The sequence below is a fragment of the Aotus nancymaae genome, unplaced genomic scaffold (assembly GCF_030222135.1).
Source record: "Aotus nancymaae isolate 86718 unplaced genomic scaffold, 86718_ANA_hifiasm-v0.15.2.pri h1tg000007l, whole genome shotgun sequence".
NCBI lineage: Eukaryota > Metazoa > Chordata > Mammalia > Primates > Aotidae > Aotus > Aotus nancymaae.
Window position 1 is genome coordinate 21,782,490 of NW_026988418.1, and position 144,179 is coordinate 21,926,668.

General features: G+C 39.9%; 2 protein-coding genes and 1 long non-coding RNA gene across 7 annotated transcripts; all 3 read right to left on the minus strand.

The window, feature by feature from the left end:
• Window positions 1-42,750: 42,750 nt before the first annotated feature.
• On the minus strand, window positions 42,751-107,920 carry OMA1 (OMA1 zinc metallopeptidase). Of its 5 annotated transcripts, XM_064372405.1 has the most exons (10): window positions 107,802-107,892; window positions 104,438-104,559; window positions 99,403-99,918; window positions 96,883-97,111; window positions 93,766-93,939; window positions 93,561-93,668; window positions 90,543-90,671; window positions 87,562-87,636; window positions 61,828-61,977; window positions 42,751-43,204 (listed from the first exon to the last, which is right to left on the minus strand). In XM_064372405.1, the coding sequence occupies exons 3-10, from the start codon at window positions 99,900-99,902 to the stop codon at window positions 42,995-42,997; spliced, it is 1,575 nt and encodes a 524-aa protein (XP_064228475.1). In that variant the 5' UTR covers window positions 99,903-99,918; window positions 104,438-104,559; window positions 107,802-107,892; the 3' UTR covers window positions 42,751-42,994. The 5 variants fall into 5 exon arrangements, with proteins under 5 accessions (XP_064228475.1, XP_021523390.2, XP_021523389.2 ...); XM_021667715.2 differs by lacking the exon at window positions 104,438-104,559 and having other exon boundaries at window positions 107,841-107,920; XM_021667714.2 differs by lacking the exon at window positions 104,438-104,559 and having other exon boundaries at window positions 107,802-107,905.
• LOC105710399 (uncharacterized) lies at window positions 74,385-87,553 on the minus strand. Its single transcript, XR_001105776.3, has 3 exons — window positions 82,984-87,553; window positions 77,683-77,771; window positions 74,385-74,534 (listed from the first exon to the last, which is right to left on the minus strand). It is a non-coding gene; the product is annotated as an uncharacterized LOC105710399 (long non-coding RNA).
• A 22,674-nt stretch (window positions 107,921-130,594) lies between the features above and the next one.
• TACSTD2 (tumor associated calcium signal transducer 2) lies at window positions 130,595-132,417 on the minus strand. Its single transcript, XM_012442823.2, has one exon. The coding sequence runs from the start codon at window positions 132,319-132,321 to the stop codon at window positions 131,359-131,361; it is 963 nt and encodes a 320-aa protein (XP_012298246.2). The 5' UTR covers window positions 132,322-132,417; the 3' UTR covers window positions 130,595-131,358.
• Window positions 132,418-144,179: the final 11,762 nt, after the last annotated feature.

Below are 144,179 nucleotides of genomic sequence, written 5' to 3' on the forward strand. Positions count from 1 at the left end.
AAGAAAGAAAATAAACAAGATTTTTTGTATCCATCTGCTGAATGCAGTCAGATGCTACTGCTGTAATATGTGACTCTAAAATTACTTCTTGGATGTAGATAAAGAAGTGCAATGTCAGTGATGTGCACGGTTCCTGTTTGGGTGAGGGGTATTGCTACCCCCACATACCCTAGTCAGACCACAGGAAGCCTTTGAACCGCTCCCTCTCCTTCATCCCCACACTCAAGCAGTCACCAGTTCCTTTCCATTTGTCACCTGAACGTTCTCTCTGCCCACCACCTCGGGCCACATGTTTTCTCTCAGTCTCTGGGCCTGCAGCCACCCTCTGTGTAGCTTTCAGATCTATCTTTCTAAAACACACATGAGATCAATTTTCTTCCCTGTTCAGAGCCTCTCTTATCTCATTACCACCTCAGAGAATAGTTGTTAAACGTGAATATGCCTAAGAATCACCTGGAGAGCTAGTTAATGATTCAGATTTTCAGGCCTCACCCCAGAGAGTTTGAATCTATGGGTCTTGGGAGAGGCCTGGGGACCTGCATTTTTGACCAATACCCTGCCCTTACTGGGCATTCTGATACATACAGTCTAAATACTACATTTTAAGAAAAACTGCAAAAGAATGAATGGAGGAAGGGAGAGAAGAAAAGGAGGGAGAACGCCAGGCAGGAGGACTCAGTTCAAATCCATCAAAACAGCACAGAAGAGCCTCACCATCTGGCACTTGCCTATACCATTTTCCAAGATGCCATCTCTAACTACCCTGTAGAATAGTGGTCCCGTCAGCACCCGTCGCCCTCCGTACCTGGTTTGGTTCTTCTCCAGAGCACGTATCACCACTGGAGACATTTGTGATTATTAAAGTGCTTGCTTTCTGTCTTCTCCCATTCCAGTATAAGCTCTAATGCAAGCAAGAACTTACATTTTACTTTCATATCCTCAATTACCTAGCACAGTGGCTGACACCTAGTAGGAAATATCTGTTGGTATTTGTGGGAAATAGGGCTCATGCCTGTAATCCCAGCACTTTGGGAGGCTGAGGCAGGCTGATCACCTGAGGTTGGGAGTTCAAGACCAGCCTGACCAATATGGAGAAACCCCGTCTCTCCTAAAAAAAACAAAAATTAGCCAGGTGTGGTGATGCAAGCCTGTAATCCTGGTTACTTGGGAGGTGGAGGCAGGAAAATCACTTGCACCCGTGAGGCAGAGGTTGTGATAAGCAGAGATCACGCCATTGCACTCCAGCCTGGGCAACAAGAGTGGAAACTCCGTCTCAAAAAAAAAAAAGATACAACTGTTGTGTACCCAGTCCTACCCGAACACATCCTTTGAGGAATAGCACTGCCCCTTCAGGTCACGTGACTCCGAGGATCTGCTCAATGGCAGTGCTGAGCAGGGTGGGCACATGACTAAGGCCCAGCCATTCACAATAGTCCATCTCCATATCCTGGGTGGAGACAGTTCTGTGGGTGGGTATTTGACTCATTCAGGGTAATCACACTTTCACAACAGCTGTGAGTTGTGGACCTGGAGATGCCAGTGACGGTGTTCCCTCCATACGTGCAGTATTAGCAGAGGAGCCAAGCAAACCTCAGAGATGAGGAGAAAGAATCTGACTGTGTGGAGGTCCCATCCTCTCTCTGACGCCCTGGTGGCTGCAGTCCGTCTGTCCTTCCATTCTGAGTCACACTCACACCCTTTCCAGCCACCCAAGCCATTCCACTCTTTTTGCTTCAGCTAGTTTGAGTTTTCTGTCATTTGCATATGACAGAATTCTGCCTAGTACCTAGGGACTAATTACAGACATAATTAATTACAATTTGCTATGAAGTCGCAGGCAGGAAAATGTAGGATACATTGAGAACAAATAATAGATGGGCCTAATCCAGTCTTGAGGGTCAGACTACTTCTCTGGGGAAATGGGATTTAGCTGTGATGGTAAGGATGCGAGCAGTTAGCCAGATGAAATAGGCTAGAGAGGGTTCCGGGCAGTGGTGCAGTAGATACAAAGGCCCTCAGGTAGGAAGGAGACAGCTGGGAGCATTCAGTGAATTAAAAGAAGGCCAGGGTGCTGGGCACTGCCGGCTTCCTCACCGCCACTCCTGACCTCACGCTCTGGGATCCCTCCTGCTTCTGTGTTTGCTGCTAGCAGCTCACCTACCCCTGCAACCTTCAGAGGCTTGTCCGGGGCACTGGAGACACCACACGTGTACAGAAGGCCAGCAGTGCCTGGACGTTCACGTGCTCCTCAGGTGTCCAGCTCCAGTAACTGGCTAGCGTGGAAGAACACAGGACAAATTCTGGGATGTTAGTTCTACACCAGAGCTTCCTGCTAGATTAAGTTGAGTCTGAAACTTCACCTAAATCACTCTCTGACTTGGCTTCTTCCTGTTCTTTCTCCTGCTTCTGTCACTTTCTCCTGAGAATAGTTGGAGAAGAAACCATTTGCATTTGAATCTGTGGCTTAGAGTCCACTTTGGAAGAACTGGACCTAAGACAGCCAGTGTGGGCGAAGCAGCATGACATAGGGAGGGTGGCATGAGGTGAGACCGAGAGGGGCAGAGGCCAGGGTCTGGGAGCTAATGGGTTCTGTATAGGATTCAGGTCTATATCCCAAGCAGCAGAGTTACCATTCCCCACCCACCCACCCAACATCATATCCTCATCATGCTTTTCAACATTTCTCAAACTGTCCTTTCACTACCCAGTTATCATCTTAGGCCCAAAATATTTCCTTCATCTGGAAAGCTCTCTCCCACCTTCTCTACTCAGTTAACCGATGTATCCCGCGTAACTTACTTCAAGTATCACCTCCTCCAGGAAGCCTTTCTTGACCTCCACTGGTCACTACCCCCAGGGCTGGGCTAGATACTGCTTCTCCATGCCCCCCAGTATCTTCCTCTTAGTTTGATCATTCATCTCCCTTCAACAAAGAATCATTTATTGGGGAACCATGCTCAAGATTTTTATTATAGATGGGGCACATAATCAAAAAAGTTTAGTGACTTTAACCCTAGATTCTGAGCCTCTTGAGAACAGAGATTGTCTTAATCCACTCTACTCCTTTAAGTGTTATTTAATTCCTGGTAAAAACTAGCAATTGCCTGCTTGCTTACTCTGTGGGAGACCACTGTCCCAAGCATTTTATATGCTATTTATTTATGCAATCCTGTGAGGAAAGTAGGTATCATGCCCATTTTACAGGTAAGACAAGTGAGGCACAGAGAAACTGAATAATTTGTCCAGGATCACATAGCTTGTAAGTGACAGAGCAACATTCAGACTGAGGCAACGTTGACTCTAGAATGTGGATTCTTAAACAATATGTTGAGGCCAGTCTGTATACAGCACAAGCACTCGAAAGAGCTGGAGGTGATTATGAACATCGTTATCATTAAAAGAGCTGTATTTTCAGCTTCATTAACCCACTTTTCATCTCCTGCCTGCTTTTTCTTATTTTTTGTAACAGTCCTTGGAAGCTTCTGCCAGTCCAGCATGACTTCACAATGGAGCAGTTACTGTGATGAGGTTCCCGCTTATCTCTACATGGTCACCTAGGAGATCCTTGTCTTCCTGACAAGATTTTAGGGATGACTAGACACCTTGATGAAATTGTGGAACCCCCCAAGAGACCCATCAACCATATTTACAAATCCTGTCTGCAGCAGGAGTGGGAGGAGAGAATTTCCTGGGAAGATTTCCAAGATGCTTCCAGTTGAAATCTAAAGACCGTGAGACAGACTTCCATGCTGGGCTTCAGCCTCTGCCCGCCTCCACAGCTTACGCGCTGCTTGGGTTTGTGTTCTCATTTATTTGGCACTCACCACCACCTACTATGTGCTGGGCTGGACGCTGAGCTTACAGAGATGCCTAGCTCACAGCTTAAAGGAACAGTTCAACAAACAGGAGGCCCATATGAATACCCTGAAGCAAATGCTGGGGCTGAGGTTGTTGGAGCACAAGAGGAGGGACCCTTGACCCAGACTGGGAGTATTGAGAGAACCTCCTGGCCAAGGCAAAAATGGAAGAAACTTTGAAAGTGAATTTGTGTATGGCTCTTAACATTTTCCTTAAACTGCATGTCCTCGGGAGAAGTATTTAACCTCTCTGAGCGTGGATGATCTTATGGTAGTAATAGTATGTACAGTATGGACTTAATGAGATAGTTAATGAAATAAGTGTTTTACAGACACATAGCTAATATTTGTTGAATTCTCACTAAGTGGCAGACATTGTTCTTTGTAGTTTAGGCCATTTATTCCTAACAACTCCGTGATATAAAAACTCTTATTATCACCGTTTTATAGATGAGAGAGCTGAGGCACTGTCTGATCTTGAACTAAGAGGCAGATCCCAAGACAAGAACTCAAGTGCGAATAATTTCTGGAGAGGTGCAAAGAGCATGGGTCACATCAGGAAAAGGGAAGCCAGCCAATAACTGCATGATTAAGCCGGCCACTATGTGGGTAACTAGTGCTTAATCACGCGGGGGATCTGTGGAAAATGGTGCAAAACACATACCTTGAAACTATCGCGGTCAAGAGGCAAGGGAGTTGGGGCATTTATACCCCTCATTATCTGTCAGCTGTTAGTTAAAAGCTGCCCCCAGAAAACTGGGCCTGCATTGCACATTGACAAACGGGGTTCCAGAGGCCCAAGCACAGCCTTCCAACAAAGATGCAGGTGCTGGCCATAGAAAGTGGGGCGGGATCAGATGCAAATACTGAAGGGATCTGAAGGGATAGGTGCCAAGAACTCACAATGTCTGCTCTAAATCCCAAAGGTCAAGGAACTTGCCCTCTGGCCACACAGCTATTAAGTGGTGGAACTGGGATTTAAACCCAGGCAGCTTGGCTCCAGAACCCACTCTATTAAATCCACGCTGTTCTGCCTCTGTCAGTGCTGGCCACAGACAGTGTAGCTCTTGCGGTTGTCATTGTTATCATGACTATTGTTTTCTTATTCTACCTCTAGAGATCAAACCCAAGGTCAAGTAATCAAGTCATTCATTCTACCCTTGTGTTGTGTTGGGAAGAGTGAATTTAGGAATTGGGACTCTTTAGTTCAAGTCCTAATTCTGCCTTGCCTAGCTAGACAGGTTGCTTTTCCTTTCTGGCTCTGATTTCCTAGTTATAAAAGAGGTATCAGACTGGATGATCTCTAAGGAAGTTTCTGTGTCTGGCATTTCTCTCATATGGTTTTTCTACTAACGTGCAAGATGTCCTCCTGGTAGGTCCCGGTCAGTGGGTGTCTCTGGCTTGACCATCTCCACCCCTTTAGACGGCCAGTTCCTGATTAAGCAGGACTGATGGTAATTTATGTACTACGAAATCCTCCTCATTGGGAACAAGAGGAAATTAAATTGCTCACTGGAGTCAGTAACAGATGGTTGGCTCCATCTTCCTTCTGACTGGGACCCCCCCAGAGAGAGTAATTGAGGGCATCCTGTCACATGAAAGAGACCGAGGGGGTGAGGGAGGCTGAGGGATGGTCGGGAGGCCTCTCTCTGGCACATCACTCATTCTGATGTCTCCCCATTTCTCAGTGAAGGAGAAAATCAAATAACACCCGGAAGGAACTAAGCGGTTTGTAAATAGGGCACACTGGGGTGCCTCCAGCTTTTTTATTCTACTTTATTTATTGTGCATGCATGTGCATGTACATGTGTGAATGTGCGTGCATGTGCACGTGTGCGTATGTGTGCATGTGTGAACCCTCAAACCCATGTTGGAGGTTTCCCAAGCGTCTGACCCAGGAAACTCAACTTGGCCAGTCCCAAGGGAACACTTGGATGGACCTGGAGGCTGACTGGGCTCTGCTTGCTCATTCATGCACATGCTGGCCCCTCTCCAAAGCCTCCAGAATGCTAGTTTTAACCAAGGGCTGACACAAAATTTCTTATTATTGCTCAGCTGAGGGAGAGAGCGGTGAGAGATTCAAATCTACATCAACTCTGCAAACAAACATCCACCTGCAAAACTCCACTGTGCCTCCTGAAACCTTCTTATTCTTTCTCTAGGTATCTCTTTGGGCATCTCAGCCAAATGCCCAGTAGAATGTTAGTACCTCCCTTTGATGTCAAATTCCAAAAAGACTTTTTTCGAGGAGATGTCAAAGGAGTATAATTTGGAATGTAAAAAAAAAAATAATAAGCTCAGAAAAACCTAGGTTTTAATCCTTGCTCTGTCACTGACAAGCTGTGTGTCTTTGGGCAAGTCACCTATCCTCTCTGACCTCTCTTTGATCTTTAAAATGGGAATATGGGCCAGGCATTGTGGCTCACTCCTGTAATCCCAACACTTTGGGAGGCTGAGACAGGAGGATCACTTTAGCCCAGGAGGTTGAGGCTGCAGTAAGCTGTGTTCACGCTACTGCACTCCAGCCTGGACAAGAGAGTTGAGACCCTGTCTCAAAAATAAATAAAATAAAATAAAACAAAATAAAAAAGGAATATGGGTATCTTAGTTTGAGGATTCTAGGAGACAGTATATTTAAGGCAGCCAATAGAGAGCCTGTCAAAGTGTAGATGCTTAATTGATGTTTGTTCTAAGAACCATAGAAGCCAATTTTGAAGAAATCTTTGAAATCACTCCAGATTTACCAATTACTGGATTACAGACCAATAGGGCAGAATTTAGGTACATCCAGCCCCTGCCTCTTCCTGCTCCTCCTTAGTGACAAATGGTCGATCAGCTCCCCTATCACCTGCTCCACTCAACACATACTCACACATGCTTTTCTCTCATGCCATGGGTCCAGTAGATAATTTAAGGACCCTTCTAGTCCACGACTTGGTTTGAGTTGGACAACACCAGCCTCTCACAGTATAGGAGGCTTCCAGTAATAACATCTCCTAAATAGTTAATGTAACAAGAGTGTTAAAGCTTTAAACATAGGAAAAAAATCACCTATAGTTATACTGCCCTAATATCAAATCTTTATTCTATTAGCAAACAAACATTTACATCATCACCAAGGCTTTTTGTTCACTTAGTATTTGGTAGTCTTTGGACGAGACCCTGGAATAGACAAAGAGCATTAGTAGAAAAACTGATGAAATCCAAATAAAGTCTGGATTTTAGTTAATAGTAATGTAACAACGTTAATTTCATGGTTTTAACAAGTGTACCATTGTAATATAAGACATTAACCTTGGGGAAAGGCAAAGGGTAGGTGGGAACTCCTGTACTATCTTCGCAACCTTTCCGTAAATCTAGGTATTCTTAAAATTAAAAGGTCACTTTATAAAGAGCAAAGTATAAAATAGTGTACGTTGTATGTAATACATGTGTATATAAATTAGCAATCATGCTTACTCTTCTAAAAAGAAACTAATCATCAGCACATTGTTTAAACATAGTAATTACAGTTCCCATTTTTGTTGCTAAATAATAGTTCATCCTAAAATATCAAATTTCTATTTTTTCTAATTCTGCCATTACCTACTAACTGTAAAACTTTATTTCACCTTTTTTTGCCTCTATTTCCACATCTATAAAATGAAGATAATAATAGTGTCCAGCTCAGTGCCTAGTGAATAGTAATTGCTCACTTGTTGTTATTATTATCATTATCCTGTCTTGGTTCTTATTCAAACTCCAGTATTAAGCCTCGTGTGATGCTGAAGAAATTGCTCAGCATCTCTGGAATTTGGTTCTTCACATGTTAATCAAAATTGTCTTTTAAGCAACATATGGGGAACCTTGGCATGCACTGTCAAATGACGCTAGAGAACAAGTAAAGCAGGAGAAATAAGAATAGCCAACCTCAGAGCTTACTATGTGCTAAACTGTTACAAGAGTCTTAGGAGCATTACTCACATAATCCTCACATCAACCGTATGAGGTAGGAATTCTCCCTTACAGAGATAGGAAAATTAAGGCTCAGAGATGTCAAGCAACTTGCCCAGGGGCACACAGCTTTTCATGTCAGAGCTGGACTTGAACTAGATGGTCTGACCCTGGATTTGGTGCTCTTAACCCTGCTGAGCAGAGACAGTTATGATCTGCTAGCACCTCAACTCTCACAGCAGCTGAGGAGTGTGTCTCAGCCAGCAAAAATGATATGGGAGAGGCACCATCAGCATTCACTGCAAGGAAGAGGAAGCACTGCACCCTTGTTCTTGCAGGTTTCTGCCTCGAAGTGATGCACATCTCTTGCACTCACATTTCACTGGTCAAAACAAATCACCTGGTCATGCCTGACATCAAAGGATCTGGGCACAGAAAAAAGAAAAGCATAACTACTGATGAGTAGCACTAACGTCAGATGAGCATTATTCATAGAAAGGGGTTTTCTTAGAAGGGTAGAAGCACTTTGTTTATATTGAAATGGCAGTTCATCAAATAATGAATGTTCCTATATTAATAATATGATGCATTGTATGTATGTTATATATAGTATATATATGATATATCATATATCATATAGTATATGATAAATATATAAGATAAATACATATTAATAAAATGGCAATTATTGTTAGTTGTGTTTTTAGCAATTTTAACACGTAATCTTCTACCTCAAATGTATATCAGCTCCACTACTTGCTAATTGTATGTATTTCTAGCTTGATCAACCATCCCAGGTTCCCTGGGGCTAAGGGATTGCCACAATGTGGGACTTTTGGTTCTGGGCAAACTATGACAGTTGGCCACCCTACCTTAGCAAGCCTCTTAACTTCTCTAAGCCCCATTGTTTACACTTGCCAGATGGAAGATAACCAAATCTACTTTTTGTAGTGATTAAATGTAAACACATGGCATAGTTTCTTGTGCATGGTAAATTCATTAAATTCTGACTATATTACTAGTAGTAGTATTAAGTTCCCAATAATTGGAGGAAATAAATATCAATATTCCCACCTTACAGATGAAGACATTGAAACTCCAGCAGGTCATGAGACATGCCTGAGTACACAAGCCCACTGCAAGCCTGCTCTTTGATTCTGCAGAGGCCAGGCACTGCCCTTTGGCCCCACCCTCACCAGCAGGAAGCTGCTCTTGGACTGAGGCCTTCTCTGACCTAGAGGAAGTGCTATCCTGCAGCACCCCACTGGCACCCCTCCGTGATTTACACCTCCCATAGTGAACCTGTGGAGGTGCTCCTGTTCTTGCATCTGTGAAAAATCCTTCTTGCTGGAGGATTTAGAAACCTGGATGTGTGGCAAGAGATGCTCTCTGAAAAACCTCTCCTGGAGAAACAGGGACTTCCCTTCAGGGAATGACAAACTACAGTTTCCCTAAAGGAATACTCATCACTTGTACTTAGGAAGCACGTTATATCTGGCAAAGGCTTTCCACAGGAATCACTCCACTTGTTATTCCCAAAAAAACCATAAGAAGAGAGGCCGGGAATGGTGGCTCACGCTTGTAATCCCAGCACTTTGGGAGGCTGAGGTGGCCGGATCATGAGGTCAAGAGATCAAGACTGTCTTGGCTAACACAGTGAAACCCCATCTCTACTAAAAATACAAAAAATTAGTTGGGCATGGTGGCACATGCCTGTAGTTCCAGCTACTCGAGAGGCTGAGGCAGAAGAATCGCTTGAACTCAGGAGGCGGAGGGTTGCAATGAGCCAAGGTTGCACCACTGCACTCCAGCCTGGGTGACAGAACGAGACTCCGTCTCAAGAAAATAAAAAAAGAGAGAGAAAGGAGATGTCGTCACCTCCATTGCCCAGAAACAGAAAGTCACGCTCAGGGAGGTGAAGCAATCCCAGAAAACAGGTCTCCAGCATGGCAGAGTTCTCTCTGCCATAATAAGGTTTTCAGATGGCACCCCAGAAGTCATGGTCTATTAGGATAAGCAACCATTCTGATTTGCCCAGGACTGTCTTGATTTTAGAACTGAAAGTCACCCATCAAAGGACATCCCCAGTCCTGAACAAACCAGGATGGCTTCCCCGGTTACCCATAACCATCTCTTTTCTATCATTATTTCAATTTATATCTATCTTATGCTCCTCATTGTAGACTCACCACAGTAATAATAAAGAAATTAATTGAGAAATTGATTTTGTCTTGTCCCCTAGACTATAACCTTCATGCAGGCTTTCGCCAAATCTGTATCCTTTGCTCCCAGCCCATGACATCATACAAAATAGTCTCTCAATATATCTTTCTCTAATGAATAAATGAATGAATAAATTTCTCAGTAAATACTAGATAAGAATACCTAGTAACCACCCTTGCTCACATCAGCATTTCCTAAAATATCTTCCTTCCAGAAGCTTTTAATATTAATTTTTAAAATAAGGGTTTCCTTGGTGAAATGAACACCAGAACACTGGGTTAGACAAAGTCAATTGATTTATTTATAATGCAGGGACCTTCTTATTTACTGAGCAAAGTACAGTCAAAAGGGCTGGGGGTGGGGTGGTGGACCGGTAAGTACATGCTGTTCTCCAAGAACAGTAATTTAACCATGAACCCTTTTAGTAAAGGGCATTTGAGAGACTTGTGCTCTCTTAAACATCTTCTGAGAAACGTTGGACTAGATAACTAACCATGTGTACTCTCTGCCAACTCCATTTCCTTTGAGCCTGTAATAATTATTATTGTTACTAATGCCATCCTTGTTGTTCCTTGTCAACAGATAAGAAAGAACTAAAGATAAGCTCTGCCTCTCTCCCTGTAAGCTCTAACTCTCCAAACTCCCATAATTTCTCCCTCCAAGGCAAACTAATGCATCATAAAAATAAATTACCATCGTGTGCTGGCTTGTTTTCAAAATATTCCTGAGGGATGACAAGCTGTTCCAGTTTATTCTTCCCTAAACCCTCATATCACCTTCCGTTCATGATCCCCATGATCCCTGCTGAACAGTGGAAGGAAACTCTTTGGACATCCTATTAGGATGGTGTTGGTGGCAAAATTGCTGTTATCTTACTAGCTGAGAGCGGAGTGCTCAGTGGCGAGGTGGCCAGATTCCTCCATGGCTCAGCAACCTCCCTGGCCATTATTTACAAGTAATGACTAATCAGTCACCTAGAGCCTGCAGAGGAAGAAAAATCAAAGAAGGGGTTTGCTTGGCTGTCATGAATGCTAAAAGAATAGTAGCAAGGGGTGGCGGGAATAGCACCGGCTCCTGAGGGGATGAAATAATGGTGCATTTCAAAGTAAATTTAAAGTTGTTTGGAAATACATCAGCCAATGATTGGGTACAAAGTCATTTGTCAAGATGAAAAAAGGAGAGAGCTGATCAACTTTCAGTCTCAGAAAGGACACAAAGACAAACTTTCCTGCTATGTACCAGGTTTTCTTCTACTGATATTCATGTATTAATTTTCATTTTTTTATTTAACAAATATTATGAATCCATTATATGTTGGGCGCTATTCTAGCCACAAGAGACACAGTGGTCAGCAATAAATAAATACATAAATAAACAAATAAACAAATAAAATAAAAAATAAAACACTGCCAGCTTCCCCAGAGATTGTAGATTAGTGAGAGAGAGTGAAACCTAAAAGATGAGCAGAAAGTCTCTTATTCGAACATTGTTTTGGCTGTGAGTAGCATTAACTCAACTGAAAATGACTTAAAAACAAACAAACAAAAAAGGTCTTGTGCAATAAGAAGACTGGAGGAGGCAGAGTTGCAGGGGTAAGTGGCTTAACAATGTCATCCAGACCTAGGTTTTCTCATTATTCTTCCCTGCCACTCCCCTGGGGCTATGGCACGTCCTTTTGGTCTGCCACAGGCAGCCTTATGCAATGGCTACCACAGCTCTGGGCGTCACATAAGATAACAACATTCTGGAGCAGAAAAGTATGTGTTTCTTCCCCTGAGGCTCCTTTTTCTTTTGCAGAAATACTTTCCCTCTGTCTCCCAGCAAACATACTCCTCATGCCTCATTGGCCAGAATTTCAACACATGCGCATTCCTAAAGTAGTTGTTGGCAAAGGAAAGGAATTACCATGATTGGCTTAGATCAAGATCAACCCACTGGGGGCTTCAACCTCCTCTCAATATCAAGTTTCTGATTACTTGACATCTATATAAAAATAGGGTTTTGTTAACAAGGTAGATGACAGAAATTTTGCTCGTAATGAATTTCACAATTAGAAAACTGAGATCAAAGAGTTGCACAACTTACCTCACACAATTTTGGATTGGAGCACAGATGAATCTGACTCCAAGTTCATGCTTTTCTCTTTACACTGAAGCATGCAATGAGGGCTGAACCAGATCCAGAGGGAACTGATTCTGTGCTCCAAGAGGTGGGGCTGGCCCTGGTGTTGAGTTTGCAAATGAAGGAGCTCCAATTATAGGAGGAAACAAAAGGCTAGGAGCAGCAAGGGCCCAACACATTTTCAAGGGAGAAATTTGGGGATGGGGGCAAAGGACAAGAAATGACTATAACTAGGGATCCCATTGATGTCTCAGAAATAAGGGGAAAATCCCAGCTACTAGAATAGAGGATCAGGTAGGCAGACTAAGTGACTGAGTAACACTCCTGCATTCCTTCCCTGTCTCAGCACTGGACTGCAAAGCTGCCTCAGCTGTGAGGACAGCAGGGTAAAGAATGTGGGACTAGGGCAGATTATGAGAACAGTTCAAAGGTGATCCATCTACATTTATAGAGTAGAGAAAGAAATAGAATCCACCAAAAGAAAGTGGAAGCAATGGTTATAGAGGTAGAAGAAAATGGAAATAGCATAGAAGACAAAACAAACTTTTCAAAGGAAAGGGATGATCAAACCAAGGTCTGGCATAGAAGATGAGTGGAATACACTTGGATACATCCATGAGTGCATGAATGAATGAATTGGCCAAGCATACAGGAAGGACCAGAGAGACTATAGGACCTGCACATATCATAGGAATGAATCTTAGCCCCCCAGGGGTTGGAATCGAGTAGAAAAGAGACAGATGGAAGGCTCTTGGGGATAGCTGGTCCATCTCAGGACTTGTGTCCTCTTGGACTTGAACATGGGTGGTAGCCAGGTTACCCCCACCCTTTTTCAGATGCAGCTGCAAAGTCAGGCTCTGCTGCCTTTCTGCCCTTTATAGATGCTGTGCATGTCCTCTGACAAACTGGCCAGAGACTTAGAAACAAAGCCTACACTATTGCAAATAATAGAAAACCAAGTAGATGGAACCTCCCAGGATGGGTGAGAATAGGATAGGAGAGACCAACCACCAAATGTAAATTTTCTAAACTCAGGGATGGCCTCGGAGGAGTCCTTATGCTCCACTCTGGGGTTGTTTTCAGTCACACCCCTGTCCTGAAATCTCAGGAATGCCTAGGTTGGTGGTAAGACACCACTTCTTCAAACACGCCCCCTTGATTTCCTAATCCAGTGCCTCAGTGCATGCTGTCCTCCCAAAGTAAAATGTTTGCCTACCCCACATAGACTTGTCCCCAGAAGGGACAACTTCTGAAGCCAGGCTGTTTTCTTACGGATCCCCTCATTTAAGGTAGTTGGTGCTTCCATATAGCGTAGCAGTCATTCTACCGAATTTACATCTAATAATTCATCTGTTTTCCTTCTAGTCCAAGAATGTTTTAAGATAGAGCTATATTTCATGTCTGTATCTGCAATGACTAGCATAACACCTGATTAAGTGGTCAAATTAGGGGTATGGATTGACATATATATGATTTTATGAGCAAGTATATAACAATGCATACAAGGATGAGGGCTATGTGAATGAGCAAATGGGAGTAAGTGATGTAATTGGAGAATAAAAAATAAATGAGGGGTTTCTGGTTCCAATCAAGACGGTATATGCACCCTCCACTGTATTGCTCCTACTAAAAGCAACTGAAAACCCTGCAAAGAAATCATAGAGCAGCTAAAAAGCAAATGACAGTGGGTGAATCTGCAAAGGAAACAACTTCAAGTAACAGCAAACTGTTGGTGAGTTTCCTGTTGATTTTTCCTCCAGGATTCCCCCATTGCACCCTCGACTCAAAAGTGGCCTGAAATCTAGAACCATGTACTGGGTGAAAATAGAAGCCCTAGGAAAAGTCTTCTAATCCTGGTAGGAGGAGTGGCTTCCCACTCTCAGAGGTGGAGTTCAATTTCCTTCCCCCACCCCCAAGTGTGGACTGGATTTAGTGACTCACTTCCAAAAAAAACAGAATACAGAAAGGAAAAATAAAACAGTAACTTGACAGAAGAGAAATGTGGCAGACAAGTCTGTAACCAAGTGAGCAAGGTTAACATCAGCAGTTATGGTGGTATCCAGTATCCCCTGAGATGATACAATGAGGAGGGCACTTCACCTGTGCAACCCTAGTCTATCATAAGAAAGTGTCAGACAACCCAAATTGAGGGAAATTTTACAAAATACTTGACCAATACTCATCAAAATTGCCGAGGTCAGGAAAAACAAAGCCAGAGAAAGTGTTACAAATCAGAGGAGACAATAACTTTTTAATTTTTAAGATTTTCATTTATTTATTTTTTTAGGGATGTGATTTTGCTCTGTCACTCAGGGTGGAATGCCATGGCACAATCACGACTTACTGAATCTTCAGCCTCCTAGACTCAAGCAATCCTCCCACATTAGCCTCCCAAGTAGCGGGGACTGCAGGCATATGCCATACACCCAGCTAATTTTTTTTATTTTTATTTTTTGTAGAGTCAGTGCCTTACCGCTTGGCCAGGCTGATCTCGACCTCCTGGGCTCAAGTGATCCTCCCACCTTAGTCCCCCAGTGTGCTGGGGTTACAGGTGTGGGCCACTGAGCCCATCCCTGACACATGATAACTAAATGTAATAAGAAATCCTGAATTGGATCCTAGAGGACAAAAAAAGTCTTTAGTGAAGAAATGGGTATATCCAAATTAAAGTCTGTATTGGTTCATAGTATTGTGCCAGTGTTAATTTCTTAGTTTTGACAAACATATCATGATAATGTAAGATGTTAACATCAGGGGGAAATGGGTGAAGGATATAGGAGGGCTCTCTGAATACATAAAATTATTCCAAAATGAAAAGTATATTTTAAAAGATAAAGAATAAGAAGAGACATACTTGTGAGGTTTGTTCTTGGGTTCTTGCTGAGTTTAGAAGGAAGAAACTGAGGCCAACACAAGAAGATCCAATATGAAGGAATTTATTCAGGCTCCCGGGCGAGGTTCTGCGGCCTGACAGGAGGGGCCGGAGAAGTCGCACAGACTCCTCTCAGACGTGGGGTTTTATAGGGAGTGGGAGAGCTCGATTGGTTGTGGGAGAGCAGGACTACTATTGGGTAAGGTTACAAGCCTTTGTTTGCATACAGGACTTGGCTGCTATTGGTTAGAATTACTCGGCTGCTATTGGCTAGAAAGACTCGGCTGCTATTGGCTAGAATCACAAGACCCTGCTTGCATACTGGGTTCTTTAAGGGAAAGCCAGGCTGTGCGAGAAGGGGAGAAGGGAACATGCCCGAGTTTGTCCAAGCTTTCGGGGAAAAGGTGGGGGGGGTGTGCATCCGAGCTCCCGGCGAGGCAATCAGCCTTACAATACTATACAAATACCAATCATAATAAAGCTAGAGAGGCTTTAGTAAACATCGGGATAGAAAAAATTACTAAAGATAAACAGAGGGCGAGACAGTGAACAATAAATGGAGCAATAGAAAACAAAAGACAAGTTAAGACTGGAAGAAAACACTTGCAACTCACATACTCAACACAAGACTTACATTCAGAAAAATATAAAGAAGCCTCAAATCTCAACAGTAAGAAGCAAAGCATCCATTTTTCTTAAAGGGCAAAAAAAAATGAGACACATCACCAAAGAAATTATTCATATGGCAAATATGCACATAAAAAGATGACATTATCAGCCTCTAGGAAAATGCAAATTTAAACCACAATGACATAGAGATAGCACTATAACCCTATTAAAATGGCTAAGAAAAAAGAAGACAAAGTCAAGTGTTCCTGATGATGTGGGTCAGCTGGAACTTCCATTCACTGCTGGTGGAAACGCAAAATCATACAGCCACTCTGCAAAATGTCTGCAGTTTCATACAAAGCTAAACCTACACTTGCCGTATAACTCACCAGTCCCACTCCTAGGTATTTAAAGTGAAAAAATGAAAAAGTATGTTCACGCAAAATCCCGTACATAAAGGTATAACTTTATAACTTCTCTTTTCTTAATTACTAAAAAGGTATAACTTCTCTTTTCCTAATTACTAAACACTGGAAACAATGTTGAGTGGATATACAGATTGCAGTTTATCCATACAAAGGGTTACTACTTAGCAATTAACAACAACAACAAACAACATGGATGAATCTCAAAGGCATCACACTGAGTGAAAAGACCATCTCAAAAGATGACACAATGCATGATTCCATTTATGCAACCTTCTGGAAAAGGTGAAACACAGTGAGAGAGGACAGTCAGTAATCACCAGGGGACCAGAGGTGGGGGAGTGGGATTACAAAGCAAAGGGGCACAGGGAGTTTTGGGGGTGACAGGCTCCTCTGTGCCCTGCAGGTGATGGCAGTGTCACTAATCTATACATGTTTTCGCAGGGAGAGGAAGTCGGCTTGACTGCATGTAAGCTCATATAATAATTACAATTGAGAACAGCAATAACAATGGTGAATGACTGTATTCCTACTTGTGAGTCTTTGCTCATACTGTCCCAACCTGTAAGGATCTCCCTCACTCCTATCAGCCTATCCGTATCTATAGCAATCTCAACTAATTACTGGAATTCTGCCTCTGACATCCCTCTCCTTTTGAATCTTGCTGTCCCAGGTGGCCCGTGACCCGAGGGGTGCTGCAAAGGCTTTGTGAAATAAGCCCCTCTGGAGTCAGCCTCCCTGGTGTGCTGGCGATGCCATCCTTGCCTCTGCAGACACACTGCTCACTGAGCTCGGGTGCTCTCCAAGAGCTGCAGCTACCTTGGGTTCTGTTTCCACCAAGATTCTTGGCTGTATAGAGGAGAACCTCCCTCACCTTGAGCTAGCTTCAACAGAAGGCATTTATTGTCGGGCTTCATAGAGATCTCACAGAACCTGTGACAGAAAACTGAGGAGAGCCAGGCCTCAGGAATTGGAGAACTGGCCTCTGGCTCCCAGAGGAGCCTGGCCTCTCCTTTTCCTCATAGGTCTGCTCCCGCCCCTGCTGTCTCTCTCACACCTGCTTTCTCCTGCTTGTACATCAGCTTGTACAAGACCCCCAAGTCCTCCAACTCCAGGTCTACATAACCTTTGTGCCACACACTAGCAGCAGTCTCTTTCAGTTTCCAATTCCAAAGCTTGGAGAGAAAAATCAATTGGCTCAGCCCAACTTTTTAAATATGACACACACTTCTGAGCTTGGATTAGGCATTCACCTCTGGCCCAATCAGCAATTGGATAAAGAACGGGATCAAATGGCCTATGAGCTGCTCCATTGAGGGGCTGTGGCAAGGGCTGGCAATACAGTAATTGCCTCTAGAATTAACTCACAGAAATGGCAGGCTATAAACACACAGCTCTCCCTGGGGTACAAAGTCAAGACCACACATCCAGCTGCAGGGGCAACTGCAGTTTGGGGGCAGCCAAAGAAGCCTCAGCTTCAGACCCATTCAGATGGGCCAGGGCAAGAGGAGGCCCTGGGTGGGTGAGGTCAGGAGGCCTGCTAGAACCAGAGGCTTGCAGGAGTCATTGACCCAAACTCAGAGTTCACCTTGAGCAAGAGACAGTCACAGCAACACAGAACAGCTTTGCAGACAGATGTCGGGGCAGGCTGGGGGCGGGTGCAGGGGCGTGTCTGTGAAGGGCACTCAAGGAGGCAAGGAAAGGAACCCCCATCCGAGGGCCACACCTCCTTGCTTTCTAAGTAGCGTTGGCCTCCCCCTGCTCCCCACCACCTGGGGACCCTCCCCCCTCACCCAGGGCTTGATTGAGAGGCGGCTGCCTTGTCCCCTCTGCTCTAGGCCTTTCTGAGATTTCATCAGTTCCGCCTGCTCCCAGACAAAACAATTCTCCAGACCCAGTTTGTGACAGCAAAGTGCTTTTCTCCCTTCTCAGGAAAGAAGATATGTGGTCACACACTCTCCCTACCTTTGAATATTTATTTTTTGTGTAAAACTGAAATCCCTGCCTTCTACCGCCCGAAGAGCAGATTTAGCCTGACCTGCCCTTGTGCCGCCTCCAGGTCACTTAGCGGTGACTTGTACCATCCAAAACTGCATTCGTGCATTTTCTCTCCAGCTCATGAGCTCTTTAAAGAGAACGTCTTTTCCCTCTGTTTCCCTACCACCTTGCACAGTTCTGAGGAAGTGTTTACATTTGAGTTCTTCGAGAAGCCACTCTGAGCAAGGGCAAGTAGTTCAACTGGGAGAGGAACTCAGGAAACATCCACAGGGGAACAGGAGCATGGGAGAGGGAAGGAAAGGCAGCCAAGGGCTGATGCATTTAAAACCCAGCTATGACTTGTGGGCAACTGGAGTTTAACCCCACTGAGAAGGCCCTGGGAGTGCAGGATACACACTGCAGAGTTTCTCCTCCACAGGGCGAGGGAGCTGGTGTGGTTACTCACCAACACCTGTCAGCCATCTGGGAAAGGTGCTTCTAGGTGGCCCTAATACCCCAGATTGCAGGTCCACCACTGGGACAGGCATAGCATGCTGCAGCAGTCAGAGATGGACCTCAGCAGAGACATTCAGGCACTGGCCAGTGGAACTTGGCACAACTAGAAATGAAGTGGTCGGGAGGTGGGCAGAGGGGTGGGGAGGTGCGATTTAGTAAACACCTACTGAATTATGCTCAATGAACTTCAGAGTTCATTGGGAATTGACTGTTTTTCTTTTCTATCACTACAAAGGGATACACAAACGAATGAATGTTACTCCATTTAATTCTTCACAAATTTGTTGGAGGATCTTGGGCTGGTTACTTCAGTGTACTATTCCCTCCCACTGCCTTTCCTTTAAAAACAAAAAGGCACAAATATATCCTCTCATTGGATATCTGTCACCCATTGGATGGTTGATTATGATTCTGTGGTTGAGCAAGTAGGTGGGTGTCTCCTTCTCTCCTTCCTCCCTCTCTATAAGCCTCACTCCCAGAGCTGTGAGGTTAATCAGAGCAGAAAAATGTCCCCAAAGGAATAGTCTTCATCAGTAGGGGGCACACACGCAGCAGGGCTCCGAGTCAGCCCAGGGCGGGACCCTAGCTCTACCTCCACTCACTGTCTGAGAGTGGGCAGACTACCTCACTTGTCTGTGCCTCACTTGCGTCATCCATAAAACAGACATCTACCTTGCTTAGTTTTGTGGAGATGAAATTACATAAGGTATGGAAAGCATTCAGTACTATGCTCAGTACTTGGAATCTCAACTTTTTTTCTTCCCTGAATTCACGGTAACACTGTGAGCGAGGGTCAAATGGGGAAGAACAACTGATTTCAAAGACTGGGATGTTGGGGATTCCCATACACATAAGAGGGAACTGAAGTGCAGAAAGGTCATGAAAATCATCCCAGGTCACACAGCTCAGTGTGGGATTAGAACCCGGATTGTCTGGCTACAGACTCTACTCTCATCATCACTATGTTTTACTGATTTGTCTGAGAAGGGGGTGTGCCAGTTGAATACTAGAAGTGGGAAGGTGATGAAATAGGTTCTTTCTAAGGAAATAACTCAGAAGTGCAATAACTATGGTCCAAAGCAGAGCAGGCAAGGGTAGGAGTGGAAGGAGGCATGAACAGGAGGGATGTGGCAATGGAGGAGTGTGAGGACTGGGGAAGGCTGAGGGAGCAGGGGAGAAGGAAGAAAGGATCAGAGGGGGTTTGTATTTGACAAGCCTGTGGCTGGGTTTTGGCATATTTAACTTAGGGCCAGAGAGCAAGGTTTGCAAAAAGTTGATGACACAAATGATTTTTAGAAAATCCATTGAGTCACCAAATACTTACGAAACTCCAGCTACATATAAGCTCCACCACCTCAAGTTAGGCCTTAAGTATGGCTCAGAAATACCTGAAGAGCTCACTGTTAAAATACTAGCACTCAGATGTTACTTTAGACAATTAATATCTCTGGAGGCAAAGCTATGGGCATTGGTATTTTTGAAAAACATTCCAGGTGATTTTAATATGCATACAGGGTTGAGACCCCTGGAATTCAATATCTCATTTAATTCTTACATTTAATTCTCATTTAACCTTTAAGGTTCTGTCATTATTATCTCAGAGAGGCTAAGAATCAGCTCAGAAGGAGCAGAGCCAGGGCTTCAACATTAGTCTATGTGACCACAAAATCTATCCTTTCTGCCACTGCGAGCTTACAGCTGAAAGGGGTCTTAAAGGTTGCCCTGTTCCCTCTCCTCCCATTTTGCACAGTAGAAACTCGAGGTCCTAGGATTGGAAGTGAACTGTTACATGTCACCCATACCAGTAATGTCAGAGTCCAGACTCCAACTTGCCTCTCCTGGCCCTTGGCCCAGAATTCATTCTTCCCAGCCAGGTCACATTCTGTTTTAGACTAGAATATTGATCCAAGAAGTAGTGAGGAAAACCGCCTCAGAGTCAGACAATGCTCTCTCACTCCCAAGGCTGGAAAGACAGGCACCATATTTCAGGGAGATAGTGAGCAGAGGAGTCCCAGCTGGCCACCTCCTCATGTCTGCCCAATAGCTGCATCTCCATGACAGCCAAACCCCTTATTAAGCGGCCTGTGCCATCTCACCTCCTGCCCTTGCTGAACTTACACAGCTCATGTTGTAGAGATTAGGGGAAAAAAATCCCTCAACCCTGAGGCAGAGCAATAACAACACGGAAGCCAACGGGGAAGGCAGTTCGGCGTGTTGGCTTGAAAAATAACGAAGGTGACATTTAGGGCTGCTCTGGCCTCGCTGTCACGGAGTCTCATCATTAATTCAACCGTCTCTGTTACAGACAAACTTCCTAGTCAGTCTTGGAGTGGGGGTGGGGTCATCCTGTCCTCTGTGGCCCATTAAAGATATAAGGGTCTTCTTTTATTTCCCTCTGTCCCCCCAGTCACCTGAAATTTAGTCTCTGTCCGATTCCTGCTGCCCACATGACATTTCTGCAGGAGAACATAATTGGCTGTTGTTGACGGGGAATGGTGGGGAGAAAAGGCAAGAAGGGTCCGCTACACATCAGTGCTCTGCCTGGCTGATAGATGCTATTCATTGAAAGTCCATGATGGACTACTCACTCATTCATACATTAATTCATTCAACAATTGATTTCAAGTAACTCATTTGTGTCAGGCACTGTACTAAGTGCTGAATATGCATTTGATCCAAACAGGCATGGCTTCTGTCTTCCTGGAGCATAGAGTCTAGTGCTACTCAATACAGTGGTCACAAGATTCAGGTGGCTTCTTAAATGCAAATTGATCTAAATTACATATAATTAAAAATTCAGTTTCTCATTTGTACTAGCCACATTTCAAGTGCTCAATTAGCCACATGTGGCTAGTGGCTGCCATATCGGATAGACAGGAAACAGTTCCACTGTCACAGAAAGTTCTATCAGACAGCACTGGTCTAGTGGGACCGGCAGACACCTTCTGTATATTCTTACCTCTACCCCTTATAGATCCTTTTGAGATGGGTGTTGTTTTCCCCATTTTAGAGAGAAGTAAACAGTGATCAGCTGGTCAATTTAGAGCCAGGATTTGAACCCAGGTTTGTTCTACTCCAAAATAAGTAAACAACTGAAAGCTACCAGGATCAAAGCTACAGATAGCAAAGTGGTTAAAAGAATATGGTTTGCAGGCTGGGTATAGTGGTTCATGTCTCTAATCCCAGCACTTTGGGAGGCCAAAGCGGGTGGATCACTTGAGCTCAGGAGTTCGAGACCAGTCTGGTCAACATGGCGAGACCCCTTCTCAACTAAAACTACAAAAATAAGCGGGGCATGGTGGCATATGCCTGTAATTCCAGCTATTCAAGAGTCTAAGGCAGGAGAATCGCTTGAACCCAGGAGGTGGAGGTGGCAGTGAGCTGAGATCATGCCACTACACTCCAGCCTGGGTGGCAGACCAAGACTCTGTCTTAAAAAATGTTTTGAAGTCTATTTATCCAAGTCTAAATATTAATGTGCATCAGGTTTTTTTTTAGCCTTTCTGAGCCTCAGTTTCCTCATCATATAAGAAGAATCATATGGTCACTTCATTTTATAATAGAGATGAGAGGTAAGATAATATATGTGTGTATGATACCTGGAAAGAAGAAAGTCCTCGATGTATGGTAGCTGTTGTTTTGGATGAGAAAGCTGAGCTCAAGATAAGAGAATTAGTAGCAGTTTAGGACTAGAACAAGATTAGCCCAGGAACCATTGCTTTGGAAAACTTAAGAAGACAAAAATTAAAACCACCGATGAACATGGAGAGTGAGCTCCGATGAACATGGAGAGCGGGCTCAGGATTTTGAGCATTGTATTATCTACTGCAGTGTTACAAAATTACCAAAACCTAGGATCTTAAAACAAGAAACATTCATTATCTCACTGTTTCTGAGGTTCAGGAACTGGGGAGCAGCTTAGCTGGGTAGCCCTGGCTCAGGATCTCTTGCAAAATAACTGATGACTGGGGCAGGAAAATCAACTTGCAAGAGGACTTAGTGAGCAAGCTGTTGGCAGGAGGCCTTGGTTTCTCTTGGGCTGTTAGTGATCATCCTGGATCTTCACCACATGGGCCTCTACACAAGGCTCCCCAAGTACTTTTAAGAATGGCAGCTGTCCTCTTCCAGGGCAAGAGGTCCAAAGGAGAAAGAAAGAAAATGAGAGGGAACAAAAATAGGAGTGCAGAGAGAGAAGAATCCAGTCTTTTTATAATGTAATTTCACAAATAACATACCATCATTAATGCTGCATTCTATGTATTAGAAGCAAGTCACAGGGCCAAGTATGGTAGCTCACACCTGTAATCCCAGCACTTTGGGAGGCCAAAGTGGGTGGATCACTTGAGGCCAAGAGTTCAACTAGCCTGGCCAATATGGCAAAACCCCATCTCTACTAAAAATACAAAAATTAGCTAGACGTGATGGTGCATGCCTGTAATCCCAGCCACTCAGGAGGCTGAGGCGTGAGGATCACTTGAACGCAGGAGTCACAGGTAGCAGTGAGCTGAGATCATGCCACTGCACTACAGCCTAGGTGGCAGAGTGTGACTGTGTCTCAAAAACAGAAAAAGAACCAAGTCACAAAGCCCAGTTCAACCTGGACTAAGAGAGGATTTACACTCCACATCTTGAAAGGAAGTATATCAAAGAATTTGTGAACATATGTTAAAACTACCACAAACATGAACTGGGATAAGTATCCAGAGCTCCCTATGAACAGAGAGCATGGATGAATCCACCAGAGATGAAGCAAAAAGTCTAGGCATATATATACCACTTTACTATCCAGGAGCTCTGGGTCAGACCCAGAGGGTATTAAGATGCCCAAACCTATCAGATGAGGAAATTGGCACCAGTAGGACATATCTGTGGTAGAGATGCATATACGCGGGACTGGGCAGGGAAGGAGGGTGCATGATCGGTATTTTAATAGGATATGACACTCAGTACCCATACAACCTTTCTTCTAATCAGGGTGTTGTGTTTGGAGAGGTGGGCATCGGAAACACAGCTACTGAGAAACATTTCCAAAATCGCATTCTTTTTTATTTCTGGCCAGAATATCTGGTCCTGAATTCCTGTCTCCCTTCCTTCACTTGGCATCAGGTTGAATAGTGAGAAGGAGAGGAAAAAAGGAATAGTTATTGAACACTTACTGTGCCATTTTATTTATTTCTCATGACTATCTTATCAGATAGGTGTCACAGGCAGATTATTAGAAAGAGGGTCCCTTCCCACGCATGTGTGTAGCTGTCCGTAGTCCTGAATCTCATTGTTCTCTAGCTCCAAACGCTGTTGACCTACCCAGACAGTGTATATAATGATTCATGGGAGCTACAGGGGAAAACGTATTGGCCTTCCAATTTAGATATTTAAATTTAAAGACTATGAAAGTTTACTAAGATGCAATTTACAGATGAAAATTAATGCTCAGTATTTGTCACCTACTGTTAGTGAGAGATCCTGGAGAAAGTGTAAGTGCCCCATAGCACAGAGGAGTCACCCAGGACAATCTCACTCCATGTTTGGCTTTCAACATTTTATGGTTGATTAGGGTTGACTTGTGCCCAGTTAAGTAGAGTTATAGATTATATTATTTAAAATACTAGAACTGAGAAAAAATTATGAAAACCTTCTGTACCAGACAGAGGTTCACTGGTTATCCCAGCGGACTGGGTACTTAAAAAGAGTCATCTCAACATAAAGATAAGAAAGGTAATTGTCTTTCAAAAAGACATCGCTTCACAGTTTCCTCACCCTTTCTGTGATAAACTCGTTTTCTGTGAATAAACTAGTCTCTTACAGCTAAGACAATAACTAAACTCAGCCTTTGGTATGCACTGAACTCTGGACTAGATCTTTAAATAATTGTTTCAGAAAGTGTTGAACGCAGGTTTTCAAAAAACATAACATTTTAGTATGAGTAAGCATTTTTCTTTCATTAATAAATTATTTTAAATTACTCTTTATTTTTATCTCGTGCTTTAAAAAATCTCCATCTTAAAAATGTCCACTTATGTATGTTTTAGAAATAAAATATTAGTACCGAAGTTAACTATGTACTGTGTTAACAATGACATATATATACATTGGTACTAGAAGCTCAAACTTTTTACAGCCAGTAGAGAATATGATTAAAAAAGACTGAAGACCACTGCCTTAGAGTCTAGTAATTTCTTTCAATGTGATTGAAACTTGCTCTCATTCTTTTGAAGCAATTAAAAGGAAGGAAAAGGCAGGGGTAGTTAGAAGGGAGAAAGCAAAGATGGAGACACAGAAGGCGTGAAGGCTTTGGAGGGCCAGCGCAGCTCAGGAATGGCCCAGGAGAAAGCAAGAGAAAAATCTGTCTGAAGCTGTTTTCACATAATCACAGTAGCCAAGGACAAAACCACAGTCAACCCCAACTAACCTACTAAGCAGCTACAAAAGGGTCAGAAAGGTACACCTCAAAGGATGCAGAGCCAGCAAGTGTGGAGATGAACGATGGTAGTTCTGTGAGCACCCCAAAGAGTACCGATGAAGACACTGAACTCTCTCTGTGGCTGAATTATTCCCAAAGGCTCTGATATTTTTCTGTTTATATTTTCTATCCTGATGAGAAATGCACTGATTTTCACCCTGTCTCAGGACAAATAGAACTTTGACATGTAGTTCACAATTTATGTAACTGATTTCACATACTTCTGCCAGCTGTATTACGTTTCTGACAATTACAAATATTTCTCTCCTCACTCCAAGGAATTGTGGGGCATCCACAATCATGCTGCTATCCCTTGAACGCTACAGTCTGGGTGCTATTATTTCCATCTGACACTGCAGGCAAACAAACTGAGGCTGAGAGGGGTGATGTTGCTTACCCAAGGACCCAGGGGGATAATTGGTAGAGCCAGGATTGGTACCCAGGTCGATCTGAGAAGGTACCTTAACTAAATTCTTTTCTGTATTCCAGGTGTCAGTCTGGATACCGTCAATCCCAAGGCATCTCAACCAGTAGCAATTTTTAGAGGTTCAGGGTACCCCCAAGCTATTCTCAAAACTTCAAAAGTCTCATTAAAATGGCACAATACAGGTTATTTCTTAATGAATACAGTGTTTGTATTGGATGAAATCTTTCAAGGGTGGAGTTAATGATGTAAGAAAATCAGATGTGTGGTCATCGGTAGTCAGAATATGGGGAGCCACTGCTTTAGATTTTCACCCAGAAGACAAATATCCCGCATTAAATCCCTTTAACTTCAATAGCATATGACTTAGCCAGACTGCTTCCTAAGTTGAAAACCTCAGGCTGTTAATATGACCTTATGTGCTTCAGTTTCCTCTGTAAAATAGGGGTGAAGACAGACATACCGCTGAGTATTATCGTAAGGACTGAAAAACCTGAAACATGTATGGCACTTAAAACAGTGCCTGACACATAGCAGGAAGTCAGGGACCACTGTTGCCCTTGTTGTAACCTCAGTTTCCTTGTCTGTAAAATGGGGGTAGTTTATGTACTATCTACCCCATAGGATGATTGTAAGACTCAAATGAAATGGTGAAAAAGTGCTTCATAAGCAACATCATACTCTGGAGATGAGAATGTATGCTCTAATTTTCACTCCTATGTCTCACATATGAAACAAGTCTAAGAACAGTGTATTCCAGCCAAGAAATTAAAAGCTTTGTTCCTTTGGAGTCAGAGTGTGGCCCTGAACAGATCAATGTTGCTGAAGCGAAAAGAGAGAGATTTAATTACCTTGAGCCTTAGTGCCTTCCCCACTGAGAGCAGAGAGTTCCTGGTGAGAGGAGTAGCTGAGTGGAGAGGTGACAGGTCGTCATATGAGTGCCTGGGGACTCCCAGACATAAGCTCTGTCACCTTCCTAGGGCCAGACAACTTGACAAAGGAAGAGCTGGCTCCAAGAAGAAGGTGTGAACCTGTGTCTTTGAAAGGCCGTGATCTGTGATGAAATCTGTTTGAGTGTGGCACCCTGGGGAGAGGGAGGCTAAGGCTGCTTTTTTGGCCCTTGCATGGCTGTATGTAAATCTTCATGCTCAAGGCATATGGTGTTTGCATACACTGGTATCCATATTCTAAGGGGGATGTACACTCACATACTGAGTCTTATATGCATAAGGTTGTATGTATACTTGAGTCTGTGTGTACATGTATCTATGACCTGGGTACATTCCTGCATGCATAAATGGTTTTGCATGTGGATGCTGGTTCTGCCTCCATGGGTAAAAATGTCCATCTGTGTCTCTGCACTTGGTCTGGTGGATATGTACATATCTGGATGGCCATGTGGACCCACATGTGTAAGTCCCTGGCTTCACAGGTATATGAGTCTGTATACGTCCTTGCCATGTGTTTCAGTAGAGCCTGAGAATCTGAGACAGGCTATGGGGCTGTGCACTGGGACCATCTGTGGAGCTGGATCTCCAAGACTGTGGGTGAATGACCCAAAGCTAGGAAGAGATGGGAAGGTTTGCATGAGGGAAGCTGAGCTCACAGCTCCAAGCAAATGGATGCTGCATCCAGTCAGAGGGGTCAAGGAAGACCAGATACTAAATGACAGGAGGTGCAGAGCCTGGGCTGTGAGGAGGAGAGTTGAAGAGCAGGGAAGAGCACACTGCAGAAATGTGGAAGAAAATGCTCTGGCCACCAATCCACAGTTGCTAAGCAGGCACAGGCAGAATAGCACTTTTGTTGTTTAATTAGAGATGTTTCCTTACAGGTATCATACCAGCTACACCATGTGTATGCATGGAAGACATCAATGCATGTATTGTCATGCATACACTGAGGTCTGTATTTGTACAGGTCCTTACCAGGGCTTGACATATGATGTGATTGCATCTCAAGGATTTCCACTGTTACTCAGACAGCATTTAGACAGCACTTACCATGTGCATGATGCATTCAGGAGAGAATGGAATGAAGTGGAATCATGTCCCTTGTCCTTGAGGTTTTTATATTCTAAATGGGGCCAGAAACAGAGAAATATGCAATGCAGAGAAAAATTATAAGCTTCATAAATAAGATGGGTAGGAATTCTTCTGCCTAGGTTTGTGTTCAAGCCTGAACTTGGCCTTGTACTAGCTGTGTGGCCTTGTGAATGTTATTTAACTTCTCTGAGTTCCTTTTCCCTCATCTATCAGATATAACACCAATATAACACCAAGATCTAGCACTAGGTTGCTGTGAGAATTAAAGGAAGTAACACATCAAAGTCACCTAATAAAATATAAAGTACAAAGCAAATACGATGGATGTGGGCTTGCTCAGGCAGGCTCCTTGGAGGAGGAGGCAAGAGCTGACCAGGGTGATGGGCAAGGCTAACTATAGCCCAGGAGAGGATGCGACCATTCTGAACTCCATTTCAGGCAGCCCTTGTACTCACACCTCAGCAGTATCCGAACACCAGGCTTCCTCTAATCACTGAATATCGGGGCAGGAGAGGAGCTTAGAAACATGAATCTAAGGCCGGGCGTGGTGGCTCACGCCTGTAATCCAGCACTTTGGGAGGCCAAGGTGGGCAGATCACAAGGTCAGGAATTTGAGACCAGCCTCACCAATATGGTGAAACCCCATCTCTATTAAAAATACAAAAATTATCCAGGCGTTGTGGCGGGTGCCTGTAGTCCCAGCTACTTGGGAGGCTGAGGCAGGAGAATCACTTGAACCCAGGAGGTGAAAGTTGCAGTGAGCTGAGATCGCACCACTGCACTCCAGCTTGGGTGACAGTGTGAGACTCCGTCTCAAAAAAAAAAAAAAAAGAAAAGAAAAGAAAAGAAACTTGAATCTAATCCATCATATTGCTAAGGCAGAAACACTCAGAAATGCTCATCAAAGCCTTTCTAGAAGTTTGCAGGAGTAGCTGACACTGTGTGAGACATCGTGCTGGTGCTTTTGCACACATTCTCAGCCTGGCTTATCGTTAGAGCTGTTGTTAACCAATACAGTATCTTTCTCAAGTAAGAAAAGGACCTTCTTCTGGACAGATGCAGTCCATCAGAGGCTCATATGACAAGCTTTAAGCAATGTTGTATGAATGGAAACTAGAACACTGTGCTTCCTTCAGGCAGGCACAGCCCCTGAGCACACCACTAGGCCCCCAGCCACCAGGTGGACTGCAGCCCTCCTCTCCTCTCAGGCAAGTGCCCTGCATGACCCTAGAGAGTGGCCCTGGGTTTGAGCCTGGCTAGGGCAGGGGTCAGCCAACATGTAGGCACTGATGATGTGGCAGGAAACAGGACATCGTCCTCACCCCCACAGGAATTCTCAGTTTATTTCAAGAAATGAAAACAACAACAAAACATGCAACTAATCATTGTAAAAAGTTCCATGGGAAAAGGAGGCTACAGGTTCAGAGGAGGACCCAAATCCAAACCTCAGGGTCAGGAGCAGCTTCATGGAAAGATGGTGAAGCATTCAGGACAGAGTGAGATGCAGGTATATTTGGCACAAAGCAGTGGTGGGAGTGCAGGGCTTTTACATTCTGATGTAGCCCCATCAAACCAATGCATTGAAATGGCCCCTAAATCAAAAATGGATCCATTGAAACAATAATAGATATCATTTATTGGGCACTTACCATGCATTTTAATTCAAGTACTTCTGTAACAACCTTAGGAGATAGGAACTCTTATTATCTACACTTCGAGGGGATCAATGCCTTACCTGCAGCACCCGTGGTCAGTGGCAGAAATGGGGGCTGCTGTGAAGCTGTGCCCTTCATCACTGCCCGATGCCACCTTTGCTCAGGACTGTTTCTCTTGGCAGAACCCAGGAAGAGGGGCTGAAGCCGAAGCCAGATTTGGGGGTATATCGAACCTAGGGCAGTATATTGGCCACGGAGAATATTCCTCTCAGATACTGAGCTTCAGGGAGCATGACTGCCCAGTGGTCCCCACAACTGCTTTCCGAAATCCAGCACAAACTGCATCCTGACTGCCCCTGGCCACCCCCAGCCAATGGAGGAGCAGGGCAGGGATGCTGAGGAAGGGCCCTTCCTGGAGACTTGGGACTCCTCTCTTGGGCAACCGTGGCTCCAGGACTCCCAGCCTTGCCAAAGTTTCCTTAGGATTGTCTAAAAACGCTTCCCTCATCCCTCCCTCCCCTCCTTGGCTCCTTCGCCGGGAGTCAGGCCTGCACTGTGGACTTGTGGCTTTTCCAGCCTCCCCTGGCCTCTTTATTTTTTCCCACAGGCATTTCCTCTAACAGATTTCTTGCATGTTTAATCCTGTCTTGGTTTCTGCTTTCTCAGAGGACCTGGACTAACACAGATGCGGTGGGTAGGTCTGTGTGGAAGCAATGTGGGGGCCCAGGGGAGGTCCCTGAAGCCAAGGACTTAGAGCCTGGAAGGCAGATGAATGGGATACTCTGAGAGAATGCACTATTGGCTGTCACGGGAAGCCCTGACACTCTGCTCTTTCATCTTCAGGCCTCAGAGAGGATGCTCTTTCATGAAAGGGAAATCCTCCTCCCCTGCCAAACACCCTCCTGTCTTCCCTCCACCTACCCTCACCTGGGTCTCATCTGGAGGTCATTCTTCCAGGAAGCCTTGACATTCAGCACTGGTGATGTGTTTCTTCCTTGTGCCACCACAGCCCCATTGACCAGCACCTGTCCCAGAACCGGTCTGTGACTGCAAGGGTAGCCGTGCTTGTGCATCTGAGCCCTCACTAGTTGGGGGGCTCCTTGGGGTGGGTCTCAGTCTGAGCCATTCATCACTGTATCCTAGTACCTAGCGTAGCAGTGCCCGGAATGCAGGTGTTGTTGAGTGAATGAATACATGAATACCTGAGTGAGTGGCCTCACAGCAGATCCGCAGCTTGCCTTGTGTGACGCAGATACAAATTTGCTGACCCTTAGTTTCCTTATCTGTGAAAAGCAGTGATAATGCCGAACTCTCCAAGTTGTGAGGATAATGCCCAACTCTTTGCCTGAAACATATAAAAAAGTGGCTGCCACTGTAACAGGACTTCACACACCTCAGGCCCTCTGGCCTGGCCCCCAGCTGCCCCACTGTAGCCCTATTGCCCATATGTAGCAGCGCTCAAATAAAAGCGGAAGCTCTCCTTTTTTGATTATATTGAAAAAATAGTGACTTAGGTTTTGCCATCTGTACTACCTGCATCTCTCTCCCGAGTCCCTGGTTTCTCTTCTCCTGATTATTAAAAACATAATAAACACATATTGCTCCCTTGCTACTGTCATAGCCACTGGGGATTCAGAAATAAGGAGATGAGAGTCTTCTTTCTTAGAGCTCATGGTCCAGTGAGGGCTGGGGAGAGAAAGAGAACAGAAACAAACATAAAAATAAATAATTGCTACTTGGCGTAGTAAAAGCCACAGTAGATTAAGACTCAACTGATGGCATGCGACAACATACATCCAGAATTTCCCAAAACATAGCCAATTTCAAATTATTTTATCATTTTTCACTAGAGACAATTTGTTGGGTATGACTTAATATGTTTAATTTTTTTATTATGAAATATTTCAGGCATATAAAAAGCATAGGTATAATGAACAACTGTGTACCAAGCACGCAGCTTAAAATACAAAACCCGTTTGCATTCTTCTGTTTCTCCCCAGTGGTAACCTCTCTCCTGAATTCGTGTTTAGCTTTCCTTAGTGTGTGTGTGTGTGTGTGTGTGTGTGTGTGTGTGTGTTTTGTTTTGTTTTTTTGAGACGGAGTCTCACTCTATGGCCAGGCTGAAGTGCAGTGTCATGATCTCGGCTCACCGCAACCTCCGCCTCCCAGGTTTAAGCAATTCTCCTGCCTCAGCCTCCCGAGTAGCTATTACTACAGGCATGCACACCCATGCCCAGCTAATTTTTGTATTTTTAGTAGAGATGGGGTTTCACCATGTTGGCCAGGATGATCTCGATCTCTTGACCTCATGATCTGCCCACTTTGGCCTCCCAAAGTGCTAGAATTACAGGCCTGAGCCACTGCCCCTGGCCCTTAGTGTGTTTTTATGCTTTATGTACTCATTTACAAATTATATATGACATTGTTTGACAAGTTTAAAACTTTATATAAATGTTACATACTGTATGTATGTATCACTCTGCAACACTTTTGTTTTGTTCAACATTATGTTTTTCAGATGTATCCATGTTGATGCCTCTATCTCTGATGCATTCATTTTCACTGCTCTATAGTATTCTGTTGCATGATGATATCATAGAATTGATCTGTTTTCCAGGTGATAGACATGTGGGTTGGAGAAACAGAATCACTGTGTCTTTCCATTAGCATTCTTCAGGAAGTAGACACCAAGATGGGATTAGCTGTGCATGAGATGTATTGGAGCAGTTCTTGTACATGACAAAGGAGGGGATAAGGATGAGACAGGAAGAGCCTTCAGACCATGATGTGGGTCTGACACATGAGAAAGGAGAGTGGGAAGGAAGGAGAAGGAAGTAGGAAGAGCTGTGACTACAATGCAGTTCTAAGAACGTTTTGGACAGGCCAACAGGGAGTCCTCATGCAACAGTCATCCATGACACCATCTCACGTGCAGAAGGAATGGCCCAGCTTTAGTGCTCCTGACATACCCAGTTACTGTGGATCTGAAGGTGTGGCAGCTGGAGCATTTGTCAGTTATGCATGCCACAGAGGGCTCTCTTGAAGAGTGATCTGAGTGATGCCCCTCCATGGCCGTTACACTGTATATGAGCAGAGAGGAAGCAGACACATTCTTCCTGGTGGACCTTCTTTCATTCATGCATCCTCTATCTTATGAAAAAAAAGGTGAGATATTAGAGAAAGTCATCACAGGATAGTGTCTTTAAAGCTGGGTCCTAAGGGACTATCTCAGGCATCATTGCTGGCCAGCAATCACAGCAAACATTATGTGATTCATTTATTTTTTGTATCTATGTTGAGCTCTGCTTCCACGGATCTGCCATCAATGATCCAAGAGGCTCCTTGTTAAGGTTTTGGAATCACACAGACCTGCATTTTATTCATCTCAGCTACCTGGGCATTGCATAACATTGTGTAAGTCTTTTCACCGATGTGGGTCTCACTTTTGTTATCTGATAAATGAGGATAGCCAGACCTATCTCATGGTGTTATTATAGGGATTAAAAAACATGATATAAGCACAGAGTCTGGCACACACAGGTGCTTTTAAAAAGAAAACATTAGTTCCTTCCCCATCCCACTGTGACATTATTAGGGGAAAAGAAATCTACTCTTAGATGTAGTAATTTTTCTCAAACTGAGAAATGTTTAAAAACTTAGAGCCTTAGTTCTGTAAATTCCAGCTATCTATAGCAATTGGGGTGAATCAGAATGATCTCCACGAACCTTCTAATTCACACCCATCACTCCTTCTAAAGCAGCAATTTGTGATTAATCTCACTCCAGGGCTAAATCAGTCCCAAGCGCTTCCAAGGCACTTGATAAAGAAGCTCTCTGATTTATAGCAAACACTATTATTGAGCGGTGGCAGGGAGAAACCATTGGGGATTTGTCTTGCTGGAAACTCTGTCTGTCGGAGCTGTTTCTTCTATTTTCCTGGGTAAGAGCTCAATTTATTTCAAAATAGATGAATGGAGTTCGTTGGTAGGGTAGGAGGAAGAGAGGACTTAGATCTAATTTTAAAAAATAAATAACAATACTTAATATTTTAAATTTGTGAAACTCCTTCAGCTTACACAGACATCAGGATTTGAAAGAAGGCTAGGCATATAGTAGGTCTTCAATAAACGTTTGTAGACATGTACAATCATCTCATTTAATCTTCACAGCAGCCCTAGGAAGTACACTGAAGCCATTCTTCCCATTTGACAAAGAGGGAATTTGAGGTTGGCAGCTAAGAAATAGCAAAGCTGGGACTTTCTTTTTATTTATTTATTATTTATTAATTTTTATTTTTATTTTATTTATTTATTTTTGAGACAGAGACTCACTCTGTCACCCAGGTTGGAGTGCAGTGGCGTAATCTTGGCTCACTGCAACCTCTGCCTCCCAGGTTCAAGCAATTCTTGTGCCTCAGCCTCCCAAGTAGGTGGGAATACGGGTGTGTAGCACCACATCCAGCTAATTTTTTCATTTTTAGTAGAGATGGGGTTTCACCATGCTACCCAGGCTCGTCTTGAACTCCTGACCTCAAGTGATCCTCCCACCTCAGCCTCCCAAAGTGCTGAAATTATAGGCATGAGCCACCATGCCTGGCCAGAGATGGGACTTTCATGCAGATCCAGGCCTGACCTTTACTTTTCACCTTGCCATCACCCTCAATGGTCCAGGAGCAGCACTGTCAAACCCATTCCTGGACCACAGATGTCTGAAGCACTTCTCATCACCAAACTGGAAACCTGGTTAGCCAAGACTGCAGTTTCTTTTTTTGCCTATTCTTTGGGCCCATGTGGTTCTATTACAGAACACATTTATAACACATTAGCGTCTTGCATGCAGTCCATCTTTCTGATCCTGTCTACTTAGAGCTGGCTCTCCTTCCAGTGACCTTCATGGATGGCTGTCTTTTCTTTGCTTCAGCATCTCCTATGACTGAGAGCTCCCTACTCAGTTGCCCAGTGTCAAGAGCTCTTCTTACTTGATTGAGCCAACCTATCACCCCTGGAATGTAATTCCTTGGACTGTAGACTTGGATCCAGGCAGAATCATAGTAGCAAAAGCTTATTAGGCCTTCCCACTTACAAGCTGGGTGACAGAGGGAAAGTGACTTAATTTTTTATGCCCTGTTTTTCTCAATTATAAAATGGAACCAATACTATTTTATCAGTAGGAATACTTTTAGGAGCAAGTAAGAAAATACCTAATTAATAGTGGTATAAATAATAAAGACATTTACTATCTCACTTCATGAAAAGTTCTGAGGCAGGCAATGCCAGCATTGCCCCAGCAACCCAGTGACACTGGGATTCTGGGGTTCTGGGGTGGTATCCCCGGGATTCCCTAGGTCATCATATCTTGACACAGCACTTGCAAGGCAGGGATAAAAGACATAGTTAAAAACAAATAAGCAAACAAACAATTAAAACAGAATCTTCTGTGGCCTCTTTCTTCTCAGGGAGGAAAATATTTGCTATCCTTGGAAAGTACTTGACTTTGCTTTCTTTCTTATTCATCATATGTAGCTACACACCCGTTCTTAGACCTGGCCTTGGCTTAGGTGAACAGCATTAGATAATTGACTTAGATATTCGCAGGCAGGGCATACTGTCACCTAAACAAAATGAAAAACAAGAGGAAGAGTGGCTGTAGGCTGGTGATACGGTTTGGATCTGTGTCCCCATCCAAATCTCATGTTGAATTGTATGGGATCCTCAATCCTTTTTTTGGAGGTGGGGCCAGTGGGAGGTGATTGGATCATGGGGCGGGTTCTGATGAGCGGTTTAGCACTATCCCCTCAGTGCTGTTCTTGTGATAGTGAGTGAGTTATCATGAGATCTGGTTCTTTTAAAAGTGTGTAGCACCTCCCCACCCCTCCTGCTCCCACCACATGAGACACCTTGCTCCTCTTTGCACTTCCGCCATAATTGTAAGTTCCCTGAGGCCTTCCCAGAAGCTGATGCCACTATGCTTCCTGTACAGCCTGCAGAACTGTGAGCCAATGAAATCTGTTTTCTTTATAAATTAGTCTCAGGTATTTCTTTATAGCAATGCAAGAACAGACTAATGCAGCTGGGCAACAACAGCATTATGGCGGGTGCAAAATTAGATAATACATGCAAAGTGTTTAGTAGCATCCCCAACACCTTCTGCTTCATAAATGCTAACTATTACTATTGCCTACTATTATCATAAACATTCATAAAAAGTAACCAGGGTCCCTCTGCTCGTTTTCTCCCATCTAGGACTTCTGTTCACCTTCAATTATGCCCTACCTTGCCAGTCATGTTAAGAGAGGAAGTAGTCCCAGGAGAACAAAATAAATCAAATGACATTTCCCCACACTGCACTGTATTGTCATGCTTTACAAACCATCCAACCAGCCAGAGTCAACCTCCCAACACTTAATGCCTCCAAATGGCATTTCATCTGAGACCCAAGAGCTTGCAAGGTCAAGGTAAGTCTTACCTGGGAGGCCTGAATCAACTCACTCACGCTCTCTGAGCTCGATTTCCTCATTCATAAATCAAGTGGGACAATTTTATCTGCCTCACAGAATTGTTGCAGTAGTCAAGCGAGCTACCGCATGTCAAGTGCTTTCAGAGCTTGGTTTGTAAGAGGTCTCAATAATGAGTGGTGGCCATTATTAATGCTCTTGTTACTGCTCTTATTGTTAGGGACTTGATCTTACCAAGCCCTAATGACCTCATTGCCAGAACAGTCTGACCTGAGGGCACTCTGCAGAGAAAGTCTGAGGACCGTCAAGCATGCCTCCCAAGACTGGTGTGTCTTCCCAGCCTGCGTTTCCTTCACATTTCAACTCCGACAGATTTCTGTGTTCTGGATGAAGCTGTTGAGTGTTAACTCTGCAATCTGTTCTGGCTGTTCAATAAACGTCTGCTCCCAAACGAGCTGTCACATATATGTAAATATCACTTCATGTCTGGATTTTGATTTCTGAGTCAAACTTCTACTTCACGGAGGCTATTAGGGTCATTCCAGATACAGACACTAGGAATCACTGATAAAGCATCAAGCATTCCTGTGGACTGTGGATGAAAAAGATGAGGATGCCAGAGCTCCTGCTCTCCAGGGGCTCCCAGGCCAATAGCCAGCTTTCAGCATGATGGGGTAGGTGCAGTAACAGAGCTCTTTCCTTTGCCACACCATACAGGTAAGGAGAAACTGAGCTTTCAAGAGGCATAGTGACTTGCTAGATCCCACAGCTGGTAGGGAAGGCAGGATAACTCAGATCTTCTGACCTTGAATCCTCAGTGGTTTCCTAAACTATAGGTTGGTTCAAAAGTAATTGCCTTTTTTTTTTTTTTTGCCATTTGAAAGTAATGGCAAAAAATGCAATTACTTTTGCACCAACCTAATGGTTCTCCTGAGAGGAGGAGTTAGTTTTTCGTAATGCGCTCAAGTCAAAGCTGGTGGCTCATGTGACTTTGGGTAACTATTAGGGTCCAAAAAGTGCCCTAACCCCTGCATTGTCAAGGGTCAACTGTATGTTCCTGAGGCTGCTGGGCCTTTTTCATGAATACCTTATAGTTAGCTGATTGGCTCATTGCAAAGGGAGCTGGTGTTTAGAGAGGAATCATGGAAAGTTTCAGGGACTATGGAGGAGAAATGCTCTAGGCACTTGCACAAAGCAGGGGTCCCAAATAAATGTTTCCCACATTGTCCTGCCAATTGCTCCCATTTCTTTTGTGTGAGGGGAGATGTATTAAAGACAGTGAAAGCCTCTGAGTCTCATAGACCTAGCTAAATTCCTGGGCTACTGTGTGACCTCTATAAAGTTACACAGTCCTGTGTACCCTCATTTTCTTATCTGTAAATTAGGAGAATAAAACATGCCTCACAGGGTTGCTGTGAAGATTACAAGGAGAGGAAGGTTGTAGAATCTTGCCTTAGTAGGGCTCAACAAACACTAATTCCTATTTTCCCAGCCCATCATCTGGCAAATGGATTGGTGATTCCAGGAAAAGACTGGCCTTATTTCTCTAGATTTAAACATCAGAATGTAGAAATTGATGGAAATTAGGAACACTCTCCAGACAAGGGCCATATGGATTAATAGAATTAGGTTAATTATTATTATTATTATTGAGACCGAGTCTTGCTCTGTTGCCCAGGCTGGAGTGCAGTGACATGATCTCAACTCACTATAACCTCTGCCTCCCGGATTCAAGCGATTCTCCTGCCTCAGCCTCCCCAGTAACTGGGATTACAGGTGCCCGCCACCAAGCCCTGTAATAAAATTTTGTATTTTTAGTAGAGACAGGGTTTCACCATGTTGCCCAGACTGGTCTTGAACTCCTGACCTCAAGTGATCTGCCACCTCAGTCTCTGAAAGTGCTGGGATTACAGACGTGAGCCACTGCACCTGGCCGAATTAGGTTAAAAACACACACACACACACACACACACACACACACACACACACACCCCAGACTAAAACAAAACATGCCACAAATAAAAGTTTCCTTTCTTCTCACACTGAAGTAGGAAGAGATCATCACCAATTCTGAGTTGTAACAGATGAGAACCAACCTTTTGGAAATGACCTCTCTTAATTAATAATCTTATAGCCCAGATGAAAACATGTTAGAATATGTTAATAAGAATCAGCACAGTGTAGCATTTGGGATGTTCAGCAGAGCATATACACATTACGATATTTAAACCCATAATAATTCTGGCAATTGGGTAGGGCAAATATTACTATCCCATTTTCCCAAATAAAAAAATTAGACTAGTGATGTCGCCCTTGATTCTTTCAAGGTTCCAATAACATCAGAAAGGAATAATTTGGAAAAAACTAAACTCAACATTTCTGTGCAAAAGCAATAGTTACTTAAAGAAATACAACCTTAAATATAGAAGAACAGAATTCTTAAGTAAACCATCCACCATTTCTAACCTACAAAAGTATGATTATACTTTAATATATTGGTCAAAAATTAATACATGTTAACTTAAATATTCTGAAGGAAGAAAAAAACCCAAATCTTATTTTAGACCAGTGCTGCCCAGGATGAGGTCCCAGGCCCCTTGTGGTCTACTAAGATGGTATTGGGAGCCTGCCAGCTATGCTTAATATTTCAAAGAGCTTAACTAAAAATTTTATATTTTCTCTCACATAATTAAGCTGCTCAAACTAATTAAAACAACAATTTTTTTTCTTTTGGCTGGAACTTTGGTAACACCAGAGATCACATGATGATCAGAGGCCCTGCTTGGTCTTTAATGACATCAGAGACATCCTAAGACCTGGAAACAGAGCTGCACTGTGACTTATGGCACAGTCACACAGTCTCCTAAACAGCCAGTGCAGTGAGAACACCTAGGCATGAGTCTAGACACAGCAACTCTTCAAGATAGAACTTAGAGGTGTAAAACCCCTTGCAGGCAGAGCCAGGTCATGTAAAAGGAGGCCTGGATGATTCAGAAGCTGGAAGCCACTAGCCTAAGTTTTCTGATGGAGGTTAGGGGGCAAAGTGTAAATGGGTAGAACACTGATAGAGTTTTCTTTCCCATAATGAAGTGGGAGATTTATTTCATCTCACTACAGATTAAAGAATTCTCTAGGCTCTCATCAAAACATGTTATGAGGTGATTAACAAGAATTTTATCCTTCACATGTATACATATGCTTAAAATGGATATTTTTACCATCTGTCATAGACTATTAAAATGGGTGCTTTTAAATAAGGGAAAAGAGGTGTTGGCCCTGCTGTTCACAAGTGAAGGGTGAAGGGAATGCATTTTTCATCCTCACTTTCTATATGAGATTTGTTCATGGAAGTGGCAGTACATGGAGGAAGAGGATGGACTTTGGAGTCAGAAAATGAGAGGGTTTGAACCAGTTCTACCATTGAGAGGTGAGTAGTGCTGGGCACACATCGACTAATATTTTTGAGCTTCAGTTTCCAGGTAAACGGAGGTAACAGCTCCCTCTCCAAAGAATGCAGTATTGCAGAAAGAACACTGGATTACAAATCAGTGGATTCTTCAGTTCCAATCCCAGTTCAGCCATTTACCTGAAAACATACTTGGATCACTTGCCTAATTCCTCCAAGCTTTAGTTTTCTCCCCTATGAGTAAATGATGCCATTTGTCCTTCCAATCTCATAGATTGGTTTTGAGGATATAATTCAGTACAAAACAAGACAAAACAAACAAAAAAACTTTTAAATGGTAAAGCAAATAGGCTAATGAAAATTTGCTATCATATCAATGTAAAATTTGTGCTACATTTTTTTTCTCAGGTTAAATATCATTTCAGATAAAATTTGTCAAGGAATCATCCTGTTTCTTTGCCTGCTGAAAGGATAAACATAAGGTTTTAATTCCAGTTCTGTCACTTACTTCATAAGCCCTGTGGTTGCATCTCTCCCACTGCACAGTAGCCATTCTGTTTGGGTGGTGTTGCGTCGTACCCACCTTCAGCTCCAGTGTTGGTCCAGATAGGTCCAAGCCAATCAAACTAATGCCATCCCCTGCCATGGCGATTGCTTCACGGGTGCAGTTACTGTTAAAGGCTTTGTTTCAATAGTTGGGGTGTGAGTCAGTCACTCATCCAGCTGGATGTGAAAGCATGCAATCCTGGAAGTGCTGGTAGCCATCTTGACATCACCAAGGAACATCTGAGAAAGATTGAAAAGAAAAAGAGCCCTTGCTCTGATGACATCATGATCCCCTGGATTAAACCGGGCCTGAAGCAGAATATTTCTGGGCTTTTCTGTTAGTTCGAGGGACCAAATTTTCTTGGTTGGGTTTGTGTTGGTTTCTCCATTCTAGCAAGTTAAAAAAAATCTTAAGAACTATACCATGTAACCTTGAGCAACTTCCGTTACCCCTCTAACCTTCAGCTTCCTGATCTACAATAGGGCATAGTGGAATAGAATACCTACCATAAATAGGGTCACTGTGGGGTTCAACAGTGCTTGCAAAAGGCTTAGCACCACGCATAGTTGATAGGTTTGGCTCTGCGTCCCCACCCAGATCTCATCTCAAATTGTAATCCCCATGTGCCAAGAAAGTGATTAGATCATGGGGACAGTTTCCTCCATGCTGTTCTTATGCTAGTGAGTGAGTTCTCACCAGATCTGATGGTTTTAGGGGGTGGTTTTCCCTGCTCTTGCTTGATCTCTCTCACATGCCACCAATTGAGATGTGCCTCTTCCCTTTCCACCATGATTGTGAGATTCATGAGGCCTCCCCAGGCATGTGGAACTGTGAGTCAATTAAACCCCTTTTTCTTTATAAATTACCCAGTCTCGAGTATGTCTTTATAGCAGTATGAAAATGGCTAATAGAACAAAGTATGCATTCAGTATATGGTAACAATTTTTATTACGTTTGCAGCTCTAGACTTTGTGTTAAATACTATATCATTTCACTTGGTAAACCAAGTCAACCTAGGACAATTTTTTTTGCCCCCATTTTACAATTCAGGAATGAAGATTAGAGAGTTTATGTGACTTGTCCAGGGTTCTACAACTACAGAAGCAGAGATTTTAGAGTATGATCATTTCTCCTTTTTTTCAGTCCTTTGACCAGATGATTGTTGTACAGTGTCAATAAAATATTAATTAATGCCTATAATGTGCCAAGAATTATAAGCATATAGCAGTAAATGTATGCGCTGTCCTTTAGTTTTAGGGGATAGTCTCACACTATCAGAATTATAAAAAAATCAGGTTGAGTTTGTGTCTTAGATTTATTAGCATCATGCTCCTAACAACTAAATTAACTAGCCTATCATCTAAATCCTATAGGCATATGAAAAGTATTGACAGGAACAAAGTAGTTCTGCAACTAAGTGCAGAACATAGAGCTTATTTCCATATAAAATTATATATATATATACATCTTGTATTTCAACTGCTATTTAATTTCTTCTAAAACATTGAGCCAAACTGTAACATTTATTTCTTTTGCATTTGATTCCACTGGTTGAAAAAAGTCTTTTTCATATACTATAAAGATACTATCTCTGCTCCTTCTGACATGGTGTCAACTTGTGTATGTTTCTAGCAAGTCTGAACAACACAATTAGAAGTGACAACGGTATAGAAGAAAAAATAGAAGGTCTTTGCTACACTATTTTTCTTAGGAAATCTGCAGGAAAATCTAATGCTGTGTTTTACTGTTTACCTTTAGGTGACATACTCCAAGTATCTTTATATGTTATGGAGTGCCTTTTACAATACTCCAATCACAAGGAGTGTAAAAAATGATTATATTGAGAACAGTTAATGTGAACCTCTTTATGACCAATGTTGTCTTGTGTGCAGATCAGGAAATTCCTTATGAGTAATGTATAGTAAGCCCTGAGAAACACAAACAGCCTCTGAACTTGTCTTCTTAACAACTAGATATTTTGCCTAAGAAGATTTAATAGTGACAGGACACATCCCAGATGAGATTTCACAGGCTTCCACAGGCAGTGGGAGAGGTTCTACTCTCCTACACTGCCTCATCTTAAGCTTTTCATGTCAATTTTGATAGAAGGGTCTGAGAGAACCTATAAAATCAACCTGCAGGAAACACAAGTGGTCCCTGATTTCATAATTATGAGATTTTTACTTGTATTGAAGCCATATGTGGGGAAGCTAATGAACAACTGAGAATAGTTTGTTCCTTGTTTTGATAGCTTACTCTTAGATATCTGAGCATTGTGAAAAATGGACAGATTTGTAGTCAGATCTAGCTTTGTTCTATCTAGGTGAGAGACATTGGGTATGTTATTTAACTTCTCCAAGGCTATTTGTCATTGTAAAATAAGAATAATAAAACCTAGCAGGGTTATGGAAAAAAGATAAATACAGGGCCCAGCTCATAGTAGATACACAATAGAAAGTAGTCCCTTTCCTCTGTAATTCTCTAAGAAAATATTTATTTAATATAATGTGTTTCAAGAAAAATGTCCTTCTTAGAAATATAACCTAAGCATCACTAGACTTCACTAGTTTGTGAATACACATATTAAATAAGTCATATTTCCACATTTATATAATGCAGCAATTTCTGGGCACCACTAGTGGTGTGTATTGTGCTTCTTCTCGTCATTTTCCTCCAGTCCCTTTGTTGATATCTGCGGCTCAGGAAGGTCAACTTGGGGGCAGTGCTTTGCCTCTGGCTCTTTTGATAGTACCGTCATAGAAACAGAGTGGTTATCTTCTCTGGGAACCCCCGAGATTCCCAAATGGTAATCTCATGGAGCAATCAAATGACACAACCTTCTGTAAAGACTTCAGTGCACCAGGAACACGTGTCTCTGTGGAAATGCCCTCTCCCCCAATTCTGTTTCTTGCTTTGCCATCAACTCTACTTCTTGTGTCTCTCTAGGAAAATAGCTTCCGCCTGTAGCATTTCTCCAGTCATCCACAGGTGAAGACAAGGAAATTCTCTATCCTGAGGTCCCCTTTTCCATATAATCCCACCCCAATGCTAACAGTTTCCTGCAAACAGATACCTTTAGACTATTTCTCACTTCATCATAACCACTCAGACTTGGAAATCCAGTTTAGGCTCAGTTGAAACCTTCTCTACAATAAAAACTACTTGTATGTTCTCATTTCTCATCCACTAGGGGTCTGCTTTCTAAATCAAAAGCAAGTAGAAGACAGAGTAAAACGCGTAATATAAATTTATTCTGTGACATTTTCCTCATTGAAGATATTTTAACATAGATTAAAATGCATCAATATTTCATGAAAAATAAATTCTAGAAGAATTTAGATAATATCTGTAATGCACATCATTTGACCCTGAATATCCTTTTTGTTCATTTCAAACATCATTTTTTTAAAAGTAACATAAAATGGTAAGGACTGCAACATTCTTCATATATCTTGTGTCTCATAAATTTTAATTCAACTGCCAGTTCTTTTCTCAACTAGGTATGCTAATGGTATTTGCTCCTGTTTTTGAACAGGAAGAGTATCCATTTTCTGTTTCTTCGTGATATTTAGGTCTTCTTTCTCTGATTCTTCAAGAAAATGCTTCATGCTGAGTTTGAATAGTAATCGAGGGTCTGGTTTAGACAGTGGTGGGCAATTACACATCTCTCTAATTTTGAGAGCCTATAAAGAATAAAATTTAAAAATACTATATATAATCAATGTATTCAGATTGTTTCAGTAATCCCTAATATGTTTCATATAAAACAAAGAATGCATTCTGTATTTTTTGAATAAAAGATATCTTGATTATAACATATAAAAGAGAACCACTAATAAACTCAGTGAACAGTTGTTTTCATGATTTGGTCAAATAATATTTAAAAAACAACAATGACAACAACAATAGTATTAATATCTATAACAACTGTCCAAATGCTCTTTTGAGAGTAAACAAATCTTAGAGATACCTCTATGGTTTCAGTTAAACTCTAGCAGACCTGAAAACAAGCATTCAGATTTAAAAAGACTCTATGAGAGACTTTTTCAAGAAAAAGAAAACTGGAGAATATAGTTGACTGAGTATACTGAAAAAAGATACACATAACTGACACAGTCTTGGGTAGAATTGATGCTAATAACCTAGTGATATGGTTTGGCTATGTCCTCACCCAAATCTCATCTTTAATTGTAATCCCCATAATTCCCACGTCATGGAAGGGACCTGATGGTAGGTAACTGAATCATGAGTGTAGATCCTTCCCATGCTGTTCTCATGATAGTGATTAAGTCTCACGACATCTGATGGTTTTATAAAGGGCAGTTCTCCTGAACACACTCCTTTGCCTGCCCCCATGTAAGACTTGACTTTGCACCTCATTCACCTTTCACCATGATTGTGAGGCCTGTCCCCCAGCCATGTGGAACCTGTGAGTCAATTAAACCTCTTTCCTTTATAAATTACCCAGTCTCAGGTATGTCTTCTGTCTTTATTAGCAGCATAAGAATGGACTAATATACCTAGAAAAGTAAACAAATCAAAATCATGACAATTTTTAACTTTAGGAAAAATAAAGCACTACAAAGGAAGGGAAAGTAATCACAGTGTACTATGGGGCTCAGCTATGACTAGGGCTTACAGTTTAAAATACCAGATCTTGATGAAACCAAAAGTACAATTTAATCATACTGAGAAGGGGAGAGCTGCATGTGTGTGTGCATGCACAGGGTGTGACACTGGGAAGAGAGGGCTTACATCTCATCCTGCACAGTGGAAAATGAGTAAGGCCCAAAACTGAAATTAAGTCGTAGCAACATAAGCATGTTATTTAGACACAGTGGGAAATACCAAAAGAATCATCCAATAGAATTGGAAATAATTACTCCTGAAACTGACGGCAGTAACAAGTCTTAGAACTATTTAACTCTTTAAAGTGGGTATGTGGGTAATTTTAAGACATAATGACCAAAATAATTTTTAAGGAAAAATGGTCTTCATATTTAAGGAGTTTTAAAAGAAAGACATTTAGTGAGAAAAACTAATTTAGTTTTTTAATACTTCTGGCTTTTTGATATTCATGTGTCTCAACAAGGGAAGTAAATAAGGCAGTAGAGGGAACAGTGTTTGGGAACTGGTAATATTTTAGAAAGACTATCCAGGCAAGGCCTCACTGATAAGATAATGACTTTGGGGGTCAAGAAGGGGAGAGACCTGAAGAACATGAGGAAAGAGACCATGTAGCGACTTAGGAAAAAACCATTCCAAGAGGGAGCTGTGAGTACAAGGGAGAAGGGAGTGTGCCTAGGTGCTTCAGAACAGTGAAGAAGCAGGTACAGCTGGGTGGAGCAGGATAGAGGGCAGGAGCGGATTATGTAGGACCGCATGGATCATGCTAAGGATTTTCAGTTTTACTCTAAACAACCTGCCTCTAATATTTGTGGGGTCCATGGCAAGAATGAAAATGGAGGCCCAGATACCATGTATCTAAACACCTAGAAGCGGTAAGTCAAGCTAATACACTACTACATAAAATCTGTTCATTCTCCTACTTTGAGGAATACACATTCAAAACTACCTGGAAGTCCAGGTGCAAAATCAGAATTCTTGAATTTTAGAACACATAAGATTGCAGGGAGCTTACTGTAGCTCTTGCCACTAGTCTGCCATCTGTCCCCTTTCCCAGCCATAGCTTATCTGGCACTGTAAAGGGCCTTGCGTGCATGTGTTCAAGGAAGAGGTCCACATGGGCCCTGAAAGCAGGCTGAAACATGTTTGGGCAAGGAATTCCATCATCCCAGATACCTTGAGTTAGGTGTGGTAGGGGCACTGGTTCTTGAGTCCCACAGGAGAGGGGGACTTGTAGCTAGAGGCAAGCCAGATAGGCGTCCTCTAAGTGAATGGGGTCAGGGGAGAAGCTTGGGTCTAGGAGTACTTCTAGCTCTGATGAGGCTATGAGTTACCAAAGTAAGCTAGAGAGTTTGAACAAGCATTACTTAATGTGAAATTCTTTGGTGGCAGGGGCCTTGTCTTATTTTTCTTTGTATTCCACAGCAGATTTAATATATTCCTTATTTCGACCGAGTGTCAAGTAAGTGTTTAAGTAAACTGAATTGACATAACAAGAAAACGTTTCCCAACTATAGCAATTATAGCACTTAAGTAAACAGAAAGTCAGACCATCAGCTAAATAGTGACCTACCGTCCAAATGGGGATACCTTTGACAATGAAAGGAGATGCTAGTGAGATTTACAATGAGACATCAGGCATAAGCCAAGACTGTCTCCGCAAAACTGGGATGTAGTCACTCTTGCCTTAGCTCCTTTACAACATGTTAATTTTCTTTCCCAAGTGAGAAGTTTACCTGTCATGGCTGCTATATCAGTGTAGTGCCTATGTCTAGGGACTGCACTGGTATCAGTAAAGGGGGAAAGTATGGAGTACAGCAGGTAACAGCCGGCACAGCTGAGTTTGGCAATGATAGATACAAAGCAACAAAGAGAGGAATAGGATGTGATCCCCTAAGATCTTTGGGTATTCAGTAAAAACTCTTCTCTTTTCCTTAAATTCTCTTATTCAGTCTTTTTAGTACAACAAATACTTAGAACACCACAGTGAGTCAGGTGCCAGGTACACGTCAGTCAGAATAGTCATGGTCCCTGCTCTCATGTAATTTACTTTGTATTTCTCCATTACTGGGCATTAGAAATGTTCCCACAGTTGTGTCTGTCTGGCTTTATAAATTACCCTGCTATAAAAACCTTTGTTTTTAAAAAAATCTTATTTTCTTACCTCCATTATGTGAAGTCTAACCCTCAAAATAGAATGACCTAATCAAAGAGTTAAGAGCAGATAGATTATAATTTTTATTATATAGTACCAAACTGCTTTCTACCAGAAAGGCTTTATCAACCTTTAATGTCACCAGCAATACAGGCATACTTGAGTTATTCACAGTTATTCACATAAGATTTCATTACATTTATCTAGGTAGCTATGTAATTTCAAATCTCAGAATCCTTAGAAAATATCAGCTCAATTTTACAGATGAGGAAACTGAGTCTCAGAGAAGTTAAATGCCTAGCAAGGAACAAAAAGCTGGCTTGGTAAATGTTTTTAACAGCTTTATTTGCTAAAACTTGGAAGTAACCAAGATGTCCTTCAATAGGCAAATGGATAAACTACAGGATATTCAGACAAAAGAATATTATTCAGATCTAAGAAGAAATTAACTATCAAGCCATGAAAAGATATGAGGAACTTTAAATGCATATTGCTAAGTGAAAAACACCAATCTGAAAAGGCTACATGATTCCAACTATATGATATTCTGGAAAAGGCACAACTATGGAGACAGTAAAAAGATCAGTGGTTGCCAGGGGCTTGGGGGAGGGAGGAATGAGTAGGCATAGAGTGTATTTTTAAGGCAGTAAAACTACTCTGCATGATACTATAATGGTGGACACATGTCATTATACATATATCGAGATGCACTGAATATACAGCACCAAGAGTGAACCCTAATAGATTTTGGGTGACAATGATGAGTTAGCATAGATTCATCAATTGTAACTAATATTATCACTCTGGCATGGGATTTTGATAGTACAGGAGGCTGAGAGTATGTGGGGGCAGACATATAAGGGAAATCTCTATACCTTCCACTTAACCTAGAAGTTGAGGCTTTAGAGTCTAAAAATAAAAGCTAGAGTCTACTATTTAAAAAAAAAAAACAAAAAACGCTGGTCTGGAAGTAAGAATGCTGGGTTTAGAACCTGTTTTGTTTTTACTGCTTTTGCCCTACATGCTTTTTGCGCTCATGCTTTTTTGCACCACATGATGTTTCTTGAGTAAATTTTTTACTGAATAAATGTACTCTGGAGACATCTGAGCTAGGTTTCTTTAATTGCTAGAAACACTATAAATTCTTCACACAGGTTTTCTGTCACTACTTCTTCATATGTGAACTATTTCTCCTCTCCAACTATCTATCACGCAGAATCCTGTTATGACCATACATATTTCTATCAAATCTTCATCTATTTTGCGTAGTAAGATTTTATTGGATGTCTTGGTAACTTTTTTCTTTTTTGCTTTCCTTTCCATATTTATCTTATTACATTTCAGGGTGGCAATGTCTTTTTATTTTTATAAATTCTAATCTATTTTATTAAATATACCTTCATCTCTTCCAAAGTGAGCAAAATTTTCCCACCATATAGCTAGAATATGCCTTTCCACTTCCTTCACTTTGTTTTGTGTTTAACTCCATGCACTGTACATAATAGGCACTTAACAAACACATGCTAAATTTTAAACAAACATTTATAGAACACTAGCTATGAATAAATCATTACGATAAATGTCACAGAGAAAATACTCTTAGGAGTTTACGGTTTAAGAAAAAGCAGAAATGTACTCTAATAGCAAGAATATATGGTTCTGAGAATCCTAAGGAAGATTTGAAGTTAAATATAGAATTAACCAGCCTAAAGACTACAACTAGAAGTGAAAGAAACATCTATTGTTCACTTTCTATGTGCCTTTCACTGTGTGAGGTATTTCACACATTATCTAAATCGACAACGGAATTTGAACCACTTTTGAAATCTTGGGCCTGGCAGAGAATACTTAAAGTGTCTATGCCAAAGAGAAGGGGACAAGGGAGAGAAGGCAGCAGGACCTTACCTACAGAAATGCACACGTATGTACATCCAACATCTAAGAGATGCTTCTATCCTGATTTCACATATGAAGAAAACTAAAGGTTGGATAGGAAACTTTCTTCAAGTTAGATGGCTGAGTGAAAATTAAAACCCAGCACTCCTAAGACCACTGTTATCTTTACATTACCATTTCCTGTGAGCATCTTTCTCCCATTACCAACTATTAATTTCCTACATGCTACATTTCTATAAGCGAGTGGAGGTACTGTTCAATTCTACTGCTAATTTTTCTATTTTTCACCCACTATTATATTGCTTATCTTGCCTATTATTATATATCATGCAATCATTTAACCAGTATTCACTGAGCATCTCAAATTGTCATAGGTACTATAGATATAGCAGTGTACAAAGGCCTTACATTCTAAAGTAAAAGCCAATAAACAAATAAGGTAATTTCAGTAAGTGAATGAAGAAACTAAACAGTGAGGTGTGGTGGACAACGAGTACATGGAAGCGAGGCTATTTGAGATTGTGGGATCAGAGAAAGCCTCCCCAGGACAGTGACATTTGCCTAAAGAACTGAGGGAAGAATGTTTCACACAGAGAAATCAGCAAGTAGAGGAGCTGCAAGGAGGACACTACCTTGACGTGGAATGGCTAGACCAAGGAAAGACTAAGGAAAGGGGCATATGAGCTAAGCAGTGGCCAAATTACATGACTGGAAGACCTAGGAAGAGTCTGGATTTTTATTCTAAGTTAGATGAGAAGCCATTAGAGGGTTGAAGGCAAGGAGAGGATGTTAAAATGATCACTCTGGCTACATAATGAAAATAGGTTGTTAGGAGTTGAGGTGAAAAGTGACATCAGAAGATTAAAACAGGAAATGACTGCGATAACTTGGGAGGAGATGATGGTGACTTACTAGGAAAGGAGCAGTGGTGAAGTTGAGAAGGGCACAGATTCTGAATGTACTTGTCGAGGCAGTCAACAAGATATTTTCATGAATAGGATACGGAAGTAAAGGAAAGAGAAATTGAAGATGAGTCCTAAATTTCCTCTTCTGTGTTAACAGCTTTTCTTTTATGATGCTTTTCATGCATCTGAGGATAATTAACTTGCTCACAGTAAATAATTACGGTAACATAATATAGTACTGTTTGTCAATTAATGACCCCAGCGCATAAATTCTTTTAAAGTTACTGTTTTTATCAAACTGTCAAAACAAAATCATTCATGCTCATAAAATGAATCAGCAACTTAATAACATAGCTTTCTATACTTTGAAGGTAGAACTAATTAGTAACTAGGCAATTGTTCTCTGAACTTTTGAAAAAATTCTCCAAATGAAATCCTATCATAGCTAGGCTCCCTTTTCTTTGTTAGTTTATTATGACTCTATGCGTTTCTAATACAGTTTTTAAAATTTGATTTATTTATACCTCACTTATTTCTAAAATTAATTTGAGGAGCTTCATTCTAGCTATAATTTCTACTCCTAGCTGCATCTACTCTGGCAATTCCCCTCCCCACTCAACACAAACATACTTTAACTACTTCTGATTTTGACCTGAGCTATTAATATCATTTAACTAAAAATAACATTCTCTCAAATACTTTTGTTTCTTGTATGTTACTGTACCTCTTCTCCTGATCCTATTTACATTTTACTCTTTGTCTAACTAAGCTAATGATTATGACTTTGACTAAATTTCCCAAAGAATCAACTACTGTCATTTTGCTTATTTCTACTTAATCTTAGATATATAATTAATAATTTCCCTATTTGAAACACTTATATTTCCATATTTCTTTTTTCTAATATAGACATTTAAGAAAATTTTAAAAAAATAAATTTAGTAAAAGCTCATGAAAATATAACTACATTATAAAGTTTATTGAATTTAAGGTATCCTCTTATTATCTATCAATTTCTCCCCTGCTTTACATGTGTGGAATTTTAATTTTCATGTGGTTATCCATCTTTTAATTTTTGTTATATTAATTTTACTATACTATGTTCTGATGACTGGAATCAAAACTTTTTATATGTGTGTATGTATATATGCACATATTTATTTATTATTTCAATAGGTTTTTGGGGAACAGGTTGTGTTTAGTTACATGCATAAGTTCTTTAGTGGTAATTTCTGAGATTTTGGTGCACCCATCACTCAAGCAGTGTACATAGTACCCAATGTGTAAATCTTTTATCCCTAACTCCCTTCTCACTGTTTCCCCTGAGTACCCAAAGTCCACTGTATCATTCTTACACCTTTGCAACCTCATATGAGTGAGAACATTACATTTTTATATTATGTACAGATATTTTTGTCTAAGTTTTATGATCAGTATTTTCATGAAAGCTATGTGTATATTTGAAAATATATTCCTTTTTCAGGATGAGTTCATGTCCTTTGCAGGGACATGAATGAAGTTGGAAACCATCATTCTCAGCAAACTAACACAAGAATAGAAAACCAAACACTACATGTTCTCACTCATAAGTGGGAGCTGAACAATGAAAACACATGGACACAGGGAGAGGAACATTACACACCAGGGCCTGTCGGGGGGTGGCAGGGTAGGGGAGGTATAGCATTAGGAGAAATACCTAATGTAGATGATGGGTTGATGGATGCAGCAAACCACCATGGCACATGTATACCTATGTAAAAAACCTCCACGTTCTGCACATGTATCCCAGAACTTAAAGTATAAGAAAAATAAATAGAAACTATATTCCTTTTTCTTAGCATTTAGTTTCTTATGCCACTTAAATCTTATTTTTCATACTATTCGACTGAATTATTTGGTAATTCCATACTTGATCTATGGTTTTCTAAGAATGGCAGGGTGCAAGCTACAGTTACAATTATATTTAAACAAACAGAACTGTGTATTTTATCTAATTCCTGATTGTCAGTTGATTCTGGAAAGAGCACTGCTGCAACTGAGCACTTCACTGACATATTGTTCTATGTGTTTCATTCACTAAGGATCTTCCATCATAAAAAGCAAAGCTAGTTTTGCTAGATATCATAGCAAAGTGTATTAGTCCCACTGTTTTTGTTTGTTTTGTTTCTTTCCTCCTAAACTCTTATACTTCCTCCAAAAGCAAGATGTATAAGAGCTTAGGAGGAAAGAAACATATTCCTTACACTTACGAAAAGCGAGGTATAAAGTCATTCTTAATCTTGTATGTCTTTAAGTTTTGTCTTTTTACCTAGGTAGTTTGTAAGAGCCTGTCTTTGCAATGAAGATTAAACACTTCATAAATTTAAATATCTAAGCACTGTCATTTCAGGGCTTGTCTTGGATGATACTCTGGGAATCTTCTAAAAATCCATCTTGGGCCAGGCGCGGCGGCTCAAGCCTGTAATACCAGCACTTTGGGAGGCCGAGGCGGGTGGATCACAAGGTCAAGAGATCGAGACCATCCTGGTCAACATGGTGAAACCCCGTCTCTACTAATACAAAAAATTAGCTGGGCATGGTGGCACGTGCCTGTAATCCCAGCTACTCAGGAGGCTGAGACAGGAGAATTGCCTGAACCCAAGAGGCGGAGGTTGTGGTGAGCCGAGATCGCGCCATTGCACTCCAGCCTGGGTAACAAGAGCGAAACTCCGTCTCAAAAAAAAAAAAAAAATTCCATCTTGAGAAATGTTACCTAAACTAAAAAATGTGATACAGAAACCACAATCAAAGAAATGAAGACATGTATAAATGAACGAATGTATCTTTCCCATTGTTATATGCAGCTTGGATTTCCTGGTGCCTTTTAAATATTCTTTCATTTTTCTAGATTTTTTATTTTTTATTTTTTTTTGCTTTCAGCATTTTAATTTGGTTGTGCTATGTTCCTCTATCTTCCGCATCAATGAGTCTTTGCTCTGGGGCATAAGTTCTGCTCTTTACAGCCTCCACTGAAAATTTTACAGGTTCTCTGCTGAATTCACAAGTTTAACAATTTTCTGAAATGGATGTATCTTACATTTGTGAAGTTGTTCTTTCAGCTTCTGTCACTTTCAGTGCAGTTAAATCAACCTTATCATGCCAGCTTCAGATGGCATTGCTCCTATGATCTTGCCACCTTGGCTGTCCTCTCCAATAAAGTAAAACGTTTAAGTTTGAGCTGAGATTTGGTTTTGTTTTTCATATTTCTGCTTTTTAAAGCTTATCTCAATCAGGAACAATGAGTATTTCAGAGGCTTTGTTTTGGGTTGCTATTGCTGAATTTAGTTTACATGATGGTCCTTGTGGTGTTATTAGTTAAGAGTACTTAGATATTCAATAATCTTTTAAATAAGATTACCCTCATTTTCCCTTTCAACTCTGTTTTCCCAAGTCTTGTAAACTTATTATTCTGATTTTTTAAGTCTCTCTTACCTACCACTTAAATCTATTCTTGAATAAGAGAAAAGTATCAGCAACATCTTTTATTCTATTAGGGTTAATTTGGCTGGTCTGAGTTCTAAATAGATTCTACATACATTTCTCGAGAAGACACACTTCTCAGGTTGTTTCAAAACTGATTATTTGTAGAGTGGTGCTAAATTATCACCACACAATCACTTGCTGGTCACAAGGAAGAAAATCACCTTTACAAGCAAAGGACTAGGCAATCACCATCCAAACTGTTGATGGCCTTCAGCATGACCAAATGTTCGTTGCATCATCTATAAAATATCCTTCCCAAAATTTAACTTCTATTTACAGCTATATAGAAACAAGTTAGAAATATCATGAAGAAGCAATCAAGTAAATCCAGAATCTACAATGTGGATTATATGTACTCATCAAGTCAATGACAAGTTTTAAAACAAACAAAACAAAAGAGAGGGAGGCACTGTTCTAAAGTCAAAAGGACTTTAGGGATGTAAGGACCAAATGCAATGTGTGGATCACGAAGTATCCTAATTTAAACAGGCCAACTGTAAAACTGCTGAGATAGGGAAATCTGAATACAGACAGAATATTTAATTTTAAGAAATTACTGAGTTTCCTTAGGCATAATGTTATGATTATGGAAAAAAATGATACTACTTTCTGAAATGCATACTAAAGTTGATGGAGTTCAGGACATATCATTCCAAAATATATCTCCAGGAGACTAGACTATGCCACCCCAAATATGTCTCTTTAGCATAATTCTCCACCTCTTGGAGAATTATTCATTCCGTATCTCCCAGTTATACAGGAAGTATACATGTTAATAAACTTCCATTTCTCTTTTGTCAATCTGTCTTTTAATACAGGGGTTCATCCCAACTAAGAAACTATGAAGCATAGAGAGAAAATTATTTTTCCTCCCTATTAAGCAATTAGGGGTGAAATGCCCTGATATCTGGGCTTTATAAAAATATACTTCTGGGAAAAACAGAGATGGGATAGATGAAGCAAGTGTACAAAAGGATTATACTGTTGAATATCAGTGAGCGAAAAATAGGGCCACATTAAGCTATTCAAAGTATTCGCTATCTTGACGTGTTTTAAATATTTATGATAATGGTATACTAAAAGTTAAAAAAAAAAAAACTTTTTCCACTGTCTTCCATTCTCCTCTAACATTTTTGCATTCCTATAACTTCATCCTTGATTTTACAACTATGTTTTTAGATCTAAAAAGCTCATGAGAAGTTTAAATGTTTCTCCTGGAAAATGAAACTAGTCCCTTTACTACCACTTCTATTTCCAACTCTCTTCCTTAATTTCTAAAAGCAAGCATATACTTTTCAGAAGGTCTAAGGAGTTAGGTGTCAATGACTCTAATCCAAAGACTCACTATGCAATAGATTTAACAGAAATTAGTGAGAATAGTGGGTAACTACTTTAAAAGACACAAAAGAAATACAACAAGGATAATGCCTACATGGCTACTTATTAACAGAACAAAAATTCTATAAAGGAAATCCCTAAGTCATTTCACCATTCCTTATTGCTCTGTATATCTATGTTTCTTGAATTCTCTTTTGAACTAGTTATAACATAATATGGGTCACTCATTAATGAGTCAAATAAAATCTCAGAGATGTATTCATTTTATATTTGAATGATTCATGATTTCATCTTTTAAAAAATTATCCTTTAATTCATTTCATTTCCTTTCACAAACACTGCAATGGAAATTGGAGTGTGACTAGTTTTTGAAGTGTTCTAAAGTAAATAAGTATAAATAACTGAAGTAAATAATTTGAAGTAAATAAATATAAAAAATTAAAAATTAAGGCCACCTTGACATAGCGCAATTATCCTCTGGAATGATAAAATAATTAGGAAAGGTTTTCAAGCAAACCTATGAAAACATTTTATAATCAAACACTCCTAACATATGAACATGATAAAAATCCTATGATTTGCAACAATATGGATATATCTAGAGGACATTATGCTAAGTGAAATGAGCCAGGTACAGAAAGAAAAATACTATATGGTCTCACTTATATGTGGAATCTAAAAAAGTCCAACTCAGAGAAACTGCGAGTAGAATAATGATTACCACAGCCTGGGGATGGGGGAATAGGAATGGGGAGGTGTTGGTCAAAAAGTACAAAGTTTCACCAGCCTGGGCAACATGGTAAGATCATATCTCTACAAAAAGCCAAAAAAAAAAAAAAGAAAGAAAGAAAGAAAGAAAAGAAATGAAATGAAAAAACAGGCATCATGGCGTATTCCTATGCCCTAGCTACTCCGGATGCTGAGGTGGGAGAATCGCTTTAGCCCAGGAATTCAAAGCTACAGTGAGCTATGATCACACCACTGCACTCAGCCTGGGGGACAAAGATAGAGATAGATGGACAGACAGAGAGATAAACAGATAAATAAATAAATATTAAAAAGTATAACGTTTCAGTTAGGAGAAATAACTTCTGGAGATCTACTGTACAGTACTGTTACTATAGTTAATAAAAATGTACTGTATACTTGAAAATTGCTCAGAGAATAGATTTTAAACATTCTTGTCTCAAAAAATAAGTATGTGAGGTGATGAATATGTTAATTGGCTTGATTTAACCATTGCAAAATGTGTACATATACTGAAACATCACACTGGACTCCATAAATATATACAATTTAAGAAATTAAAATAAAAAATAAACACTTGCATTAAAAAAATAACTAGCTATATTTATTCCCAGTAACAACTAAAATATTTACGAAATAACTGCTAATATACATCAGTAGTCTGGCAGGCACTACATATCAAGTAAAACAGCAACTACTTTTTCACAAAAAATAAAAGTAAGTTTTTTTAAAAAAAGAAAAAAATGGAAAAAATTAATGCCAGAGTTTTCATGACTGGATTAAAAGCTTTCTTTGAAAACAGAAAGCAAGACATTTTAAGGGGGAAAAAAAAAATCACCTCTATTTTTTTTAGCATGTTTTTCTAAAAATATCATTACTTTCCCCTTTCCCCTCAAAAGCAATTTTTTTCTAATAGCCCATTCATTTCAGCCTCAAGTAGATACACATTACATGCACCATAATTTTTTTTTAAGGGTTTAGACAATGTTACTGTCAGGCTTCCTGGCTTTATATGATTCAGAGGCCAATTCAATTACAGTAGCTACTATGATATTTGCCTTCCTCAACACTCTCTATGTCAGACAAAATGAAATTCTGTAAGGTGAACAGTGTGTGTTTGTGTACATTGGCCAACAACGACATTTCACTTCAATGTTAAACACTCTCCTATTTTCTGGTCATGAGATGTATAATATTAATGATTTATTCATTTACTTTGTCCAATTATAAATGCGTAAGAATGATTTACACATGCGTTCAAACCCCTAGCTTCCTGAAAGTGTAAAGGATACAAAATAGATTAATATGAATGTAGCCATAAGTGATTGTGATATCTAAAAATTGAATGAAGTGAATTTGATAAAGATTTTTTAGTTTCTGAATAAAACTGGCATTGAAAGCTCTAAAACATTTAAAATATATATCCTATTCAAATTATGATTACAAACGGTTATAACCCTAAACAATGAATAAGTTCAAATTAAATATTTTTCCTATATGTTCTATCATTCTCCATACCCTTCATCCAATGAAGAGGGGATGGTAGAAACAGCATTGATAAGTGGAGAATAAGAAATCCAGTTCTAAATGCTTTCAGTTTTAAAATAAATCTTTGAAGCAGATTTCTCTTATTCATATCTATTCATATTTTATAACAATCCTTATAGAAAAAAGTTAAATCAGGTGTCTCTTTCAAGGGCAAATTATAATATATATAAAGTCTGAACAGGGTAACTATAATTTTAAAACTATCATACTATTAAACATCAACAAATTGATACAACATCTGCTCTTCGTTTTTTCACCCAAGTTGTTAGGATAATCAAAATATATGGAATATGTGTTTAACTGATTATTTCAAGTACATAAAATTCTAACATATCAGTTTATTAACTACAAAGAATATTACTACAAACCTGTATTTATCCTTTTTAAATGCTAGTACATCACAAGATTATATTTAACCAGGCGATCTACACATTTTATCTTGAAATTCACATTTTAAAAAAAGCAAATGTGAAAAAACATTTTTTTTTCTAAAGTGAGATGTTATCTTGACTTAAAAACAAAGCAAGAAAGGAACTAATCTATTTTCTGAACAATATACTAGGCTAAAATGATCCAAAACTATATTATTGTACTGCTTTGTAGGTCACATCCTTTTCAAACATAAGCAACCCTGTCACTCCTCCAGTCTTCTGCTCAAATCCCTCCACTAGTGTCCCATCTCTGTGAACAAAAGCCAAAGTCCTTACAGGGGCGATAAGGCCCATGCCCTCCCCATTCCCTTGCTCACCCCATAAAACCCACACTGGTTTTCTTGTTGTTGCTCCTGCCCCATGGCCTTGAACTCTTCCCCAAGACAGCCACAAGCCTGGATCCTTCACTTATTTCAAGTCTGTGTTCAAGTATCAGCTTCTCAGTGAAACCTTCTCTGGTTGCTGACTGACCTCATTTTACACTGATATTCCAGCACCCCTCCCATCTCTGCTCACACATAGCTGTCTACTAAGTACTCATGTGTTTCTATAAAATTCATATTTTGAAGTCCCAACCTCCAGTGTAACTATATTTGGAAATAAGGCCTTAAAGGAAGTTACTAAGGTTTAATGAGGTCTTAAGGGTGGGGTCCTGATCCAATAGGATTAGTAGTTTTATAAGAAGAGACATGAGAGAGCTGTCTCTCCCTCTCCTTTGCCCCCTACTCCTGCCCCCAGTACCGAATTTACTATCTGTCTCCCTTTATTGCAGAATAAGCTTCGTGAGGACAGGGATTTTTGTCTATTCATATCACCTACAACCTGGCATATAACAAGTGATCAACAAATATTTGTTGAATGCATAAAGTGCATATTTAAAACATCTTAAAAGTTGATAAGCTACAGTAAGAAACAATGCATTTTTGTGACGCTATTCAAGGGATCTAATAAGAAATAAAAATACACAATCTTCAATAAGCTAAAGTTTAAAAATCAAATGATCAAAATTTGTGTTCTAATCACAGAATCCTACTTTTTTGGTTCTCCTCCTATGAATCTGATCCAACATAGGCTCTGTCTTCCTCCCACCCATAAATGTGGAAAATATGTAATACTGTTACTTTGAACATTTTCTCTAATCACTTCCTACATGAACTCATCCATTCTCATTGCTTCAACTATCGCTTTTTTTTTTTTTTTTTAGATGGAGTTTCGCTCTTGTTACTCAGGCTGGAGTGCAATGGTGCGATCTTGGCTCACCGCAACCTCTGCCTCCTGGGTTCAGGCAATTCTCCTGCCTCAGCCTCCTGAGTAGCTGGGACTACAGGCACGCGCCACCATGTCCAGCTAATTTTTTGTATTTTTAGTAGAGACAGGGTTTCGTCATGTTGACCAGGATGCTCTCGATCTCTTGACCTCGTAATCCACCCACCTCAGCCTCCCAAAGTGTTGGGATTACAGGCGTGAGCCACCGCACCCGGCGCTTGTTTTTAAGATGACTCTGAAACTCTGAAATCTTCATCTCTGGCCTGGACTTGTCTGTGCTGTCTAGTGCTGTATTCGCAACTGCCTTTGAGGGGAACATCACTTCACCAAACTGCTAGAGATGTCGAAGGGCAGAATCCTTACGTAGAACATAATGTACTCACTTGAGTAGAAAAAAAAGGCTACATAAAATATAATTTCAAAATGTAGTAGTAGTATAAAGACTCACTTAATTCTATATACTGCCTGAGAAACTGCCTTCTTTCATTATAGAAATTAGACTATGATAATAGGGAATTCCAATCTTTGAGTTATGACTGTGTATTCTAATTAACAATATACCCGTGTACTATCAGTTTCACTTCAACCACTGAGTTATTCCCAATATTGCAATAAAGTTTTATTACCTTCAAATTGAATTTAATCACTTGGGGTGGGGAATATAAGAAATTATATGAGGTTTTCAAATTAAGTTTCTGAACTAGGATAGTTTATTTTTAGAAGAAAAATGTCTCATGTCTTTGTCTTTATCATTGGCTCCCAAATAACATTTGTTTCTTTAGCCATTTTTCTTCCTACTCACTAATCAATTCATTATTAAAGACTTCTCTAAAGCACAGTTTTTACCTCTCCAAAAATGCTCAGTAATTTGATGATGAAATGACAATTCAGAATTTAGAAGTCTTCACATTAAAAGCTGGCTAACAGAATTCATTATCCAATTTAAACAAACCACATATTTTTAGAATTTCATTGAGCAAAAATAAAAAGGAAAAAAATCCAGGAGAAAATCATATGGTTACTAGGCCTTTAGAGACAGGCCGAGGCCTTCCAGGGTGCAATAAAGTCCCTGGGGCCTTGGATAGCATGAAGGAACCTCTTATAGTCAGTGATCCTCAGTACAAATCAGTTACTGATGAAATACATGATGTCCCATGCCTATACTACCCTTTTAAGAGGAATAATTACTACATATTATATCAGGTAAATTTCACTGCTATTTCTTTCTCAAATATTTTTTCTTCAAATTGAGAATATAATTTAAATCTCGTTAAAATAGGTGCTGATATAGACTGAATGTCTGTGTCCCCCTAGAATTCATATGTTGAAATTCCAACTCCCAATGTGATGGCATCAGGAGGTGAGAGCCTTTGGGAGGTGATTAGGCCATAAGGGTGGAGCCCTCATAAATGGGTTAGTGCCCTTATAAAAGAGGCTATTGAGAACTCTCTTGCCCCTTTTAGCATGTGAGGTTATAAGGAGAAGATGGCCGTTTATGAGCTGGGAAGTGGGCCCTCACCACACACCAAATCTGTTGGAAACTCGATCTAAGACGTCAGAGCCTCCCCAACTGTGAGAAGTAAGTTTCTGTTGTTTATAACCACACGGTCTATGGTATTTTGTTATAGCAACCTGAACAAACTAAAATAGGTGTTAAGAAGCCATGCTCGACTGTCCTCAATGCTCACAAAAGGCACAAAGTATACTTAAACTACCAACAAATCCTGTCATCACTCCTCTCAAAATATATCCAGAATCTGACCAATTCTCTCTCCCTTTTCTGCTACCAGATATCTTGGTCCAAGCCACCGTCATCTGTTACCAGGATTATGATAAGAGTCTCCTAAATAATCTCCTGGACTCCATCATTGCCCCACTACAGTCTACTCTCCACACAGTAATGCCAGTGATCACAATAAAACATGAGTCAAATCAAGTCACTCGTCTGATCAATATCCTCGACTAGCTTCCCCATCACTTGAAGTGAAAGTCAAGTTCTTACAATGGCTTAGAAGAACCTTTGTGGTCTGGTCCCCCTTCGCCTCATCTTAAACTGTTCTTCCTCTCCTTTACTCCCTTCAGCCCCAATGTCTTCCTTGCTACTCCTTGAACACATCAAACACACTCTCACTTCAGGTCCTCTGCATCAGCAGCTTCCTTAGCCTGAAAGGCTCCCTCTCCCTCCAGACAGCTACAGGACTTGTTCCCATGCTTCCTTCCAGACTCTGATCAGTGAGGCCTTCCTTGACAACAGAACATAGACTAGTACCCCTTCTCTGCTGCTTGCCCTTCTCTAATACCTTTTACCTGCTTTATTTTTTTCCCAAAGTGCTTATTATTGCTTGGCACATTATATGTTTGTTTCTTATTTGCATTACTTAACTAGAATGTTAACTCCAAGAGAACAGACTGCTGTGTTTTGTTCATTCCCTAGTAAGAGAATATAGAATAGTAGATTATCAATAAGTTTCAATAAATATTGATAAAATGAATGAATGAATAAATCTTGCACTAGTTTCTTATCCCAAACTAGATGCAGATTCATCTTCCTTCAAACTACATACCATAAAATTTTTATTTTTCTTAGGATAAATCACATCCTTGTATTAAAAATCATTTTGTATGTATCTTAGTATCCTGTAAATATCAATAACCATGTCTTATTCCTCTTTGTATACCCCACGTCAAGCATCATTTCTTTCTTTTAAGAGGTACTCAGTATTTGTTCACTTGTTGGGCTGAATTTGAAGTCAGGCTGAAAGAGACTTCTTTTTATTTTTTTTGAGACAGAGTCTCACTCTGTCACCCAGACAGGAGTGCAATGATGCAATCTTGGCTCACTGCCACCTCTGCCTCCAGGGTTCAAGTGATTCTCCTGCCTCCGCCTCCTGAGTGGCTATTACAGGCGCGCACCACCATGCCCAGCTAATTTTTGTATTTTTAGTAGAGACGGGGTTTTGCCAGTTGGCCAGGCTGTCTCAAACTCCTGACCTCAGGTAATTCACCCACCTTGGTCTCCCAAAGTGCTGGGACTACAGGCATGAGAAAGATATTTCTATAACATACCTGGATCTATTGTGCTATCCATTAGCACATGGCCCAGTAACAATTCTTAAATTGCTAAAAAAATGTTCTGCTTTCATAACAAGCGACCAAAATTTAATACAAGTGAGATGGAAGAGGGCTTGTAAGCTGGCTCAGAGATGCCTAATATCCATTTTGTAGTGATATGGAAACCATGAAACACATCTGAAATGATGTCAACAAATCAAAAGACTTTCAGAGGATACTGAAAACTACTTGGAAGAAAGCTGCCTCAGCTTGACCTACTAATGAATTCTACAAAAAGAAAAGCCAGAGAGCAAATGGTTCACTCTTATCTTTATAAAGAAATAAAACAACCAGAAACAAACTAACATGAAGAGATTTTTCCTAAAAAAACAAATTCCTGCATCACTGCTACAATTAATATCCACTTGACCCAAAACTTTTACACAACTCATTAACTGGTATTTTTAACAAAAAGCTTAAACCACCAAGGAAAGATTAAATTATCATCAATGTTTAAAAAACATAATATGCCTTGAGTTTTCAACTTTCATCAAGTCAGTTAAAATTAAAGTATCATATTAAAGGGGTTAAACTTTCACTAGTAAGAAAAGTCAACCATACACAGTAATTTATTCTCTAAGACTTGTGGACAAGCAGAATTTTGCTTTTCAGTCAAACTTTTTGAAAACTAATCATCCATAATTATAGTAATCAAAACAGTTAAAAGACTAGAACTCTTTTTACCAAGCAAAAGAAGTGACAACATTACAAATAAATGATACAGTAAAAATAATATCCTTCCTTCTACGGTGTCAGCTCACCTGAGGTATAAGTCTATCCAAGTGCTCAACTCGATTGCCATGAGAAGGGTGTGTAGATAACCATTCTGGCATCTTGGGTTGGCCATGCAGGCTATCAACAAATTCCATTTGCTGCCAAAACACTGAACTGGCTCTTATGTCCACACAAGCCTAAAACCAAAATTAATAAAGCCACACAATGAGCTCAGTTTTGAGAATATTTTTTTAAAAACATGACTTTATGTCACCACATGCTTCAAAATCACTTTCTATCATCATTTTAATAAAAGTAGAACATACTCATTGCTTAGAAAAAGACCCACCTCAAACAATATAGTATCACAGTACAGAAATAAGAGAATGCCTGCCCTCCCCACATACAACATTCACAATAATCCTGCTCCCCAAAGATAACCCACTATTTTCAGTATGATGGATATAAAGAACATATATTAAGGGTAAAATACTATACACAAATTAAAAATTTCTGTTTTCATAAAAATAAGGTTTTAAAAATATAACCTGTTATTAAACTACATTAAAAAACTTTACTTCCATGCCACTAGATCAGAATAAAAACTTCATATAAAAGAAGACATTTTTATTGTGTACATCAATTAACCCACTTTTCTCAATGTATATGGAGAATATACTTAATTCATAGTATACCTTATAAAATACAATACCTTATAAAAGTACATTAGTACTTTGTAAAAGACTATATGTAGATCTTGTGTATGTGTATGCACAATTCCAACACACACTCAAAATATATAACCATACATATATACTTGTATATGCACAGAACATATCTGGAAAGCTATTTAAGAAATGGTTAACAGTAGCTACCCTAAGAATGTACCTGAGGTATTTGATAGTAGAGAGAGAGCAGAACTTTTATTTCTGAACTATATTAAAATACATTATTTTATAATTAAAATTATTTTAAAATCCTCCATAAGGTGGATTATTAATATTTTATTAATTTGTTCAATTTATTCACATTTCTTAACTTATTCTTTCTATAAGACGTAACTGGAAAACAAGTGATTATATTTCCCAACCATTTTACTTTTGATTAAAACTAAGAAAAATATATAAGTACTATATTAACTAAAAGGTACTCTCAAAAACACTTATAATAACGTAATTGTGAAACCACAAAGGCAAATATATTAATAGAACACTGCATGCTAGTCAACATCCATCCTACATAATTTCTTAACAAATATCATTAAAACATTTCCAAATGTTAGCAAAATAAATGAAAAAATTTTAAATTCAAGTAAATCTTATTAAATATTTAAAGAAATATAATTCTTTAAGATCTCTGAGTATTTTAAGTTGAAAAGAAGTCAAGGTACTTTATACACTACTGTAAAGATATGGATATACACATTTAGATGTATATAAACAGGAATATACAAGATAAATGTATATCACAAACATAAATATGATTCACGTCTGCACACATATAAGTACATACCTATATACGCAAGATGTGTGCGTGCTTATGTATAAAATATGTGTGTAACATATATACCTACACAGAAATAATTATTTGATGCTGAATTAGAAATACACACAGGAATATGCCCCTCAATAATAGGTAATCACATTCACAATAAAAATACAAGCTGAGAGTAACAAGTATTCTTCTAAAATAATCCATTAAAATATAAAATGATTTTAAAGAATACTAACAAACAAAAAAATCCTCTGAAAACTGGAAGATAAACATTTCAATGGACTACAAATTCATGAATTATCTAATATGAAGTCTGTTTGCTATACAAGCAAAAAGCATACTTATCTAATTTTTTTAAGCCTAAAACTGTTAATCAAAAGACAAAATATTTCCCTATTCAATCTCTAAGTAACACAGTTGAAGGGAATCTTTGAAGCAATGTTTGATATGCAGAAATAGAAAAAGAAATTAATTATCCCAACAGACTAGAAAGTATTCCAAACTAAAAATATTAAAAAGGGACTTCAGATGTCTACTTTAATGTTAAGATAAGAGTGTTGAGTTTGTCTATATTTCTCAAACCCAGTTCAAAGACTCATTAAAGTCAGATAATTGTGTTTCCAAAATGAGTATTTGATTTACATTTTCCAACTGAGGAAAAATAAGTAACAGGGTGGACATCAGCAAGATGGAAAAATAGGAAGCCCTGAACCCTCCTTCTGCATATGAACACACTGATTCAACAATAATAGACAAATTCCCTTTGTGAGAAATCCTGAAACTAGGTGCAATGCTCTGCACCTGCACAAGTATGAAATGAGCCACATCAAACCTGGTAAAAAATTGGAGATACCCTCTCACCATAATCTCCAAGAGCAATTATGTACCTCCAATACAGACCATATGATCATAAGAACACCTGCAGCTCTCTACTACTCCTTAAGGAAGGGAAAAGTCGGCTTGTGTATCTAACATTCTAACTTTTCTAAGAGCTGCCCTAGGAACTGGCTTTTGTCTTGCCACTCTTGTAGCACTGATGGAATCTAGAACACTCTAGATGACAGGGGGCCAGAGATAACAGCAACAGCAGTTTGAACAAGCACACAAGCAGTTGCCATACTCACTCCCTAAGGCTCAGCATAAAATGAGTTGGAGAAAAACTCCAGAGCCCAGCTTCTCCCAGGGCAGGGCTGGGGGAGAAGCGGTAGATCACATATCCAACATTCTAACATTTCTGAGGGCTGCCCAAGGGACTGGCTTCTGTCTCATCTGTCTTGGAGCACTGACAGGACACAGCATATGGACCAGATGGACCAGATAGGACCCTAGATGCCTAGGGACTGCTAAGAACAAAAACAGCAGTTTGTACTAGCATGAAAGTTTGAGAGATTCTCAGAATCTCTGCTGTGCTGACTAGTGAAGATCTCCTGTACAAAGAGTGCAAAGACTAAGAGAGGTTGCTGTTTTTTCCTAATGTGTAGATATCAACAATAAGAGTCAAAAAATAAACAGAGAAATATGTAATAAAAGAACAAGATAAATCTTCAGAAACTGACCCTAATGAAAGGGAAATACATTGTTTATCTGACAAGAGAATTCAAAATAACCATCATAAAGACACTCAGTGAGGTCAGAACAACGCATGAACAATGTCAGAATTTCAACAAAGACTCAGAAAATGTTAAAAAAAAAGTACCAAACAGAAATTCTGAAGCACACTCTCAAACAACACGCTCCTGAAGAGCCTATGGGTCAAAGGAAAAAAAGAAAGGAAAATCATTTTAAGACAAATGAAAATGAAAACACAATATAACAAAACCGATGGGCTACAGCCAAAGTGGTTCTAAGAGGATAGTTTATAGTGATAAACACCTACATTTAAAAAAAGAAGAAGAAAGAAAACAAACAACCTAATCTTATACCTGTAGGATCTTAAAAAAAGAAAAAAAAAGAAGCCCAAAGTTAGCAGAAGGAAGGAAATAATAAAGATTGAAGCAGAAATAAAGGCAAGAATTTAAAAAAATAGAAAAAAACCTTGAAACTAAGAGCTTTTTTGGAAAAAATTTACAAAACTGACAAATCTTCAGAGTAATTAAGAAAAAAGAAGATGTAAGTCAACAAAATCAGAAATGAAAGAGGACACATTACAACATACCATTATAACTGATACCATACAAAGGATCATTAAGAGACTACTCTGAACAACTATACTCCCACAAATTGGATAACTTAGAAGAAATGGATAAACTCCAAGAAATATATAACCCACCAAGACTGAATAATAAAAAAATAGAAAATTTGAACAGATCTGTAACTAATGGGATTGAATCAATAATAAAAAAAACCTCCCAACAAAGAAAAGCCCAGAACCAGATGACTTCACTGGTGAATCCTACCAAAAACACTTGAAGAATTAATGTCAATCACTCTCAAGCTCTTTCAAAAAATTGAGGAGGGAACACTTCCAAACTTATTCTATGAGGCCAGCATTAACCTGATACCTATGCCAAAGACACTACAAAAAAAAAAATTACAGGCCAATATCCCTGATGAACATAAATGCAAAAATTCTTAACAAAATACTAGCAAACCAAATTCAAGAGCACATTAAAAGGATCACACCTTATGACCAAGGAGATTTTTTTTCTTGGTAATCAAGAATGGTTCAACACACAAAAATCAATTAATGTATTAATGTGATACACCACATTAACAGAATAAAAAAAAAATCACATGATCATCTCTATAAATGCAGAAAAAGCACTTGACAAAATTAAACACCCTTTCATGATAAAAACTCTCGAATACTAGAAATAGAAAAAAAATATCTCAACATAATTATGGTTATATATGAAAAGTCCACAGCTAGCATCACACTTCATAGTGAAAAACAAAAATGTTTTCCTCTAAGCACAGGAACAAGGCAAGGATGTCCAATCTTGCCACTTCTATTCAACATAGCACTGGAAGTCCTAGCCAGGGCAATTAGGCAAGAGAAAGAAATAAAAGGCATTGAAATCAGAAAGAAACAAGTAAAATGATTTATCTTTTCAGATGATATAATCTTATAAGTAGAAAACTAAAGACGCCCCACACACAAAAACCCTGCTAGAACTAACAAAGTCAATAAAGTTAGGATACAAAAATCAGCATACAAAAATCAGTTATGTTCTACACACTAACAATAAACTATCCAAACAGGAAATTAAGAAAACATTCCACTTACAAAAACATTAAAAAGAATAAAATATTTACTAAACCAAACTAAGGAGGTGAAAGCCTTATACACTAAAAACTATTTTTAAAAACTGATGAAAGAAATTAAAGACAACTCCCATAAATGGAAAGATATCCCATGTTCATGGATTTTAAGACTTAATATTGTTAAAATATCCATACTACCCAAGGTGATCTACAGATTCAATGAGATCTCTATGAAAATTCCATTGGCATTTTTCTTATAGAAACAGAAAAAACAATCCTAAAATTCATATGGAATCACAACTGACCCAAAATAGCCAAAGCAATCTTAAAGATGAGGAAGAATAGAGGCGTCATGCTTCCTGATTTCAAAATATATTACAGAGCTACAGTAATTCAAACAGTATTTGCATAAAGACCACCATTCAATCAATGGAAAAGAACAGAGAACACGAAGTTAAGCCCACACAAATACAGATCTTTAACAAGGCTACCAAAAATACACAATGGGAGGCCAGGCATGGTGGCTCATATCTGTGATCCCAGTACTTTAGGAGGCTGAGGCACATGGATTGCATGAGACCAGGAGTCCAAGACCAACCTGGACAACATGGTGAAACTGTCTCTACAAAAAATCAGCCAGGTGTGGTGGTACATGCCTGTGGACCAGGAGGTTGAGGTGGGAAGATCACCTGAGCCTGGGAAGTCAAGGCTGCATTAAGCCATGATCATGCCCTGTACCCCAGCCTGGATGACAGAGCAAAACCCTACTCAAAAACACACACACACACATACACACAAACACACACACACCCTTCACAATGAAGAAACGCAGTTTCTTCAACAAACGGTGCAAGAAAAACTGAATATCCACGTGCAAAAGAATGAAAGTGGACCCTTATCTTACACTACATACAAAAACCCACTAAAAATGGACTAAAGATGTAAACGTAAGATCTAAAACTATAAAATTCCTAGAGGAAAATATGACGGAAAAGTTTCATGACTTTGGTCTTGGCAATGATTTTGTGAATATGACACCAAAAGCACAGAAAACGAAAGGCAAAAATAGACGAGTGGAACTACATCAAACCAAAAAGCTCTGCATAGTAAAGGAAACAGAGTGAAAAGGCTATCTATGGGATGGGAAAAACCATTTGTATACCAAATATCTAATAAAGAGTTAATTTCTAAAATATATAAGGAATTTCTACAACTCAATAGCAAAAAAACTAAAAACCCAATCTAAAAATGGGCAAAGCAAGAAAAGATCCAAGATGGCCAAATAGGAACAGCTCTGGATTGCAGTTCCCCATGAAAACGCAGAGGGTGAGTGATCACATTTCCAAATGAATTTTTACTGCCCACAGACCAGGAGATTCCTGGGCAGAAAAGCACCACGAGTCTCCAGCATGGCTGTTTTAGCCGGCACAGCGGGTCTCTGCACAAAAACTCACACAAATCTGGGTGCAGTTTCACTGGTGCCCGGGAGACAGAGTTGCCCATTGAACTGAAAAAAAGGGGGCTGCAACAGGGAGCCAGGTGATCTGGCTCGGCCGGTCCCACTCCCACAAAGACCAGCAATCTGAAATGCTCTAGACTGAGAGTTTCACAGCAAGCACAGCTGGACACGGGACAGTCCAGCTCTACGGGGGGAAGGGCATCCAACATTACCAAGGCAGTCCACCACTACCGAGGCAGTCCGCCATTACCGAGGAGTCCACCATTGTTGAGGCAATCCACCGTTACTGAGGCAGTCTGCCGTTACAGAGACAGTCCGCCATTACTGATGCAGACTGCCATTACCGAGGTAGTTCTAACTATTCCTCTATAAACAAAACTGCAAGGAAGTTCACACAGCAGCTGGGCAGAGCCCACGGCAGCTCAGCAACGCCTCTGCTGGCAGACTGTGACTAGGCTACCTCCTTGCTGGGCAGGGCATCCCTGAAAAAAGGCAACAGCTCATCAGGAACTTATAAATAAAGCCCCAACTTCCCAGGACAGAGGATCTGGGAAAAAAGGTGTTTATGAGTTCCGCTGCAGCAGACTTAAACGTACCTGCCCAGCAGCTCTGAATGGAACAACGGAGCTCACAGCTCAGCACTTGAGCTCCTATAAGGGAGAGACTGTCTCCTCAAGCAGCTCCCCATCCCCCATATATCCAAAGAGACACCTCATAAAGGAGAGCTCAGGCTGACATCTGGCAGGTATCCTTCTGGGACAAAAATAACAGAATAAGAAACTGGCAGCAACCCTTAGTGCTCTGCAGCTGCTGCAGGCGATCCCCAGGCAAGCAGGGTCTGGAGTGGACCTCCATTAGTCCTATAGCAGAGGGACCTGACTGTTAGAAGGAAAACTAAAAAACAGAAAGAAATAATTTCAACATCAACAAAAAGGATGTCCACTCAGAGATCTCATCTGAAAGTCAACTACAAAGACCACAGGTAAATAAATCCACAAAGATGGGAAAACACCAGCGCAAAAAGGATGAAAACACCCAAAACCAGAATGCCTCTCCTCCTCCAAGGGATCATAACTCCTCGCCAGCAAGGGAACAAGGCTGGATGGAGAATGAGTCCAATGAATTGACAGAAACAGACTTTAGAAGGTGGGTAATAACAAACTTCTCTGAGCTAAAAGAACAGGTTCTAACCCAATGCAAAGAAACTAAGAACCTTGAAAAAAGGTTTGACGAAATGCTAACGAGAATCAACAGCCTGGAGAGGAATATAGATGAATTGATGGAGCTGAAAAACACAACACGAGAACTTCGTGAAGCATACACAACTTTCAATAGCCAAATCGACCAAGCAAAAGAAAGGATATCAGAGATTGAAGATCGACTCAATGAAATAAAATAAGAAGGCAAGATTAGAGAAAAAAAGAGTAAAAAGAAATGAACAAAGCCTCCAAGAAATATGGGATTATGTGAAAAGACCTAATCTACGTTTGATAGGTGTACCTGAATGTGACGGAGAGAATGAATCCAAGCTGGAAAACACTCTTCAGGGTATTATCCAGGAGAACTTCCCCAACCTAGCAAGGCAGGCCAATATTCAAGTCCAGGAAATACAGAGAACACCACAAAAATATTCCTCAAGAAGAGCAACCCCAAGGCACATAATTGTCAGATTCACCAGGGTTGAAATGAAGGAAAAAATGCTAAGGGCAGCCAGAGAAAAAGGTCAGGTTACCCACAAAGGGAAATCCATCAGACTTACAGCAGATCTCTCGGCAGAAACCCAACAAGCCAGAAGAGAGTGGAGGCCAACATTCAACATCCTTAAAGGAAAGAACTTTCAGCCTAGAATTTCATATCCAGGCAAACTAAGCTTCATAAGCAAAGGAGAAATAAAATCCTTTATGAACAAGCAATTGCTGAGAGATTTCATCACCACCAGGCCTGCCTTACAAGAGCTCCTGAAAGAATCACTAAACACAGAAAGGAACAACCAGCACCAGCCACTCCAGAAATGTACCAAATGGTAAAGAGCATTGACACAGTGAAGAAACTGCATCAACTAATGCGCAAAACAACCAGCTAGTATCAAAATGGCAGGATCAAATTCACACATAACAATATTAACCTTAAATGTAAATGGGTTAAATTCCACAATCAAAAGACACAGACTGGAAAATTGGATAAAAAGTCAAAACCCGTCGGTGTGCTGTATCCGGGAAACCCATCTCACATGCAAGGATACACATAGGCTCAAAATAAAGGGATGAAGGAAGATTTACTAAGCAAATAGAAAGCAAAAAAAGCAGGAGTTGCAATCCTAGTATCTGATAAAATAGATTTTAACCAACAAAGATCAAAAGAGAAAAAGAAGGGCATTACATAATGGTAAAAGGATCAACGCAACAAGAAGAGCTAACGATCCTAAATATATACGCACCCAATAAAGGAGCACCCAGATACATAAGGCAAGTTCTTAAAGACTTACAAAGAGACTTAGACTCCCACACAATAATAGTGGGAGACTTCAACACACCATTGTCAATATTAGACAGATCAATGAGACAGAAAATTAACAAGGATATCCAGGACTTGAACTCAGATCTGGACCAAGTAAACCTAATAGACATCTACAGAACTCTTCACCACAAATCCACAGAATATACATTCTTCTCAGCACCACATCACACTTACTCTAAAACTGACCATATAATTGGAAGTAAATCACTCCTCAGCAAATGCAAAAGAACGGAAATCACAACAGTCTCTCAGACCGCAGTGCAATCAAATTAGAACTCAGGATTAAGAAACTTACTTGGAACCGCACAACTACATGGAAACTGAACAACTGGCTCTTGAATGTTGACTGGATAAACAATGAAATGAAGGCAGAAATAAAGATGTTTTTCGAAACCAATGAGAATGAAGACACAACGTACCAGAATCTCTGGGACACATTTTAAGTAGTGTCTAGAGGAAAATTTATAGCAATAAATGCCCACATGAGAAGCAAGGAAAGATCTAAAATTGACACCCTATCATCAAAATTGAAAGAGCTAGAGGAGCAAGATCAGAAACACTCAAAAGGTAGCAGGAGACAAGAAATAACTAAGATCAGGGCAGAACTGAAGGAGATAGAGCCACAAAAAACCCTTCAAAAAATCAATAAATCCAGGAGCTCGTTTTTTGAAAAGATCAACAAAATAGACAGACCACCAGCCAGATTAATAAAAAGAAAAGAGAGAAGAATCAAATAGATGCAATAGAAAATGATAAAGGGGATATCACCACAGATTCCACAGAAATACAAACCACCATCAGCGATTACTACAAACAAGTCTATGCACATAAACCAGTAAACCTGGAAGAAATGGATAAATTCCTGGACACCTGCACCCTCCCAAGCCTAAACCAGGAAGAAGTTGAAACCCTAAATAGACCAATAACAAGGGCTGAAGTGGAGGCAGCACTTAATAGCCTACCAACCAAAAGAAGCCCAGGTCCAGATGGGTTCACAGTCAAATTCTACCAGACGTGCAAACGGTTTCCTTCTAAAACTATTCCAAACAATCCAAAAAGAGGGAATCCTTCCCAAATCATTTTATGAGACAAACATCATCCTGATACCAAAATCCAGGACAGACTCAACAAGAAAAGAAAACTTCAGGCCAATATCCATGATGAACATTGATGCAAAACTCTTCCATAAAATACCGGCAAACCAATTGCAACAGCACATCAAAAAGCTTACCCATCACGATCAAGTAGGCTTCATCCCAGGGATGCAAGGCTGGTTCAACATACGCAAGTTTATAAACGTAATTCACCACATAAACAGAATGAAAGACAAAAACCACATGATTATCTCAATAGATGCAGAGAAGACCTTTGACAAAATTCTACAGCCCTTTATGCTAAAAACTATCAATAAACTAGGTGTCAACGGAACGTATCTCAAAATAATAAAAGCTATTTACAACAAACCCACAGCCAGTATTATACTGAATGGGCAAAAACTGGAAGCATTCCCTTTGAAATCTGGCACTAGACAAGGATGCCCTCTCTCACCACTCCTATTCAATATAGTATTGGAAATTCTAGCCAGAGCAATCAGGCAAGAAAAATAAATAAAGAGTATTCAATTAGCAAAGGAAGAAGTCAAACTGTCTCTATTTGCAGATGACATGATTGTATATTTAGAAGACCCCATTGTCTCTGCTCAAAATCTCCTGAAACCGATAAACAACTTGAGCAGTCTCAGGATACAAAATCAATGTGCAAAAATCACAAGCATTCCTATACACCAATAACAAACTCAAAGAGAGCCAAATCAAGAACGAACTGCCATTCACGATTGCTACAAAGAGAATAAAATACCTAGGAATACAACTAACAAAGGGTGTAAAGGACCTCTTTAAGGAGAACTATGAACCACTGCTCAAGGAAATAAGAGAGGACCCAAATAGATGGAAAAACATTCCATGCTCATGGTTAGGAAGAATCAATATCGTGAAAATGGCCATACGGCCCATAGTAATTTATAGATTCAACACTATCCCCATCAAGCTACCTATGACCCTCTTCACAGAACTGAAAAAAAATGACCTTAAACTTCATATGGAACCAAAAGAGAGCCTGCAGAGCCAAGACAATCCTAAATAAAAAGAACAAAGATGGAGGCATCACACTACCTGACTTTAAACTACACTACAAGGCTACAGTAATCAAAACAGCATGGTACTGGTACCAAAACAGAGATATAGACCAATGGAACAGAACAGAGGCCTCAGAGGCAACGCCACAGATCTACAACCATCTGATCTTTGACAAACCTGACAAAAACAAGCAATGGGGAAAGGATTTCCTGTTTCATAAATGGTGTTGGGAAAACTGCCTAGCCATGTGCAGAAAGCAGAAACTAGACTCCTTCCTGACACCTTATAGTATAATTAACTCCAGATGGATTAAAGACTTAAACATAAGACCTAACACCATAAAAGCCCTAGAAGAAAACCTAGGCAAAACCATTCAGGACATAGGCAGAGGCAAGGATTGCATGATTAAAACACCAAAAGCATTGGCAACAAAAGCCAAAATAGACAAATGGGATCTAATTAAACTCCAGAGCTTCTGTACAGCAACAGAAACAATCATTAGAGTGAACTGGCAACCAACAGAATGGGAAAACATCTTCACAATCTACCCATCTGACAAAGGGCTAATATCCAGGATCTACAAAGAACTGAAACAGATTTACAAGAAAAAAACAAGCCCATTCAAAAGTGGGTGAAGGATATGAACAGACACTTTACAAAAGAAGACATTGAGGCCAACAAACATATGAAAAAATGCTCATCATCACTGGTCATTAGAGAAATGCAACTCAAAACCACATTGAGATACGATCTCACACCAGTTAGAATGGCGATCATTAAAAAATCTGGAGACAACAGATGCTGGAGAGGATGTGGAGAAATAGGAAGACTTTTACACTGTTGGTGGGAGTGTAAATTAGTTCAACCATTGTGGAAGACAGTGTGGCAATTCCTCAAGGACCTAGAAACAGAAATTCCATTTGACCCAGCAATCTCATTACTGGGTATATATCTAAAGGATTACAAATCATTCTATTATAAAACCACATGCACACATATGTTCACTGAAGCACTGTTTACAATAGCAAAGACTTGGAACCAACCCAAATGCCCATCAATGATAGACTAGACAGGGAAAATGTGGCACATATACACCACAGAATACTATGCAGCCATAAAAAATGAGTTTGTGTCCTCTGTAGGGACATGCATGAACCTGGAAACCATCATTCTCAGCAAACTGACACAAGAACAGAAAATCAAACACTCATAGGTGGGTGCTGAAGAATGAAAACACATGGACACAGGGAGGGGAGCATCACACACTGAGGTCTGTTGGGGGGGATTAGGGGAGGGACAGTGAGGGGTAGGGAGTTGGGGAGGGATAACATGGGCAGAAATGAGGGATATAGGTGATGGGGATGGAGGCAGCAAACCACATTGCCATGTATGTACCTATGCAACAATCCTGTATGTTCTTCACATGTACCCCAGAACCTATTTTTTTTTTTTAAATGGGCAAAGGACCTGAATAGACATTTCTTCAAAAAAGACATTCAAAAATAGGTAACAGATATTAGAAAAAATGTTCAATATCGCTAGTCATCAGGGAAACGCAAACCAAAGTCACAGTGAAATATCACCTCACACCTGTTAGGATGTCTATTATTTTAAAAAAAAAAAAAAAGAGGTAAGTATTGGCAAGGATGTGAAGAAACTGGAACTCTTATCCTCTGTCAGTGAGAATATAAAATGGTGTGGCCTTTATGAAAAACAGTATGAATATTACTAAAAAATTTTTTTAAAAGAATTACCATTATTATTCAGTAATCCCACTTCTGGATATTTACCCAAGAGTTGAAGTCAGGGTCTCAAAGGGATTTGCATCCACATTCATTGCAGCATTATTCACAATAGCCCAGATGTGGAAACAACCTCAATGTTCATCAGTGAATGACCAGATTAAGAAAATGTGGTATAAACATACATTGAAATATTGTTCGGCCTTAAAAAAGAAGAAAATCCTGTCAGATGCAACAATATGTGTAAACCTTGAGGACACTAAGCTAAGTAAAACAAGCCAGCCACAAATGGACAAATGCTACATGATTCCACTTACAAGTGGTATGTATCTAAAGTAGCAAGCTTGTAGAAACAGAGAACAGAATAGTTTGTCAGAGACTGGAAGTAGGAGGAAATGAGGAGTTGCTATTCAATGGATATAAAGTCTCCATTATGCAAAATGAATAAGATCTAGAGATCTGATATACAACATGTGCCTATAGTTAAGTACATATTGTACAATCAAAAATTTAAGAGGGTAGATCTCATGTTAAATGTTCTTACTAAAAAGAAAAAAAGTAACAATGTTAGACCAAAATAAAGATATTTTTAAAATAAATATTCAATGCATCAAAAGTCTAATTCATTTGCTTCAAGAAAATTACTGAAGAAAACTAAGAACTTACTAAGCAACTGATATGGTTTGGCTGTGTCCCCACCCAAATCTTGTTAACAATTGTAATCCAAATTGTAATTCCCATGTGTTGAGAGAGGGACCTGGTAGGAGGTGAGTGGATTATAAGGGCAGTTCCCCCATGCTGTTCTTGTGATAGTGGGTGAGTTCTCATGGGATCTGACGGTTTTATAAGGCAGTTTTCCCTACTCTTACCTACTGTCTCTCCTGCCATCGTGTAAGATGTACCTGCTTCGTCTTCCACTATGATGCTAAGTTTCCTGAGGCTTCCCCAAACATGCAGAACTGTGAGTCAATTAAACCTCTTTCCTTTATAAATTATCCAGTCTTGGGTATTTCTTTACAGCAGTGTGAAAATGAACTAATACAGCAACAAATTCAGAGTAACTCACTGCTTCAATAAAATTACTTAGGTGAACTAAGTAACTTATTAAGCAACTCTTAAGTACATGAAGAAAGAAATTAGGCTCTAGATAACTTTTCCTTCTTAAAACAGAATAAATAACGGCTACCATTGGCCAGAGAAACATAAGAAAATATGTGTCAGTGAAATACTTTGGCCCTAGAATATTTCTTGAGACAGTAAACTAAGATAATGGGAAGACTACAGGTTTTAGAACCAGAAATATCTGAGTTCAAAATACCAATTATTTTATTTATTAACAGTCATTTATATGACACTACATGTCAGGCACTAAGTGTATTACAAATATTAACACATGATAGTAACTCATTTAATCCTCCCAATAACCTCATGAGGTAACTACCGTTATGACTCTCTCTTTACAGATTAGATGAGGAAACCAAGATCCATGGTGACTACATAACTTGACAAAGCTCACAAAGTCAGTAAGTGACAGAGCCATAATTTGAACCTAAGTAGTTTGGTGACAGAGTTTGTGCCCCTGGGTCAATAATTTAGTCTCTAGGAGTCTCAGATTCATCTGTAAAACTAAATTAAAGCAGTGAATTATCAAGCTAAAATGTGGTAATTCTTACAAAACAGTCAGCCAGTCCAGGACTCAGAACATAGTTGACACTATTTCTACCTTTCCTTTCCCCTGGTGAGCGATCGGAGGCCTATGGTAATGGCAAGATGCTATGTTTGGCCCTAAGTGATGATGTCATGAATTTACAAGAAGGTTCTAGTACAATCCAGAGTAGAATATAAATGTATATGAATATGCATTAAGGAACATGTTAATTGAGAATTTGCTACTATTAAATTAGAAACTCAGTGGGATATGATATTCTTAAAGAGTACAGCAATATAAAAATTATTCTTTTAATTTCAACATTTCCCAATGCCAAAGCAACAGTAGAGAAATATGTATAAATAGATCTAGATCAAGTAAAAGCCTAACTTAACTGTTACCTGTAGCCAACATTTTCATTAGAAATGCAAAGATGAAAAGTATCTCTGAGTTGTGCTGTCTATATTCATTAGACGCTCCAACAAAGCTGTTAGCCATCACCCCCTCAAGAGGTAAATCCTGACACAACGAATCTGAATCTTTTTTTAGGAAACCACTGACACCCTACACTCATCCCAGTCAGTGTGGCATCCTCTCCTGTATTCCACATAGACATGTGACAGGTAAAATAATCATCTGAGGCAATACTACAAAGGATTATGGCAGGGGGAGTTGGGCTCCTACAGCTAGAAAAATACACCGAGGCTGTTATAAGAGGTGCCAAAACAGATATAAAAATGATCATTATTTTAGAGGCAATACCGCAGAAAGCCAAAATTATTTCCAGCAGGTAAAAATAAGAAAGTTCCCTTTCAGAAATTAATGTTCTTCCACCATGGGAGGGGAAAATCTTACTCTCTGTGAGAGCTTTGCCAAGTTACTTAACTTTTCCATTGCTCAGTTTTACCCATACCACAAGGTTGTTATGAAGATCAAATAATGAACACATGTAATACACTCAGGACAGTGCTCAGCACATTAAAAATGTTATCATTATACACAACCATCATTATTGTCATCATCTACCAGAAACTAGTTCATTTCAGTCTCACATACTTCCATAGGTTCATCATTTTCCAATATTGCTGATGGCATCACTTCTTAAAGCTCATTTTATTTTGTAACCCATCTAGTCTCTAAACAATATTTTTCTAGTTAATAATTTAAAACTGCTCTTTTCCAACTAAATGCAACATAATCTTGAGATAATCTCAGCTAAGCCATTCTCAGTATTTGCCAATCCCTCACACTAGAGAAAACTTATCAAAAATATTTTATGTGCTCCAACATAGAAATGAAAGATATTTGTTGTTCATTTAATTTTAATTTTTTGCTCAATTTTTTGCATCTTTTGATTGCCAGCATGTCAGTTAACCAATCAATATAATAAATTAAGTTTTCATGTTACTTTTTTCCCTCTATCTTAGGTAAAGTTTTATCATAAGACTGAACAGCTCAAATTATAGCAATGAAAAATCATATGAATACACAAAAGCCTGTCTCATTTCTCCGGGTAATAAAATTAAGTTCAAAATAATATATGTATTATGAAAGCTACTTTACAACGTATCTATTAAATAAGATGGTCTCATTACTTACTGGTTCTTTTCTTTCTTAAAAGAATCATTAAGCAAAGAACCTAAAACAGTAACCCAAATGAAACACAAAGATAGTCTGCTGTGATGAAAGCTCAGAATACCAACCTGAAAAACAAAAACTAAGGCTCTTCCTACTAACTAGGTATAGGATATTAGATAAATCACTTCACATCTTTGGACTCTGGTTTTCTTATCTGTAAAATGAGAACGTAGATTAAATTAGCTCCAATTTTCCTTCCTGTCTAAAAGTCTATGATTCTATAATTTACTATTTTAAATAAAGTTTAGAATTTGAAATTTTCTCATTTCTGTGATGAAAAGTAGATTTTGCTTATTACCTAATGCCCTCACTAGATGGTGCTATTGGCAAAGTTATCTTGGGCTACTTGAAGAAACCAGCAGGCTATGTTTCCCAAAAGGGCCACTTAACAGGCTTTGGGGATTACTCCCAGTGAGTGCTTTCCAAGCCACTATAGAATATTTATTACCCCTGTTCCTCTCCCATTAAACACCCTAATTCCCCACACCACCCCAATCACTGTGACAATCAAAAACAATCATACACGATGTCATCCTAGAAGGCTACCCCAATTCAGAACCACTAAAAGAAAATCAATTTTCTTTTTCAAACTTAAGAAATTGTCATGAAAAAACTAAAACTGATAGCTTAGTTGCTTGTGAAATTTTTTAAAAGTAATTTCTATAATGACTATAAAGTGTCAAAAGCTCTTTACAGTGACAAATAAATATTCAGACCCCCAAAAATCAAATGCTTAACAGGACATCTTTTGTCAGCTGATAAACGAACAGCTCGTTATTCTATGCTTAATTTATATGTCGGCCCTACCAGTTATTACTAACTCTATATTAATCATTCTGATAATTTATATAATGATAAATGCTTTCCAAATGAAAAATTAAAAGTACTCCTATAAAAATGTAAATATGCAAAATAAAATCACTCATAGCCAATAGCAGAGGAGCAGCAGAGAACCCTAGAAAGTGGGCTATCTACTTTGAAAGAGGCTTCATGAGTAACATACTGAGATATATTTTATAGATAGAATTGCCAAGACTTGATGAAAAAATTAAACGTAAATGATAAAGAAGGAAGAACTAAGGAGGACTCCAGGATTTTTCCCAAAGCAACTGAATAGAGGGTAGTGTATTTATTGAGAAAAGGAAGACCAGAAGAAAAACACGTGAGAAGAAATTAAGAATTTAATATTGAACATACTGGGTTTGAGATACTGTACTTGTGAAATAAAGAGGAGATAGCAGTCATCTGAAGATAAATGATTAAAAGACGGGAGCTCTATGAATTTTGACTATATTAAGTATATGAGACAGGTCCAAGTACTGTTCCTATCCTATAGATGAGGAAAGTTGAAGCACAAAAAGAATAAATAACTTGATAATAATCACACAGCTAGTACTCTCTCTAGAGCAGATTCTCAAACTTAGGCAGTACAGTTCCAGAGTTCATGCATTATCTCACATTTATTGTTTGCTTCTTTGGCAATTGATTAATCACTCCACACTACAGAGACCCCAGAAAGGTATAGTATTTGACATCCAAGAAAGAAGCGTGGAGGTATAAGGTTTGTTAACAGAGAATTTTTAAAAGTCTCCACAGTGAATGGGAAAACCCTACTCCCTTTTCCACTGCCAATCCTCAAACAATGACAAACCAATGTTTTTTGCTTGTTTTTTATTTTTCACTTTTGTGGGCACTTAGCAGTTAATAAATTTATGAATTACATGAGCTATTTTGATATAGGCATGAAATGTACAGTAATCACATCAGGGTAAATGGGATATCCAACAGCCAGTTTTTACAGAATTCATCTGCAGACATTTAAATGACCACAGAGAAAAGGCCAATATATATTCTATGGGAAGGTTCCCCAAAGAAAGAGCTAGATCACTGTCCTATAATCTCACAGTAGAGCTCATCATCCCAGCCTATGCAAACTCAGCTCAGGCTCTGAATGAGTAAAGATATCTGCTATGCTCTAAGTGACCACTGGACTACAGGGAGAATCCTTCTGATGGAAAAAATATACATATATCATTCAGAGCCAACAGAACCGTCTATATGAAATATCCAGCATTCAATCAAAAATAAGCAACCAAGCCAAGAAACAAGACCAAAGGCAAAAACAGACAAGAGAAACAGACCCAGAGATAATACAGATAATAGAGTTAACATGAATTTTTTTTAAAAATATGATTAACATATTCAAAAAATATAAACAAACATATGACAAAAATGGAGAATTTCTCCAGAGATTTGAAATTTATAAAAGAGAATCAAAGGGATATTCTAGAATGAAAAGACAAAGTAACTAAAATTTAAAACTCAAATATGAATTTAATGTAGAACAAATACAGCTAAAAATAAGCTTCATGAACTTCAAGACAGGTAGTGGAAAACATACATGCTGATACATGGGCAGTCAGAGGTTAAGTGATTAGCTTACTACACATTCTCACTCATAAGTGGGAGCTAAACATTGACTCCACATGGACACAAAGATGAGAAAAGACATTGGAGACTACTAGAAGGAGGAGGGCAAGAGAGGAGCAAGGGTTGAAAAACCACCTATTGGGTACTATGCTCACTACCTGGGGGACAGGATCATTTGTATACCAAACCTCAGCAACAAGCAATTTACCCATGTAATAGACCTGCACATGTACCCTGAAACCTAAAAGTTGAAAACAAAATAAAATAAAATTGCAAGTCACAGAATCAAATAAAATATTTGCAAGACACATATCTGACAAAGAACTTGTACCTAGCACATACGTGAAAAACTCTTACAACTCAAGAATAAGAACACAAACATCTTTGCCCAATTTGAAAATGGGAAAAATATCTGAGAAGGTAATTCACAAAGGAATATAAACGAAGAGCCAATAGACACATAAAAATGTTCCGCATTATAATTATAAATAAGAAATACAAATTAAATAGACTAACTTTTCCCCCAAAAAGGCAAAGATAAAAACAACAACAATGTTCTGCTTACAAGAGATACACACGTAAGAACATAGAAAGTTTAAACATAAGTGAATATTAAAGATTTACCATCCAAGCACTAACTGTAAAAAAGCTGAAATAACAATACTTAAAGAAAAAAGTGGACATTAGACAATAAGTATTACTAGAGACAGTGATTTTATATTGAGAAAAGGATCAATCTCTAGGAAAATCTAACAATCCTAAGTATGTATACTAAAGATACTTTTAAGATGTACAAGGCAAAAATTAGTAGCACTAAAAGGAAAAAAAGAAAAATCTACAACCATAGCAAAATATTAACAAACCTCTCTTGGTAACTACAAAAAAAGGAAAAAAATTCAGCAAGAACATAGAAGATCTGAAACAACAAAATCAACAAACTTGAAAAACCTGACATCTACAGGCCACTGCACCCACAATGGCAGGATTCACTTTCAAGTGCACATCATTTCAACAAAATTGATCACATACTGAGCCACAAAGCAAGATCCAACAATTTTCAAAGGATTCCAATCATTCAGTGTACTATCCAATCAGAGTGTAATTAAGCTAGAAATCAAAAACAAAAGTTAACTTTAAAATCATCAAATGTTCAAAAACTAAGCCATATACTTCTAAATAACCCATGGGTCAAGGAAGAAACCACAGTGAAAACAAGAATACATTTTAAACCGAAGAAAAAATAACATATCACCACTTGCAACATGACAAGTAAAGATGCTCTCAGAGGAAAACATATGGCCTTAAATGTATGTACTAGAAAAAAAAACAAGAGTTTAAAACAAATGATGGTACTATTCATCTTAAGTTAGGGAAAGAACAACATATGAAACCCAAAAAAGAGGCCGGGTGTGGTGGCTCACACCTGTAATCCAAACACTTTGGAGGCCAAGGCGGGCGGATCACCTGAGGTAGGGAGTTCCAGCCTGACCAACATGGTGAAACCCCGTCTTTAAAAAAAAAAGAAACCCAAAAAAGGAATGCAGAATAATGAAGAAAAAAAAAAAAAAAAAAAAAAAAATGGAAACTTACATAACAGAAAACAATTATATAATAGAGAAAATAGGAAAACCCAAAAGATGGTTTTGAAAAGATTAATGAAAGTGATAAACTCTAGCAAAAAAAGACAAGACACAGATAACCAATATTAACAAAAGGGACATTTAAAAGATATATGTAAAATGCAGGTATTCTTCAGACATTAAAATATAATAATAATATTAAAACAACTTTATGCCAATAATTTTGAAAATTTAAACAAAAATTCCTAGAAAAACTACAAACACTGACACAAGAAATAGAAAAACCTGAATAGTTCTTTATCTATGAAAGAGACCAAGGTCATAATTAAAGACAAACTCACAGAGAAATCTTTAGGCCCATATGGCTTTACCCAGGAATTCTCCAAACATTTAAAAAGTAAATACAGCTAACCTGACAAAAACTCTTCTGGAGTAGAGAAAATGAAGAACACTCCCTAATCAATTTTATGAGGCCAGCATAACTTTGATTCCAAAACCTGACAGGACATTACAAGAAAAGAAAATTCTAGGCCACTATCTCCTGTGGACATAGAGGTAACATTCTAAACTAAGCATTAAATCAATCCTAGCAATATATCAAAGGCTAATTGACAAAATTGAGTTTATTTCTCCAAAAATGCAACTTAACTTTAAAAAAAATTAATGTAATTTGCCATATTAACAGATTAAAGAAGAAAAATCATATAATCATTTCAATAAATGTAGAAAAGGCAGGGAGAGGGAGAATATCAGGAAGAATAGATAATGGATGCAGGGTTTAATACCTACGTGATCTGTGCAGCAAACTACCATGGCACACGTTTATCTATATAACAGACCTGCACATCTGCACATGTACCCTGGAACTTAAAAGTTGAAGAAAAAAATGTAGAAAATGCATTTGATAAAATTTAATATACATACATAATTTTTAAAAATCTTAGGGTATTAGAAATGGAAGAGAAACTCTTTTGATAAAAAGTATCTTTAAAAAGCTTAAAACAAACATCGTAATGGTGAAATACTGAATGCTTTATTTCCCCTAAGATCAGGAAGAAACAAAGTTGCCCACCACTGACTTTGTACTCAAGTTTCTCACTATTGCAATAAGGCAAAAAGAAAAAAAAAGAAAGTACAGTTGACCCTTGAACAACACAGAGGTTATAGGCACTGACCCCTCTGTGCAGTCAAAAATCCACATATAACAAAAACCTAACTACTAATAGCCTACTGTTGACCTTGCCAGTAACACAGTACATTAACATGTTTTGTATATGTGTTACTGTATTCTTACAATAAAGCTAGAGAAAATAAAATGTTATTAAGAAAGCCATAAGGAAGAGAAAATATATTTACTATTCATTAAGTAGAAGTGGACCATCATGTCTCCATCCTTGTCTTCACATTGAGTAGACTGAGAAGGAAAAGGAGAGTTGGTCTTGTGGTCTCAGAGGTGGCAGAGGTAGAATGGGAGACAGAAGAGGCAGGCACATTTAGTGTAACTTAATGGAAATACTTTGTAATTTCTGTCATAAAATAAGTCAAAAGTAGTCATGAATAATCAGAATCCTTCTGCTAGATTGTCTAATGTCAATCTGTTTTCTGACACTACTATGTCTTTTTTACCTGGCACTATTTTGGAAGCACTCATCTCCATCAAGTCACTATCTGCTGTTAATTCCTCTAATACGGTGCCTATTAGCTCTTGAATTTCTCCAAGATCTGTATCTTGAAACCCTTCCCTCCCCACCTTTTTTGCCATATCCATAATCTTTTCATCATTTCCTTGATTGGCTCTGTGTAGTCACACACAACATCTGGACAGTTTGCTTCATCAACGATTTATTATTTTAGGTTTGATGGCTTTCATGGCTTTTTCTATAACAATGATGGAATCTTAAATGGTGTAATCCTTACAGACTTTCGTGATGTTCTATCGGGGTTCCCTTCCACAGCACTGACAATCTTTTCCATAAATTACCCTGTTGTAATGACCCTTAAAGGTCCTTATGGCCCTCTGATCAGAGACTTAATTAGGAATGCTATGTTTTGGGGCAAGCAGACCACTTAGATGCTTTCAGTGTTGAACTCATGGGGTTCTAGGTGGCCAGAGGCATTGAGAATGTAAGAAGAAATGGCAGCCCTTACTTGCAAGATGCTTCTTGACTTTAGAACAAAGCATGGATGGAACCAATCCAGAAAAAGTGTTCTCATTGTGTCACAGGCCTTTTTCTTATACAACCAAAAGACTAGCAGCTGGTATAATCTTTTTCCTTAGAGGCTCAGGGGTACCAGCTTTATAGATTAGAAAAGTACTTAGAAATCCAACTCCATTTCCGCAGAGTTAGCATATCCCTTTCCACCTTAAATCTTGATGCTCACTTCTCTTCCTTACTAATAAATGTCCTTTGTGGCATTATCTTTTTTCTAGAATAGGACACTTTCGTCTGCATTTAAAACCTTTTCAGGCAGATATTCTTTCTTCTCAATGATTTTCTTAAAGCATCTGGAAACACACCTGTTGCCTCTTGGTCAGCAGAAGCTGCTTCTCCTGTTATCTTGACATTTTCAAGTCAAATCTCTAAAACTATCAAACCATCCTTCGCTGTCATTAAATTCTCCAGCTTTAGATCTTGCATCTTCCCTTTGTTTTAAGTTTTAATGTAGTGACTTTGCTTTTTCTTCAATCATATTAGAGTCTATATACAAGCCTTTCTTACAGCAATCCTGCACCCACATAAAAGGTACATTTTCTACACAAGATAGAGACTTTTGCAAAAAGTGCAAGGTTTTCATGCTTGCTGGCATAACTGCAGCTATGGCTTCACAAATTTTCTTTTCTTTTATTCAATGGTCCTTACTCTGGATTCATTTATTTTGAAATGGCAGGCAACCACAGCTGCAGAGCTTAACCTATAGTATATACCAAGCAACTCAACTTTTTCTTGTAATGTCATGAGTTTACTTCTTAGAAGCATTTCCAGTATCACTAGCAGCAACTCATATGGATTATTCAAGGTGTTTACAGTATTGCACTAAACACGATGAAAAATATGCAAGAGTTGCAAGAGACCATTTACTGAGATACTCAATTTATTGGAAAGAAAGCTGCTCATATGGAGATGATTAGCATCTCATGGTGTTTTAAGCAGATATTCACAACACTTGAGATCACTGCAATAGCAACAGGAAGTAAATACAAAATTATAAGAGCAGTGCAATAGGTACTACAGTTAACACTATGCAGTTATGATTTAATACTGCATATTTACACTTGTTTACATTTCTCCCAACTGCAAATGGCACTATGTATGGTCCGTGTATGCACACCTTTTGATAAATTTTCATAAAAGATTTGTATTTTATGGTAGCAAATTATAAAATACAAGAATATATACATGTATTTTATGCATTCATGACATACCTTTTTCTTAACTTTTTCAATATTTCTAGGCTACATGGTTCATCTGTTTTTTCAAATTGTTGCAAATTTCCAAAAAACTTTCCAATATATTTATTGAAAAAAATCCTGTGTATAAGTGGATCTACACAGCTTAAAAACATGCTGTTCAAGAGTCAACTGTATACAGATTGGAAAGGAAGAAATAAAGGTTGTTGGGTACCAGGACAGTTATAAAAGTCAATTGTATTTTTTTTTAAAAGCAGTTTACTTTAAAAAAGGACACTATTTATCATGACATCAAACGCTTAGCAATAAACCTAACAAAAGATGTGTAATTCCTACATACAAAAAAAATTTCAAAACATCGAGAAAAATTAAACATCTCAACAAATGGGAAGATATATCATATTCATGGATGGGAAGAATCAACACTATAGACACTAGTCAAGTATCCCCAAATTAATGTAGAAATGCAATGTAATTCCAATAAAAAAATCATGTGTTTTTCTATGCATGTATAATTTAATAAGCTGTTCCTAAAATGTATACAGAAATGCAAAGGTACATAGTCAAATCAATTCTGCAGAACAACACTAGAGGACAGAAGCTTCAGGTTATAGTGATAATATGGTTATTGGCTGAAACATAAACAATAGGCAATGGAACAGAATAGTGCATCTAGAAAAGTACCCCATATATACTTCCACCTTTATGACAAAGAGACACTGAAGTCTGATGAAAAAAAGATGACTTTTTCAATGAACAGTGCTGCGTCTATTAGCTATCCATATGGGGAAAAAAAGATGTTGCCCTCTTCTTCACATTATATATTTAAAAAATAATAGTAAAGTTTCTTAGAAATAAAGCAGGAATAACTTACTGAGATAAACAAAGATTTCCTAACCAGAACACAGAACACACTTAACATACAGGGAAATTTTGACAGACTGCAGTACATTAAAATTAGGAAATTCAGCCAGGCACAGTGGCTCACACCTGTAATCCCAGCACTTTGGGAGGCTGGGGCAGGCGTATCACAAGGTCAAGAGATTGAGACCATCCTGGCCAACGTGGCGAAACCCTGTCTCCACTAAAAATACAAAAATTAGCTGGGCTAATGCCTATAGTCCCAGCTACTTGGGAGGCTGAGGCAAGAGAATCGCTTGAACCCAGGAGGTGGAGGTTGCAGTGATCCGAAATCACACCATTGCACTCCAGCCTGGGTGACGGAGACTCCATCTCAAAAAAAAAAAAAGAAAATTAGGAAATTATTGATACAGACATTCTGTGGCCCTCTTATTTGGGAACTTCTCAGTGTATGCAGTCTGATAATTCCCTTAACCATATTTATTTAATATTTAAAGAACTGCTTTTGCTTTTGTGAAGGAGCAATACCTTGATTTATGAAATTAAATCCATAAAACTTACGAAAGATTCAAATAAAATGGTTAATAGTTTTAATAACTACCAGCAACATAACAAAGGATCAAATAAAATTTGAATTTAATATGAGAAGTGGCATTGTTTTCACTCATGTTTTAAAATGCAGTTTTGCTTTTTTAAAATGCAGTGTATCTTAAATGCTACACTCAAGTTATCACAGGTGATTAAAAATAGCTGCCAGGTGCCCTGAGTAGACGGGAGCAAAACTTAAATAAAAGTAAAGGCCCAGAGGTGCTCTCTATGGCTAGCAAAAAAAAGCCATCTGCCACAACAAAAATAACCTAAATGTCTAGTTCTTCTACTGTTTATTTAAATGGCAGAAACTAAGTTTGCTTAGCCAAGATCATAGCTACAACAGGATTAAGCTATCTTCAAGTGGGGGAAAACTACCTATCATCTTGTTTACTCAAAAAGCCTCCTTACGGAGGTTGCGGTGAGCCGAGATCGCGCCATTGCACTCCAGCCTGGGTAACAAGAGCGAAACTCTGTCTCAAAAAAAAAAAAAGCCTCCTTAGGGCATAGGTTGCAGTGAGCCAAGATATCACACCACTGCACTCCAGCCTGGGCGACAGAGTGAGACGCTGCCTCAAAAAAAAAAAAAAAAAAAAAAAGCCTCCTTAGATCAGAGAAGCAAGAAGTAAAACACTGGAGTACTCAAGTAAAATAAAGATAGCTTTCCAGAGGGCACAAATGTTAAAAGGCCAGAGGGGATAACACATTACATAACCAAATGTTTTAAATTTTCAATTTATATGTTTCATGTCTATAATCAAAAAATGTACACATGCAAAAAATTATTTCCAATTAAAAAAACTTTCTTTTAATAGAACCTAAAAATTACTATAATCTTATGGATTCTGTCTAAGGCATAATACAGTTTCATATATAGAAGAGAATTGAGTACCTTCAGTTATACATTCTTTCAAGGTCCATAATCTTTCAAATTTCTAGATTAACAGAAATTACATAAAGGGTTAATACAGTCCAACTCTTAATTCTCTGCTCATGCCAAGCATCATTAAAATAACACACATTTATCTTTTAGCCTGTGAAGGGCACTGTGTATTCTCAACTACAAAACACTTTACCTTTGCAGCAAGCAATAGTCCAATTTTGTCAGCTTCAGCCTCCAATTTTCTGCTGTATGGTCTATTAAACATATACTAAGAAGAAATAGGACAGAAAAGCTCCATTAGGACAATTTATTTGATGACAAAAGGAGTAACAAGGAGAGGTTTTTTTAAAAAGTTTCATGGAGTATCTAGGATAAAATTCTTACACTCTGTCTACTAACATTAAAATAACTCCATGATATAAAATATAAACACAGTCTTTATTTTCTTGATTAGAAATTAATACTTTAAAAACATGATAAGAAGTCATGCCTATAAATTTCTAGACAGTCTGTAGTATAAGTAATTTACTTCTATTTTTCCAATTATAGTCTCCACCTACTGAGTACAGGATTCACTAAGAAAGCTTATTGATGAAGGCTTTTAATATGGTCAAGGAACATTTTGGCCTTGCAGTCTAAAAAGGAAATCAAGAAAATGTAGGTATATAATAGCCAATGACACCACTAGACAATTTATTTCAGTACAAAAATTAACCATATAGCAGAATGCTCTTTCTTTGATAAATTAACTTAATTTCCTTTTTCTTTTCTAAGTATTGATTAGCTGGGAAAATGAAATTTTCTTCTGACTTCAATAAAAAACACACATAGATATAGTAACTTTAATTTTCCTAATTACTTGTATTTATGTGAATGCTTTCCAGTTAAATTCTAATTTTCAGTAAGTACTAAAACTTTGTAGGAGATGAATCAATAGGCAGGACTTTTGAGAAAAGAGCTATTAATTGGGGAAACAATCTTTCAAAGGTAGCCACATGTCTGTGATGGCCTGAAATAATATAATAAATCTGATATACAGTATGTGACTGTTAGAAAGACTTTCTTCCTTTTCAATCATGTCTGTTTTAGGTCGATAAAGTATATCATATACTGCTTTCACTCTTCATGACAGGCTGCAGGTGCCCCCATCAAGTCTATTGATAGCATATGGATTTAAAACTTTGACTTTAAAAGGAGAAAAATTTAAGTTCAAGTCCAAATACTGCTAACTTATTGTTAACCCTGAGCTAACTGTTTAGCTCCACTAAGTCCAATAGTATCTTATGTAACACGGAACTAGTAACAGTGCCAAGCAAACATAACAGCTCATATTTATTGAGTCCTTACTTTATGCCAGGTACTGTGCTAAGTGCTTCATATAAATGATTCTAAACCTAGTGTGATTTTGTCCTCCAGGGACATTTGTAAGTGTCTGGAAATATTTATGACTGTCATAACTGAGAGGAAGGAGAGCTATTGGCATCCAGGGGATGGGAGTCAGAAATGCTACTAAACATCCTACCGTGCACAGGACAACTCCCCTGCAACAAAGAATTATCCAGTCCAAAGTGTCAGTAGTGCTGAGATTGAGAAATCCTGCTTTAAATGTATCACTCAGTCCTCACAACAAATGAGTGTCAGCAATTCCCACTCCCAAATGACTTCACTATCAACATTCCTCTTAGCTCTCCAATCACAGTGAGCAACTTTCTAGAGAAAAGCCTCTCCTTGTCACCAAAATTATTGAGGGGACTTGATTTAGGGAAAAAAAATTCAAATAGAATCATTCCTACTTTATTTTCATTGAAGAATTACAGTGAAGTGGTAGAATTTATCAAGTATTTCAAGAAATAAATAGTTACATGTTATCTGTCTTATGATCAACTCTGCTGATTCCATTACAGAAAAAGCAATCTATAGATAGATGGGGAAAATAACTACATTAATTCCTTTAATTTCCTGGTCAGTGACAGAAACAGAATTCAAAATATGAGGTCCTATAACCTATGCAATGGTCATTCTTTTGTTTTCTCTTTAAGAACCTTTACTTTAGTATAAATGAAACAAATGATATGGTAATAGTGAATAACAGACTTAGTTATCCAATCTCAAAAACAGTTTGTCTCACTGAATTTTGCACATTAGATTTAAACAGCACCCAGATGGCACTCTGATGGGTGCTCCGCAAATCATTAAATAAACAAATAACAGATTGTTCCTTAACAACCAAACCTCCCGGGACAAGAGGAAATATTCAAAGAAAGATGTAAAATAAAATAATCATGGTTAACAAAGTAGTTATAAAGATGGCAAGCTACTTTTAGTAGTACAGTGTTTTGAACAAAATGAGGCACTTAATAAATTTTTGAGATGATTATTATACATAAGCACTAAAAACAAAAGTTAACAAACTAAGATTTTCCTTTCAATATTTACAAAGCAATGATAGTTTAACAGAGTAAGAAGGAAGGAAGGGTGGTAAAGCAGCTTTAGTCAATTCTGTGCCCATTAAAGTTCAAAGGTTTTAATAGTGCCCCATCAAAATGCAAATATAGTTGTCTCTCTGTATCTGTGGATTATACATCTGGTGGATTCAACCAATTTGGATAGAAAATATTTACAAAAACAATAAAAAACTACAACAAACAAAAAATATAGTAAAATAACTATTTACATAACATTTACATAGAATTACAAGTAATCTAGGGATAACTTAAAGTATATGAGAGGATGTGCATAGTTACATGCACATGCCATGCCATTTTTTATCAAGGACTTGAGCATACTCAGATTTCAGTATTCATGAGAAGTACTGTATACCAAGGGATGGCTGAATTTGGGGGATGGGGGAGTCATTCAGTTACTACGAAAGGAAGGGTTAGTGACTGGGTTTTCTCTCTGCAAAACCAATAAATATATTTTTAAAAATTTTATTAGTCACAAGTTTCCAAGCCCTTCTAACTCATCCATGCCCATCATTTGAGAGATATAGTATTCCTTAAATATTCACACATAAGAATATCCCCCCAAAATGAGAAAACATAGGACACTGAAAATTAGTACCCGTATTTCAAAGTAAAATGTAAAAACATCTCTAGAATTGCTGCTTTACAGTACTATTAAAATATCCTCACCACAGGCTATGATAAACTCAAGTTATTGTCTCAGACTTACCTCTTGCAATTTAGACTGTATCCACTGGCCCAAAAGGGCCAAACTATCTCGAGGACAAATGGCCCAAATCATTGTGAGGAAAATCATACCTAGGAAATCCAATAAATGAACCATGCCAGCCTTTTCTGCCTGAGAATAATGGAAATAATAAAAATTACATTTCATACATCAAGATAGTATATGCTTACCTTTTCTAGTTCATTATGTTATAATTACCTGACCTCCACCTAAGATTGAGAGGTCTTTTTCTTCTTTTGCTTATTCTTTCCTGGTCTGTTTTTCACTTCCTTTGTTTACTTACATACCTACTCATTCATTTAACTAGTATCTACTGAGCCACTTACTATTAGTCAGATATTACCCTGAAGTTTCTTACATTAACAAGCATAATAACCTTATGAAATAGGTACAATTATCCCTATATTTATAATAATTAAACTGAGACAGAGGTTAAAAGAGTTGCCCAAATTCACACAGCTATTGCTAAAGAACCAGAAATCAAACCCAGTCAGTTTTAGTTTTTAATTTAGTTGCATCATTTAAAAAAATCAAATACATGTTTTATTTTACTAATGTTTTTGGATAAAGATTAAACACTACCTAACATAGGAAACACTTACAACAAGAAAAAACTCAGAAAAAGACTGGAAGTTTATTTTAAATAAAGGTATTCTGGTCTTCAAGACCTAATATATGAAACATTATTCATTTATACAAGTTTGTAATTTTTAAGTCTAGTATTTCTCATGAGAGAATCGGGTTCTATGAATTTTTGTATGTACTTACATCAGTTACCAAAAAAGATTTTTCATAAAATAGTTCTTTTGAGTAGTAATATCTAAATATAAGTTTAATGAACTGGATTGTTCATGACTTGCCATTAAAGTTGATGAGTAAATGTTAATGTTGTAAATGTTAATGATTATCAGCTGAAACTGATAAAATAGCAGTCCTTACTTGAATGTATGAAAAGTGCCTGAAAACTAAAAACAATGACTTAGAATACTGTCCCTTAACAAATATTGTGCCCTCACAAAACGTACTTTACCTCATTATATGTGTCTCATTACTTTGCCTCAAAACACAACTGTGTGTTTTGAAAAACAATTATGAAATTATTTTAACATGAGAAAGTGAAATTGAAAATAAGGAGGTCGTTATAGAAGAGAAAGCTCTTGTTATTAAAGAATATAATTGCTATTATACAGTCTTAGAAAACTAGAAATACACACAAAAAAACCTGTATTTGTAGAATGAAGAAAACCTAAAAGCCTAGATAAAATAGAGGACTCCCAAAAGAGAAAATCTAGTGCTGACAACATTTCAGATCTCTGCAAAAACATATTAATAACTATTTTCCATTTTAAGCCTGCTGTTTGCTTTTTACATCTCATTTATTGTTCCTGCACTGATAAGAGATGACAATACACTGAATATGAGGCACTGAACTAGATGCCTGAAAATCAAATGTACTGAATGGTAACACCTTTCCAATGCTAAAATGGACAAAACTGATTGATTTTGCAGTTATGAAGCCATTACTTGAAAGATATTAGAGTGCATATGATAACAGTATTTCTACTGCTTAGTGTATATTTGTTTAAGAAAAAAAGATTTTTTTCTTTTTTTTTCTTTGAGACAGTGTCTCACTCTGTCACCCAGGCTGGAGTGCAGTGGTGCAATCATGGCTCACTATAGCCTTGCTCTCCCAGGCTCAAGCAATCCTCCTGCCTCAGGCTCCAGAGCAGCTGGAACTACAGGCATGAGCCACCATGCTCAGCTAATTTTTAAATTTTTTTTATACAAACAGAGTCTATGTTGCCCAGGCCAGTCTCAAACTCCTGGGCTCAAGCAATCCTCCTGCCTCAGCCTCCAAAAGTGCTGGGATTACAGGTGTAAGCCACTACACATAGTCAAGAAAAAATGTTTTACAAGAAATAAAGGAGATAAATACTCTTGATGCTTCAGAAAAACACCTCATCTTATTACTACTCTAAGGAATAGGTAGAATTTGAGATGACTTTTAGAAGGATTAGAATCATTATCATTTCCATCTGAAGTTAACGTTACTTGTATTTCTGATTTAGCATTTCAGTCATTTCACTATTTACCTTTGTGTTTACTATTAAAAAAATACTTCTCTCTAATGTAGACAAAAGAGCCATTCACATTTTTAAATGAGTAACAATTTAAAAATGTGTGAAATAGATGTGTTATTTTCTTCAACTCATATCAAGATGAACAGACATCTATTCACAGGAGCATGCATCAATTCGAATTCTATGATTTGTAAGAAAAGTGCTGCTAAAAACCAGGGAGCTATGGTGAAAGGGAGAGACCCTGGACTAACATACAGAAGCCCCAGGTTAAAGTCCCAATTCAGTTACTTTGTCAGGTTAGTCATGTTACTGAGTCTTTCTAAACATTAGTTTTCTCTTATATAAAATAGTAATAATAAATACATACCTCATTAGGTATTAAAATTATGAATGAGAAGCTACATATACTGAAAAGCTCAGTAAACTGTAAAACAGCAAGGTATCATTATTACTCTGCATTAATTATACATGACACATCATTCTAGACATTTTCAACGATGCTCCAAGCTATCCTCTGAGAATGAATAAAAAAAGATGATTTACCCATTTAAATAGTAATATCACTTCCCTACAATTAATTTTCTGACTAGATTACAAGTATATTAATAATTATAGAAAGTTTAAAATTTAATTTGAAATAATTAGGGGTTGAGAATAATTACTTTTTAGCAAAAGAGACAGGTGATAAAAATAGTATTTAAGAGAAATTTAATTATTCAGTATCAAATACTAAAGACCATAAAAATTCTCAAAATTAGTCAAACACATTTTTTCAAGTAGCAGATTAAGGCAATTCCTCAAAACTAAAATTCCACCATTTAAAAAAAAAAAATGAAAACAAAATCAATTCTTTAAAAGACTTAACTTGTTAACTTCAAAGCTGTTTTTCCAAACCTGAACATTCATTTTAGGTACTTACAGCATGCCCAAGTACTGCATGTGCTATTTCATGGCCCAGAAGGAAAGAAAGTTGATGAATATCGGTCACACTATTTAAAAATCCAGTGAAAACAAACATTTGTCCATTCTACACCACAAAGAAAATAATATAAGCAATTAGAAGATAATAAAAAATAAGGACAATAAATTTAACAATTACAATGAGTTTGAGAACATTTACTTACTGGAAGCACAAAGGCATTAATAACTGGGGAATCAACCACATGAACAGTCCAATTGATCTGAGAGATCCCTGGAACATCTTTATTGGATTCAATTAGATGACAAAGCACTTTTTTAACAGCCAGGTATCGGGCATCTTTCTCAGTCAGCATATGATTTTTAAATTCTTCCATCCACTGAAAGATTAAAAATCACTTCTTATTACAAAAGAGCACACAAAATGTTTACTCTGCTTCACGGAAAGTTATATGGCTACTTATTGTTGAACATTGTAACTTACAATTATATATAAGTCTGCATATATTAAGCACTCAAATTTCTCAAATCTGAATTATTCATGCAAAGGCAATGTGGGTTCTCACAAAGGAATAAATTCTAATACTAAGATTTTTTTATGGATTGAATACATTGACATCAAAATTTCACTCTTTTGATTAACCTTCAAATGAATACTTAAGTATTATTTCTATTTTCCTAAACATTTTAGAAAACACTGCCTAGGCCAGGAAAGATGGCTCACACCTGTAATCCCAACACTAAGGGAGGCCAAGGTGGGAGGATCACCTGAGCTCAGGAGTTCAAGACCAGCCTGGGAAACATGGTGAAACCCTGTCTCTATCAAAAACACAAAACATTAGCCAGGCATGGTGGCATGCACCTGTGTTCCCAGCTGCGTGGGAGGCTGAAGTGGGAGGATCGCTTGAGCCTGGGAGGCAGAGGTTGCAGTAAGCTGAGATCTCACCACTGCACTCCAACATTAACCTGGGGACAGGGTAAGACCCCATATCAAAAAAAAAAAAAAAAAAAAAAAAAAAAACCTGCATAAAGAACTTAAGATTTCATCTAAGTAAAATACACAAGAAAATTACATTCACAATGCATTGAACAGAAAAACACTTTATACTTAAAAAGAAAGTTAAACTTTTACCAAAATAGATATTTCATTAATTTTAAGGTGTTTTATTCACACAAATTGAAAGGAAATTACTGAAATCTCAGAACTAACGAGCATACCACTGTCTCTACATGATGCTGATTAAAACTAGCCACCAGAGAAGATACTTTTTCTGAAGTTGTATTAATGAGAGGTCTTTCAAGCATACTGAGAAAACTATAAATGTTCTGAAATATTACTTTAACTTTCATAAAATGTATACTTTCTTTCACTTAAGAATCAACAAGTGGCTGGGCACGGTGGCTTACACCTGTAATCCCAGCACTTTGGGAGGCTGAGGCAGGTGGAACACGAGTTCAGGAGATTGAGACCATCATGGCCAACATGACAAAACCCTGTCTCTACTAAAAATACAAAAAATTAGCCAGGCGTGGTGGCGCATGCCTGTAGTCCCAGCTACTTGGAAGACTGAGGCATAAGTGCTTCAATTGAGAGGCAGAGGCTGCAGCGAGCCGAGATAGCACCACTGCACTCCAGCCTGGGTGACAAGGTGAGACTCTGTTTCAAAAAAAAAAAAAAGAATCAACAAGTTAGTAACTTTTCTCCTTGAGATGCATTACAAAGACATTATTTTATATTATAGAACATGAACTTACAAGTAGTCTTTATCTTAAAGACTTTCAAAAAGCATAATTCACCAATGTGAACTGCCTAAAACAAAAACCCCCATTATCAACTCTTCTGAAGTAGATAAAACAAGAATATATGTAATTATAGCACTTTATAATATCCCTATAAGAAAATGTATTTAAATTTTCCTATCACACAAGTATTATAATTGTAGCTAAAATAAGAAAAAAAGACAAATGCATCTATGTGTATAAGGAATTTTTAAAAATGTCTTAGGAATGTGAGTGGTAAAAGATGCACTAATGCTAGGCCTGTCTCAATCTTTCCAGAACAATTTCCTTAAACCTACCTCTGACTAAATCCTAAGAAACATCTCAAGTCTCCATATATACTCTACTATGAGATTGGTCTTACCTTGATTGAGAGAAATTTTTATACTAAGAAAACTTTATTTCTTTTTTCATAGTAGCTTTCCATTGACAAACTCAGAAGTTGGTCAGGAGTTCGAGACCAGCCTAGCCAACATGGTGAAACCCCGTCTCTACTAAAATACAAAATAATTAGCCAGGTGTGGTGGTGTGCGTCTGTAATCCCAGCTACTCAGGAAGCTGAGGCCAGAGAATAACTTGAACCTGAAGGCAGAAGTTGCAGTGAGCCAAGATCCTGCCACTGCAGTCCAGCCTGGTTTAAAAAAAGATTTAACCATGCCAAAGCTGTCAAGTGAGGCTACTGGACACGAATTCAACAATTATTAATTGAGTGACAGGGCATATAACATGTTTATGTGCTATGAACTGGAGAGAAAATGATGACCTCTGTCCCTAAGAAACTCACTAGGGTACAAAACGTTTACCTGAGTTATTATGCTTTCCAAAGAGGTAAATCTTCTAAATTCCAACTTTAGTTTGGATATAAAAAATATAATAAATTGCTAAAACCGATGCTTGGGAAAAAAGGTCTTATATTACTTGATTTTCAAGGTATAAAAATTCTGACTATAAATCTATTTATTCAATACATATATACTAAGCACTATACTTACACACTGTGTATTAAAATAAAACCATAAACAAAACAGGTAAGATCCCTGCCCCCATGAAGCTTAATCTAATAAGGGAAACAGACTATCGAATAAATAATTATGCAAATAACTGTTACTCTCATGAGTGCTTTGAAGGAAAAGTATAGTATGCAGAGAAAAAAAGCCTAGGAGACCTAATCCCAGTATAGTCAAGCAATGGGCACAACTACAAATGAGCTGGTTCATAATTCAGTCGGTATGAAGGATACCTCCTAGGGCCTGATCCAGTCACCCTGCCTAACCCAGTCTGGATAATCAAGGAAGGTCTTCCTGAGAAAGTGACATTTAAGGTGAGATGTGTTAAGCAGGAGTTAGCTGGGTGAATGCTAGGAAAAGCAATGTAGGCAGCAGTAATATTAAGTGTGAAAGGTCTGAGGCCTTTTGCAGAAAAAAAATGCTAATTTCATATCAAATACTAAAATTAAAAAGCAATGTATCTTTCATATTTAAGAAACTTTCCAACTTTGAGTGTTATATTAAGCAGTCTAATTAAAAACAATTCTTACTACTTACTGCTTCATATTCCAGTTCTGATAAAAGTCTGAACTGCTCTTTCCCCAATAATAGCAGCTTGCTTCTTCCTGTGATTGGACTTACTTCCAGGTGAGTAAAATAAAACACCACAAACAGCAATCCAAAACTACTCAAACCAAGGACTAGCTTCCATTTATTCTTCCTTATACTTTCTTTAAACAGTTCCTTCTTGTTAGGAGGAAGTGCCTGCCACCATTTCCTTATGCCCCTAAAGCAAAAAGAAAAATCCAAAGTTCTGATCATTGTTCCAGGACATATCACTAAAGCTCAAATGCATACACTAGAATTTTATGTCCTCAAACACCTGAATTTGTGTGATATATTTTGCTGAACACATGGCTTTTCCAATTAATAAGGTTCTTAGCTAAATGATGAAAAACAATTAACTATGTAAAGTTACAATTAAAAATTCTAAGGCTCATCGAAATTTTCTTCTTCAGCTATTTTAAGGATAAACACTAAATGAGATGCTAGTTCACCATAACTACCACTGGTTAACATTTATTACTATTTAATACATGCAAAATACTCTACATATGTATGTATCTATACATATATATGTGTATATATATAGATACATATACACATATATATATATGTGAACTGGTTCCTTATATCTATATTATAGATATATATATGTGTGTGTGTGTGTATATATATCTATACACACATCTGTATACATATATCTATACACGAGTGTATATATACAGATACATATATACTCTCTATATATGCATATATGTAGAGTATTTTGCATGTATTAGATGTATTTGCATGTATATATATGCTATTTTATTTAATATTCATAGTAACCCTGTGTCAGAAGAGAAAATTGTTAAGTAACTTGTCCACGGCCACAGGGGTAATAGAAGGAAAACCAAGCAATGAAGGCAATGACATTCCAGAGCCTGACCACTTAACCACCTAATAGGGATAACTGTCTAAATAAATATGTAAGAGGCTACAGTACAATAAATCTATACCTGTAACCACTATTTTTTCCCACTTCTCCTCAGACCTCCAACACAATCTGCCAGTGCTTCAAGGTACAAGGGAAACTACCTCAGTACTGATTTTGGAAATAAATAGTGCTCAGTGGCAGAAACTCCACTATCCTCTTTAGAACATGAAAAAGGAAAGATAATAATGAGATCATAAGTACTCATTATATAAGAAAGTAGGAGATTTTATAGATAACATCTGAGAAGGTCCAATTTCTATCAGGCAGTAATACTCTCTACTGCTCAGCAGTGTTCAGATACATTTTGACAACAAGCAATGTTTTCAATACTGAGACTAAATTTTTCCATGTGGGTTGATCTATAAAATAACAACAAAAATTTAGCATACATACATCATTCTCTTGACAGAAATTTACTTTACAAAATAACTTCTTAAAGTTATCTCTATTTTGCGAAGTGACACACCCCAATGCCTCTTTACACAAAGTGTTTCAATCTAAAGGGACATAAAGCAAACTATCAAGTATACTTATTTCCTATTTAAAACCTTACATGATATTATCATTTATTTAAAATGTATGAAAGACATATTCTAAATGAAAAATTTTAGGTGATTAACAATAGTAACAAAAACAAAAAGTTAAAAAATAAATAATTTAAAAGGATGAGAACATATTAGAAATTATCCCAAGAACTTCCGATGAGCGTATTACTTCAACCAAGAGCCAATACAGCTGTATCTCTTCCGGATGCCAACACCAAATCATGAAGAACAGAATAAATTACAAATAGAAGTTCTTGGTTTTTGATCAAAAGCAAGCTGTTTTGGTTCATGTGGAAGTTAAGAAGGCTAGAAGGAACTTCACAGTCATCAAACACAAGAAAGCTTTCTGAGGAAACAGTGATTAGCTTTCTTCAATCTCCATGAAACAAATGGGAGAAAAAAGATTAAAGTACTACCAAGCTGTGAAAATACTATTATAAAGGACCACCAAGAAAAAACAAAGCTGTGTTGGAAACAGAAAAAAAAAAAAGAAGCACTAATGATTTAAGAGTTAACTAGGAGTGAGCCCACCCTTATATAAGCAAATTTCCTCAGTTTTATGATTTACTGCCTCAAATTGCACAAATTAAAAAAAAAGTAAGTACTCTTCTTATATATGAGCTATAACCAACATTTCTGATCCACATATCCTAAGATCCTGTAGTCATAAATATAAGATTTTCTAAATGTTTATACAATATGTAAGAATCACTTTTTAAAGAGATCAAATTTCTATACCATAAATTAATAGGCAACAATAGGTCCTAATCTTGTTTCAAGATTATTAAATCATACATAACAAAACTGAGTAGGACCTATTGTTTAGAAACTTTGTTTTGAGCTAAATGAGGGGAGAGAGGGGATCTAATGAGGTTTCTTTATAAGTCCAGTTTCATAAATAAAAAAGGTTAGTTTCTAAAAGTTAATATAACACAAAATATTAATGTACAAAGTTAATACAAAAGTTTATTTTTCTAAAAAAAAGCATTTTACCTGCCTACAATGATTGCAAGTAACTTCTGCACTGGTTTAAGAAGCATCAACAAGAGAGGAACCGGAGCAGCTTGAAACCGTGGAGAGGTGTGGAAATTCCTAACAGCTCTTATAGGAAAAGGGCTTAGAGGATGCAATACTAACAGACTAGGAACTGCTGTAACTTTTTTTATTAATAGCTGTCTGGAAAAAGAGTCCTTCCATACAGTATATTTGCTGGCATTCATCCAAATTTCCTTACTTTTGGTACTTGAGAGGCATCCTGTTTTTTTGTTGTTAAAAGTCCTATAAAAATGAAAGCTTCCAGGCAGAAAAGTCCACCTTTCACACTGATTTACTCCCAGTCCCTGAGACTTATTTACTATATGGTTAACTCGTACTTGATGACAGCCCTGTGAGGTTGATGCTAACGTGTTACATTTTCTCCAGTTAGCCAGTGAATTAAACCGGAAGAAAACATGGTTTCTAACAGCAGACTGCAATCCACAGATGAAGCTCATACTTTTACTTGATTACCTGAAACACAAAAAATAAACTATTAATATCTGCAGAAAATATTTACTTACCAAACTGGGAATATAACACTTATTAAATAGGTGTGTCAGTTGTTCTTCTAACACATCTCTGGCTAAATTACCTTGGGTTTCAACTCATCACCCCTACAGCAACGCCTTCTAGCAAGATAAACAAACCAGAGTATACATAACATTACATTTACTTTGCAATGTGTACTTTAAAAGCTTGAATTTTTTTCATTTCATTTTTAATTTTTAGTTAGGAAAGGGCCATTTTTATTTTAATGGCAAATTATTTGAGCAATAAGAAATGGATTAGATAAAAACAACAGTAAAACTTTATCAGTTTGCAGTAACTGGGAGGAAGCATGAAACCAAATTTACAAAATGCACTGGACATTAGGTGGTGAAGAACAGGGATCCCTGAGAGATGGGAAACAAAGACTATGACAACCAATTGCCCTAGCTCATTGCCTGGAGAGTGCTTCCAGGTCACAGCGCAGATAGGGTAAACCTAGGTGGAGCCCAGTGGTTCCCCTAAATTGAAACGATAAAGCTGGGAGGTCAAGTAAACCAAGGCTGCTAGAGCTCACAGGACAGAAGACAAGAGAAGAAGAGCTGCACTAAGAAAGAACTCCAGAGTTCTGCAGAGAATTACCCTCTCATATTCCATTGAGTCCTGCCTGGGCATATGCGTATGAAAATCCCCTGGAGCTGGGAAAGGACCAACTGAAAAGACTGGAGGGAACGATATACAGGGCTCACACAGGGCACAGTATAGTGCCTATCCCCCCGCATCAAAGTGGCAAACCTTATCATTCATGGGTAGAGTACTCAGAAGGGTTTTGCCTCAACATTAGAGAAAGACTAGTCCTAGGCCAAAAGCTGCTCTGGCCCCACTGAACAAACATTAAAAGCAACACCCAAAAAGTCAAATGCTTCCAAGCAGCAACTGCATCCCAAAAAAAAAAAAAAACAAATCAACAACAACAACAACAAATTCATGAACCGGTATTAGGACACAAAACTATTTAGCACTTAACAAGGTACAATTTACAATTAAAAATCACCAAGCATGCAAGAAGCAAGATATGTGACCCATAATTAGAAGAAATTTCAATCAGTGGAAACGCCTAAATAAACAAATAACAGCATTAGAGACAAGAATGTTAGTTATTATAACTATACTCCACATGTTTAAGAAGCTGAAGGAAAATATGAGCATGTTATGTAGAGATACGTAATATATTTCTTTAAAACACCTATACTAAACTTTTAGACAAGAAAACTGTAAGATCTAAGATGGAAAACATACTGGATGAAGCTAATAACAGATTAACGTTGTAGAAATGAAGATTTGTGACCTTGAAGACGTACCAATAGAAATCATCTAAAATGAAATGCAGAGAGAAAACACAATGGAAAAAAAAGGTACAGAGCATCAGTGAGGTATGTAATAACTTCAAGTGGCCTAATATTCATCTAACTGAAGTCCCCAGAAAGGCGGAGGGTGGGGGGGGGAGTGCTGACAGAAAAAAAATACTTGAAATAACGGCCAAAAATTTTCCAAACTTGATGAAAACTACAAACCCACAAAGTTAAACAAACCCTACACAAAATAAAAAAAAAAAAAAATGCAAGGCACACAATTTCTTAAAATCGATAAATGATAAAATCTTAAACTTGACATCTTAGATGAACTGTATAAATTCACTGGAAAACACAAAAAAGGCTGGTCACAGTGGTTCACATCTGTAATCCCAGCACTTTGGGAGGCTGAGGCAGATGGATCACGTGAGGCCGGGAGTTCGAGACCAGCCTCACCAACAAGATGAAACCCCGTCTCTACTAAAAATACAAAAATTAGCCTGGTGTGGTGGTGCTCACCTATAACCCCAGCTACTCGGGAGGCTGAGGCAGGAGAATCCCTTGAACCTGGGAGGCAGAGGTTGCAGTGAGCCGAGATTGTGCCACTGCATTCTAGCCTGGGCAACAGAGCAAGACCCTGTCTCAAAGAAAAGAAAAAAAAGAAAAACACAAAAAAAGTATATCCTCTGATTCCATCTCTGTAATATAAACTGCAAAAAATGCAAACTAATCCAGAGTGACAGAGATCAGTGACTGCTTGAGGAGTGGGAGGAAAAAAGAGGCAGTGGAACAGATTACAAAGACTGGCGTTTGCCTGCAATCCCAGCTACTCAGGAGGCTGAGGCAGGAGAAGCGCTTGAACCCAGGAGGTGGAGGCTGCAGTGAGCCAAAACTGTGCCATTACACACTGGCCTGGGCCACAGAATGAGAACTTGTCTCAAAATAGATAAATAAATAAATAAATAACAGATTGAGACAATCTAAATATGAATTGACCTTTAAGTTGTTTTAGGTAATTATTACTTATTTTCTTAGGTGATAATAATATTGTGATTATGTAGGTGAATATTTATTGCTGGGATACGTGGTGAAGGATTTATGATAAATAAAACTCTTTCAAATTTTATAGCAAATGTACACACACACACAGAGGACGAGGACATAAAATCAATAAATAGAATATCATCAATCATTGTATCTAAGTGATAGTTATATACATGTTCCTTAAATTTTCCCTCAATTTTTTCTGCATGTTTCAAAATCTTCATATAAAAGTTACGGAAAAAAATAAAACTCAACGTAAACTAATACAATATTATCTAGAAAGATGCTTTAGGACTACCAGTTTTAATAAATAGTACTACCTATACATCAAACTATTTTTAAATTACTCAAATTTACTTTTTATGTAATTTATACATTCAGCCCTTGCGTTGTTAATGTATAATGTGAATACAGGGCATGCTAAGTTAAATTGAATTAACCCTTTCTGAAATACTACCAATTTTAAATTAGTAAAGTCTAGGGTGATACATAATAGTTTGACATTATCAACAAGCTACTTTGTTTTTACTTTTCTGAACCAACATGAAAAGTGGTAAAATAATTTATGCCCAGAAATCACTTCAAAATTCATACTGGAGTAGCTAGTAAGGTTTTCATTGGCTAGATGGCATGAGAGTTATGCAGCACAGAATACAGTCCTGCCCTCATGGATGCTATAATCTAGTTGAGCAGACAAAACTGAACCTAAGTAAAACTATTATGGGATAATAAAATTCAGTTACTAAATACTACATACTGTATGCATTTTTAAAGAGATATCCACGAGTAGCTGAAGGGTTCAGGAAGGCAGCAATTATTTTTCATGCCATTTATTGGCAGATGCAGAAAGACAATAAACAAATTGAAAGAACTATTTTAAATGGGAAAGTGTATTAAGGTTTAAATGTAAAGTCTTCTAGAAGTCAAACTGCAAAAACAACACAAGCCCATTTTCTTTCCTTTCCCTCAACTCTGATGATTTACTGTAGTAGATAAGCTTCAGACACTTGACCAAGCACAACTCCTTTTTCAAATGTGCATCTTACAGCCTCTGTTTAGGGGATGGGCCTAGATGACCACATTCATCCCCAGCAACCCCTACCAGAAGCTACAGAGCTAGAAGTTGGTATCTGACACTAAAAACATTTTACCTCAAACAGTATTCTGCACAGGAATATAAGGGCATGTGCAAGCTGGGTCTACAGCAGGTGCTATGCCCAAACAAAGCAATATGTAAGCAAGAACTACAAACAAAAAGCTTAAAAAAAAAATGGATCCAGAGAAAAGACAATGGAATGTATGTGTAGACAGAAGATAAGTGAGAGACTACAAAGCCAGAGAGAGCATGAGAGAATAAAACCTCCCTGACTCCCATGACACCACTGTATTTCCTACATTTAATCGAGCTTCTTGGGCTTTCACTTTATCCCAAAACTAATTCTCTTTCCTCAGTGAGTTTCTGTATTCTGCAAATGATCTCTAAGACATTTAATAAATCAGCTACACATTTGTTTTCGTAAATCAATAGCTTTTTAATATTATACATGTTGTTTACTAGAACTATCTGAGGGATCCTTCTACACTTTGCAAAGCCAAATTTACAAATTTTCAACATTTAATCAGTTCCAGAAATACCAGATTATCTCTACAGCAACTTCAGCATCCAAAATATCTCAGCCCACATTAAATCAGTCATGTCAATTCCACCTCCTTATCTCATTCTAGCCCTTCCTGGGCTTGTGGTCTTATGTTATTGCACTACACACCTTATCTCCCTGCCTATTTCACCACCAATCCCTCTCACTCCAGTTTGACCCCAAACTAGACCTAAAGCACTCTTTCTAAAATGCAAACCTACCCCCACAATTTACATACAGAATCCTACCCCCACAATTTACATAGTCTTACCCTGATAAATACCAAGTAACCATTTAAAAGATGACATGGGGCCGGGCACGGTGGCTCATGCCTGTAATCCCAGCACTTTAGGAGGCTGAAGAGGGTGGATCGCAAGGTCAGGGGTTCGAGGCAAGTGTGGCCACATGGTGAAATCCCGCCTCTACTAAAAATACACACACATAAAATTAGCCAGGCACAGTGGCACTTGCCTGTAATTCCAGCTACTCCGGAGGCTGAGGCAGGGGAATCACTTGAACCCGGGAGGTGGAGGATGCAGTGAGCTGAGTTCATGCCACGGCACTCCAGCCTGGGCAGCACAGCAAGACTCCGTCTCAAAAAAAAAAAAAATTAAAATAAAAAAATTTAAAAAGATGACACAGTGATCTATAAATCTTTAGAAGATTTAAAAGATAGCAATCTGTGGCAAAGGGATATGCAAATTTAAAAATAATAATAAATGTTACCTGAAAACTTCCATAGAGCAGAGGTGGCAAACTCAAATGTCTAAAGAAGCACTGTCTAAAGAAGACCTTTCTGCAATGATGGAAATGTTCACATCTGCACTGTCCAATAAGGTAGCCCCTACATGCAGCTACTGAGCATTTGAAATGACTAGTGCATCTGAGGAATAAAATTTTTAACTAAGTTAAATGGCCATATGTGGCTAGTGTCTACTGTATTGCACAGCACAGGTTTGTAGGGTCCAGGCAGGTGAGTATCAGCAAAGCAATACTGATGTGAACGTGGATTCATGCCCATCTAAAGGAGATACAATCAGTATGATGGAATTTGAACTTGCAGTGACCAAATGATTCAAAACTTTCAAATAAAACCAGAATTTCAGATTTTTATCAATTTTTAAACGTTGGCAAAGAACTTAAACAATTTTAACAGCCTTGACCAAACATTCAGATTTTGCATTTTTGATGTCTGAACTGCATTATCATTCGTTTATTCTAAAAATATTTAACGAGTGCCCGCTAAATGCTAGGCCTCATTATGGATGTTAGAGATACTGCAGAGAATAAAATAGATTTTAAAAACCCTCCACAATTTGCAAAAATAGTAATGACAAAATATGCTAGTATATACAAAAATATATACATCATACTATTCGCAATTATTTTGAATGGGAGGGTGGTGGTTAAAAGGGATTTTTATTTTCACCTTACATATTTCTGTGCAGTTCAAACTTCCACATGATGTATTATTACTTTTTAAGCCTCCACTCAGGCAACTTTTTCTTTTTCTTTTTTTTTTGAGACGGAGTTTCACTCTTGTTGCCCAGGCTGGAGTACAATGGAGCTATCTCGGCTCACAGCAACCTCTGCCTCCGGGTTCAAGCGATTCTACTGCCTCAGCTTCCCGAGCAGCTGGGATAACAGGCATGCACCACCATACCCAGTTAATTTTGTATTTTTAGTAGAGATGGGGTTTCTCCATGCTGGTCAGGGTGGTCTTGAACCCCCGACCTCAGATGATCCACCCACCCCAGCCTCCCAAAGTGCTGGTATTCCAGGTGTGAGCCACCACACCCGACTGCAACTATTTCTGTAATTTCCTTTTATTTTTTTCCTTCTGTCGTCGCTCAGGCTGGAGTGCAGTGGTGCCTTCTCAGCTCACTGCAAATGCAACCTCACCTCCTGGGTTCAAGCGAATCTTGTGCCTCAGCCTTCTGAGTAGCTGTGATTACAGGAGTGCACCACCACACCTGGCTAATTTTTGTATTTTCAGTTGAGACAGGGTTTCACTATGTTGCCTAGGCTGGTCTGGAACTCCTGGTCTCAAGTGATCTGCTCACCTCGGTCTCCTAAAAGTGCTGGGATTACAGGCCTGAGCCACCGCAACCGGCCAGTCCTTCTAATCTTGTAAAAATTTTTCTGTAGACACGGTGTGTCACTATGTTGCCCAGGCTGGTTTTTAACTCCTGGGCTCAAATGATAGTACTGCATTGCGAAGTGCTGGGATCACAGTCATGAGCCCCCACGCCTGCACTGCCATTGGTTTTCCATGGCTTCTATAAACTCCTTCATATGGTAAACCAGGCCCTCCTACTACTCCTCCAAGCACCTTCCCTAACCCTCCTTCACCCATTCCTAAATTCCAAATCCCCTGATTTACTTACAGCCCTCAGAAAAAGGAAGCGCTCATCCCTATGGCTATGCGCATCTATTTACACTCCTTAGCTCTGCTCATGACAAGCAAACTTCTCATTTCTCATGACTTGTGTGAAAATTTTTAAAAAGCATCCCACTGACACAGAAGGCATAAACAAAAGCCCCAACACCACCCGTATATAATTAAAATCATTATCATTTCTATCACTGACAACTAAGTGTCATTTTGACTAGAAACAGTGCCTGATAGTTTGTAATCCCGTTTATCCTTAAAAAAGGGTAAAGAATGAAGGAAGAAATCTTTTCATGCATTTTCACGAAGCCAATCACCAGACGACAGAGCACACAAGAAAAAAAAAAAAAAATCAGGGCTGACATATTCTCTTCAAAGAGCTGTGGCAGGTCAACAAACATAGCTGGCAGACTTCTAGGATTACAAAATTAATGATGTGAGAAAATTAAACAATTTGGATTGTTAGCCTCTAAGAACATTTCAGATCTTTAATTCTTTAAGTACCATCTCAGAATGAGCAAGTGCAGCACTCACTGGCACTCACAGCTGAAGCCTGGAAGACAGTTTTAACAACTCTTGCTGAAAATGACTATTTCTTCTCCAGTTTCTATGGAAACAGCTGTCAGATTGGCAAAAATAGGACATGTACTTTAAAATAATCATTCAAGCAAAGTACACACATGATGGAAGCCTTTAAAAAAGAATTGAACGGCAGCAGACTTGGTTCTTAAGCTTCCAAATGTCAGACTACACCCCTTCACCCTGGCTGAGAATGACAGAGATGAACCTAAATCCTTTTAGCGAGGGTGGCATGACCTTGATCAACGCCTGAATGCCAAATAAGGGATTTTCATCTCCCTGGACTACAATTTCTTGTTGAGGATTGCAGGGCACAATAAAACTGTTGCTCCACACACAGGCGACATTTAAAGAGTATACAGTGAGTTCTGTAAACGAGTTGATGAGGAAATTGTTAAAACTCCCCGGAACTGCTTAGACGGGGAATGTTCCGGTTTGCACAGCCGAGTTTAGGCAGGAAACGTGTTCGATTTCTCCTGGAGAGTTGGGGGCGGGGAAGAGACGGATGCCCGACCCGGCGGGTGAGAAACGCCGCTCTGAGAGCGGAGCCGCTGAGGAGGGCGGGCTGAGGCGGAGGGTAGGCGGCCCCGGAAAGTACTGCCACGGCGCCAGACACACGCGGTGCCCGGCGTGCCCCTGACCGGGCGAGGGGAGAACCCGGCTCTCCTAGGACAGATCCCCTCCCTCTCCCGCCCCGGGGCCCCGCGTCCCGCCCCTCCACGCAGCCTCGCAGCCCACCCACGCCCCCTCCTGTACCCGCTCCCCACGCATCCCCGCTCCTCCCCGCTGCGCCCCCGCAGGCGCTCTGCGCTCCGCCCCCTCCCCGCTCCCGCACTCTGCCTCCTCCCCTCCACACGGTCCTACTCGGAAAAGCTGGGGAAAGGCGTCACCGTGAGGACTGACTCTAGCAGAAGCGAAAGCGAGGACACCTCCGACCCGACCTATGCGCAGGCGCGCACCCGCACTTCCTGCCCTCAGTACCGGCCTGGGTGCCCTTCGCTCCGCCTACACCCGGCAGTCAATACAGCCGCCCAGAGTCTTCTCCCAGTGGCCCCGGTCCCCGCGCGGACTGTGGCGCTCTAGCGCCCCCGTGTGGCAGAAGGAGGGAACGTGGCCCTGGGCTGGGCTGCTTGCATGGGAACAACTTACCCCTGTCCGTGGTGAAGTGGGTCCTCTAAAGAATGATCCATGCAAGGCTGTGTCCGTTATAGACTCTACGGCAGTAATGGCCAAAAGGAGAGCGACTCCAAAGGCTGCCAAAAGACGAAGGCTTCCTGGTTCTAAATCTGCATTCATAGAAATACTTCGGAATGTGGGAACGGTGCTTTCATATGATTTTTGGAGGTACTCATTTTTAAAAAGATGAAGTATAACCTTAAGTGTCTGGAAGTTAGTTGAAAGTAGCTGGTACAAAATGATGTGTATAGTATGTTTGATTCATTTCACCAAAACATATTTATTGAGCATCAACTACATTTTAAGTGTCGGGGATGTGGCAGTGTCCACAAGACAGACCTGACTTTCGTGAAATTTGTATCACAGTGAGGAAAGGCAGGCAATAAAAAAGTGTACAAATAAACAAGCAAAAGTTTGGATTGTGATGGATGAGCAGTGGGGTCCCATATTAGTTTATTATGTTTATACTCTGTGCACAATGAAAACATCTCAAAGGACATAAAAACACTGAACAATTCTAGGTATCTCTTTGGGAAGACTTGTAAGTTATTGTTTCTTTTATCTTATATGTATTTTATAATTTGCCTTTTATTTTGAAATGGATAGCCTGGCAAACCCCTGACCACTGGAACCCTAAAAAAAACTGAAGTAGGAGGTCCTTAAGTCTTCGTAGGGCTTATCTCCCAACTTCTGGAGTGCACGTGACTTATCAAAGCTTCCAGCATGCTAACCACCTCTTGCTCATCCTGCCTGGTTAGCCTGATGTCGATGTGTAATGTTGGGGTTCAGGGCCTCAGGGTAGCCCTCAGTTCCCCTGAGAGGACGTTTCTTCAGGTTCTTGATGTGTCACTCCCCAAGAATGGGAGAGGAGACCACGGAGCAGTGCGCTCATAGAAGTAAACGCCGGACTCAAAAGTGCTTGTAGGAAGTGATTTATTTAGGTAAAGAGAAAGAGAAAGAAACAGCTAACTCACACTGAGTGAGAGAAAGAAAAGCCGCTCTCACACTGAGTGAGAAGGGTTCCCAGAGGGGGAAAACCAGAGAAGGAAAGCTCCTCTCACACTGAGCGAGAGAATCCAGAAAGATGGAATCCAGGAGAGGAAAGCAGCTTCCACACTGAGTGGAAGGGAATTGAGGGAGAGATGGAGTTTAGGAGGGGAAGACAGGCTTCCACAAGAGAGTGTGGAAGGAGACTCCAGAGGGGAAATCCAGGAGAGAGAAAGACGGCTTCCACGAAGATGGAAGGGGATCCAAACACGGAGTCTGAAAGAAGGGGACGTTTAACCTGGGAGGAACCCCCACCTTCTCTAAGACCTCTGGCCAATGAAAGGAGTTCCTTCGAACTTCCGCTGGAGTGATTGACTTTTGACCCTTTCTCAAGCCCGACAAAATTAAAACATCAACCGTTAAATCCCCCGGATGGAGAGAGATGGGAGGGAGGCATGGCGCCGGGAAGTTCTTGCCCTTAAAACTACGCCCCCTTGTGACCCGGAAAGAGAACACATTCCCTCAATTGGTGGAATAGATGGATATGTTCTCTGGAATTTCCAGGTGATCCAGCTCCTTTTGGACTGCAAAGAGCCGTTATGTCATTCTCCTGGGCCCGCCTGATTTCCAAAGGGGCCAGACTGGCAAGTTAAATAAAGAGAGGATAAGGATGACCAACCACCCTTGTATACTTTAGGTCTTTAATTATGGCATTAATCTCTATCGTCATCCCCTATCCCCTCAGATGAAATGTTGGTTTTGATTTATTATCTTGACTTAGAAAGAACAGCTTCAAAGGCTTCCTGGTGGCTTTCCCCGCCATGATAACTCAAGACCAAGGATCCTGAGCTCCTTATCAATGTGGAAATTGCTCCAGCCACCCAATATGTACTTCTAATTATGCACTCAGGAACTAAGGAAATGACTACAGGATGGGTCCATGTATTCCTGGACCCACCGTAAGCTGGACATTATTTAGGACTCTGCTTATTACCTGATCCCCATAAGCCCCCACACTTAGAGAGGAGCCATGTGTGTTATACACATTGGGTGTCTGGGTAACACCTGGTGAAATGTCTGGGTATTCCTCTTTCCTCAACATATAATCAGTCGAGAAAATGGGCATGGGACACAGACCAAAGAGTAATCATTACAGTAAATATTTATTTCAGTATTGCAGGATTCTTCTTTCTAGGGACCCAACAACCTCTTAAGTCACAGATTCTGTGGTCTCAGTGTGAAGATAGGCTTGGTTCTGAGACTCGAGCAATGAGCAGTGCTTTTTATTAAGCAATCACTCCCTGCATGGGGTAAATGGCTTCTTTTCTTCCAGTTGTAGATGTTAAGCAACACTCTTGTTGGCTGCCCATCTATTTTTCTCCCAGGGAGATCTTATGCTATCAAAGCCCTCCACAACCTCTGTGGATCACGCCCCCTTGGCTGCTCCTCTGCCCTTGCCAGGTGTTACAGAAATTACATCCTCTGGGCTCCTCATGGTTAAAGCCACCACCTGGCTTCTACTACTTCAGGATCCTATTATTCCAATAGATATTATCAAACCCAGCCCTGTGATCACCTCTCACCGTCATCCCTTCCCTTCAGAGGCGAGCCTTCCCTGAACTTCTTAGTGATGCTTGTGCCCTCTCGCCAGTGCATTTCCAATTGCCATGGTATATGAGGTGTCCTCAGGGTCTCCTGTGGAGCATTCTTCTCCACTAGGGAAGGGTCAGCCACCTCTGCAAGCTCTGAGGGTCTGCAGAGTCAGTATCCTCAGGGATTCTATCAGGTTGTCTCATCTCATGCTTCATGGTTCCAGATTTTCCCAACCAGGGCCCAGACCTGCCTAGGCTAAGCATTTGAACATCTCTGGGGCTCTGCAACTCTGATCATGAAAATCTCTTTTGCTCCTCTGCTATCCACACTCCTCCACTACAGGAGAGAAGAGCCTCTCTGTTACCTACCAAGGAGACTTCTGACTCCCACTCAGCCTTAACTATTTACTAATGACCTCACTTTCTCATTATCCCATGCAGGGCATCCGCACAATGCAGCAATAACCAGCCCACTTGCACTGTTCTTTCATACATTCTTCCTCCATCTTTCAAGTGCCTTAACTGTCCCACTTAAATGGCATTGCCCTCCATGGGGCCATTTTCCCAGGTTGCCATCACTGAAATCCACACATGAGTCACTATCTTGTACCAAACACTATCCACAACCCCACGTGCCACTCAAGATGGAGTTCTTGTAGCCAGCTGGGCAGTTAATGAGCCACTCTCAAAGCCAATCTTACCATCTTCTTCTCAGCCCCTTCTAGTCCACCTCTATCAGTGTAGGCCCCCTAAGAAACAGGTGCCAAGGTGGAATCAGATGTGCAAGACATATTTACTGAGTGCAAAATCCTGGGAAGGATAATGAATTGGGAGCAGGAAGAGACATGAAGGGCCCTCAGATCATGACCTTGGTTAAAGGAGAGAGGGAAAGAAGAAAGACTGGATAAGAAGCACCTCAGATTGTAGCACAGTTCTAAGAAGGTTTCGAAAATGAGGAGTCCTTGGGCCAAAATTCCTGCAGAAGGAGTTCCATATTTTGCAGAGATGGACATCCACTAGTGTTCACGCCATGTGTAATCATTGGCTAAGAGCGGCCTGGGTGGAGCATGTGCTTGTTACAAATGCAGGGGAGCCAGAAGGTCAGTGGCAGGGCCTAGCAGTCAACCATGCTCCCCAGAGCAGATGTAAGCCACATATTTTCACAGCCACAGCTGCTGGAGGATTTAGAGTTTGAATAAGTCTTCCGTCCTGGCCATACATCTTTGTGCTGCCCTTTCAACAAGTCTTTAAACAATGTGCTATGGATTGAATGTTTGCATCCCTCTGAAATACATATGTTGACCCCTAAATTCCCAATATTACAGTATTTGGAAATGGGGGCCTTTAGGAGGTAATTAAGTCATGGGGGTGGAGCTCTCATAAATGAAATTAGTGTCTATAAGGAGATAAAGAGATCAGAAATCTCTCTCTCTGCCACATGAGGATATAACAAGACAGCTGTCCATAAACCAGGAAGAGGGTCCTCACCAAATCCAACCATGCTGGCATCTTCATCTCAGACTTTCAGCCTCCCAAACTGTAAGAAAAAAAGTTTGTTGCTGAAGCCAATCAGTCTATTGTACTTTGTTGAAGCAACCTGAACTGACTGAGACGCATGATCAGATTCCATTCACAGAACCAACCTTCCTATGTTGATTTACCACTCTTTTTTTTTTTTATTGCATTTTAGGTTTGGGGGTACATGTGAAGAACATGCAAGATTGTTGCATAGGTACACACATGGCAGTGTGATTTTCTGCCTTCCTCCCCATCAAATTTCCCAAGTTGTTTACCCCATCTGAATTCAGAGGATTGACATTAATAATTTCCTTTGGCTATGCCCTTGGGAAAAGGGCTTCATTTCAAGCACAGCTTAATGAGGTGTGGGAAGTTTTTGAAGGTGTTCTTTACTGAGCACTTATGGTAGGAGGGTTGTTTAAAGGGTTACGTGAAGACTGTCCTGTGACAGCATCGTGAAGTTGGACTTTGGCTATAACACTTAAAGTCGATGCTGTGCTGCCCCAGCAGATCCCCATTCGCTGAGGTTCTCATGCTGGCAGCTGCATACCTCCCTAGAGATTTCCCTTGGCTGGAGACACCTGCTTCATCCAAGGATAGGCCCTCTGCCCAGCGACAGCACTTACCTAACAAACATTGATTGGGAATACAGAGTCCTGACTCCTATGCTTCAGCTGAGGGTAACATTGCAAGACCATCCCAGCTGGAGAGCCCTCCACGGGACTCCACTTCTCCCTCTACCCAGTCTACTTTCCCTTACTCCCTTAAAAGTGTTGTTCCTTGGCCGGGCACAGTGGCTCACACCTGTAATCCCAGCAACTTGGGAGGCCAAGGCAGGCAGATCACTTGAGGTCAGCTGTTCGAGATCAGCCTGGCCAACATGGTGAAACCAAATATACAAAAAAAAAAAGCCAGGTATGGTGGCTCATGCCTGTAGTCCCAGCAACTCAGAAGGCTAAAGTAGAAGAATCGCTTGAACCTGAAAGGCGGAGGTTGCAGTGAGCTGAGATCGCACCACTGCACTCCAGCCGGGTGACAGAGCAAGACTCTGTTTATAAATAAATAAACGAATAAATAAATAAATGTTGTTCCTGAGATCTCTCCCCTATAACCCTGCACACAAAGATTTATCTCAGAATCTGTTTCCAGGGAACCCAGCCTAAAACAATTCAGTCTTCTCCAGTGGAAAACTATTAAGTGCTATGATACAGAAAGACATTCATTCACACCTCCTTTAGGAAGTGCCGGATGCTGAATATTGAGTTAAAGAAGAGAGTAACTGAACAATTATGAGGCATAGCTTGTCTTGTAACAGGTTTAAACAGAAGTTCAACAGACAACAATCAGACCTCTGATGATGTAGATTCAGGATGAGAACCAGGTGAAATAGCCACAGGATTTGATGAGGGTCACATACTCGGAAGGCTGCAATGTATGGGTGGCACCTTGACTGAAGTGGCCTTTCATTTTTCTTGAATATGTGCCAGGCATGACTGTTCAAAAGGGTTGAAATGACTGATTGTGAATTTGAAATCACTCCAACACAGAGAATTTCAGCATCTTCATTTAAATGTTCTGCTCCAACAAAAATCAACCAGCACTTTCTTCAACCACATATTTAACTTATTTTTATTTCTTGTGTCATTCCAGCCCCTCTTCCAACATACTGTGAATAAATCTGCCATTTTAAAGTAAATTTTTTGCTTAAAGAGAATGATCACACCAAGTTCCAGTGCGTTATTTTTACAAATTGCCATCTAAATTATTTGTACATTAGTATCCTGACTGGTCTCCCTGTCTCCAGCCTCGTTCCTCTTGTCTAAACAGCAGCCACCAGGACCCAGCTCCAGAAATCGGGTGTGGGATAATTTAATATGGCTCAGTGAGCTCCACGGAAGGCCATGGGGAAAGGTCTCACCTTGGACATACCCTTCTCACTCCTCAGAGATCAGTTCTTCAAAGATGCCAGGCGAGCACTTTTCTAAGTGTCGGTGCAACTATTAGTATTTCAATTTATTGCACAAGTGAAATACTAATACCGTAGAAAAGCAAAACAAAAAAGAAAAAAAAAATCGCCCTTAGCCTCACTATCCCAAAATAACCACTGTTAACATTTTAGCAAGTAACCCACTTGAAAAGCAAGATTAAAATTACTTTAAATATTTAGAAGATTGATGAGATAAAAGCTTCCTCATTGTTGTTTTGATGTACATTCCTTTGATTCCTAATAAGGTAAATACTTTTTCATGCCTATATAATGTTTGGATTTCTTCTTTAGTAAATTGCCTGTTCATGCCCTTAACCCATTTTTCTGTAATATATTCATCTGTATTTTATAGACTTATAAAAATTTTTTAGATATTTAAGAATTGTCTGTCATTTATGTAGCAAATATTTTCCCCACTTGAAGCTTGTCTTTCAACTTTGTTGATTCAGGTGAAAAATATACTTAATTGCTAAAATTTTGATATAGTCAAAAATATCCATCTGCCTCTGAGATCCTATCTACTGTCTGTCTCAAACTTAAGATTAAATATTTATCAATATTTTCTTCTAGAACTTTAATGGCTTTGTTCTTTCTTAAATCTTTTAAAATCTTTAATCTACTAGGAATTTATTTTAGCATAAAATAGGAGGAAAAAAATAACCTAGGCCGGGCACGGTGGCTTACACCTGTAATCCCAGCATTTTGGGAGGCCGAGGTAGACAGATCACCTGAGGCTGGGAGTTCAAGACCACCCTGACCAACATGGAGAAACTTTGTCTCTACTAAAAATACAAAAAATTAGCCAGGCTGAGGTAGAAGAATCTCTTAAACCTGGGAGGCAGAGGTTGCAGTGAGCTGAGATTGCACCATTACACTCCAGTCTGGGCAACAAGAGTGAAACTCTGTCTCAAAAAAAATAAAAATAAAAATAACCTAAAGTATTTTCTGAATGATTAGGCCAGTGGAGTTTTTACAAAGGATATATGCATGTGCCCTCCCCATGGTTAGAACTACCAAAGTAACTCTGTCTCAACAATTAATTTAACCTGTCCTGACTGACTTAAAGCATCACTGTTTACAATATGCTAAATTCCTGTAAATTTCTACACATGTTTCTGCAGTTCCCCTTTTTTCTCTTGGTCTGACTGTTCTGGAGCTAGTGCATGATTCTTTCTATTTGTTGTAACTTTGTAATATACATTTTGTTTTCCAATATTGTCTGACTCTTATACATTTGACCTTCAAGATGAAATTTGAACAATTTTTTTCAGCTCCCTTCCAAAAAAAAAAAAACTCTTGGGATTTTGATTCTGTTATTGTTGTTTTTATCTTGGATTAATTTGGGTGAGATGTGTATCTTTGCAAGGTTGACTATCAATCAAGGAAACGTGCATCTCCATTTATCCAGGTCTTCTTTTATGTCTCTACATAAAGTCTTACACTTTTCTTATATGGGTCAAAGCAGTATATTTTTTAAAGGAACTATAAACTTTACTTCTTAGGATTACAGAATCTCAGAGCTGGAAAGGACCTAAAAATCACCTCACAACTCCCACTCCATCTGCTGCTGAGTCCCCATCTTAACCAAAGATATGCAACATATTTTGGGTGATTTTTTTAACATAATGATATCACTATGAATATTTTCTGTAACTTCCAGGTTATCACTTGCACAACATGCCTTGGAGAAATGTCTTTATCAATACTTATAGATCAGTTTAATCCATTTTAAGCACTGCATGATGTCCTCTGGAAAAGATTTCATGTCATTTACTTTATTACAGTTGATGGACATTTAAACCATTCCTATCGTTTTGCTTTCACTAACAACTCAGTTCACAACCTTGAGCTCTAACTAAAGAGCACGCATCACTGGGGCACAGTTCCCCTCCTCATATATCACTACCAAGTGGTACAATGCCTGTTCAAAGAAAGGCATTCCTTTACCTTTCCATGGAGTCTCACTTCTATTCAACAAACATCTATTGTGCATAAGTACCAGGCTTTTTGTTTCTAATCACTAAGAGTTATTTTTTAGAGAAGCCTTAGGATCACAGCAAAATTGAGCAGAAACTGAGAGGGTTTCCATCTACTCCCTGTCCCCACATAGACATAGCCTCCCCCACCACCGAGAGTGGTACATTTGTTAAAATTAACATTCTGTAATCACCCCAAATCCATAGTTTATGTTACAGGCATTTTAACACACTAATTTTGATATAATAATCAAATCCATGAGTTCAATAATACTATGGAGGCTACACTATGTGCCAGATACTCTACAGAACCTGGTGCTCCAGGGAAAATAGGCAATCCCCTACTCCTCTTCTCAACCTAAATAGTTCCCAAAATAAAACATGGGCCATCACACCATTGTATCTACTTATTTATAAGCACAGGTAACTCTTCATCTATTAGATCACTAGACCAGGCAGCAGATTTCCAAATAATATGGATAATCTCTAGAATTTGAGGTGTCCATGCTTAAATTTCCATTTCTTGTACATGCTATTCTTTCTGTATGTCTCCCAAGGAGAACTCCCTATTAGACAGCAACTCACACAGAAAGAGTAGCATGTGCAAGACAAGGATATGAATGTGACAAGCACAAGGATTCAAATATAAGTAATGCATTTGGGAGGGGATCCTAGGAAGCACCCATTGGTGAGCAGAGAAGTAAGACAGGCAAGGAAAGAGCGCTAATAAAAAATACCTTAACAAACTAGTTACCAAAGGGGGCCAACGGAGAGTCGTCCCTCTGAGGAATGCTAGGAGAATATGTAAAACAGACCACAGAGTTTTACCAAGTGAGGATGGGGAAGCTGGGCTATTTAACCATCATTCCTGCCAGTAGCATTGGTTGAGGGGTGTCCAAGGAATGATTAATTCTATGACACTTCCAGCCTCCTGCATGAGCATGTAGAGAGGCCTCCTACAGGACAGAGAAAGACCCAAGCAAGGAGCTTCAGGTTCTGGCAGTTGCAAGTTGAACCAGTATGTGCAGAAATATGGGCCAGACACCAATATAAAGGATAATGTGAGTAGACACCAGTGACATCTGCTACAAATGCCCTTTTCTATCAACACCTGGCTAATTCACTCTTCAAAACACAGGGCAAAATCACCCACTCTGGCAAGTCTTGCATGTATCTGCACCAGGCCTGGGGAGCTACCCTACTTCTGCATACCTGGGGCACTTTGTGCTTATGTCTCTCCTACTAAAAGATTGTAAGTGGTTGCACTGAGTCCAGGTTGGCCTGACTCCACATCCCAAGCTGAAACCACGAAACCAATATAAGTCAGCCCCTAAGCTCGTAGATGCATCACTCTAATCTTTGCCTCCATCTTCACATTGCCCTATTCTCTGGGTGTCTTAGTGTCTCTCCTCTTATAAGGACAGTAGTCATTGGATGTAGGCCCACAAGATTATTAACTTAATTAACATCTGCAAAGACTCTATTTCCAAATAAGATCACCTTTTTTTTTGAGACGAAGTCTCGCTCTGTCACTCAGGCTGGAATGCAGTGGCACGATCTTGGCTCACTGCAGCCTCTGCCTCCCTGGTTCAAGCAATTCTCCTGCCTCTGCCTCCCAAAAAATAAGATCGCTATTCTGTAGTTCCAGATAGATGTAAGTTTTGGGACACTCTCCAAACCACCACATGGACAAAACAGACCAATTAGACTAATATATTTTATTATTGAAGGAGATAAAAATTCTGTTGCGTGACTCTTAAATTAGGAGAATATGATACTAGGACTACTGATATGCATTTTGACCATGATGAGGAAAATGTTGGCCTAGAAAATAAAATGAAGTCGAGCAGATGAAGATATTAAGAAACATACAATCAGAATAAGCTTATATCTATTAAGGAAACTGAACCAATATTTAATAACCTTCCATAACAGAAAACTCCAGGCCCAGGTGGATTTAACGGTGAATTCTACCAAACATTCAAGGAAGAAATTATACTAATTCTTTACAATCTGTTTCAGAAGATAAAAACAAAGGTAATACTTCCTAACTCATTCTATAAGCCCAGCATTACCCTAATACCAAAACCAGACAAAGACATTATAAGAAAATAAAACTATCAGCAAATATCTTTCATGAACATAAATGCAAAATTCCTCAGTAAAATGCCACCATATTGAATACAACAATTATAAAAGGGATCATATAGCACAACAAAATGGGAATTATTCTAGACATTCATAGATCAACACTTAAAAATCAATTAATGTAATTTATTACATCAGCAAGCTAAAGAAGGAAAGTCACAGGATCATATTAATACATGCAGAACAAGCATTTGACAAAATCCTGTATCTATTTATAAAAAACAAACAAAAAAAACAAAAAACCTCTCAGTAAACTAGGAACAGAGGGAAACTTCCTAAACTTGATAAAGAATCTCTACCAAAAGCCTACAGCTAACATCATACTTAATGGGGAAATACTAGACACTTTCTTGCTAAAATCAGGAACAAGACAAGGATGTCCCCTCTCACCACTGCTTTTCAACACGGTGCTAGAAATCAAAACTAATGCAATACAATGAGAACAAGAAGTGAAAGGTATATAGATTGGGAAGGAAGAAATAAAATTGTCTTTGTTGTGGATAACATGTTCATCTAAAGACAGAATCCAAAAGAATTAACCAAAAAAAGAAAAAAATATCCTCCTGAAACGTCAATTAAAGCAAGGTTGTAGCATACAAGATTAATATGCAAGTCAACTACTTTCCTACCTGCCAGCAATAAACAAGTGAAATTCAAAATTAAAAACACAATGCCATTTACATTAGCACCACTCAAAATGAAATACTTAGGTATAAATTTTTCTTTTTAAGTACAAGATCTATATGAGAAAAAGTATACAATTTTAATGAAAGAAAGCAAAGAAGAACTAAATAAGAGATATTCCATATACATGGATGGGAAAACTTAACATTGTCCATCAGTTCTTCCCAACTTGACCTGTAGATTCAACGTAATTTCAATGAAACTCTCATCAAGTTATTTTGTGGATATTCACAAACTGATTGTAAAGGCAAAAGAGCTGGAGTACCCAAGACAATATTAAAAGTGAACAAAATTAGAGAACTGACACTACTGGACTTCCAGACTTACTATGAAACTACAGTAATCAAGACAGTGGTGTATTGGCAAAAGAACAGACAAATAGACCAAAGGAACAGAAAGGAGAGTATGGAATTAGACCCACCCAAAATATAGTCAACTGATCTTTGACAAAGAAGCAAAGGTAATACAATGGAGAAAGGATAAGTCTTTTCAAAAAATGGTGCTGGAACAATTAGATATCCACATACCAAAAAAAAAAAAACAAAAAAAAAGAACAATCTAGACACAGACCTTACACTCTTCACAAAAATTAACTAAAAATGGATTATGGATATAAATGTAAATGCAGAACTATAAAACTCCATTGTAAAATACTAAAGTATAACAATAGATTTTTTTGGCCAGGTGCGGTGGCTCACGCCTGTAATCCCAACACTTTGGGAGGCCGAGGTGGCCGGATCACAAGGTCAGGAGATCGAGACTGTCCTGGCTAACACAATGAACCCTGTCTCTACTAAAAATAGGAAAAAAATTAGCCAAGCATGGTGGCATGTACCTGTAGTGCCAGCTATTTGGGAAGCTGAGGCAGGAGAATCACTTGAACCTGGGAGGCGGAGGTTGCGGTAAGCCGAGATCACGCCACTGCACTCCAGCCTGGGTGACAGAGCGAGGCTCCATCTCAAAAAAATATATATATATATTTTCTCACTGTGTTGCTCCAGCCTAGAAGAAAATCTAGATGACCTTGCATTTGGCAATGACTTTTTAAGTGCAACACCAAAGGCATGATCCATGTAAAAAACAATTATAAGATGGACTTTATTGAAGTTAAAATTTTCTGCCCTGAAAAAGATACTGTCAGGAGAGTTAAAAGAAAAGTGACAGACTAGGAAAGTATTTGCAAGAGACACATCTGTTTCTAAAATGTTATCAAAACAGACAAAGAACTCTTAAAACTCAACAATATAAACACAAAAAATCTGATTAAAAATGGGTCAAAGGCCTTAACAGATATCTTACCAAAGAAGAAATACAGATGATAAACAAGCACATAAAAAGATGTCCTACATCATATTTCATCAGGAAAATGCAAATCCAAACAACAATGAGATACCACTACACACCTATTAGAATGGCCAAAATGCAGCACATTGATAACATCAAATGCTGGTGAGGCTGTGAAGCAACTGGAATTCTCATTCACTGCTGGTAGGAATGTAAAAATGGTACAGCCAGTTTGAAAGAACAGCTTTTTACCAAACTAAATATACTACTTTTATCAATGATCCAACAGTTACACTCCCTGATAGTTACCCAAAGAAGTTGAAAACATGCCCACACAAAAACCTTCACACAGATGTTTACTGCAGGTTTATTCACAATGGCAAAAACTTGGAAGCAATAAAGATGTCCTTCAGTAGGTGAGTGGATAAAAAAGCTGCAGTACATAAAGACAATGGAATGTTATGCAGCAATGAAAAGAATTAGGCTATCAAGCCATGAAAGACATGACAGGTTGGGTGTGGTGGCACATGCCTGCAGTCCCAGCTGCTTGAGAGTCTGAGGTGAGAGGATGGCTTGAGCCCACGAGTTCAAGTCCAGCCTGGGCAACACAATGAGATCTCATCACTAAATAAAATAATAATGAAATAAATAATGTTTTAAAAGAAAAGGGCATGGGAGAAACATAAATGCGTATTACTAAATTCAAGAAGCCAATCTGAAAAGGTGACATACTGTATAATTCCAACTACATGACATTCTGGAAAAGGCAAAATTATAGAAACAACAAAAAGATCAATTGTTGGCACAGTTAGGGGAACGTGAGGGGTGAAGAGGCAGAGCCCAGAGGAATTATTTTAGGGCTGGAAAACCACTCTATGTGATACTGCAATGGTAGATACATGACATACATTTGTCCAAACCCATTAAATGTACACCACTAAGATGGGGCCCTAATGTAAATGATGTACTCCAAATGACAATAATGTGTCATTTTAGGTTTATCAATTGTGAGAAATCTACCACTCTGGTGAAGGCTGTTGATAATGGGGGAGGCTGTGTGTGGACGGGCAGGGGATATGTGGGAAATCTCTGTACCTTTTGCTAAATTTTGCTGTGAACCTAAAACTGCTCTAAAAAATAGTTTATTGTGATAGTTAATTTTATGGTTAATATGATGGTTAATTTGACTGGGCTAAGGGATACCCAGATAGCTGGTAAAATATTATTTTTAGGTGTGGCTCTGGGATGTTTCTGGAAGAGATTAGCATTTGAATTGGTAGACAGTAAAGAAATAATCCTCACCAATGTGGGTGGGCCTCATTTAGCCTGTTGAGGGACCCAGTAAAACAAGAAAGTGGAAGAAAGATGAATTCATTCTCCCTGTTTCAGCTATGACATCCTCTTCTCCTGCCCTCAGTCATTGGCACTCTTGGTTCTTGGGCCTTCAGACTTGGACTAGGATTTACAGCCTTGGCTCTTCTGGTTCTCAGGCTTTCCGGCTTGAACTAAAACTCACCATTGGCTTTCCTGGGCCTCCAACTTACAGATGGCAGAGGGAGGACTTCTTAGCCTTCATAATCACATGAGCCAAGGCCTCAGAATAAATTTCTCAGTCACTCACTCACTCACTTACTCACTATCCTATTGGTTCTGTTTTTCTGAAGAATCCTAATTAATACATCTGTTTAAAAAACATAAAGATATTAAGAGAGTCCTGACAACATTATTTGAACCCTTGGATCCAGCCACGACTAAAGTTAACACCTCCCCTTCACCTTCCAGTTATAAAAATCAACATATTTTCTCTTTGCTTAAACTTGTTTGAGTTGAATTGCTAGCACTCATTGCTGAATAGAGCTTGCTGATACAGTCAGTTATTGCACATCTAGTTCCCTCCTCAATCCATTTTCCTTTCCATTTCTTACGCCTGACAAGTTCCTGTTTATCCTCAGGTCTCAGCTTAAGCAGAACTTCCTCGAGCACATCTTCCCTAAATTGATCCCTACTTCCACTCCAGCTTATATCAGTTCTCCTTGCTGGATGTTCTCATAAGGCCCTGTATTTCCTCATAACACTCACCCCACACTATTGTAATTACTTGTTCCATTTATTCCCCTGTTCCACCACCACTACCACACTGAGCTGTAAGATTTTCTAGGGCAGAAAAAAAATTCTGTTAATTGTTATATTCCCATTTCTATTGTGATGTAATGAAGTGAGTTGTCTGTTCATTCATAAATTTAAATCTTCATTTGGTTTTCAAAATTGTAGTAAATTATGAGCAAGTGTGTTTTTGAATGGCTACTAGACAATTGTAATATGTTCTGATTAATTTTTAGCATAAAAGCTAGTAATTGCTTTTACTTAGGGAGTTCTAAATGAAACTGTAATAATTTTTTTTAAACTCCCCAGGCTGATCAAAGGGAATTATTTGAAGAATATAATTATACACATGGAGGATGAAGATTATTGCTTTAATAGTATTTAGCAGTCTGATTAGACTAAAGAAAGAGAGAACCCAGTCTGTTAGTTCTTTGAGCATTTTCTGAAGATCTAGATTGAAGTCTAAAGAGATTCCTTTTCTTTAATTTCCATATAAACAACACTACCCATATAGCACACTTGCTTAGCCAACTTAAACTGAAAATTTAGGGGAAAAGACCAAAAGGTGTTTATATCACAGTTCCACATACATCATTCATTCATTCATTCATTCAGCAGACATAACCTTTAAAATAAATGAAACATTCGAATTCCTTTTTATTAGTCAAGTCACAAATTAGGGGTCTGATTGATACAGGAGTTAAGAAGAAATCACTTAGTCAGACAGCAAGGGCATGGCTTTTCTTTTTAAGGAAAAGCAGCCCCAAATCATTTTCTAACCAAGAGCAACCTGCAAGCTGGGAACCTGCATGGGTGAATGCCGGCAGGACCTAAGAACTAGACATTTTGAAGATCGTGGCTCCATCTTCCCTTCTCTGCCAGCCACGTGTACTGTAAAGGAACAGACAAGATGGTGCGGGTCAACTGGAAAGCTACTTTGCATAAGAAGATTAGGGTGGGGCAACCAGCCTTCCTCGTGCACTATGTAACTGTCATACCTGATTGAACCAATCTATGAGACCTAGGTAAATCAGACACCACCTCCTCAAACTGGACTATAAAACTTAGGAGATTCACCACCAACCAGTCCTTTCCTCTTTGAGACCCCTTCCTCCATAAAGGAAGCTGTTTCTCTTTCTCTTCTTTTCTACCTATTAAACATTTGCTCCTAAATGCCTCTTGTGTGTCGATATCCTAAATTTTCTTGGCATGCAACAACAAATCCCAGGGGTGTATACCCCAGATAATGTAGCCACTTCATGATCTTGGTTGAATAGTATCCTCCCTAATTCATGTTCACCTAGAATTTGTGTATGTGATCTTATTGGAATAGGGTATTTGCAGATGTAATCAAGTTAGGATCAGTTCATGTTGGATTAGGGTGGGCCCTCATTTGGCGACTAGTGTCCTTATGAGAAGCTGAAGATTTGGACACAGAGATGCTCACAGAGGGAAGACAGCCATGTGAAGAAACAGAGATTGGAGTTATGCTGCCACAGGCCAGAGACTGCCCAACACCCCCGGAAGCTAGAGGATACAAGGAAGGATTCTTCCCCAGAGCCTTGATTTCAAACTTCTAGCCTCCAGGACTGGAAGAAATTAATTTCTGTTATTTTAAGACACTGAGTTTGTAGTAGTTTGCTATGGAAGCCCCAGAATATTAATTCATGGTCCAATCTCCTGCCAAGTGATCCTTCCTTTCCCCCCACGACCCAGCCTCCATCCAATTTCAAAACATTTCCTCCCATGTCTTTTTTGTTGTTTCCTTTTAAAAGCGTTGGGTTTTGCCATGTTGCCTAGGCCGGAATGTAGTGTCTATTCAAAGGCATGATCCCTCTACTGATCAGCACGATAGTTTTGATTTGCACCATTTCTGACCTGGGCCGGTTCATCCCTCCTTTTAGGCAACCTAGTAGTCCCCTACTCCCAGGAGTTCTCCATATTGATGCCGAACTTCGTGCGGTCATCAAATCAACACAGTGCATAGCAGCCCAGAACTCTGGGCTCATGCAACTCTCCTGCCTCAGCCTCCCCAGGAACTGGGCTCCAGCCACCAATCCCAAGTCTTTATGCAGAGCAGTTAAGGATCTTTAGCTCCTCACCCAAGCAAAGGGACTCCCTTTGCATAAAGGAAGGCTCAGACTCTGCCTCACCGAACAGGAGGTGCCTAGAGATAGCAGGTTTTCCTTTCCTCCACCCTAGCAGGCTCTTCAAAGGGAGAAGAGGGCAATAAGACTGAGTGTAGTAGAACAATTGATTTCTCCACTGATTAAAATTATACCATTCCCTTGAAGTTTAAAAAACGAAAGACAAAAAATAAAAGAGAAAATGAAAGCAGTTACAATCAATTTGGATTTAAAACAACAAATTTTGTATTTGAAATAACAAGTTTATTCCCATTTTTAAAAAATGAAGTGGAGTCAAGTAATTTTGTGACTTTTCCCCCTTCACTTAACAGTATATTGTGAGCATTTTCCCATACTAGCAAGTCCTCAAGGATTATACCATAACGTATACAGATCCACAATCCCTTATCCACTGTTGGGGATACGGGAAGCTCCTTTTCACCTGCTGGATGTTCCCTGAAAAATCAGCCTACAAAGGCTGATTGAACAAAAGGCATACAACTGTATTTAACATATATGCATGAGAGTCTTCAGAATGAGGACCCAAACCATCAAGATGGTTTGTATACCATCTTGAGGTTACAGAAAGAATGGGGGGCTGAGATCCTGGCAAAACAGGTATGGGAGGGGAAGTCAATGGACTTGAAGAGCATACAATGCTTTGTTGGGCCCAGAGTGAAGGATGAGCTGTGACAAAAGTCTGTCCAGGTTTGTTGACAAACATTAGTCTTCCTTCCTATGATATGGGTTTAGTTAATGAAACCTCAAGGAAGGGACTGAAGGTAAATTGTTTTCTTCTTTGGTAAGTCTGGACTTTAGGCAGAGAAAGAAGCTTTGGAGAGCAATTTTATTGCATGCTTTGGTAGAGATGGAGGTTGGGGGCAGAGACGGAGAGAGAAGTCAGAAAGACCTCGAGCCTCCTTTTTCAGTTTAGCATGTACAAAGCACTAAATTTTGGGATATTGATTTCTGAGCCCCAACACCACAAATCCAAAAAACTGAAAATCCAAGAGTTGTTTTAAAGTTTGGCAGCAAAACTGACCTGAAGTGACCTAAGCCTATTTATGGTCTATTTATACCACTTAATGTGACAGTTAATGTTTTGTGACAGAAATCTAAACGTGTTGATTAGAGATGCTGTCACAGACCCTGCTGAAGGGATTAAAAAACGTGCACCAAATCATTCTTCTAAAATCCGAACATTTCTGAATTCTGAAACACACTGGGTCTCAAGGAGTCGTGAAGCTATATAATCACCCTCCTGTAGTTATTTATTTATTTTCACCTTTTTACTATTATAAAAAGTGCTGCATGCAACATGTTATACATGGGAATCTTGTTTGCATCACTGTTTATGTCCTTAAGATAAATTCCCTGATATGGAAATAGAAAGTCAGAAACAGAACATTAATATTTGCTTTTTTTCTTGAGAGCATGTATCTCATTTTTAAATTGCTTCCTTACTTAAATGATTGTGTAGTTAATGACTGTCTATGCTGTAGCCTTTACATTCATTAAAGGCAGAGACTACCAGTCAGGATTCTTGGTTGTAAGCAACAGCAAAAGATTTGAGCTAAACTTAAAAGGAATTTATTGGAGGATTTGGATTAAGTTCACAGAATCAGTGGGAAAGCTGGTGAATCAGACACAGAAAATGACCAGGACTTAAGGTTGCCTAGGCAGCAGGGAATGTGGCCAGTGTCAAGCTCTGGGGCAATCCAACTGTGATCTTCTACCAAGGTTTCTGCCACTGGACTTTGGCACTCATGGAGCAGCTGTGCTCTTGACAAAGCCAATACTGTCATGAGAACATTTCTCAGTTGGCCTGATTTGTGGCTTCATGTCCTCTAGATTTGTCCCAGGCAGGAGAGTTCAATTGGCTGAGCCATGTCACATGCCCATATTCCACCTGCCAGGGAACAGGACCAGCAGGCCTCCCATCAAGCTTCACACAATGTGGATGTTTCCCCATTGAAAATATTGTGGAAATGCCACAATGGTAAGAAAAAATAAAAGCAACAGAGCAGTTCATCATATGTTCCCCAAACTAGTATGATATCTGGCATCAAATAAGACAAAAAATATTTAAGGGAACAAATAAATGACCAATACTGGGCATCTTTGATGATGCAGACTGTCCTGCTTGTGCTTACTTCAGGGTAACCGCCCACAATCACTGGGGCCTTTGCACTCCAGCTAGAGCCAACGCTGGTCAAACTGGCTGCTCAGTCAAGTTCACCCCAGTTCCATGGAGGTCAGATGAGCCAGGAGCTTTATGAGCTAGAGTGAGTGGATATTAATAGACCTATTTTATAATGCAAATATAACATTGAGGGAGGTGAACTGTCATATTTAAGGTCATACAGCTGGAAAATAAGAACAAGGACTTGAAGCCTCATCTGCTAGCATAGTTTCCCACCTTCTATATCATGTTTCCGTCGCATATGACAATGTGCTTCACATCAAAATATTTGGGTGGCCAGGACATTTCCTCCAACAGTAGCAGATAACAAGGGAGTTGAGAGTGCTGAGGCCACCAAAGAGACTCAGCTACATCCAGTATGGGAGAAAGGTGGGTACAAGGATTTCAAAGAGTTAATGCTTATCTAGGCCAGATCCCTTTCCTTGCAAGGAGACAAGATGCCTTGGTGAGCTGAACTGCCAGCTGATAAACCGCTGGCTAATGTGTCCAGGCTATCACTCTGGATCATTTCTCTTTCCCTTCTTACTCGGATTGATTTTCCCTCCTTGTACAGCATAGACCTGAGAATTTCTACTGAAATCGAAGACATATGGCTTGCTGTGGTGCCAGGGGACACAATCCCCCTGTTTACAGTATGATTCCCTAACAGCAAATGGGCCCTGTCACCCTACCCATCACCACCCCTCCCAACAATTCCTTCTTTGAGCTCACTATAAAAGGCAATAATGAAACCTCTAATGATATTTAGTAATGGCAGGGAATGGTTCCAGGAGGGAAATTACAATTGGAAGATGTCCACCAGGACCTGCTAGTAATTGTAAAGGAAATCTACTCAGTTCTCAAAGGGTTCTTTGTTTTATATAAACAGGAGGCTTCCAAGGTTGCTCTAGCCCCCCTAAAAGCAGAAGTCTATGGAGAGATGTCTCCTTCAGAAAGTGCAGTGGAAGTTCTGTTCACATTACGTTAGAAAGAACCCACCATTACTAGTATTTTCCCTCCATGTTCTCGGGGGACCTTGCTCTAGTTCTAACAAGAGTGACTATTTACTAAACACATCATCAGCAGACTAACCAAGGAGGCAAGTGCAACATTAGACAGGATAGAGTCAGGGTGTTAGAGCTCTCAGGTGGCTCTGCTCCTCTCTGTCTGACTTGGGTAAATCCATTCTCCTCTGTGAGATTCAGTGTCTTCATCTATAGAATCAGAATATTGAAATAAATGACCCTCTAAGCTTTTTCCAGCTCTGACATTACATTCTGTGATTCCACTTGGAAAATGATAAGGCAAAAAAATATGTAAACAGAGGGAGAAATGGGTGATCTTTAAAAAATTGCTTCAATGACAGAAACAGCAAGACTGGATACAGCCCTGGTGACCTACACAAGGAAATCAGTTGAGCCTCCTCAGGAGGCTCAGAAGGCAGGCTGCAACTTGCTGGGCAAGCCACACCTGCTCCTCACATTCCTTCCAAGGGCAGCCCCAGGTCTGAGCTCACAGCAGTGAACCAGTGAACCATAAGGTATTTGTTTGTTTGTGGTGGTGGGGAGGTGGGTGGAATCTTGGACGTAGATGCTCAATCCCTGAAGATAGCTGGTTCTGAAGTCCTAACCCCAGCAGAGGCAAGCTGAGTTTCAAAACTGAAGCATGAGGGCACTCTTCCTTGGAAGAAGTGAGTTAAAAAGGCACCTTAACCTGGTGGGTACCCAGCAGGAAAAAGAAACAATAAGTGTAATGGATTCATGTGGTTTTTACAGCTAATAGGTATATGCAGGTGTGTGTTCATGAGTTTACTCAATGTCTTTCAAATCTCAGTTTGCTGACATGTGACATAGATGTAATCTAAACAAGAGAAAATTTAAAGTACACAAAACTTTCACTAAGTGCCATATTGTTTCAGACGCTCATATCAATAACCTCATTTAATCTTCACAATAGTGAGAGAGGAATTTACAGTTTCATTTAACTAATGAAGAAACAGGAGAGGTAAGTGACTTCCTGGCCCAAAGGAGTAAGATTTGAGCTCAGGTTTGTCAACATTTGGGTTACTTCTAGTAAGCTGATGGCTCAAAAAAGATTATTTGTGTGAAAATGTCATGCAAATTATAAATGGTACAAAGTGTAAGAAGTTACAGTCCTGAATTAAATGCACAAACCTAAATATCGTCCAGAAGCAACATTCTGATGGAGGAAGGGGCTTTTTCAGGGAGCCTCCTTTGTTCAGTTGCCCACTGGATCCTTTATATACTTTCCAGGCAGACAAGTGTGTTTTTAAAAGTGACTCTTGAAACAATGAGGCTTTCTAAGTCCAGCTGTGCTACAGAAACATCACTCTTAAGTCACTTGCAGTTTTCATGCATGAAATGAGGTGTTAGGTCACAGGCGATCACCAAGGTCACTTCCGTCAAAGCACTTCAGTGACTCAGAAGTGAAAGGCACTCAGAGAGACCTAGAGTAGGGATTCAGGTACTTTAGCCATCCTTCCTACTGTGGGAGAGCCTGCTCACATCCACCCTCTCCCTTTGGTAAGTCCCATTTGATCCTGGAAGGAAGTTTGGAGCCCAGAGGAAGTTTCTCCCTTGATGAGTGGCTGCAGACTGAGATCTCTGGCAATCCTACAGTATCCACTCTACCAGTGCATACCAGCCACAGCCCCAAGTTGAGAAGCCAGTGGCTGAGAGCTACCTCTCCCCAGTTCTTACTGGTGTTTCAGTCTTGAGAGGGCATCATAGACTGTAGATAGGATGGGAGGAGGGGCATGAGTTGGATTTCAGGGGAAGAAACTGAAGTCCTAGATCTAGCTTAGCTGTTGCTGAATACTTGATATACCAACCACTCCCTCTTTGTACACACCCAGTGTTGCATCAATTTCTCAGTTACTGCAGTAACTTGTTTACTTGGGGGTACCCCACAGCCACACACATAAATGAATGTGAATGACTGAGTAAAAAGGAAGAGATAAATGTAACACAGACAAGTGGCTAGTTTTTACAGCTAATAGGTAAAACACATCTTTAAAGTGCAATAGTAAAAATTGCCGGGACTGGTGGCTCACACCTGTAATCCCAGCACTTTGGGAGGCCGAGGTGGGTGGATCACGAGGTCAGGAGTTCCAGACCAGCCTGGCCAACATAGTGAAACACTCTCTACTAAAAATACAAAAATTAGTCGAGCATGATGGTGGGCACCTATAATCCCAGTTACTTAGGAGGCTGAGGCAGGAGAATCACTTGAACCCAGGAGGCGGAGGTTGCAGTGAGCCGAGATCACTCCACTGCACTCCAGCCAGGGTGACAGAGCAAGACTCTGTCTCAAAAAAAAAAAAAAAAAAAAAAAAAAGTAAAAATCTTAGGAAAACAACCTATGCACACGCAGCAAGGGCATAGGGCCCCCTGCAGACTGGCTCTAATTATGTGGGGAAAGTCATTTAATCTTAGAGCCATAGCGCTTTGAGATTAAGTAATTTGCTCAAAGCCTAAATGGAAATAGCACCACCTATTTCAAAGTAGGGCTTGAATTCAAAGGAGATACAGCTCTTGAAACAAACTAGAGTTTTCTGTCTCCACTGGTGAGAAGCCTTGTTTAGAGATGACCAAAGGCTGGCACTGCTTTTCATTAAAGTAGCTAGTTTCAGCTTCCTCTCTCATGCTCACCCTCCTGCAGTCTGAAGGAAGTTTCCAAATAATCTCATTTAGAAAGAATAGCATGTACACTGGCCAGTTAGGATATCCCAGGACACACAGGAGGAGCAACACGAAACGCTCATTTTTGGGAAAAAAAAGTGTTATAATTTGAAATTTAAAAAAATACAAGTCTTGGGAAATTAGAGGAGACCAAAGTGATAGAAACCTGGAGGGACTTTTCACAAATGCCAACTTTTGGTTTGTGCCTTTCCCATATTTTATTAAATTCATGTTTAAAAAAAAATCACGGCAACATTATCAAAGACAATCTATGTACAAACATTTTACAAAAGAGAACATTACCAATATCAGTGGTAGCAAGGGCAAGCTGAAGAATAAAAAGACTGAGTTTCTGCGCAGTGTCTGTTCTCAAAGACATCTAAACTGCGTTCAGGCAGCTGAAACAGGCTTCTTTCCCGGTGACAAGCATATGTGGTCGGTAATACAAAAACGATGGTAAATGAGGCTACTACACAGGCCTAATTAACAAACTCCTCTTCTGGTTGGGTAGGCCATTACACAAGTGGAACTCATCAAATAACTTAAACCCAAGATGGCAACAACGCTGTTTCCCATCTAAACTCATTTAAGCCTTCACAATGCCACAATGGATTCCGTCACTTGCAAACGATGCCGGCTGGTCACACAGACACTTGCTTTTTACACATAACGCTGCGCCATCCCTTCCTTCACTGTCTCAGTGAGGTTTCTTGTTGTTGGATCGAAAGGGGAGACATTTCAGAAATGCTTCCTTCAAGACAGAAGTGAGAAAGAAAGGCGACCTTGAGGCCAGGATCTATTAAACTCGGTGTGTGCGCAAAGCGGAGGGGGAAGGCCAGAATTTGAAAGGATAAACGTCTCTTTGGCACCCACCGAGAATCAGGAAACGTGACTCACTTGGGTGTGGGACGATACAGAAATCCGGGACCCCACCCCATCCCCTGCCCCGCCGGGTACCTACAAGCTCGGTTCCTTTCTCAACTCCCCGAGTTCCTTGATCTCTACCTTCTTGTACTTCCCCGACTTTCTCCGGTTGGTGATCACCAGGACGACCACGCCGGCGACGAGGGCCACCACGACCACCACGATGACCGCGATGAGGCCGGCGGTGAGGCGCTTCATGGAAAACTTCGGGGGCTTCTCATCCAGGTAGTAGATGAGTGTGCGCTCCACCTGCAGGGGCTCGCCGCGCACGCGCAAGTCCAGACCACCGCGGCCCTGGAACAGAGACTCGCCCTTGATGTCCCTCTCGAAGTAGTAGGCGGCATCGCCGATGTCCACGTCGCCGGCGATTTTCTGCGACGTGTTCTGCTGCAGCTCGATCTGGATGGTGGGCTGCGTATAGTGCACGGCCGCCACGAACTTGGGGTGCAGACGATAGCGCTCGCGGAAGAGCCGCCGCAGCTCGGCGTCCAGGTCAGAGTGGTTGAAGGCGCCGGCGGCGGGGCGGTGGCGCAGGTCGATGAGGATGTGGTGGGTGCGCACCAGCTCCTCGCAGCGCAGGCTCAGGTCGCCCTTGTCCGTGCGGCGCACGCCCACCGAGTTCACGCACCAGCACACCGACGTCTGGTTGCACTGGCGCGCCTTGAAGCGGCCCTCGGGGTCGCAGTCGGGGTCGTAGAGTCCGTCGTTGTCCACGAGCGCGTGTTCGCTCGGCCGCACCAGCGTGCGCGCGCTCTTGGGGGAGTTCATGCGCGCCTTGAGCAACAGACACTTGGAGGTCAGTGTGGAGCAGTCGACCGCCACGCCCGAGCCCAGCGCGCGGCACTGGCAGCGGCCGCCGGGGCCGTCGGGGCTGCACACGGTCATCTTGTTGGTGGGACACGTGCAGTTGTCCTGCGCGGTCGTGTGGCCGGTCACCACCACCAGCAGCAGCAGCAGCCGCAGCGGTGGTGGCGCGAGCCCGGGCCCCCGAGCCATGCTGGGGCGGAGGAGCGCGGACCGGACGCGGGCGGATGAGGCGCGGGGGTTCGGCGGGGCTCGGGCTCCGGAGTCCGGGACAGTCTGCGGGCGTCTGGCGCTCGGCCGCTCCTTCTGGCTCTTATACTCTGCCCGACCTGCCCGTCTGGTTCCGCCACCGACGTCCCCACTGGTATTTGGGTGACACATCCCGCCCCCCTCCCCGTCCCACGGAAGGCCCAGCCGGCCCTGTGCCGCCCGCGATAGGATCAGAGCAGGGGGAGCTGCTCCCGCCTCCTCCGGACCGAAAGCCGGGGAGGGGAAAACCGATACTCACCTGCAGGCTGCTGGGGACCCGCCCTCGGCGCGGCCTCCCGCTCCAAACCTGACGCGTCCGGGCCGCTCTCCGGCAGAAAGTCTAAAGAGTTCCATTGCCAAGTGTGGCTCGCGACTGTCGCGCTCTCCCCTACCCCGACTCCTTCCTTTTCGTTCTTTCCCAGCCCCTAGCCCTCCCTTAAGTTCTCTCACTTCCTGTCTTCCTTGTCCGGTTCTCACATTAGCACACATTTATATAGTTTACAGTTCACAAACATTATCTCATCCTCACACCAGTCCTGACAGGTAGGGACTATCAGACCCATTTTATAGGTGATGCTAATGAGGCTTCAAGACCTGAAGTCACACAGCTATCAACTTCCTCATATTCCTGAGAGGGGTCTTTGGCACCCTGCCTGGCAGTGATGAGACCTTAAAATAAAATGTTTGTGGACAGGAAGTGGCGCAGAATCTGAAGGGAAGTTAGGGAGGCAATTCTGTTACTCACCATATCAAGGGTAAAACACAGGTATCCTGGCGTCCAAAGGGTTAAAAGTTCTGTTAAGCACTAATTTTCTGGCGAGCGCGCACACACACACACATACACAGGCATGCACGCACATAATATTTGTGTGCGCTGACTATAAAGAGGCAAACAGGAACAAATTCTTAAAGAGCCAGCAAGACTGAGTTTTTTGTACAATTTTTGATTCTAACACAGCAAATCATTGCGTTTCTTTTTCTGTATCCCACGTGAGTAGCTGAACTGTGTAAATAATGACAGAATGGAGCCTGTGAGAAATTGCTTGTCTGCCACTGTGTGGCTACTTTCATGGCACAGAGGGGTTGCAGTCTCTTTTTGAGTCATTGAGAAAGTCCAGAGTTTCAAAGCTGTGGTAAAATTAACAATCATTAGCAAGCTATAATTATTCCCAGGTCTGCCATCAAAGCACATTTTATATGTTCAGCATTTAATGTGCACCACCAGTCGTGCAAGGGTGTTGTTTAGCAGATGAAAGCCAGCTGGGCCTCTGTCCCATTAATTTTCACACAATTCCTGAGGCAGGAAGATTGAAATATAATATTCTGCCTTGACAGAGGAAGCAGAGATGTGTGAGGGACAATTTCTTATCCACAAACACCAGGAATTGTGGGATAGTCCTCTACCGTCTATCCCCACTGTCTCTGTTCAGGTCTTCCTTGGACAAATATCCGAGTCAGGTTCAAGTTTTTTTGTCCCCCTCTCGGACCTCTGTCCACCCTGCATCCAAGAAGCTTTTCTAAATTACAAGTCTGTGCCCACCTCCTCTCTGCTAAGTTCAGAGTGAGGGGGTGCTCTCGGCTCTCCAGATAAAATTCATGTTTCTTATATTAGCCCATAAGATCATTCTTATATGATGTTATAGGCAAACTACGTCTCTGTGCCTTAGTTTTGCATCTGTAAAATGGGGATAATAAAAGTATCTACCTTACAAGGTAGGTGTGGTAATTAATGTAGGTAAACTGCTTTGAAGAGTATCTGTTCTAACAGTATCTGCACATAGTAAGCAACGGATAGATGTTAGCTGCAGTCATTTGTCGTCATTATCATCATCATCGTCGTCATCGTGCTTCTGCTAACCTCTCCAGCACTCTATATGTTTTCAAGTCTTTGCAAAGTCACCTACCTGGAGTCTCCCTTTCTTTATTTAGTGCATAGTTGTGTTTTTCTACTCCGCTCTTGAGTCACCTCCAAGAAGCCTTCCCTGATAAGGTCCTCCCTGTTACACTCAGGGATATACCTCTCCTCTATTCTTTCTTAATCTTAGACATACTGAAATCTCAACATTAACTTTCCTGGGTTTTTGTCCTCCCACCTGTAAAATGGGCAAAATAGAGTCTATTTCATAGATTATGCTGAGAACCAGACACAAAGAAGTGAGATAGTAGGTGCCAAAGCTTTGTAAACGCTAAGACTGTAAAAATGTTAGATTTCACTTTTATTTCTAAAATATATGTATCCTCTTCTCACTTTTCCAGATATTGACTAGGTAGCCACAATCCTCTATAACTAGCAGAGTTCTCCATTTGTCATTTCACCAGCTCCCAGGCTGGCAACAGGAAAGCTGATGAGAGAGGGTTCTCAGGGCTGAGGAATTTGTGTGATGGTGTCATTGACTACCAAGCTAGGACAGCCCCAAATGGGTGTGCATCACTGGGGCCAGGCTCTGAGGCCTCCAAGCCTTTGTTTCTTCCAATTATATTTGGTACTGAGAGGACAGAAATAGAAGCGACCCAGACTCAATATCTTCTGGGGAAGTTAGAGTAAGTCAAAGATGCCCTCCTAATCCCCCCCACTCCACTTGCTTAAATTCTGTGGTTCTGCCAGGCTTCCCCCAACAGCATGCAAACACCACAATGAGTTTATTACATAAACACAGTCTCAGCTGTGATTCTTCCTTTTCTCTTCGTCCTTTTTCTGCTAAGTTCTGCAAAATAGCATGTATTAGCCTTATCTGTTTATCTTTTTTTTTTTTTTTTTGAGATGGAGTTTCACTCTTGTTACCCAGGCTGGAGTGCAGTGGCATGATCTCGGCTCACTGCAACCTCCGCCTCCTGGGTTCAAACAATTCTCCTGCCTCAGCCTCCCAAGTAGCTGAGATTACAGGTGCTCGCCACCGTGCCCAGCTAATTTTTGTATTTTTAGTAGAGATGGGGTTTCACCATGTTGGCCAGGCTGGTCTCAAACTTCTGAACTCAGATGATCTGCCTGCCTTGGCCTCCCAAAGTGCTGGGATTACAGCTGTGAGCCATCAACGCTTGGCCTGTATTTTTTTAAATTTTAATTTTAAAATATTTAACAAAAGCATTTCAGGCTTGTCGAGTGTTTATGAGGGATAGGAAGCACATCTAAGCACTGTATGCAGCACCAGCACCAGCATATATTAGGCACTAAGTAATGTTTATTGGATTAACACCGACTTGTGCCCAGAATGTTTCAGTATCAATATATTCTCCTAGGAGTTGTCACGTGGACAGTTTCAGTACTTCTCTCCTTATCTAAGTCTCACCACCTGCCCCAACCATGAATCTCTGTCCTTATCCTAACCCACCCTCCAAACACCCAATTTCAAGGAAGATGGGTAATGATGCCTTTATTGTCACTTTTGCATGATCCTTAACTTTTGTCAGCCTTGTGCCTGTAGGGATGAGGGATATGATCTGAGGACGCCAAGAGCATTCAAAGATTCTGTAAGCAATGTATAATGTAGTTGAAAGAAAATGGACTTTGGATCCAGTGAGACTTAGGCTCCAGTTCTGGCTTCACACCACTCACTGCTATGTGTTTTTGAGCAAGCTGTTTCAGCACTCTGCCCTTCAGTTTCCTTAACTGTAAAATGGGGGTAATAGGGCCTACATTGCAACAATGCCTGTGAAAAAGGTGATTTCCCACCTTGTAATTAAGAACATGTTTTTCCCCACTGAACTTCACACTTCAGCTCTTCTTGCGCTCTTTGATAAACTCTTGGTGATTATCTGATTCTCCTTGGTATAAGGCCGATACTAGCATGTGACTTTTATATTAAAGGGTATGATATATAAAAACAAAACATAAAAATAAAACTGTTTTAGTAATTAAAAATAAACAGCACTTACCATCGAGAATTATTTTAATGATTCCAGATAAACAATATAAGATACTCAACATAGTGTTTGGCATGTGCTAAGAAGAATAATCTTAGCTATTATTATCAGCCGTCTCAGGAATGTGAAGATGCTTTAAGATCATTAAAGGGTTCTTCACAAGGCCGGTGATTATGGGGATTGCTGAAGATCAAGTCCAGGGAGCTGGGTGCTAGGCAGGAGAGCTGCCCAAAAGCCCCCATCATTTCCTGACCTCCAGGACGCAATATGAAGAGTGTCTATATACAAATAGTGTTTTAGTATATTTGCTCCCATTACCTTCTGGGATCCCTACAACACCTCTGGGGGTTAGGCAGGGAAGATATTATTATCCTTATTTTACAGATGTGGAAATAAAGGCCTTGGGAGGGGAGGGGAGGGATTTGCCCATGGTCACATGCTTATAAAAGGTGAGGCCAGGCCTGGAATCCAGGTCTCCTGACTGCAAATGTATACAGAAGTTAACAGATGGAATTAACAAGGGGTTGAAAGAGGTTACAGATTCATCTCATGTTTCTCAGGTTCTGTTTTACTTTTCATTCTTTCCCTTAGTTGTATAAATATTTTTAGGAAGTTCTGGTTTCAGGAAGAATGATTAAATAATTTATTTTGTAGGACACAAATGTGAGCCCACATCTGAAAACCCTGATGCCCAGCGCTATGCAGGGAGGAGTCCTCACTCTTCTTTCTGGCCTGACCACCATTGGCGTCAGCCTCTTTTAAGGAGCACCTTTTGAGACAGTGGGCAGTGCTGGAGGGTCAGTCAGAGTTTCCCTTTTTTTTTCAGGGGGAGTTTGCATTCCTAGGAGAAGCAGGTAACTCTTCAGCCAGAATACCGATAGTGTAGAGAGAGAAGTTGGCTGTGGTGATTATTAGTTCAGGCTGGAGGAAGAAAGCCCCAAGAAACAGAACATAGAAAAAGAAGTCCGACAGGGTCCAGAGGGTAGACATGTGGAGAAAAGATTAACAAGGGGTACACAACTTAACTTCAGTGTTTCATTTCTTTAAAAACGTGACTTAAGTAAAATGCTAGGAATCAAGAGCTAGGGAATGGGCATACTCTCCATATTTTCTTCTTTGCTTAAAATGTTTATAACTTAAAAATTCACCTCAATTCCTCAAAGTAAGTTTTGGAGGAACTGTTTCGGGGTAATATTTTCTGGTTTTGCTTCCACTTATCTTTTTCTCCATTTCTGTTGTTAAGTTTATTAATATAAGCTGCCATTTTTTGATCATTGTCTTATAAATTCCCTGTAATTCCCCCGCAACCCTACAAAATAATTACTCGTGTCCCCATTCACCTGATCAGGAAGTTGAGGCTTAAGGTCACAGTTAGAAATGAGTCCAGGACGGATTCAAGCCCAGGTCTGGTGACTGGGACATTTTTCCGTGGCACAGTTTAGTCTCTCGCTGATGGGTCTTAAATAACGAGAGAGGTCAAGGATATTCAGCTGGTAAACTGGGTATGGTTTGGGCCCTGGCTACTTGGGGTATTTTGATCTTTTCACTTTTCTGAGAAGACAACGCGTTTCTGTTTGCGCTTGCTCATTTGGGTGGGGCCTTCTCAACTTCTTTCAGGAGAGGTTGCCTGTGATGTGTACAGTTCTGCTGGGTTTTTGTGGTTCATCTGGATTTGAAAAGTGACCACAGTTTCACCTTACAAGTGTGTGTCATGGTTTCATTTCAGAATCCTACCCATAATCATCTCTTTGTGATGTCCTTGTTCTGAATTGCAAACCATAAATGGCCTCCTTCTCATTCTGGTCTCTTTTTCTAGGGGCAGCTGGCTTCTTCTCTAAGGGCTTTACACTCTGGGGAAAGCCAGTAAAACACCCAATGACTTTCTTAATTTCACTGGGCCCAGCAGCTTCTGGAGAGATTTGGCAACAAATGAAGAGGGATTGGGAAATCTTCTCCCTACATTCCTGAGGCAGCCACACTGCTCGAACCCCACACTGATGAATCATGGTGCTTCCTTTCCCAGAGCTGGCCCGGTGATGTGTGATGCCTTGTTAAGGGGGTGTGGAGGTGTTTGCTGTTTTTACCCACTTCCAGCTGTCCTCTAGGTAAGGGCAAGTGATGAGAGGTCTTAAGTGGGCTGCTGCCACTGACAAATCTGTCTGCCTTTCTGGACAGTCCTGAGCCAAGTGATGCTCCTTAGAGTTATCAAAAGGGGTCTTAGAGGACATGTATTCCAGTCTCCCTCCCAAAGAGAGGTATCTCAGAATGCTAAATAGCTGCTTATAGGCTACCTGTGATGATGAAACATCCTTCCCTCCCCACAGGACAACCCATTCCAGTCCCAAGCAGCTCTACTAAGAAGTTCATCATAATAATTAGGAAAATTCAGTGCCTCTGTAATTTTCACAAGCTGATCTAAATTTCTACTCTTGGAGCAAGAAAGAGGAAGTAATTTTCCCCTTTCACTCCCTGGTTCCTCAGGAATTTGAAACCAGTTCTCCTGTTCCCAGTCTGTCTTCTTTCCTGCTCTCTCACAGCCTCTTCTGTTGCCTTTCTCTAGTGGAATGTCCCTATCCCATCATCCTTCCTCCTGGCCAGCCTCACACCCTGAGTGGTGGCAGGCACCATCTCTGCCAGTGGCCCAGCCCAGCAAATGGCATTACAAGAGATAACCAGAAGAGGATTCTAGGGAAGCTTTGAGGAGGTTTTACTCCTCTTGTCTTGCCTCTCTACTCCCTTGTCTAGGAAGGCAGGAATAACCCCAACAGTCCCTTACCTATCTACCAATTTCCTCTTTCCTAAGAACAGATGGTTTCTGGGCAATACTTACAACAAATATATACAATGTATTAGAGGGCCTATTACCAGCCAGCAACTCAGTATGTGTTACCTCTATCCTTATAGCATCTAGTGGGGGTGGGTTTTGTTATTCTCACTTTACAGGAAACAGGCAGAAGGAATAATAAGGAAGCAGGCAGAAGGGCACTTGTCTAAGAATATATAAATAGTAAATGGCAGAGCTGGAATTCATATTCTCTTCTAAACATAGTTTGGAGACAGGATCTTTCTCTGTTGCCCAGGCTAGAGTGAGGTGGTGCAATCATAGCTCAGTGCAGCTCCAAACGCCTGAGCTCAAGTGATCCTCCCACCTCAGCCTCAAGTATCTGGGATTCCAGGTATGTGCCACTGTACCCAGCTCACAATCTTTTTTGTCTGGTTCTGAGATGACACTTTTTCTGTGACATCATGCTGTTATAGACCGTCTAAATTTCCTGAACCCAAATGTTTAAAACTCCAGCACAATAGTGTAGAAGTTCACTGGTATACAAGTTCAAATTATACCCTAACCTCTCTTACTCCTGCTGAATCAGAACATCAAACATAGCCTCTTAAGAGAATCTAAGTAAGGATATGTCTTTGATTTTATCCAACAACTTACTATCTTTAGATTGTAAGGATAGTAGTAAGTTTTGCTATCTTCCCTTTTTGGAAGACAAACAAATATGGACACTGTGCAGATGAATACAGTACAGCCTAGTGCAGGTGAATTTTGTTTTGTTTTCTTTTGTCCAAAGCAAGAAAGCAGGAAAGAACCTTCCAGTGCCCCTGGTAGAAGACGCTCTCCTTAGCTCTTGTGCTGCCCCTCTCACAGGCATCAGTACCCGAGCTCCCTCCCTGGCATGGCTTACCCTTCTGCTCCTCCCTGGCCCTGTTTCTGTCCATCTCGAGACATCTCCAGTCACATCAGTCCAGGGCTGAGTGTGCTGAGGGGCTCGACTCCGCTCCTACTCTCAGTGGTTATGAGTCATAAGACTCACACCGGGGATGGAAGTAGAGGCGAGGAGGAGTGGGAGAGAGGAAAAGTTCAGAAGTCTAGAAGAATGAGGCAGGCAGGAAAGAGGAGACTTCATTGTTCTCTAATTCTGGGATGTGTGGGCCCAAGACAAAGGGCAAGAAAGTCCTTGTTGTTCCTCTGGCCTTAGTGGGATGTAAGAAACTGGATTTATTTCTTCAGATTCATGTGAGAAGTCCTGGCTCTGTCAGCCGTTCTTCAACTAGCATCTTTCAAAGCATGACTGATGGGAAAATGGGGACTGCCCTGAAAGGCTTCTCCAGGATCATGGGAGGCCGCCAATTGGAAAGTACCAGAAACCAACACAACTAAATTGCTCAGCACTGTGAACCTCTTTCTCCACCCACACTACTGGTTTTTCATATACCTTCCAACCTTCTATTCATCCATCTCTTCAGGCAGGCAGGCCGGCAGGCATCCTCACTGAGTTTCTCCCAGGTGATAGGCCTGTACTGGGCTGAAGGGTACAATGGCAAATAACATCTAACCACTGGTTCCAAGGAGCTTATAGTCCACACAGCAACTACCGCCTCGTGGGGGCTTAGTATATATTTGTTGAATAAATATCATGGAAACATATGAATTACTACAATAAGGATTTATAAACCACACCTCCTGTTCCTTCCCACTAATACAGATGATTTATCTAGAGCTGCAGGATACATCAGTAGAAAAACCTCACTGGCTCTTAAGCTTGTCTGTTTTTCTCATTTTTTTTTTAAAGCAATGAGTATGTACTAATTTGGAGGTGGAAGAAAATACAATCCAATAGACACCATTTGCACTGTAAAAGGCATCGGAAATAAATAACATTTGGGCAGAAAAGACAACTCAAGAGATAGCACATGAGGAAAAAAATCCAAATAACCAACATCGAAGAATGTTAAGGATGAAGACAGCCTTCCAAGAAAGCTGGTCCAGTAGTTCTAATCTGTTTTGAGTCACAGAATCCGTGTCTAAAGACAGTGATAGATCCTCTCTTCAAATAAATGCAACTGTGCACAAAGACACTATATTTTGTACAGATTCCAGTGTCACAGATTTCCTGAAATTCGTATCAAGGACCTTCCTGACCTCAGTTTAAGATCTCTGATGGAACTCATCACCTTCATCTCACTTAACAGGCACAGTGACATGACTTGTTCAAGATCATTCAGCCAGTTAGTGAAAACATTAGGCAGTTTGGTCTCACGAAAGAACTCAGAAACTAGTTGCCTGAGTTCAAATTCTGCCTTTGCTATTTACTAGTGATTTGACCTCAATAAATCATATAACATCCCCCTGCCTCTATTTGCTCATCTGTAAAATGGGGATAATTATAGTTAACCTACTTCACAGGGTTATCGTGAGGATTAGGAGTTAATCTATGTTTAAAAAAAAAGTTGGAGCGGGGGTTGGTTAGTAAACTATTTAGTTAAAGGCTAGATAAACAATTTAGCCTTTGTGTGCTAAGGATCAAAATTCAAGATGGTACTGGGTGCAGTGACTCGTGTCTGTAATCCCAGCAGTTTGGGAGGCTGTGACGAGCGGTAGCTTGAGCCCAGGAGTTTGAGACCAGCCAGGGCAACATGGCAAAACCCCATCTCTACAAAAACTTTAAAATTTGTTGGGTGTGGTTTTACATGCCTGCAGACCCAGCTACTTGGGAAGCTGAGGTGGGAGGATCACTTAACCCCAACAGGTCAAGGCTGTAGTGAGCCATGTTGGCACCACTGTACTCCAGCCTGGGTGACAAGACCCTATCTAAAAATAATAAATAAAAAATAAAAAAATAAAAAAAATTAAGATAATTGTGAAGTACTTATATAACTATTTAACAATGCAAACAACATCTCGGCTGGGCTCGATGGCTCACACCTGTAATCCTAGCACTTTGGGAGGCCAAGGAGGGTGGATCACCTGAGCTCAGGAGTTTGAAACCAGCATGGACAACATGACAAAATCCCACCTTTACAAAAAATCCAAAAATTAGCCCAGCCAGGTGGCATGTGCCTGTAGTCCCAGCTACTTGGGAGGGTGAGATGGGAGGTTGGCTTGAGCCCAGAAGGCGGAGGTTGCAGTGAGCTGAGATTGTGATTGTGGCACTACAGTCCAGCCCAGGTGACACAGCCAGACCCTGTCTCAAAATTTAAAAATGTCTCAGCCCATGGACCACACAAAAATAGAATTTGGCCAGTGTAGTTTGCTGACCCCTAGCTGGCACACAAGAAGTGCTCAATAAATGGTAGTTTCTATTATCCAAATCAGGGCTCTTTCAATTGCTCTGAACTACTTATGCTCATGCAGCATAAATAACAGGAAACAAGGTGCTAGCTGACCAACTTAGCCAACCTGTTTGTCTAAAAATAAACCAGACTTACCAGGATGTATAGCGTCTCCCTGCACCTCCCTGTGTCAGAGCCTTCCTATTCGTGTCCTGCTCCAGTAGGTAAAGCAGCCAATGCTCTAATTATTCTCAGGGAACCCTCAAGTCAGGTGCCCCATGAAGGCAGGTGGGAGTAGCTGGAATGGTTTCTGGGCAGAGGTAGAGACCGGAGAGGGAGAGAGGGGCACATCCCACAGCTCTGAGGTGTCCCAGATTCTAGAGCACTCTATCCTCCAACTGTAGCTTCCTGGACACGTCTTGCCTCTTGTACCTGTAGAAGGCCAGTTCTGTCCATAAGCCACCTCCTTCCCACACCTGCCCTACATTAGAGAAGCCCTGCCCAGGGCAGCTCCAGACATAACTTCAATCACAGTTCTTAGTTGGAAGGGACCCCATCATCTACTCCCAATCACCCCATTTTACCAATAGGAAAATTAAGGACTGGGTTAGAGAAGTGACTTGCCTGAAGTCATGCAGCAGTCATAGTCATGCTGGGATTAAAAACCCATGTTCCTGCCTCCCAAGCCAGTACTTTTTTCCTGCCTGAGTTCCTGCAGGTTTCTCTTTGGTACATAATGGAAATAGCAGAGGAGTTTTCTGGTGCAGTTTTTTATGCTTATCAGAGTGCAGCTGGATTTGACCTAGATACAGCCCTTTTCACAGTGTATTCACTTGTTTATCAACATTCCTTGAGCTCCTTCTACATGCCAGGCTGTGTGCTGAGCACAAAAGATGAAAAGAGAGCCAATGTCTTCTTTCAAGGGCTCAGTTTACAACCGGGTGTGATTATTGTTTCTCATTAGTTGATTTGCATATTTGTTTGTTCATTCAACAAACATTATTGAGCACATACTTTGCTTCAGGCATGGCACTAGATGTTGGGAATAAGCATTAGTAAAATCTCTGCCTTTGTGAAAATTATGATCTAGTGAGAGAGATCCACAATAAACAAAATAAACACAGAATAGTGTGCAGGTAGGTGCCTGAAAACAAGTTCTCCAGGAAAAAAGAAAGTACACCAATTTGTAGCCTTTGGTGATTTTCAAGTAGCTAACAAATGCTGAAGTCAGGATTTGAACTCAGGCAACTGGTTTCGGAGTTCCTTCTTAAGACCAAATGGCCTAATGTTTTCATTAACTGGCTGTGTGACCTTGAACAAGTCATTTCACTGTCCCTGTCAAGTGAGATGAAGGTGATAAATTCCATCAGAGATTCTAAATTGAGGGCAGGAGAGCCCTTAGTGTCCTCTCCTTGTGGCCAATTTCAAGCTACCAATATGGTGTCACCGAGTGCCAATTTGGGAGTGATTCACACAGTTGGCTCTTGCAGCCTGGTATTGCATGGACTATAGACAGATGACAGTGGCTCTGAAGGAAAAGAAGCAGGTTACAGGGCTGGAGAGTGAGGGAGGCTATGCTGTTTAGATTGGCTACAGGCAGGACTTTCTGAGAGGCATGATTTGAACAGAGACTAAATAAAGTAAGGAAGCCAGCTATTTAGTGAATATTTAGGAAATGAGCATCCCAGGCAGAGGGAACAACACATGCCCTGAGTCACGACTGTGCTTGGCCCTTTGAGGGATGGCGAGAAGACCAGTCTGCAGTGAGCACAGGATTTAGGGGAGCACACAGAGAGGGAACTTGAATTCAGTCAGTATGTGCAGCAGTACTGAGGGCAAGAGTTGCTACCTGGACAAGGGGATGATGGGATGATATTTGCAGG

Coding starts and splice junctions, on each gene's coding strand:
- TACSTD2 (XM_012442823.2), bottom strand. CDS start 132,321: ATGGCTCGGGGGCCCGGGCTCGCGCCACCACCGCTGCGGCTGCTGCTG.
- OMA1 (XM_021667715.2), bottom strand. CDS start 99,902: ATGAGCTTCATCTGTGGATTGCAGTCTGCTGTTAGAAACCATGTTTTC. Junction 93,940..96,882: donor CAGAACTGGAATATGAAGCA/GTAAGTAGTAAG, acceptor TTAATCTTTCAG/TGGATGGAAGAATTTAAAAA. Junction 61,978..87,561: donor GACTATTGCTTGCTGCAAAG/GTAAAGTGTTTT, acceptor TTTTGGTTTTAG/GCTTGTGTGGACATAAGAGC.